Source organism: Acanthopagrus latus, chromosome 6 (genome assembly GCF_904848185.1).
Source record: "Acanthopagrus latus isolate v.2019 chromosome 6, fAcaLat1.1, whole genome shotgun sequence".
Lineage (NCBI taxonomy): Eukaryota > Metazoa > Chordata > Actinopteri > Spariformes > Sparidae > Acanthopagrus > Acanthopagrus latus.
Window position 1 is genome coordinate 10852254 of NC_051044.1, and position 132492 is coordinate 10984745.

The 132492-nt window shown below is 41.3% G+C and overlaps 3 protein-coding genes across 8 annotated transcripts in view; 2 read left to right on the top strand and 1 right to left on the bottom strand.

The window, feature by feature from the left end:
- Positions 1 to 12581, bottom strand: part of LOC119021876 (CTTNBP2 N-terminal-like protein) — a 15954-nt gene extending 3373 nt beyond the window's left edge. The window contains exons 1-4 of the mRNA XM_037102451.1: positions 12430 to 12581; positions 9392 to 9496; positions 1073 to 1306; positions 1 to 89 (exon numbers count right to left, since the gene is read on the bottom strand). The exon at positions 1 to 89 is cut by the window's left edge and continues 19 nt beyond it. Of these exons, the coding sequence (XP_036958346.1) occupies positions 1 to 89; positions 1073 to 1306; positions 9392 to 9496; positions 12430 to 12468 (467 nt within the window). The 5' untranslated portion in view covers positions 12469 to 12581. The remainder of the gene's footprint in view (positions 90 to 1072; positions 1307 to 9391; positions 9497 to 12429) is intronic.
- Positions 12582 to 30683: 18102 nt separating this feature from the next.
- Positions 30684 to 121601, top strand: LOC119021752 (potassium voltage-gated channel subfamily D member 3-like). Of its 6 annotated transcripts, none has more exons than XR_005075732.1 (8): positions 30684 to 33195; positions 34353 to 35513; positions 102321 to 102483; positions 111088 to 111189; positions 115584 to 115676; positions 117119 to 117477; positions 117674 to 117706; positions 118576 to 118680. XR_005075732.1 is itself a non-coding variant. In XM_037102237.1 (8 exons), the coding sequence occupies exons 2-8, from the start codon at positions 34411 to 34413 to the stop codon at positions 118811 to 118813; spliced, it is 2025 nt and encodes a 674-aa protein (XP_036958132.1). In that variant the 5' UTR covers positions 30684 to 33195; positions 34353 to 34410; the 3' UTR covers positions 118814 to 121601. The 6 variants fall into 6 exon arrangements, 4 of the variants coding, with proteins under 4 accessions (XP_036958132.1, XP_036958135.1, XP_036958133.1 ...); XM_037102237.1 differs by having other exon boundaries at positions 117119 to 117411; positions 118576 to 121601; XM_037102240.1 differs by having other exon boundaries at positions 117167 to 117411; positions 118576 to 121601.
- Positions 121602 to 128836: 7235 nt separating this feature from the next.
- The window catches only part of inka2 (inka box actin regulator 2), a 13708-nt gene continuing 10052 nt past the window's right edge, over positions 128837 to 132492 (top strand). The window contains exon 1 of the mRNA XM_037099736.1: positions 128837 to 129342. Within this exon, the coding sequence (XP_036955631.1) occupies positions 129277 to 129342 (66 nt within the window). The 5' untranslated portion in view covers positions 128837 to 129276. The remainder of the gene's footprint in view (positions 129343 to 132492) is intronic.

Consider the following 132492-nt stretch of genomic DNA (forward strand, 5'->3'; position numbering starts at 1 on the left):
CTCTCCTTTTCCAGGATGTAGGTGACGTCATCTCCCTCTGCTGTGTCCTCAGCATGCTTCCTCTTTTCCTCCTCCAGATCCGCAATGACCTGAAGCAAACACAGCGGGGAGACAGAGAGTTGGGAAAGATATTATCTCACATGAGTTTACTCTGTTTGAAATGAAGCAACATAATTACTACATTGTGAGCAGAAATGATCGCAGCTAAGCTAAACGACATCAACAACAACTACTCATCTAAATATCATGTTCAGCACCAGCTGAAGAGAGAAGTATAGTTTTCACTTAGAGGTTGTTAAAATCCGAAAATGATGACAAGTGCTTGCGTCTGTTCAGTTCAATAAAATCTGATGGGAATCATGTGCGACAGAAATTTAAATATCTAACTGGTATTTGAATACTAAAATGACAAAAGGGCCTACTTTAATTCTGATAGTAGACTTCAATATTTTCTAAACAGCTTCTGCCTCATTCTTCTTTGCAAAACAAAACTCTTTTGTAAATACTCTAAACTACTATCTGATAGTGACTTCTGGTATTGATATTTTTGTGTCAGAGAATCTACTTCTAGAGACTGATGTGTAAACACATGAGATTACAGGAATTTTGTGATCTCATACACTGGTCATATGATCATTGGGTATAACTCATAATGAAGGGGAGGCAGTGACGTGTTGTTTCAAGACTGTCCTTAAAAAATAGTGCATTCACACTCTAATCTCAAGCTCCCATGAAACAAAGGAAAAACTGAAAATGTGTGCAGTTACTTTATAATTCCTCTTTCATGTTTGTTACCCTGAACCTGTGAAAGTGCTTTTCATGCGCTTGGAAAACTATACTGTGCTTTTTTTTTTGTTTTTGTTATTCTGCTGTACCTGGGGAAGTCTCCAGAAAACAAAAGGTTTGAATGAAGAGGGATGATGTAATCATTGCCTTCTACATTCATGTTTTTCATATATTTCCCAACACTGAGACCAGCTTTTCTCTTTTATGTTTACCAATTGTATTCATCCACATAAGGAACCAGCTCGTTTCTGCCTCCCTTAATTAAGAGCCACACATCCACACCCACCCTTCTGTGCCTGCTCTCCGCTGCAGCCAGCTGGGCCAACATCTTCTCCTGCATCCTCCTGCAGTGGCTCACCACAAGTTTGAGAACCACCAGAGGGTTGGAGGTGGAGGAGGAACAGCCCAACTCCTTGTTCTGGCCTCCTACAGCCTCACTGTCTCTCTGCAAGGCTAGGAAGGGGTCACTGAGGTTGTACCTGCCATACCGCTCCTGGATAAACAGATCTTTACGCTGGGCCTGTAGGGATGGGAAGAGAAGAATGAGGAGGAGTACTCAGACAGGTGAACTGAAGGTTATATTGTAGGAAATTCTTGGCTTACTTATGCTTTGGCACAAATGCTTTTATTTACAGAGGGATTTAAAGTTGGCTGTAAAAAATGCATCTTCTCTTGGATCAGTTTTCTGGCTTCTCAGACTTGTCTAAGTCTCAGCTGTTACTAGATGCCAAGTCTAGTTGATGCATATTTGAAGAGACATTATTAGCCATGTTCACTGCATAGCTTTAGGGATGACAATGCTGGCAGTTGGTCGGTTTAAAATTTTGGTCCAGACTGAAATATCCCAACAAATATTTGGATGCCATGAAACTTTGGAACAGAAATTCCTGTTCCCCAGGGGATTAATCCTAATGACTTCATCGTTTTGAGTGAAACATCTCAACAACTATTAGATGGATTGTTATAAATTGGTACACACAATCATGTCCTCCTCAGGATGAATAGTAATAACTTTGGTGATCTTCTGACTTTCCATCTTGCGCCCTTATGAGGGCAAAATGTTTATTTATCCACATCTTTGTGTGCTTAGTCCTAAATACTAAATGTTAGAACGCTAACATGCTAAACTATGATGATGAAACATCTGCATGTTGGCATTTTCTTGTGTTTTAGCATGGTGATGTTAGCATTTAGCCAAAACCAATTTTGTACCAGACTGTTAACATGTTTATTTCTGCTGTTAAGTTGGCCACTTTAATATGCTTGTCTTTGGGGATTGAGTCTCTTTTGCAGCCAACCCCATATGGCCATTTGAGGAACTTCCTTTATTGGCAGTAATGCACTGGCTCCATTTTTCAGCCACAGAGGTTGCCACTTGTTACAGCCTCAGATGCTAGCATGTCTGTAGGTGGTCTACCTTCTGCCTCGAAGACTGGCAACGGCACCAGTATATAGTCTGTAATGGTCCTCAAAGTCTCTATACAATTAGTCACATTAAGGCTTAAATGCAATTATTTTAAGCTGGCATTACCAGTGGAAAACTGAAATCCACCCTACTGCACTATGAAGTCATGACATGATTTAAAGGTTTTTGTTCACACATGCTGCATTTGGATCTCTCCCATTTAAACTAGAGTTAAAAATCAAGTGTTAAATGAACAGCAGATAAAAGAAGGGGAAGAGAGGGAGAGGAAATGCATAAAAATACACGAGAAGCAGCGCTAGCAGGAAGAAGGAGCAACAGATGGTGAGTGTCTGTCTATCTTTAGCAGGACAGCTGCTCTGCACTGGGCTTTGGCCAAGGCAGACCTGTTCTCTGTTTAACTCATGACAAAGGAGGGATAATGGCAGCAAGACATTTCAGGTTCAGCAGATGCCTATGGGCCTGTCGTGAAAAGGGGATAAAGTGTGAGAGCGAGAGAGACAGAGAGAGAGGAGGAGGAGGGCTATAGCCATGCTGGCAATGTGTCTTAGTGAGGTTTCAACAAAAGAGGATCAAGAGATTACAGAGAACAGTATCCTCTCTAGCAGGGTGAGGACAGCGCTCCTGATGACTGATATCAAGATTACTTAAGAAGAAGTGTAGATTGGCCAGCAGAGCATTATTCAGCCGACTCACCATCTTACTGAGCATTTAACTGCTGACTGTGTGTGAGTGTTACGCTGGAATACCATGACCCTCACGATATGCACTATATAGGAGTAGAACCGTGGCTGCTTGACTATCTTAAAGTAGTTCCAAGCAATGGTATTACTGATGGACGAACAAAGACAAACAGCGAGCGGGTGACACTAAGGTTTTGTCATGATCACCGGTGTCACATTCAGCCATGACATGGACACTGTCATTACCGTCATAACTGTTTTGGCATGATGCAAAAATGTGCTTTACTGTGGCTTTGATAACACATAGCTGAAGGGTTAAACACGCACACTCATAGCACTGGAGTTACATCCAATAACTACTGTTTTCCTCACTAATGCTTCAACAACAGCATGTGGAAGGTAAACAAAGCAAGTTGTTGAGAACCAACATGAACATTTTCATCTACTCCCACTATCCGAGGAAGTGTAGACCCAGTGGATTCACTTTCAAATGTCCCAACAACAACTGTTAAATGAGGGTCAGCAACATAAAAAGCAGAATTCACCTTTGAACACCAGCCCAAGGATGGATTATGTACAAAAAAAGTGTACGGATAAAAGCAAAGTTTAAAGGGAACCGAGCTAGATGCAGATGGTATCATTATTCTGTAGCCATTCCTTTGTGCAATAAACATTTACTTCATATTTTGTTGTAAAGAAACTGGATGTAATGTGGATCAGCCACATCCTGTCTGATACCTGGCCCACTCAATAAGGTGGGTAATGGATTGGTTCATAATATTAAAAAGGTGAAGGCTATGTGAAACTAATACAAAAGTCCAACATTTGAGCGATAATCGAGGCATTCTATCATGACTGACATGTTCATGCAAAAACAGATTTGTGTTAAGCAACCGTGAGCAGCATGGAGAAAGACACATTTCAGACAAAACACTTAAAAATAGTCCATAATCATTCTGACTACAAACACACTTTATCAAATTATTTATTCTAAGTAAACCCAGTAAGATCAACACAGGCACTGTAGATGGCTGACTGTGGACAGAGAACCGAAGTTCAAACAATATTCCACAACAGATCAGAGGCTTTGTGATTGTCATCTTCAACATGTGATGTGGCACAAGGAGAAGAGGGCAATGCTGCGAGGCCCCGCTGCTGTTATTTGATGCAGTCCGCTGAGGATGGTGTGAAGGCAGATCAAACAGCATGGAGGGGTGAAACAGGAAAACACAGAGTGCCCAAGAGAATTCAAAAATGCCTCTCAAATGTGGGCAATATCTAAAGCTCACTGACCACATTGATAGTAGTCTCATACGTGATGTAGTCTGGTCCTTGTCATCACTTTTATGTTACACAACACAGGTTTCACATCTAACTGATTCAGAAAAACCATGACATTTGTCTACCAATATGAATACACAAGTCAGTTTGCAAGATTTCATACTGCTCATCAATGTTTTAGGGTTGGTCTCTCTTTTTCTAAAAGGTTTACTCAGTTTAGAAGAGAAAAACCCTTCAAAGAGAAATCTGTTGATATGCTTGGCCCACAGCCATCCCTGTTCCCATCAATGACTGTCTGCTCTGATGTGTCACTTTTACGGTCTAAAATTACATAAGCTTGGATCAGGATTTCCATTCTTGACCCTAAGCACTTTGCCCGAGGATGTATACTCAGACGTGAACCACTGCAACTACGTTCAATTCTAACAGGAACTTTAAAAAACAATGTGTAAGCCGCTGCTTTGCCTTGTTATTTCCTAGTTATTCAGGCAACACACATTACCATAACTGGATAACTGGCCTTTAAATTCTCAGTGTTTTTCTAAATCACAAGACCCCTATTAAGACAAACTCTGTCACTTACTCAGCTCCCAGTCCAGCCTGTCAATGCACACAATAAACTACACTTCCACAACACAAAGGAAGGCTGTTTTCTTTCCCACCAATCTTGCAGTACTGCAGAGAGGGTGGAGCAAGCCAGGGATTACAGGAAACACGTTTCTAACATTACTTAATTCTTAACACCTAAACCAACCGATACTTATTCATTGCATCATACTGTACATGTACAATACCCATAATCATTCAGAGCATGTCTGCTATGCATCACAGTCTACCTCCATTACTCATGCTTTTGTCTGTTGGCTACAGTTCTTGGCAACCTGTGTATTTTTGCTTGGGAAGTTGTCGTTGTGCCATGGCTGCACGGCTGCCAATCTAGCTTATCTTTTGCTGACACATGCCTGTACTCCTTCAGCCACACAGTGTTGGTGATGAGATCTGTGTAATACTGAGGGAAAGTGATAGATGAACTTCTTATCCAGGAGCCCTGTATATTTTATTGCTGCTTAGAGAGATTGCTCAGTACCCTGTAATGCCCATGCATGTGTTTAATGATCCCTGCAAAGAGACTGGATATCTGAGGAATACTATCCATCATCATCAAAGGATTCTGGATGAAATGCAGTGAGTCAGTTCACCAAATAACACACCAGGTAAACCTGTTGAAAGCGTGTCTGTTTGAAAGCTTGTGTCAGCCACGTTACATGAATTCAGCTAGAGGCCGGCTGATTAACTGGCATTAACAGGACATTTTACAAACTACTGGTATTGTTGGAACTTGGCTCTGATAGTGGCCAATGGCTGCACTGCCTCCGCCAGTCACATGGGGACATACAACGCCACTTTGCATGGAGGCTCCACACACAAAGTCAGGGTAATGGCATTTGGTACCAGAGATCATCTATATATAAAAAGGTCTCGTACTATGCAAGATTTTAGGCTGTCACCTACAAACTTCTTGCACACTTTAATGTTTAAAATCACGTTATTTTTCTCATCCTGTCCATTGCTGCAGTTGGTCTGAACATTGCATTTTAGTCACTGTCTCTTTAAGGCCCTCCTCATGAAAAGCCCCATTCTGCTCTTATTGGTCAACTGTCAAGGGCCTGAGCAGACACTGCCCACCATTTTTCTCCATCAGCCCCACTGCTGGTACTTTTGCAACCATAAACTAGCTGGAGGCATCTCTGAGGACGGTGACTGCATAGTTGTGACCAACTGACGCCCAATTTCAAAGCACAGTTTCTGAATCTGGGCTCTGTGAATCTATTCACAGTATGAATATAGCACCTAGGCCTAATCAAAAAACAGCAAATTCATTTCTACAATAATTTCTTTCTACATTATGGGACCTTGAGATATTAAAGCTCTTTCCACTAGAAACCATGTTTGACCTTTAAACTTGAAAGATAATTAAAAGGCTCATTTCCATATTTGAGTCCCCTTTTAACCCAAAGTAGAGACTCATGCGCCTTTTTCTCAAAGCAGAGTGACTACTGGATCACTGCAGGGCTTTGTGTGCCAAATACCACCATTGCCAGAGAGTAACTTCCTTTTGAAAGCCACAGTGTGAGCAGCTGCAAAAGTGAGTCACAAGGGGAAAAATGCAGCGGATAGTTAGAATGCCAATGATAGTTCTGCATAATTAAATATAGAGCACCACAGAAAAACCACATCATTAACCTCACATCCTGTACTTGGGCTACTTCCTGTGAAAAATCAATGATAAGAATGTTACATTTTTAAAACGCTGAGAACTGCAACTACACATAAAAACACTTCCATACTTTTAACCAGATGAACCAAAGGCATGATAAGCAAAGCAGTGAACCGTGTTATTACCATGGTGATTTGTGGTTAAGATACACATTTGTCACATGTCACATGTAATGGTGACACATCAGCTCAGACAGATGTGAGCAACAGGACTGGACCTACTGTAATTACTGTAGGTCCATGCCCATGTCTTATTGTTGGAATGAGAGTACAGCCACGTTAGCAGCTCAGTGAACCTGTACTTAGACGTGGCAGTGTTTTTTGCGAACTGCGAATGTCAGCATGTTAACTTGCTCAGTTACAATGACCACATGCTTTTGTTTAGCAGCAGTGCTGATGTCCACCAACTAAGATTAGAGAGTTTAGAGTGTTTGCTTCGCCTGAGACTGATGTGAACATAATGGTTTTGCAGGTACTTTGCTGTAGATTTTTTATCTGATAACAGCCCGAGAGGTCGTGAAAAAAGGATCACCAAAGTCCTTAGGATTCATCCTCTTGGAACTATGAATGTCTGGACAAACTTGTCCAAAATTCCTGTTGACCTGGTGGGGTCCATTAGAGTTGGGCCATGTCTAACCAACTGTCGTATAACATATGTCTACAGTGAAACATCCGGATGGACGATGACTTACTAATGTAGTCAACACTGTTTGTTACTGTTGCTGACGGTAATCTCTGACTGTCTCCCTCAACCGAGAAAGACCAACTCTTACATTGTTTCCCAGCACTCATAGTTAGCCTGCTGGTTATACTGAGAAAGTTAAGCTTAAGTGGATGCAAATACCACTGCCACAATTGGAGAGAAACACGGCAAAGGCAAACCATGGAAATGAAACACAACTTCCGCCAATTTAATGCTAAACAGGGCAGGTTTAATAAGATTGGACAAGGAGATGAAGTGCATTGACCAGCAACAACCACATATTCTTTTAGATTTGTTCTCGTGTCACAAACCCCAGCCACTCTGAGGGGACACACTGGTGTGGGGCCTTTAAAATCACGATGTTACGAAGTCACTCGGCTCAGCAGTCGATGACTGTCAGTCATCAATGGTGGCATCGTCCAGAGGTAAAGTCAGAAAATCACCAAGGTAGAATTAGTCCTCTGTTGACCATGAATGTTAGAACAACCATGTATCAGAGCCATGCCTGTGATGTGGCTGAAAGTATTATGGGGGGATGTTGTTCTGATAAAAATTCATTTTCCATTCCCTAACAGCACAGCAGCAGATAGGTATGAAGTCACCTTTGGAAAATCATGTATCCTGCAGAGATGATACAAGTTTACCTTCATAATCTCAGTTTTCACTTAACCCCTGCAATCAATTTGCTGCAGGTCAGTAATTATACCCTTAATTAAAGCGTCATTCAGAGTTAACACTGCAGCATTGATCCAATCCCAGACCTGAATGGGTTAACAGTTTGTGCCGATGGAGCCATGAAAGAAGCACAGCCATATTCCTCTCAAGCTCCAGTTAAGGCCAATGTTTATTTGTTCACTCCTACTCTCGCTCACATTGAGTCATCAGGCACCCAGCGTGCTGTAACTCCTCTTGCCTTAGATGGCCAGATCCCAGGAGAGATGTAGGAATGTGGTCTAGACACAACACATGAACATTCAGCAGCCGATTCTCTTTAACGGCTGCTCTCGAGTTCATTGGCTGCCTCTCCAGTTTGTTCTTTCAATGGTGCATTTTACACCAGGAAAGTGAATTGCATTCCACGAGCGTAACGGCTGTAAAGCTCAAATATTAAATAGCTGGAATGAAGTCTGCAGCGCTGCGGTAAAATTTTGCAGAATAACACTCCATCATTAATTCGCTTATTCACTGCTTATCTTAAGTTTGTGGTTTATTAACAGCATCACAGTGACAGAGTGACAGACGGAGTTAAAATCACAACTATTTAAATAAATGACAAAACACCCTTAAGTCCCTGCAAATTGTTTCAGAAAGCCGGAGTATGTCGGCCTGCAGGACACCGCACTGCAAAGGACAACGTGTGGGAAAATAGCCTGACAGTCCTTTAATTGAAATGCAGCATTAATCCTGCCAAGTTAAGACAACCTAAGGTTGGAGCTAGCTGCTCTGTGTCAAACTGTGTGTGTAAGTGTGTGTGTATACGTGTGTGTACTCTACATTGAGGCTATTTCTAATTGAGTTAATGTTCAGTACTCATTTCAAGTATGAAAAGGATGATTTATGAGACAGCGCCTTGGGAGATCTACTCAATTCTCCAGAGGCACAGACACTTGTTTGTTGCAAGCAAATTGGATGAATCCAGAGGAATATTAACTTCACAGACGTGGCTTTGTCATTTCTTCACAGAGAACCTTTTTTTTTTTACAGGAAATGAGGATAGCTGTGATTAAATCTGCAGCACATATTTTCTGCTGCCATCTTTATGTACCTTAGGTCCGAATACATGAACGAATTCATGACCGTGATACATTAAAAGCATCCATAACTCTACATACCCATAAACAACAAATCTTAACAGGCATCAGCAGCCATCCAGTGTAGGTTTGTGAAGGCTTTTATAGCGGGTAGTTTGTTCTGACGTCCACTGTTTTTATTAGTCACATACAATGTGACAATTCTTGCATATGTTTCTAATGAGTGGCCAATGTAAGAAGCTCTACATGCAAACTACCAAAATAAGCATGCCCTGTTGTGGCCATATGCTGCAGCTTTTTTAAAAAAAAGTTTATTAAAAACATTTTCCTTGCTTTGAAAAACTGTCACCATTAAATGGCTCCATATCTGAAAACAGCCACTTTAAAGTCCAGAGGGAGTGGGTGTTTGATATTAAAAAAGACAGACTTTGTGCAGCACAAATCACTTGAATGTTATTTTCATGTAAACAGCTTCATTGATAGGTACCTTCAGGGCATCGATGACCAGGTCCCGCGCCTCCAGCTCTCCCTCCAGGATGCTGAAAAGCATCAGCAACTCTGGCTTGGTCATACTCTCCATATTCAGCTTGGACTGTGAGGACAGAAGATTAAAAAAGAAGAACTTTGTTGATTTGGTTTAATTTAGTTCTTAAAATTGAGAATGTTTATATGAAACTTGGAAAAATGTTTTCCCTCAATCACTTCTCAGTTATTAAATCTAATCTTCAAAAAAAAAAAAAAAAAAAACCCTGGGTGTTTTCCAACAACCCTAAATCAGACATCCAGACAGACATGTGATCTTACTGATCCCGCCCACTGATTTATGAGCTTTGTGTGGATATGTAGTCATTATCTGGGGAAAGAGAGTAATTTCGAAGTGCAGAACCAGCATGCAAAAATGTAGTAACATTTCTCTCCTGAATGAAAAGAAAACAGACAGCTTATTTTAGGAGTAGTTCAAAGCTGCACTACATCTACTTAAGTAGTCAAGGTGTGCAATATATCTTGAGCAAAACAGGAAAACAATACCTAAATGAAGAACAAAGGGAACTACTGTCATTCAGGCACATGAAGTAACTGCACAATTTACAGCTGCAACAGCACAACTCAGATCTGAGGGCTACATTTTCCATCTGAGGTGCCTGTTTTATTTTCCCAGTGGGTTTTGGATATTCAAGCTCTTTGAGGTGATACAAACATGGCAACACCACAGGCCGCCATGTTCATCAGGCACAGATGGATCATCACACACCAAACGAGAGGGAGTCAGCTTCCAGCATCCTAGCTGTCCCACATCTGTGTTTACAGCCAACAGATAACATGCGTCTGACTAGACTTTCAAGTTTAATGAAAATAATACCAAATCACTTTGTTTTGCTTTTAGCACTGCATGTCCCATTCATAATGCTTCTGTGACAGTTGATGTGGTCTCTTTGTAGTGTCCCTGCACTCTAATCTCACAGCTGTGTTGGTTCTGCTGACAAGCCCTGCGGTGTCCACACCTCAAACATCCAACCACACACGGGCCAAGTGAACGCACGCGGGCCGCTCTTTGAAATAAGATCAAAGCTGTTGATGTTCTTACACTAAGCATGCTTTATCGGATGAGAATCGTCGTGTGGGACGTGTAGGGGTAGAAGCATGCGGCACTGGCTGACTACTTAATAACGGAAGTGCAACTCCAGCTTGATTCACCAAAACATTCTCTCTGACAACCGCTCTCGCTGCTCTTTACTTGACTTCGATCCACACCTGAGCTAGCCTTCATTCGCCAGGGCCCGGACTCTGAGCACTGTGTGGTCCCCACAACTTTCCACTTCATGAAGTCATTCGGAGGGGGTGGACTGATCTCTTGGAGCACTGGTTGCAAAATGACACACAGGAGCCATCGGTCTTTCATATCAGAGCTAGAGGCTACAATATTTTGCAGGAACCTTCAATAACTTCAGCAAAATTGTTGCTAAACTGGTGCTGCAAATGGGCATGACAGTATTGGAATACACTGCTGAACTTGTGCAGAGTCCTGGGCAGAACTTAGAAGAGGAATAACCCTGGTGAACTGCACTAACAGCCTAATCCCTACAGCAGCGTCCTCTCACAAAGGAGGCACACAGTCTTTTAGTCCTGCCTTCACCAGCACTCATGGTCTGTGGCTTAACCACATGGGTAAAATGCTAATTAAACTGCAGCGTACACACCTCCCTCGGTTTTGGTTTTACAGGCTTGCCTGCTAATTTCACAGGCCGCTGTAATCACTGTGAGAAGAGTGTGTGCAGTGTTATGAGAAATGTCTGGCCCAGCGGGGGCCTACATGTGTCATCACGCTTGTGTGGATCCTCATATTATTTCACCTAATTCCCAACCGAGCTGGAGTTGGTAATCACACAAACACTAAGAGATAGCATGGGAAATACAAATGTTCCCACACGTTCTCTGTGGCTTCACTTCCGATCAGGGAAGCCTTGGGTCCATAATCCTTTTATCCATGTTTGTTTTAAGCCTGGTCAGCCATGTGCCTCGTCTGCAACACTGTAACCTTATTAAAAACACACAGCAGCTTTTACTGCAAAAACATATGCTTCACTCCAGGAGGGGGCCTCAGTTCCTGAGTAGATGTTTATGACTCTTAATGTGTACAGCAAATCATATCACCCAGACCAACTTAGTTGCAGGGCTGTTTTCAAGTCAACTGATCACGTCAAATGGCAGCAAACTTTACACTAACAATTTGCAGGCTGTTTTTTGGCAGGTTATTTTTAGATTTCCGTGGCTCTAGTAGTTTTCCCTCACATCAACTTCCAGCTGGTTTTACAAGGAAAAACACAGTGTGCGCACGAAAACATGTCACAGACTGTAAAAAACCTCTTTGGTCCACAAACCTGAACATGGAATGAGGGTCAAGTGAGGGGAAGTACAGTCTGAGAGGTCTGCTGCATATCCTTGTTGTGGTAATCAGGATGTGTGACCAAATGAAGCATGTCTGGATGCTAAATTGGATTTGTTGGCCAACCTATTTTTTGTGTGTGTGTGTGTGGGTCAGCTTGCTACCTAATGGCTTTAATGCAACCTAGTTTTAAAATACATAGCTTAAGTTAAATACGAATACGTGTGTCTAGATGATGAGTAAAATAAGCGTTAGTTACTTAACAACTGGAGCCAATGGAGATGAATTTAAACAGAAGAAGAAGAAAAAGAAGAAGAAGACCAAACGGCCGTCAGTGTCTCACTGAGGTGTTACTGTGGCTTTTCTTCTTCGCTGAAAAGCTTTTTTCTTCTTTTTTTTTTGACGAGGACAGCCAACATTTTTCACGAACAAAACACATTTTCGTGGCATTTTCATCCAAAAGAAGATGCGGTCCAAGCGGTTCGGCCTGTAGCCTCTGAACTACTTTTGCTAACTAACGTTACATCTTTTTTGTGTGTGTGCATTCCTCTTCTTTTGGTCCAAAACTGTAAACACGACAAAACACGGCGAAACTATCGTCTTCTCATCAACAAAAACAAGTTTTCTGTCGGATTTCTTACCTTCATATGTCCCTCTGAGGTATGTGAAAACTCCGGCATGAACTTTTTCTCCTGTCAGGAGATTTGTTTCACTTGATTTGCGTCCTCTGATCCCGACGCAGCGGGACACTGAACGATCAAGCGCTGGTTCTGACCGGCGGCAGAGATGGCCAATGAGCGAGATAGAGCTCCGGACGCTGACCAATGAGAGGCGAGCTACTCAGAAAAGGGGGCAGGAGCAGTGACGTCCCACCTCTTGGGTTTTGGTTGGGTTTCTTTGTTTAGCAGTTCTTCAGTGGCTGCTGCTTCTTCTTGTAGGATTCCACATGGGCACGTAGAGCAAGTTATTTAATGGAGTTTACAGTATTTTACCGGACAAACTGTTAATCTAGGACATGTGGTTTGTTTGCGGACGTTATAGTGACGTTATTACACTGTTTGTTGCAGTATTACACAGTTGATGTTGTTTGTTGTGATACTTTTCCAGAATAATTATTTGAAATCTGATACTTACAGTCATGGAATGTAACTAAGTACATTTACACAAGTACTGTGCTCCACTACATTTAGCAGGCAAGTTTATACTTTTACTCCTCTATATTTACTTGAGAGAGTTAATTACCAGAAAGGATGAACTTTTGATTTGATTCAGTTTAAAATACTTGTCATATAGATATTCGCAAACATATTAAATCCAGTCTTGGTCATAACCATTCACAGAAAATGTATTAATAAAGGAACTAAAAAAAAGAAACATGAACAACATGTTAAAAATCAGGCATGATACAACATTAGGAAACACAACTCGTACTCGCAGAGGCAATGAAAGTTGCATTAAATTATATAAATGTCACCACATAAACCATCTGTTGACTACTTACATGAATTATTCAGGCATTATCAATCTTTCCAGCAAAAGCTTCCCTTGCATTGATTCCTGGATTTTTGGGATTACAGTATTATTGACTGCCATCTGGTGGCACAGTCACCGTGAGCGCTGGGATGGTTGGTCTGTGGAGCTGCAAGGTGTCTGTGGAGCTTAATGGAGAAGGCAAGATAAATGTCGATGGGTTCACCTGGGGAAATCAAAAGCTTTAGGCTGGTAGGTGAGCTAATATGACAGCCCGCCCCAAACTCTTAAAGCGCTTTCAGGAGTGGAACACTTTGAGGTATTACAGTGAGGTACCCTGTTATTTTGTGGTTTCACACTTGACACTTCAACACATGGTTTTTGTGTTGTTGTCAGCGGCGAGGCACAGTGCTCCAGGTGCCGTCCGACAATAATCAGATGAGGTGTTCACTGTCCTTCAGACCTGAAACTGTAAGGCTGTCTCAAACTGGAGCCCTCTCTGTAGTACATAATAGCTGCCAGTAGAGTGCAATGCTCCCACTACTCAAGTTTGAGCAACCACAGTGGTTTAATCACTCAGTCTGCACCCGAGAAATAGTACAGAACTACAGGCTTTTCCTCATAACCGTGGGGGAGCACAGTGGACAACCCAGCACTCTTACCTCTACCATCTACTGCATTCGTTATGACTAACTTAAGATATAATCACCAAATACTCAAGATGTGATTTTAGATTTAACTCTGCAATCTCACAAAAACACAAGTGCACTTTGGTGTAGTGTCTTGGCTGCAGGTTACCAGGCACACCACCTCGTGTCAGCGCAAACTCTACACGACATGCACAAATGAGCCTCCAATCTATGACTATGCAGCATCTTTGTGCTGTTTGGTAATTGTGTCCCTTTTTTTCCCTCCCTCTTCTATCTTGAGGGTACACAGAGAGCAAATTCAGAGAATTGTTACTCCTGATAGGCTGCTGGTGCAGGGAGCCTCTCCAGCCTTAATAGAGAGTCTCTATTTCAGGCTCTTCAATTAAGCTGCTCCGTTCAGCCCGGTGACTGGCTGCGCTGGAAAATCTGTTTCCTCAGAGTCTCTGTCCTGTGTCCTCGTCTCTCCCCCCTGCCAACAGTATAAAGTGTGAAGTTTTTCCATTTACTCGGGGCGGAGGTCACTGGCTTACAATTTGAGAATCTAGAAGGATTCTATCAGTGTCGGCCTGTAAAACCGGAACATTAGTCGAGGTTGAGGTGGAACGGAACAGAGGAAGAAATATCTAGAATATAAAAATATTGGGTTTGGTTACAATTTTTACTCAACTACTGTACTTTAGTTCAAAAGTAAGATATTATAACTTTACTTGGGTATTTCCGTACTTCATACTTTTGCTCCATTCCAGTTCAGAGAGACATGTTACTCCACTACATTTGTCAGATAGCCATAGTTAGCAGGGATTTTACAAAGGGTTAGGGTTAGGGAAAAACATTGTGTTTTGTTTTAAGTGAACAAAATGTGGTGTCTTCACTATAAATATATAACAACTTTCTGCACGCTGGTGCATCATCATTTCACTGAATTCTGTTAGGAAAAAAAAAAACAGGAAGAAACCCCCCATCCAGAACCGCAAGGCATTCTGGGGGATGTAGGCAGGGGAAGGGCTTTAGCGTCTCAACCTCTCCCGGCCAGCTAAGCAAGGTTGGTGGAATGAACAAACTCACTTGCTCTTTGGTAACTTAGCAATAACTTGTTGAGTGACATGCACAGCAGCACATTCATGTTTTGCCATTGTGCCTCATGACTACTTTAACAAAAAGAACAGCGTAGAGTGAAAGGAGAAAATGAGTGCGACAGCGCGAGAGGAAATTGTGGATAAAAAAGGAAAGGTCACGTCACCAGTTCGGCAGTATTTTGGATATTTTAAGTCTGACAAGAGTCAGACAGGTGCCAGGTCGTTGTTCCTGTCAAGTCTGGCAATACGACAAATTTATTTTACCACCTCTCGCCACTCTCATCTGTTGGAGTACAGCAGCGTCCAACAGCAACAGCCATCGACATCTGCAGCTACAGGTGGAGCACCACGCAAGCGGCAGCGGACCACCATGGAGAGGTACTTGGCAGCAGTGCCATACGACAAAACATCAAAACGTTATAAAGAAATAACGGATGCAGCGGCATATCATTTAGTGAAGGACTTGCTACGGCTCAGAGGTGTGTCTGGATACAAGAATCTTGTTCGAGTGCTTGACCCCCGTTACATTCTTATTTCAAATAGGTTAAAAGAATATATCGGTAATAATTGATATCGACTGATCTGAAACACTTATATTGTGATACATTTTTCAGCCATATCACCCAGCCCTGCTATGGCATGTACAGTTTCTGTGGTTTGCTGAGATGTTAACAGCAAACATTTTACCCTAGCGACTGCGTACATGGCCCTCATTTGTGATGTAGTATTATTTTCTATTGTTGTAATTTTGCTGTTTTTACTTATGTAAAGAATCTGAATAATCCTCCAGTGTTGGATGAAAATCGCTCTGTCCCTCTGGATTTCCCCTTTTTCATTAATTTGATAAGAAAAAAAACTATTTAATGCGGAAACCTTGCAACTTCAGTCCAAAAGAAACACAAGTCAAAACTTTGTTGTGTCAGCACAACCTCTTTCTGTTCTTTTTGAACTTTTTCACACCGACACGCACACCCACATACACACTCACTTCCTTATCTGTGCTGACATAACCGCTGACTGAGGTGTTTTTGTCAAGTCCATATCTAATTTCTCCAAAGGTGTCCCGGCTCTGCTTTCGGCGGGCTTCTGAATCCAAGTCCAAACAGAACATTGACATTTAGCTCAGCACAGGGCAGAACATCCTGGAAAAAAAGTACACTTTGACTTTCAAAATAGCTGCTTGGATGATAAAACATATTTCCACTAAAGGTTATGATATGTGTTTGGGGGGGGGGCTGTATGAAAGTTTTCCCAGGTGCCATCTAAAGAAAATGTTTCAAAACTTCCCTTAAAACTCATGAAGCCATGTTTACCCCCAACATCTGGGGCCCCAATCGAGGCTGAATCAATATACTATAAAACTTCAATCTTCTTTACTTCTGCCATATCATTCCCTGCTTAAGTGAAAGTTTTTGCGGCATTCGAAATGAATACTTCATCTCCATCTCCACACCTGGCGCTGCATCGTAGACGTAATGTAGAGATGACACACCGTGGTGGCACAGACGTGATCAGAGGAGGGATGGAGAGAGGGAGGAGTAAATATAGCATCAGAGTCTTGGCAGTAGCCGATGACAATCTAGGACCTAATCTGAGGCAGTTATCAGCATCTGTTGCCTGGCACCCAGTTCTGTGGGGGTTTTAGTTATTCATCTATTGCTCCATATCTGTCACTTTTTTTTTTTTTTTTTTGCAACTGATTCCCCGTACAGAGGATGCATTCAAGAGTGTGGGAGGATGTAACCTCTCAATACCCCTCAGTGAGTCAGTCCGTCAGTAATACACACACGTCTACGTGCTCGGCTCACCTGATTGCATGTGTGTTGCCGTTAAACCGTTTGAGGCCGGGGAAATTGATTTGTTTTGCCACTGGCCATGCTAAATGTAAATTGCCCAAGTGCCTGACCTTGAAGCACTCCTGATTAATCATTTGCATATCACCGGAGCGGTAAAGTGTCTTCAAGCATCAGACTGTGTCACCGTTACAGATGTACACGTATTTGTTCTCTAATAATGTGGCGGGAGCTGGATGTGGGGTTTCATGCCGGGACTTTTTTGTCATTCATGTACTCGCTGTAAATGTAGGCAAGTTGCTTACTTAACAGCACTTTGATGTAAAGCATTCATTGGCTTTCTGAAGCCCTGCCAAACTAGGCAAGCGTTCCCTATTCAGTGTATTTTGACTTCAGTCGCTGAGAGATGAACATGATCTCGGGAGGGATTAACTGAAAAACACATAATCAATCTAATTTATGGTTGAGACAACAAAAAGTCTCTGAGCTTAGGCAAACCTCAGCCCACTTAGGCATGAGCTGACAAAAACGGAGCCAACTACAAATCACCGGCTTACAAGAGAAGAGGGACAAATGGAGGTTTGCCGTGTAATGTGGTGATTTATCAGCACCATGGGCGACATTTTAACCAACTTTTTTTGACAAAAGGCCCTTTCTCTCGCCACAAACAAACCCCATCAATTTGGAAGTCCACCGCAGTCTTTGTTATCTTGTGAGTCATAAACCAGGAGTGTGTTGATTAGCACAGGGCTCGGGGGAGTTTTATGACCCCGTCTGGGCTGAATACACCTCGGCTCATCTTCCTGAAGGTGAGTTGTTATTTGGGAGCTATGCTGTGAGTTTGACGGTTTTGAACTGTGGGGATCAGACTGAAGTTTGATTTGAAGTCATTAGAAGAAATGCCATATGAAACACGAAGTAGCTTTAAAACCTTTAAATGTTGACTGCTTGATGATGTGTACAAAAGTAATGAAAAGGTTCATTGCTTTCTCTCACGAAAACAGCTGAGCTTAAACAAGTTTGCCAGACCCAATATTCGACTCAATCCTGTGGACTCAGGAAGGCTTAAAAGAAGATCAGCTTCCTCTCTGCATCTGGCAATATAGCATGATCAATAACACCCATGCAGTCAACTAAATAAAGTCGTCAAAGGCATAAACATAAAAGGGCCCTGTGACAATCTGAAGATATAATTACTCTCTCCTGCTCCCAAATGATGCCAAAAGTACTGTCTATAAACCGCTATTTGGATAAATAATGGCACAAAACGGAACATGCATATCTCTGTTGGAAGAGGCAGCCTGTTTATCCAGGCAGCCATCCAGGCTAAAAGCACCAGATAGCAAAATTATGAATGGTAATTTAATCTCATAATGGCTCCTACACTCCAAAAAGTCTAATTCCTTGTGTCTGCTCCCCTCAAACAAATATGCAGTGTGAATTTTAATGATGAGCATTGAGGACAATTGTTCTATTCCATTTTACAAAACTCTATTTGTGACTGATCTGGAAAATGATCTTCAGCAGATTTGATGTAATAACTCAAAAGGAGAGCACACGGATATGCACACTGACATAAAACTGAATTAGATTATCTACTGCATAAGAAATATCCCGGCTGTAAGAACTTAAGAAAGGCCCTTTATCATTTCCTCTCCTGCTTTACAATGCACATTTAAACACTTATCTGCAGAGCAAGGCTGTTTCAGAGAGACAGTTGATAGGAGGCAGCTGATAAGATTTAGTGACTATTTTTTTTAAGAGATAAAATTTTATTAAACTTTTAAAAGTGAGAGTACCACCAGAGGTGACTTCATATGATAATAAAAAAACAACTACAGCTGATATCTTATTAGTATATGCAGAATTTGTTGTTGATTTAAAGCTCGATAAGGATTCAGTCCATCTGAGACGATCAGCATCGACAGCTGTCTGCACAGAAAAACAAGATGAGCTTTGGTATTCCAGTCTATAGCCAGGCAAGAAATATTCATACTGATTCCAGAAAACCCCTGGACGTACAATAACATTACAATTTTTTATATATACCACATATAGGGTGGCTGCAGCTCAGGAGGTAGAGGGGGTTGTTTAGTAATTGGAAGGTCGCTGGTTTGAATCCTTGCCCGCCCTTTCTGCATGTCAGAGTGTCCTTGAGCAAGAACCCCCAGATTGTTGCTCTGGACATAACTATATATTTATGTCCATGTATGAATATACATATATGAATATATATTTCCTCTGTGCAGCCCAGTGTCACAGCAGATTGAGCTTGAAATAGACCCGGCGATCCACTAGAGGTCAGCATATTGGGTTAAGGTTTGGCTCACCAGGCAGGAAAATGACGGCATCAATGGACAAAAGCAATTCAAAGAGAAAAACGGTTCGGTTCCGTTCAAGTAGTTTTGGTGCCTTTGTTTTGAACATGTAACCAGAAGTGAGGACTTGTTATACTGGGTTCAGCCTGATATTAGTCTGACCTGACAATCGCGGGACATCAGGCATGATTGATCATTTCATCCGGTGCAGTGTGGCGGACAACAACCAGCAGCACATCTTGAGCGCTTCATGACATCTGGTCAAAAACACAAGCTTGTCAGATTTTTTTCCCCCCCAGTATTTGGCAATGGGCACAGAACGCTCTATCGCTCACAACTGTAAATATGCAAAAGCAGAGGAAAAATGCTGGTGCTGTGAGGCTTTTAAAAACAAAAGACAGTCTGTATCATCATACGCACGGTTTCGGACGTCATTGGTTGTTTACATTCTTGCTTCCCGAAGTTGGTTAGCGTCTCTTTCCCAATGCCACTGCGTAGGTCATGGAAGGAGGCATGTGCTGATTGGTTGAGAGTAGTTGGCCTCTACAGGTATGGACGAGTTGTGAACAGGTATTTTTAAATGTAACCCTACACAGTATTATAGTCAACTGATGATGTGTTCTTTGATCTTGGAGGTAATGCCAAGAAGTGAGCAGTTGGCCAGACATGCTAAGACTTAAATGCTTAAATGCTGTTAAATGCTTTTTTCATATGTTGAATTGGGTTTATTACAAGCTTCGCAGGCCTGCCGTTTATAGTTGCAGTTGTTAAGCTCTTGTTGGGAAGACACAGTCATTGGTAGGGGTTTCCTGAATGGTTTGGTTGGTTACTGAACAACAACAACATCAACAATGTGATATATAATACAGTTAGTGCTGTAAGTATTGTCTCTGTCATGTTCATGAAGTTTTAACAAGAAAAACCAAAGGAGCTATGTCTGAAAAAGCGCTGTCTGTTTTATGTTGTTAATCCATATCTGTTTAAAAAAACATGTTTCTTGTATGTGCATGTTTATCACACTGATCAACAAAAAAAAGTACTTTCAGCGTTTTTTTTTTTTTCCCTGTTACTGATCAATAGTCAAAGAATAGATTGCCTTTTGAGCCGGGGGAAGAGTCCCACAGGACAAAGCGTGGCAGGGTGTTATTCAGCTGGTGCAGTTCTGAAAGCCAGGCACTTTTCACTTTTATGTTGAAATGGTGGCACTATTGATTCATAGACACAAACGACAAGAGCTTTCAAAGTGTCCCTCCACACACATCCCTCGGCATCATCAAAGACCTGTTTGAGGGGATTTGCAGGTGTATCCCTGTGAGAAAACCAAAATCTGAGAAAATACACTGAATGATGTGAAGCAAGTTTTTTTTTCTTTTTTTTTTCTTTTTTTTTTTATCTCAGACTGTTCACATGAAGATGAGCAGCAGGTAGCAAACAAAGTCTGAATAGAAGGCTGATTTTGTGAGACAGAACAATAACGGCATGTCCAGATGATGTGAGTTTGTTACTCTTAAGTCACTTTTTCATGACAAGATGAACACAATCAAGCCGATATGTATGGCTGGACTCGGGTAAACACCATTCGACTTTGCCTGTGAGTAACTTAATTCGCTCTCTGATGTGAAATCACAGGCTGTGACTGCTCATATAGTGCAGTGTTTACCTCCAGCTTTGTCATTATCGCTCCCCAGACGGATTGATTCAAAGACCCAATCAGACCAGTTGAAGTAGATTGTTGTTTGTATGTCTCTCCAGCATTGGGTTTTTCTTTGTGCAATGCCCTCTTTCAGTCCTAGAAATAGGCCACAATTTCTCACCAAGGCTAAGAACCTCAGAGTAAGCCCCAAATTCGGTCATTTTCATCAGTAAATAAAGAACATTGGAAACTCAGAGGTGACGGACAAATTGTAGAGTGCAGCATTTGGAACAGCTAGGAAGAGAATCTTGATGGAAAAAATGTATTTGTGTTTTACAGATTTGAACTGAGTTAACAGCAGAGGAGGGATGAGACTTCGCTTTGGGAAAAAAAATCACTATCTTAACACAAATGCCAAACGGTTGTAGGTATTTAGATGAGGCATTTCCAACAAATCACACACAAAGCACGCCAGGAAATTGGACATAGCCAAAAATGTATGAAAATCGCCCACCGAAAAATCTTAAAGTACTCAGTCATACTTCACTCTAATCTAATTGAGTTGGAAATTAAAGCCCCAGAATAAGGTTAGTGACAGAGCTTTTATAAATGAGGTTTAATAATAGCCGAAGAGAATTGGATGTAATGATACCATCGAGTCAGTTTTAGGATTACCTCGTCACATGGAAGGTAAAATACCCCGAGACACAGTAAGGTAAAATGTTTGGTTTGTTTTATGGGAAATGACAACCAAATGGATACAAGTCAGACAGTCATGATGCATTGTTCATGAGCGACGTTGGCTTGTACCCTCGCACTTTAAAGAATTACTGCGCATAAATGTCAGAACAGCAATCTTCTTCACCATTAATGCTGCAAGTCTATAACAGAACAACGTCTTTTAAAGGTGCTCCGTTGAATAAATGACTCCCGTAATGTAAAAAAAGTTAGCCAGCAAGCTATATGCTGACTAGGACTGTCTGAAACTCCACTGTCCTGACAGATGTAAATAGTTTGACTTTTAGATCCCATCAGGTTCAGAGCGTGCATGTAGCTCAGAAGTTCAAATTAACTTTGTCCGTGGAAATATCACCTAAATGTCATCACAACATCACAGCTGACATCTCGTCGTGTGCGTGCGGCCATTGACCCGTGGCTGATTGGCCACAGTCTTCACAGCCTGGGACATACTGTGCCAGTCTCTTTCTGATTCTCTTTTTTATTCGTATTTTGTATGTTGTTTCTCTCCATCTCCCTCACACACACATACACACACTTCGTCTCTTTTGAATCTCCAACATCCCAGATGTTCCAAGACTTTTTTTTTTCTGATATGGTTCGTGGTTTAGTGGCTGTAACCTAACCCATAAGTTAGCCAGTCCACAACCGACCATTATTAATCATCCTCAGTTATGTTCTGATTAATCGATTGTTTGGTCTTTGAAATGTCCAAAAATAGTAGATTGAAAGTTTCCATAGTTTTGTCTCGTCAATAGTGCAGAAATTAATAATACAACATTTAAGAGGAGGTAAAGCCCCAATGAAAATCATCATTTCATCACACAAGAAAAACTGTTTCAGTGTTTGGTTCACTACTTTGGTCCAGACTCTGTATGATAAACTGCCATGCAGTTGGGCCCTGATATTCCCGGGGCTCAGGGGATGCGTCCTCATTATTTCCGTGATCTCCAGACTTTTTTTCTTTTTATTGAGCAGCACCATGAGGTTGGATCTGTCTTTGTTTGAGTGAAATGTTCCAAACTGTTAAATAGCCTTGAAATTTGGTACACGCATTCATGTTTCCCACAGGATCGATGGTAATCACTCTGGTGAGTCACTGACTTTTCATCTGGTGCCAACACTGGTTAAAAATTGTATCTTATTTCATTTTTTTTGAATATCAGCCTAAAAAAACAATAAAAAACAATAAAAACAATATCAGCCTCAGTTGTAAGAAAGCTTTACTAAGACACTGATCGTTGCATACCTGCTAATACTGTGAGCTGTTTAACACACTGATGTGAGAATTTTGCATCATGTGCCCAAGGGCAGCCTCACAGAGTCACTGGTGTGGCTATAGACTGTGGGCGTATTTTATGTTGTCTGAGAGAAAACTAGACTTCTGCATCTCATCCTGGCTCTGGTTTCTAGGCTTTGGAAAATCTAGCACATGACATGAGACTTTGGCCAATGATGAGGTCACTTCAAAGAGGGAGGAATTCCTGTTGGCAGTTGAATCTGCTCATCTCTTGGTCAGAGCCTGATTCAATGGTGAAAATTCCTGCAACTTGTGATCAATTTCAAATATCTTGTTTGCCCACACCGGCACATCACAAAACGTGGGCGTGAACACATCCCGGCTCCACGTCTGTCAGGCCCATTATTGTGTGTGTGTGTGTGTGTGTGGTGTACTAGCCTCTCATCCCACTGCCAGAATGCATCACAGACGCCTCGAGCACTCTGCCCTGGGGTCACAAACCGCTGGAAGGGCGTCTTTGAAATGACAAGTCGCGGCAAGAGCGACCGGGGCTCACACCATGGAGAGCGGGCCCTACTAGGACTGAGGTTTCTGATGTCGTCCGAACCTGTGGATCTGGTGGGAGGGGCTCAGCAGAGTGATACAGCGAAGCAGCGAGACAGGAGGAAGGTTTGCAAAGGTTTTGCCTACTGCAGCTTCAGTCAGCTTCATCGTTGTTTCAGCGAGACATCATTTATTAAAGTAATATTATGGATTTGTTGGAACTTGTTCAGCCCGCCTCTCTCTCAGGACAGTCGAGTTTCTGTCTTGCGTCTCCTGCTTTGATGTCTGGTTGCAGTAAATGATGCAAACCATTATACACAAACTAGGTCAAGACAGTGAGACCCAGTTGGGCTTTTATGTGCTCCTGCTGTCATATTTACACCCATCAGCACTGCTTTGTGTTCATGTGTGTGCTGCTGTCACTCATCAGCAGGAGAATACGTGCAACTGTAAATAATGCAGGAAATAGAAAACACTATATGAACCCATATGAAAACCAATCCAAAGCTGATACAGGATGACGTTTGTCTCATTTGAGCCCATTGAGGCTGATTAGTTTGTCATCCAGGACTTCTATAATTGAAAATACTCATTACTGTATGTAATGTATTACTTTGTCATAAATCAGCCTGGGAGCCTCCTTGGACCATTCACTGCACTCATTAGAGTTTTAATTAAAACAATGAACTATGGTAACGTTGCTATTTTCTGAAGGTCAGTGACACATAATGAGTGATATAAGTTAAATCTCTTTTGCCTTATTTTCAATAGCCACATTTTGCAAAGTACAGTCAGCATTGCGACTACTGCTCGACTGTGTTTGCATCTCCGCACATTTACATCGGCAGTGTGCACTGAAGCTGTGGAGAAGAAATTAAAAACTTTAAGAATTTTAAATATTACTCCGTCTTTCAAGAGATTTAGAACGAATCATTCGGATCCCCGTTTGATATCCCAGCTCAATTCCACGTTTTCAAATTCAGTGAGGGACAAAATGATGTTGTATATTTTCCGTGTGTTTAAAGGCATATATTAACCTAAAAGCACAAAGCTCTGTGCCGCAGAGTTACATAAGCAAACAACTTTCAGAGAGGATAATCTACATCCACATTAGTTTGCACTGCTTTAATGTGTAATTGGTTAAATGCTCCATTACGCTAACACACCTGCACTTTCCGCTTCCATTCGTTGTTGACAAATGAGTTTAAAAACTCAGCTGTAAAGCTTCCTATTTATCACTTCAGTGAGACTCATGGCAGTGTGTGTGCGTATATATGCTAATTCCTCCGTCAACCCCCACCTGATTTAAATGTGTTTTTGCGCGTGCTGCTGGCTGTTATGAATTTCACATAGGGTTTCGTGTGCTGTTTATTTGCTCGGCTGCTCAAAGCTTAAGGGTTCCCAGAGTCGAAATAATTTCTCTCTAAGTGGTGGGCTCTCCGCGAGCAGCTGCTTAACACAACAACCAGCCTGATGATGCTGGTCAACGCCGCAGTCGATCCATATTTTGTTTTTCTGTGTTTCCTCTGCCATCTCCAGACGGTTTGGATCAATAGGATTCACGCATTTTGCACTGCAGCGTGATTTGTATTTTGGATAACAAAGCCCTGGCTAGGATCTTTTTTGCAAGCGAGACATAAGATGACTGCTCGAAGACAATCAATGCCACTGCTTTCATCTGAACTCATTCATCCACACCCACACTGTCTCTTTGGTTCTAGACTCCATCAGGCTGATGGTCTTGCCTGGTTTTTGCGCTTTAAGATACACACTTGTGATTTTTCACTCTCACGTGGATTCAGACAGCACTGTCCTTCCATTTGTTATTTCCTTTGTTATTTTCTCATAGCCTCTCAGACCTGCTGCTTCTGCAGCTGTTCGTGCTCTGTAATTGTTCAGAGGACACCTGTGGCCCATGTCCACCTCACTGCCTTTACTTCTGTTTCATGGCAGCCACATTTCTGTCTGTTTCTGTGTCTTTTAATCTGTTGCAATGGGATGCATCGCATTCTGTGTTTTAGAAAAGATGCTGACATCCACCTTGATAAATCTGCACTATATCTGTCATGAATTAGTGTGTTTTACTTTTTGAATTGGTGCTGCTCGTAGGCTGTTTCTGATCAGAAAAAGACGGACATCAAACCCACTATATTTACATCATTCCTGCTCATGATAAATATTCAACAGATGGGGCTTGGAAGAAAAGATTACAGGATATCAAACCATCTGCAATCACCATCGGTCATATGGTGAGAGCTGTTTTTATGTATAAGTTATGCAGTGCGAGATGATGGAGGGTAAAACGTGAGACTATAGGCTGTTTTATGGCTTTCATCTTTACATGAAAAGAGATTCTAGAGATGTGAGAGGGATAAGTGTGGTGGAGGAAAATAGAGGTTAGCTGTAGGGTTAAAAACAGCTCCACAAAAATTTGGAATAAGATTCAAGGCTGAACAAAAAAAAAAAAAAGAAAGAAATATTGTTGTTTTTGTTCAAGGTACATGGTTCATTTATCACTTTACAGCACACGGTTACATAACGGAATGTTAATTACGATCATTTTATGCTGCTTACAAAACAAAGATGATTCAAACTGATGAATAAATAAATCACAAAAACTCAATTTTCAAAACCTGGTGCCTCCACTACCCATTTCACAGGCTACAGTGTTATCATTATTCATTACAGTGAATCAATGATTTGGGAACATATTTTTCCAAGTGCGAGTGATTTGTAAGTGGCTGAAGAAATCAAACAACATAGATTTATTTTGAGTCCCAGTGTTTATGACCACCTGATGTCCTGAAGTCCAACATTCACTCTCCTTTTACCTTTGTTGTGGTCTTTACAAACTCCTGCTGAGGGAAGAATTGTGCCTCTTTAACTGCTAAAAACTCCAATATCTTCTCAAGCTTTCCACTATAAGTGTCTCACCGCTTAGAACTTTTGTCAAAAAACAGATGCCTTCTGTTTCTGTTGTCGGAAACGCTTAACCGGTGGGAACTTGAGAGTAAACCAAGACATTTGAATATACCTGGTTTATAATGAGAGGGACCTCAGTGTCCTTGGGTTGGGTTGCCAGGTACCATGACATATAATCACGGAAGATACTTGAAAATAGCCATTTTACTTGTATCAATATGAAATCGTGAAAAAGCTTCATACAGCAGAGGGAATGAAAAATCTGAACCGCCTAAGGGACTCAGCCCCAAAACAAGGTCTACACCGCTTTTTGTAAACAACAGACCGACTTCTATGATGCATGTGCAAGCTTTCTGACTCCAGTTTACTTTACGACTCAATCCAGAGCGCCGTGATGTGCCACTGTCGGCTCATTCAACCAGAGCACTTGAACAAATGACTTTTAATGCGCACACGTCAGATATCATCCTCCTCTGCAGTGATTTGAAGTCCTTCACCCTCTACTTCCTGCCGCCAAATCAGTTGAAAGTGTCACGAAAGCTATCCTAGAAATGTATTTTCTTTCAGTTGTTATAAAGCAGACGTTGTCTTGTGTGTGTCAAATAACTGCCATCTCTAATGTTCAATGGCCTGAAAGTGGTTTGTCTCCAGTGTTATTACCTCTCTGTAAAAATATCTATATCCTGGAAACTATGCAACACTATCATATACCTATTATGACTCATGAAAGAGTCCTGTTCACAAAAACATGGTACTGGTGAATGCAGTATGTAAGAGGCTTCAATGTCCATTCACTGTAAGTTTATTCTGACTATGGAGGTAAAATGAAGGTAACAGTCGGTAAAAGTTGAGAGCACAACAATTCTCATTTCAAGGTTCTTTCTAATTCTATCGTATTTCTTCATTTTAAACAGCCATGAAAGCCACAAAGAAGAGGAGGCTGAAGATAGAAATAACCCTGAATAGCAGTTTGTGACATTCTGTAATTATGATCTGAACATCTGAACCAAAGATCTCATTGTAGCAATGCGCCTCGATCAAGATGAGAAACGGCTCGCATAAATGGCAGCAGATGAAGCTCGCATCGGGATCTGAACGGAGTTGGTAACTGTTTAAGTTTAGGGGGCTATAATTCATTAAATGTGGCTTTCTTCCGATCAGCAAGCAGTGGCTGCAGGAGCAGGACAGCCAGATAAAAAAACCTTGAAAATCTCAGCCTTTGCTTAATTGCTGATCAACAGAAATTGGAAGATGAATTATTACAGAAATTATACCAATTTCTGTGTCAAGCTTATAAACACTAATTGATTATACCTGTATTTCTGAATGCCACTGTAGAATTTGGAGCTTCATAAGCCTCAACAATTTGATTTACTGAAAAAGCTTTTCACACAGGAATATGTTGCAAATGACAACAATGTCTTCTTTAGGATATATAGTTTAAAGGTGACATTTTATGCACACAGGCTCATAAGTTTATTTTGGGTTACTACAATAATAGCTTTACATGCTTTGGTGCTCAAAAAAACACACACCAGTGTTCTCATACTGTACAAGGCTGCAGCACTGTATCACCCCCCTCCGTCTGAAATGCTCTGTTTTAGCCCCTGTCTCTTTAAGGCCACTCATCTAGAATACCAAGTCTCCTCTGATTGGTCACCACACACATGCCTGACCCAGCACGGGTGACAGCGAAAGAGCAGCTGTGCTAAATCAATCCTTAGGTGCCAAACTAGTGGGATTATGGGAATGTGTGACTCAATGGCACAGTGTGATGTCACAAAGTCACAGAATTAAAGGCAGGACTACTGACGAGGCGTTTCAGGAGCAGTTTTTTCTGTGGGAGAGAGGGGCTTCTGTTGGTCCAGACTCTGAATGTTTAAACTTTCGAGATCTTTAACATGCACAAAAAACCTTTTTAAAACACTGAAGGACGGGACTGAAGGACTCCTCTTAAGCCAAAAGAAAAAACCTCTGATGGATTAGCACGGATTTAAGAGAATATGCTGCGCTAAACAAAGCTGAATTACATCAAAAGACACCGCATTTGCAAAATGGCTGAGTTGATTATTTGGTTGCAAAGTTATTAGCATATCAGTTTCCCTCGTGGGGAGGCATTTTATTCTGTCTCTTTTTTTTTTTTTGCATTCATACTCGGAAGATATCCTTCTTCTTTGAATATTTTAAAGCCTCCACTGTCACCATCTCACGCAAAGTACAGTGAAAAATTGCACATAAGTGTTCTTCTACAAAGTTCATCTGCCACCCCAGAGGTTTGAACGTGTCATGAAAGACAGTGGGAATGGTGAAAATGATCCACGGCACAGACAGCGTTATAGCCGCGCTTGGCAGATTTAGGTGACGTGTTAAAAAGAAAATCAGAAGTAAAAGAATGAATCTACCGGAGAGAGGATGATGGCGATGTCAGGAAATTCAGACTTTACTGATTTATCTATTTCATGTTTTTAACTGTACTGAGTTAATATTTGTGTGTGTGCATGTGTGTGTGTATGCAGTGAAGACAGTGATGTGTGTGTCTGATTTCTTCTTTAACAACACGGTGTCGGGATGAATCTACATATCAAGTGTGTTCAGTGCCCACTGAAAAAGAAGAGGTAATGGTTATAAAGAAAATACATAGCTTTAAAGGAAAAGAGAGCGAAAAAAAAAAACCAAACATATTTTTCTTGGACTCATTCTTGGACCCCACAAGCCATTTAAGATCACAGATTAGACAAAAGCGAGTTTCTCTGTGCGAGAAAAACCCTGCAACTTAAAAAATGTTCAGTCTCAATTCATGAATATTTCACACGATGTGCCAGAACTTCATCTGAAGGTCTGAATGTACTGGAGTCCATCAATAGCCTATCTGTCTCACCACTCGGGCCACACACTCTCTCTCTCTCCTTTCTGTCCTTCGCTTCGCCTCGCTCTCTCCTCTAACGGCCACACACAAGGCCGTCCATTCAAAGGGCCTCCTCATCCGGCCGCAGCGGTCCCCCGAGGTGCCTGTATGTACAGACCCTGCTGCCTGGGATTGAAGTGGGAGTCGGGAGGCAGAGCCACTGGGGTCCGTTGCTTCTTCCTCTCTGATGACGAAGCTCTATAGGGCTTCCTTTGACGCCCACTCTCTGCTTTGCTCGGAGTTTGATGATGAAGGCTTGTTTGAGAAAAAATGATTGTAGAGGGAATTTTTAGCACTGGTACAATACTTAACACTTTTATAAGAGCCTTTGTGGATAGTTGTTCATACAATGAAAAAACAATTTGTAAGCATCTCTGACTAATCGCAATGCTAAATCATAGCTGGACCTGTTTGTTTGTCCAGATGTAGGGCTGTGCAATATGACGATATATATCATCATTTATTTTATGTGTTGCAAGTCACACTCTTCGCGGCACTGTTTTCGTCATAATTTAATGATGCCTCACATTCACACAGCGCTGACAAAGGGACATGAAGGCAACACAAACAAACATGGTGGAGAGTGGATGTGGCGGAGAGCGGGGTGATTCTGAAACAGGAGGAAAACCCTGAACAGCCGAGACAAAACACTCGCTGCTGTAGATTAAACTTTAAAGAACGTGCTGCTTGCTGCTACAGGTCGATCAGCTGTATTGTTCAAGAGTTGTATACGCTTTATAATTTTTTGACCTCATGCTCACGCAGCTCAGTCGCTGGGACAAGATGTTGACAGTTAACGTCCCGCAAACCACTGATGCGTTCATGTTTGTAGGTGTTGTTGGCAACATACAATATTAACATTTCTACAAAATGTGTCATATTATGTTGACGGTAATTGTTTCTTACCTGACATGATTGGAGGTGGAGCTCCAGGGGAGAGGGCAGACTGGAAAACCTTGAGACATCTCTTCGTGTGAAAACATGATTTCTTTTTCCTAACCAAGTGTTTTTGTGCATAAAGCTCCTCACCTCACATTTAAAAATGAACCTAAAGAAATGTTTTGACATATCCCTGGAAATTGTTGTGTGGGTGCGTAGTTCATTAATTTCACAAGAGTACATTGAAACTGAGTTTTATTCATGACTTCCGAGATGAGCGGTGTCGTGCTATTTTCAAAAACATACTCAGCTATTACTGTTTTTTCATGAAGGCCTACTGTTAATTGCATATGCTGAGTCCAAGTGGAGTCTTATAGTCTTTACGTTGTCTTTATGAACCCCCCGTGTTGTATGCACACGAATTACTGATAGCCGATTGCACCGACACTGATGTGTGTATAACCTGCCTTCTCCTTCTTCAATCTGCTTTTAAGACCATAATCATTTCTGTTATATTCTTGTCGCTTATCCCTGAATCAATGTTTTAAATCAAATTACTGCACGTCAATCCTCGGACCCGACAGTAATACGATGACCTGAATGTGAGAGCATATTCTCCTCTGGATATTATTTTTTAAAAGTGAGGGTTGTATTAAATGATGAAGACATCTAGGGTTTCCACAGTAGCGGTAGTGATGTTGGTTTTTTTTTTTTTTTAATAGAACGAGCATCGACCCCCGCACTGCAGAGCGAGCCTGTTACATTAAGCAAGTGTTGTGCTGGACTGAATCCAAACTCCATCCACAGAAAAACAGTTGAACAGGTCGACAGCTTCAAGTACCTAATCAGCTCTGACCGACACGCCATCGCTGTCCATTAACAGATCCAGCGCGGACTCCGTGTTGTGAGGAAAGTCTTGACACTTTTTCCTGTTGTTTCTCCACAAAAGCATAATCCTGTGGCACCGCTCACCCTGCCTCTTCGTCATGGTGACGGTCATTATCCTCCATGCAGCTCACCTCTCAGACATGCACATCGGAGTCATCGCATGCAGAGCACCAATCAGAGCAAATGACACTGATCACCCACTCAATCCACACTTTACACTACCCCCGACTGGCCTTAGGTACATGAGTCTAAACTGGAGTGGCCACTTTTTCCCTTCTGTCATTGCAACCCTGAAAGATGTCTCGCGGAATTCTGCATAGACAATAGGTTTTTTTTGTATATGCACAGCATGTGACGTGTGTGTTGTTAACGGCATAACACAGTGTTCAGGCATACAAAGATTACATTCCTGAAACCTGTGTTCCACTGTCGTTTTGCCTTTTTTGAATGGAAACAGAACCGATCTAGTTAATTTTGGTATATCAGTGCCCATATTCATCAACTCTAATTTGACAAGGAACCTTGCCAAGAATGCTGAAATTACAACTGGTTTGCATCATTAGCATGACATTACAAGTCGTTTGTGGATGTCAGCCACAGCTGTCGGGGTCAGTCTGTAAATTATTGAGGGTGTATCGTGTTTTCAGTACTTACTGCAGCAGGACAACCGACACTACAATTACAACTGCTTCATACTGCAGGAGCAGAATTGCAGCACAGAGTAACAAGAGTCAAATTGTGAAGGCACTTTAAGATGGAGTAATCACAGCCTGACATGAGCTTGCTCGACAACTGAAAATGGTTGCATGGAATTAAATCTACTGTGAGGGCAGTTACATGGAGCCCCAGCATCGCCAGAGAGCTGCGGGTTCGCAGGCAAACATGAAAGTGAGTAATTTGTTGCTCAGTGCTTTGCTGTGAAGGTGCTAGCTGCTGCTAATTTGCTGGTGGAGTTACAGGCATGAAGGCTGGGACCACAGTTCGACACTGTGTTTCATCAACCCACTGGATATTTTAAGGAGATGGTTTCTGACCATGGTTGTAGCAACAACAACTGTACAGTTTTGGCAGGAAGTCTTCCCACTACGCTTGTGGCAACAAAGCCGGATGTTTTTAACCAGACCTTGGGACACCTCCAGCTGTGTTTGCGGTGACAAAAGCAGTTAACTGAAGCTAAAGTAAACATGATCTTTTTCAGCACTGTGTTTTGACAACAACATATGTTAGATATTTGAACATAAAGATATTTAAATGAAAGTCAGTTTGCAGAAACATATATTTCCAGCGTTTATTCTGCCGTTTGGGTTGCTAAACCAAAAATAGTCCTAAAAATAACCTTTTTTTGGGTGAAAATGTGAGGTTGTCTTACAACCAATGTATTTTTTTATTCTGAATATTTCAGTATACTAACCTTGTAAGAAAATGTACATGTTGCACATAGAAGAATGGGGGGATAATATGGGGGCCAGCAGCATTTTTTTTTTCACCCCAGGCCCCTCAAGAAGCTTAACATGATCATGTTAAAACCAATCTAGAAACTGCATACATACATTCATTTTGGTATTTGGGTCTCTTAACCTTTTTAAATAAGGTAATTTTGTAGGGATCATTATGGTTATATTAAAACCATATTGTGTTTTGTTAGCATACACGTTAGGACATTCATTCATCAGCCTTCTGGTACTTAACTCATTATAATATCCAAGTAGTCATCGGAGCGGACTTCACTGTACTATGAGTATATGCCTCCCTTCCACTACCATAAAGTGGTATTGCGCTTTTTGGCTTAAGAGAGCAACACAGCAGCACAGTATTGACTGTAGTCACAGTGTCAGGGTGGGTCTGTCACATATGATGGTGATGCGAGGCAGAGGGAAGGAGGGCTGATGACAGAGCTGGCACGGTGAGAGAGACACGCATTGTACTTTGCGCTGGAGAAAAAGAAGGCGCGCTGCGCCTCTCCATCACATTCCACTTTCCAAACACCGACGAGGGGAAAGAGAAGGGAGCCAGGATGTAAAAAGAAAAAAAAACTGTCAAGAGAACGTCTACAACAGACCAGCTTCTTCTTCTTCTTTCTTTCTTTCTTTCTTCTTCTTGAGTCTCTGTGTGGTTCCACAGACGAGCTCCATACCGCTCCACCAGCCGCGTGCTGTGCGCTCTGCTCGGTGCGGGAGTCCGTCGACCGACCACGGGGAGGAGGAAGAGGAGAGGTGCCGCTCGCTGCTTCCTCCCGCTTGATGGATCCGAGCCCTGCTGGTCTCACTTGTGTGTGAGGACTCCGTCTCTGCAGAAAAGTCCTCTCCTGTTTTTGGAAGAGTTGGGATTGTGTCCCCTCCTCCAGTTTTATCGGTGAGTGTTTGTTTTTACTACATGATGTTTATTCTCTCCGGTTCTGTCTGATGGGATGAGAGCATATGTTTGGTGAGCATTTCGCATTAGTCAGCCACATGCATGAAAATAAAATAAAATAAAATAAAATAATAATAATAATAATAATAATAATAATAATAATAATAATAATAATAATAATGTTCCGTGTTCAAAATGTGTGTTGAGTCACCTTTACAGAATAAAGTATGTTTGAGGAAAAAAAAAATGCAGATCACTTCTATAAATGAACTGACCAGGTGAGAAAGGCAATTTCTGAAACAATTTCAGGTCGTTAATGTTTTCAATTTGAAATGAAACCACCGTTAAATTGTGTAGTAAAGCATGTGATGTGGTGAATCTGGAGCAGCTGCCTCCTTATTTCCATTCAACAGGTCTGTGTCAGCGCTGACAGTCAGGGCTTAATGAAGCTGCTCGGGACAGATTGCTTTGTGGTTCTCTTTGTGTCCTGACTAATGTTGCTGCTGCTGTCAGTTCAACCAGCTAACTGCCTGTTGCGTTCACTGTGCATTTAATCCTCAGTAAATGTGGATTTATGTACCAATAAGTGATGTAGTTTGGTTCACAAGCGCACCTCAATGCCAGCCAGCCATGGTGTGCATAGTGCTGTGGGCTTTAGGTGTCAGTAGAAATCATGGATGATACTATAAACTTTACTAGAAGGTTTGTGTGTGAGTTTGATATAAATCAATCTTTTTACATGTAGCAGATGCTTTTGTCCAAAGCGACTTTCAGTTATTCATACATACATACACTGATGCCGTTGGCTGCTATGCAAGGTGCCGACTGACACATCAGGAGCCGTTTTTAGGGTTCAGTATCTTGCCCAAGGACACTTTGACATGCAGACCAGGGGAATCAAACCAGTGACCTTATGATAACAAGACGTTGGCTCTACCCTTGAGCCACAACCACCAGTAAGCGTTTTCCTCAGAATTGGATGGTATTTCGGGCAGATCCTGATGGGCAGCGTGACTGGAAGTTAAATAGAGATGAAAACTCATTTGAGACTCCAAATGTCACAAGCTTCATGCTGCTTTGATTCCAACGCTGATGTTTTGGTTGATCATTTGGTTTGCTGTCATTTTCAGCTGTGTTCCCTCTGTTTAATCCCTCAGATGCCATTAAGGCGACTCTGAAGGTGAGGAGGACTGATTTAAAGACTGCATCTTCACAATGGCTTCAGGAGTAGCAGCATGGCTCCCTTTTGCCCGGGCAGCAGCCATTGGCTGGATGCCTGTCGCCAACTGCCCCATGCCCATTGCACCAAGAGACAACAGCAAGAGACAGGACGAGCTGATCATCCTCAATGTCAGTGGCCGTCGTTTTCAGACCTGGAGGACCACTCTGGATCGCTACCCTGACACCCTGCTGGGCAGCTCCGAAAAAGACTTCTTTTACAACGAGGAAAGCAAGGAGTACTTCTTTGACCGGGACCCTGACGCCTTCAGGAGCATCCTCAACTTCTACCGAACGGGGAAGCTCCACTACCCCCGCCACGAGTGCATCTCCGCCTACGACGAGGAGTTGACCTTCTTCGGCATCATCCCCGAGATCATCGGCGACTGCTGCTACGAAGAGTACAAGGACAGAAAGAGGGAGAACTTGGAGCGGCTGCAGGATGACCAGGAGGAGAACAAGGACCAGAAAATGCCCAACATGAACTTCAGGGAGACCATGTGGCGGGCCTTCGAGAACCCCCACACCTCCACCATGGCCCTGGTCTTCTACTACGTCACAGGATTCTTCATTGCCATCTCAGTCATCACCAATGTGGTGGAGACGGTGCCCTGCGGATCCACCGCCAACCAGAAAGACATGCCGTGCGGTGAACGCTACACAGTGGCATTCTTCTGCATGGACACCGCCTGCGTCATGATATTCACAGTGGAGTACCTGTTGCGCCTGTTCGCCGCGCCCAGCCGCTACCGTTTCATGCGCTCAGTGATGAGCATCATCGACGTGGTGGCCATCTTGCCGTACTACATCGGCCTGGTGATGACCAACAACGAGGACGTGAGTGGCGCCTTCGTGACGCTGCGCGTGTTTCGAGTGTTTCGCATCTTCAAGTTCTCCCGCCACTCGCAGGGCCTGCGGATCCTGGGTTATACACTCAAGAGCTGCGCCTCAGAGCTGGGCTTCCTCCTCTTTTCGCTCACCATGGCCATCATCATCTTCGCCACGGTCATGTTCTACGCCGAGAAGGGCTCCAGCTCCAGCAAGTTCACCAGCATCCCAGCTTCCTTCTGGTACACTATTGTCACCATGACAACGCTGGGGTAAGTTATAGACGTGTGCACACCCACGTATGTATGGGCATCCTTTACGTTGTTGCCTGCTGTACTGTATTTAAAGCAGTTAAACAGTTGTTGACGATTTTAATGAATGCACAATTTTTAAAAATTTTTTTTTTGGTGGGTCTTTTTAATAAATTGAATAATTAATGAAAAGCACTTTGAATTTCAAATGAGCATTAAAACAGCCTGCCCCCATTCTTCAGTATGCTGAGGCGTATTTGAGGCTGCCAGTGTGAGTAAGGGCGGGCGGCGTAGCATTTATCTACCAGCAGAAACACACTCGTGACATTTTGTTTGCCTCACTTAGGGCAGCGCAGATAAAGAGACAGTGGGTGAAAACACACATCTGCTGTATTGAAAAGATGCCCCGATGTTGCACAGGTTGGACTCGACTGCTGCTCTCTCGCTTTCGAAAATAAAACAATTCCCTTTTCCAATCTTAGCCTTCTCAGAAAATGATGCACAACCTGCAGCTTGACCCAACATGTAGTGCTGGACCGAGCCACTATGATTAAAATGATACTGATGTTGGAAACGGTTATGATTAATCAGCCTAGTCATAACTGTCCAATAAAATAATACATCTTGATCATTTTTCCACCTCTGCAACCTTGTGATATTTCAGATGTCACGACTCCCTGCCGCCCGTTTTTAAGGAGCCGTGTTTCAGTTTGATTTCGTTTGGCTGAGGCAAAAAGATTCCCTGCACACACACTTCCTGCACTTCTTTTCTCCCATATTGAAACCACACCAGAAGCAGCGTATTGATGGCCAAAGTGTTCAGTATAAAAACGCCTTGTGAGGAATTCATTTAACAGCATTACAAAGTCAGATCCCTCTACTGTGTGCCCGGAGGCGAGGCATCCCATGAGAGATCCTCTGTCACCTTTATTATGATTCCACTCTGCTCTTAATCTTCCACACGAGCTCGCCGAGATTCAGGGCCGTGAATGGCAGGGTGAACTTGAAAAGTGTTCCTGGAGTTTGGCTGAGTGAAGTGCTCTATTATGAGGGAACAGTGGAAGAATAGTTATGAGTTTCTTAAAAAAAAAAAAATCTTTTTCTCTGCCCTGCTCTCTTTGTAGATAATGCCGCATATGCAAATGCAAAACTGGCAAAATCTTTTTTTTTTTTTTTTTTCAGTGTTTTCATTAATTCAAATGAGTAACAGGGATCCATATCTGAGTACAAACGACTGTCAGTGTGATCAAACAGGAGAGAAATTAAAGGATGGGTACACATTTCTAGTCTAACCCAAATGCTCGTATGCACATTAAAGGCCCTGGTCCTGATAAGTATATGTTTTCCATATAAGACAATTTAAATCCACAGTTCAGCTGAAATCAGAGGCTTCAGCAGTCTGAGTTAGATACAATAAGTTGATTTCCTCTAAAGTTACAGTTAAGGACTGTAACCAACGATTGTTTACTTTTTCAAGGGAATCTGTTAACCGGTGTCATGATTAAATAAGAGGTTCAAAGTCATTAATTTGTCATTACGCAGCACAGGGTTTCACGAAAAAAATGAAAGTTTGTAAACTGACACATCACACATGTCACATGTCACAGATTGAAATTAGGGAAACCATCAATCATGACTGTGTGTGAGAACCAAGCATCGATGATATAAACACAGAGTCCACCTCGCCCCGTACCACTGTAGTCCTGCTCTCTGTCGGGATCACGGTCCCCCCTGTCGGGTGCAACAACTTGGGGCAAGATGTTCTTTGTGTCCCATCCCAGCAGCCTTAAAGTGCAACTCTCGCCAAAATGCATCCTTGAGTCTTTTTGTGAATGTACCCGCGTCAAACACTTAAACATTTAAAAGCATAATTATGACGAAACCGCCACTTTTGAGATTGACTGTATTTTCGTTTTTGGGTCAAAATCATATTCAGTGAAGTTCTAGGTGCATTTTTATGTTGGCATCAAAATTGCTATATTTAAACAACACTAAAAAGATCGACACAACATGAAACTGCTCGTTGTATCACCAGGGTCTCTACACATGAACACGAGCATTGAGAATATTGTGTACACAGAGTTTACTAAAAAGAAGGTACTCAATACTCAATACCAAGTTCAGTATCATAAAGAAAAACAGACCCCGTTGACATTCAACCATTCACAAAACCACGTTCCAATCTGCTCAACAGGAGCAATTTGAGGTTCAGTATCTTCCTCAAGGATACTCAGGCATGCAGCCGTATGATCTGCAGATCAAACCACTCGTCTTCTGATCAGCGGACAACACGCTCTACCTCCTGAGCCACACGAGTAGAAACATTTCTCGTAATCACGCACACAGACATCCACCATTATAACAGTGGGTTTGAATTGCCGACTTTAAAACAGACTTGAAAATGGGAAGCTGTAATTTAACGATTTATGAGCACATATATTGCCCAAAAAATGTTAAAGCCCCTGTCGGTCATATAGAAGGTTTTTTGAGTCTCTTTCTCAGCTTGTTAGACACTGACGCTTTCGGACTGGAAGTCAGGCCAATCTCCAATCCGAAAGCGTCAGTGTTTGAAACCCAAACTGTCGGTTGATTTTTGAGTCTCATTCCCAATTCGTCAGATATTAACAGGAGGTTTAAAATGTGGATATTTTGTACAGATATGCCTCTCAGAATCAGACCAAAGACTGAGAGCCTTGAAACCTGCTCATATCATGCCAGAAGTCTTCTGTTTTCTGCAGTGTTTATTGCTGCGCCTGATCGGCTCAGGAACTAATCATGCTTGACAGCCGAAGTGTTGGTTGCACCTCATTTGACCCTTAGAAAGATACCTAATGACGCGACCTTGTGGCTTATTGATGAGCAAGGATGTTCAGTTTCCCTGGTGAGGAGTGTTGATCCTACTGGCGGACGTGAATCCTTCTATCCTTCAGAATGATGAACTGTGGGAAAACATCGACCTCAGATTACAATGTCAATGTGTCAATGTTTTGCCTGTTGACAAATAGGAAAATGGAAACTAAATGAAAAGTCGAGTCATGGATCCCCCGACATTAGTCTCTCTACCCAGTGAGGGCTGAAAAGGATGCCTGACCTTACCTGTGCCACAATGTTTCTGTTTGTATATTTAAATATATATATGTATGCATATATGTATGCGCGTGCGTGCGCACGTGTGTGTGTGTGTGTGTGTGTGCGCGTGTGTTATTAGTATTATACGAGGGCCTTTTTTACCACACGTTAAAAAGGATAGAAATGCCAAGGTGAAAGCATTATGTAAATTGTGAACCCTGAACAATGAGCTTGAGTGTGGAGCCATTATGTCCGACACACAATAGGAAGCGGCACCGAGAGTCTATCTACAGCTCTGACAATAGTGAGCCTCATCCCCAACCAAGGACGCTCTTCTCTGCAATCAGGGAAAACTGTCGCGTGGTGCATGTTCAAGGCCCGTGTCATGTGAATGTTTAGCTGTGCAGCCAAAAAAAAATTGCATGTATTTCGGCTCAGAGAGCTAAAAACCAAATCAAAGAGAGTGCATAGTGTAGGTTCAGGCTTTCCTGCGCTCTTCTCAGACAAACATTTTTTCAAACCATATTTGACTTAAGGGTCCCAGAGAATCAATGAGATGAAGAAAGAAAAGCCAGATTTGTCCACAAAATTATTATTTTAGGATTTGAGCAACACAGAAAATTCAACAAGGATATTTTGACATCAACAGTGTTTTAAAATAAGTGGGTGTTGTTTGTTTTTTTTTTTAACTGCTTGAAGACTTTGTTTTCCGAATATGATCTGCACCGTATTCCGCTGTTTGTGTCACCGCACGCTGTAACTTTCTTTGATGAAAACAACCAAAACATGAACTCGTCCCCACACAAACTTAGATTGAATATGTTTTTTTTTTTTTTTTTAAAAAAAGACTAAAAATTACAAACAGGTATTATACAGTCTTTGTTCTGCAGAACTCTCAACCCACACAAACAAAACAAAGTAAGTAGGTGAGAATAAAATATGTTCAGACACTGTTGCCAGAACAGTATGTGCACCCCCGACCTCCTACAGGTTCTATAATGTGCAGTAAGAGGGGATAATCTGTGCGTAATTAGAGCTGGAAGTGAATAGCCAGCCGGCAGCCTTTCATGCGGCTTGGTGTTCCCTCCTGCCCGTCGCCTGTCGATCGCTTCACCTGCTGAACGCACATACGCTCAGGTGATGAGGTCACAGATAACCCATCTGTCAATGCACATAAAAAGCCACGGGGGGACGAACGTCAAAACTACAATTGATGGAGTGAAGCAAATAACAAAGACTTTTTTCTACACTCTTGAGCTTTTTCTGGTCATTTTCTCAAAGTGGTCTCTTTGAATCAAGAGGGCCAATGCATGATTGTGTGTGTGTGTGAGTGTGTGTGTGTACTGATAATTGGAAAAAGGCTGAAGATCGGCCTCGAAATTCAGCCAGGCACATCCAAATTAATTGCATTAGAAAAGGTTTTCTTCTATTGAGACTTCATCTCCTCAGCTCAGTGAAACAAACCATCCCCGCCGAATGAGTGTGTGGTCCATAATTTACGTCCAAACGTTGCCTCCGGCAGAAATGCACAGATTCACAAACAAAACGACGCACACATTAACTCTGGGTGAACACATTTGCAAAGCCTCAGAATGGAGGATTTAAATCAGACAAGAAAAATGTAAACAGATTGTGAAAAGTTCTGCCGCTGACAGCTGACTGTCAAGCCTGTCAGCGTTTTGATTAGATGAATATATATTCCCAAAGAGCACATATACATTCACACGGTGATTCATTTGCACAGACACACACACACACACACAGTTATTGCCTTTGATCTTGTCTCGCCTTTATGACCTGCCTCGATGCGTCCTCTCCGTGTCTGCGTGAGCCCAGACAGCGCAGCGCAGCAGTTCTTGGTAATGGGCTGGAGCTGAGTGAGACGAGGGGGAAAAGGGACTGACTGGCTGTATAATCAGCCTCTTTCACTGTCCAGGAACAGGGGGTGTTAAATCAACCTCAGGTGGCTGGTAAAAGGATCTGGATTGAATCTCAGCGAGGTCCGCTCCCTGCGGCGCTCGTCGCTGCTGGAGCCGGCCCGGATACACGGTCATTGGCATCACTGGGACACGATCCAAAAGATTGATGAGGAAGGAGAAAGCCCTCTCTCTCTCTCTCTCTCTCCCCTTCGCTCTCTCTCCTCCTCTTCCTCCTACTCTCTTTCTCTCCCTAACTTATCTTTCTCTCCCTCTTCCTCCCCTCATCCCCCCCCCATGAGTCTCCCAGGGGAACAGCTATTTTGAGAACACAGGCTCTGTGTGTGAAAGGGAGTTATCTGTTTCAACCATAATCTGATACACGATACAGGCACAATGGATGAGAGCAGCCGTTTTTACCTGCGTGACAGGTGCGCTGGAAGCAAAGGTTTTGCTGGCGCGCCTCCGACTCCCCCAAGTCTCCCACGCCTCTGAAAAACATTATTAACCCAATAATGAGAGAAATATTAATGAGGTGTGCATTGGAATCTGACTCTGGTGTTATAATTAGAGTGATTCTCCCAGTTGTAGAGTCCTGGTCCTGGACGGAGGCTTGTTCCGTAGCAGAAAGTGAGAGAAAATGTTGTTATGCATGTAGGTCATGTTCCCATCTCTGCCTTAATCAGTGGCTATATATAATCTGCTTCTTTCTTCAGAGAGACTTTTAGCTCGCTCCCCTCTGCGTTCTCTGCTCGACATCTCTATTAGACGATGTGGACGGGCCTAGGGGCCAGAGGCAGGAACAGAGAGGTCACATGAGTTGCGGTTTCGAGTTTGCATGAACTCTGAAGGGCCGGTCAAAAGGAGAAATAAGTGTCAGGGAAAGGCCGAGCAAAACTTACTTTCTCTGACTGTTGCTTAAGTTTTGTTATGGTGTCCACATTAATGAACTACACTGTCGTACGCAGACACGTGATGCAACCAATGAACATTTTCATCATCGATTAATGTAGCGACAAATTTTTCAGTGACTTTCAGCGTGTTGACTTTGAGTGTCTTAATTGCATTAAAAGTTTCACACACTGAGTCGAAAAGTCAGTGTTTTGTGCCCGAGTGTTGTTCGACAGGGATAAAGCAGGAAGTAGTGTAGTTTTGTTGTCATTTCTTGTGAGTTTTTGGAGACACTTTGCAAAAATTACGAGGAAGCATCATGTGATAAAGCCAGACTCGTTGACTAAGCAGACCCTCGCCCAAGTTTGTCTTGAAGTAATGCGGCTCTTTAATCATTTTGTCGATTATTCATCAATGCGCCACATAAAAATGAAGAAATGGCCTTGAGCTTAGGGTGACATCACCATGTTTCTTCCACAGGGACAGCTGTGGCCCAGTTGCCAGAATAAAATGTAGGAAATTAACGTTGACAGCACTGATACGTTCACATTTGTACCATAAGTCCTACTTAAATATCCACATTTCTACAAAAGGTGCAGTATCACATTCACATTAAATGTTTATGACCTGACTTTTAATGAGGAGGTGCAGGGGCTGGAGGTGGACCTGTCTTTCAACATTTGACACCAGGGTATTGGGTATTTTAACTAGACCTCATGACAATTTCCAGTGGTGTTTGCAACAACCAAAGCAGGTATTTTAAGCCAAATTTTTTTTTTTTTTTTTCATAACTAAACCCAACCAGGCCGTGAGAACAGCGTTGTCATAACATTAAACTGAAAATCAAATGTCAAGAGGCAACTGGAAGCAAGGTGAAGGTTTAAAATACAGTTCGCAGAAACTATACTGTATATAACTGTATACTGCCAGCATTTATTCATGCGATTGCGTTGGTGTTGTAGTTGTTGATCTGTATACATCCTTGCGAATGCAACATCTCAGGGAGGGAATTTCTGCAAATTTGACGCACTGTGAATATCCATTTGGACTCAAGGACGAACTGGATTTTGGTGGACAAAGGTCAAAATCACTGTGACCCCGCGCCTGTCTCTCTCTTGTGAATGCCTTGAGGGCATTTCAATAAAACCTGATTAGGCCTACACAGTGTCATTGTGCAATAACAGGAATGATGTGACTTACTCCAGCAAATATTGAAGTCATCAGTACTCGCTCCTCTCTCCTTCCTCAGCCATCATGCTAACCTCCCTTGCAGTCTAGGGTAGCTGACGGCTAGCTGGGGCTTCATCTAATAGGCCAGATGTTGTGAAAGCATGTCTCATGTATCCAGGGCTCCATCTGATAGGTCAAATGTTCACATTCTCAGTGTGAATGCAATAATAATAAATAATAACTTATATCTTATTTGTTGCATTTCAGGAAGTTTTTTTTTGCAATGTGTTCATTCTGCATGGTCAAATCATGATGAAGAAGTTATATATCTGTCAGCATTAATCTGCAACTTGACTGGTTCGCGGACGCATACAACTGCTTGGCTGTGTTTGTAGTTTGTTCAAAGACAGTCCTAAAAACAAAGGTATCTAGTATGAAACACCAAAAGCAGCAGGCTTTTTCTATTTGACAAGCTGGAACCAGCTCACGTTTGGCCTCAGGCTTGAGTGATACATTGATGATTAGAGTCACCGCTGTGTCATATTCTGTCAGTTGACAAAACATTTGTCTTCTTTGTTTTCATGAACACTGCTGTCATTTGGTTTGAGCTTCTGTAAACAGCCGTCTTTCAACAACCGATAAGCTTCCTCGTGAATGTTTTAGAAGATTTCAGAAAGGTTAATTGTCGAACGCGACCACTGTTGTTGAGAGTTTTTGTGACAGTAAAGACAGGAATAATAACGTCAGGCCTGGTTAAGATGAAAGATTTTCTTAGCTGTTCTCAGCTCGGCACCCTGCTTTATGTAAAGAGACTAATTAACACTGGGTCGAACAAAGTGTCTCATGTTGGGAGTCATCAATAGTCCGTTTGAGCGCTTTAGATTTTACGGCACACGTCCTATGTAAAGCACCTTTTTTCAGTCTCATTGAGTGAGATTGTTGTGTAGGTTTTAGCCTTTTGATTTATGTCTTACTAATTGTATAATGCACTTGTGTTTGTATGCTGGATGTTTTGCAGGAGTTTGGACGGCCAATTAATTCTGCAGCGACATACATTGTTCTGTTAATAATTCAGCATCTTTGGGGCCGTGCTCACAAACGGAACTGGGATGTGGAGCTGCGTAGATTGCGGGAATGTTCTTTCACAAAAATCATCAGAGGTTACGCATTGTGGTGCTTTTCAATGGCAGCCTGCTTTCAGATACAATTAATGGGCTATTTTCCGGCTTTGCTGAACCCCTTGGGGTCAAAACGAGTGCAGCTCGTAGGAAATTAGAAATATTCCTGCCTTTATCGGGCCAGGATGCTCTTGGAGCCAATTTCCCAACACAAGGCTCTTTAATGGGAACCTTTCTAATGATAGCTGTGGAATTTAATTTAGCTCCAACACGGGTTCATTTAACACCTAAACTCATTTAAAAAGAATTAAACTTGCAAGGGATAGTGGTGCCGGGGAACCTTAACGACCTCTCCTCTTTTTCATCGTTTCTTCCTCTCTCTCTTGCTGGTGTGGTAACATGACACACACACACCACCGTTAACATATGCACATTTCAAATGAACTTTATGTTGCGGTTAAGTTATCAAACACCAATCTCCAATTTAGCAAAAGCAAAGACATTGGCTGATAAGGACTCAGTGCTGTTTCTTGCTGGAACACGAACGTCCATCACGTTTGCCCTCACTCGCCTGTCAAACCATCAAAACCCGTGCAAATCTGTGGAACGAAAAAGATCCCACCATACATGCTGGCCTCAGTTTAGCCTCTCAGGCATTGCAGCAAAATCCCCCTTAGAGAACCACAAAAGTGGTGTTATCCTCATTGCCATAAAGCAGTTTTTCTCAGGTCTGTCAGGGAGATGTTGACTTGGTACCACTCACACATTTCATTAAAGGAGTAAAAAAGCCCATTCCGACATGAAATCATATCTCAGAATGATCCTAGTATGGATCATTTTCTGTACAGTTTGTATACATATATATATACACACACACACACACACACACACGCATATATAAACCATACCATTATTTTCCATCAGAGATTTTCAGAGAGTTGAATAGTTCTGGAAACTCCCTCCTCCCACACCTCTCCAGCATCGGATTAGGGGATTTGTGTCCCAACCATTTCCTCAACATTTCACAACCGACAATCTGACAATCACACCCCCTTCAGTCCAGCTGAAAAGGCAGCTGTACAGAGGTGAAATATGAGCCGGTCTCTCAAGCTAGTATGTCTGTTTGCATGTACAGGATAGAGTGCAAATGCAGTGAGGCCGTTCGGATCAGGTATAAACCCCTCTGACCTTGATCAGACAAGCTACTTTTTAATCGTTATCCAGCCCGCAGCAGTAGCTTTGCACTGTTTTACAAAGCAATTTTAAATGCAACATTATGTTTTTATGGTGATGTGTTACGTTAGCTGTCTGTTTTCAGCACACACAGAGCAACATATATATATATATATATATATATATAACAGCCCAATATTCATTCTCCCTTTATCTCCATTTTGGTCTCCACCACCTCCCGAGGGAGATATCCGGCTTTTTAGCTGCTAAATACTCCGCTGTGTTCAATAGTCAATCATTAACAGTATCTGTATGATGTTAGGGGCTCAGCAGGAAAACATGCAGTGATTCTATCAGAGATTTTTTGCTAACAACAGCCGCCTGCTGTGACTGGAAACGATGCTGATGAAAAGAGCCCGACCGATACTCCATTTCTGGGGCAAATGGCGACACCGATATCAGGGGGTCCTCAGATGTTGTTGTTTAACACTTTTGACAAGGACTTCTAATGGAGGTAGGATATTTTACAGTTCATAAATAAGCTTTGTTGTCTAAAATGACCGCAGTACACTGAAGCTTCTCCGGGAATTACATAGTTATAAAATGTTATGACATGTGGTTTTAGCTGATAAAAGCAGTAAGTCTGAAATAAAGCAGTAAAGTTTTCAGCCATAAAACCAAAAAAACATCGTGAACATTACACAGACATGTAGATTATTGTCATTACACGAACATTAGTGCAGATTTGAAACTACTGTAGCATTTTGTATAAATCATTTAAATGAAATAAATGATTTAATGGATGCTTTTGCTACTGAACAGATTTTTCCAGTGGATCCTCTGTGAAGTTGTTTCCTCACAGTTTATGTGACCCCATAATAATTTTCATCACACTGTAATAACTTGGGAAGTTTTTAATTCACTTAGTTAAGTCTTTTATGTTCACAGTTATCTGAAATCAAGCAATCTTGGCACCACGGAGAAATGCTTTATCCATCTTCAGAGCAATCCGGCTTGAAAAGGACAAACTGTTTACTCTCGTTTCCTGCTGTCACTGGACTCCAATTTTTTTTTTCTTTCATCTCTTTTTGCCTTTTCTAGCCTCTAATTGTCCACGACTCTCCTTCTGCCAGCAAGGTATAATGATTGTTGTTTTTTTTATACTTGACTCTCGGTAAACACGGGCAGATTCACTCAGCGCAGCGCAGTATGTGCTGATGTCGTCTTCACATGACAGCTTTCTGACAGCGGTTCCTCTGCTTTGTAGCCTTAAAAGAGGAGCTTATAATACAAATTAACATGCGCCGACTTATGCAACCAAAACCAAGCAATTAAAAATACAAAACCTTGGATAAAGCTCCCAACAAAAAGGATGAATATGACAAATAAAACAGATAAGACATGTTGGCAATGAGACACAGAGCCGGAATTAATAAAACTTAATATGCATTTAAGTGTCTTTGGGGTTATTTCTCTGCAATCGCGCATTTTTATTTCTATTTTTTCAATTTAAGTGTAATTGTGTCTTATAAACAAAACTGGTGGCAAGAAAACTGGCAGCCTCCAAAATTTTCTGCGGCTGGGTCGGGTTTTAGTTTCATGTCAGCTTACTTGAAGACGGCGTTTTGCTGTAATCAAGAGCTGCGACCGGCTCTGATCTCTCTTCTTCCCTTCCATATCAAACACAGTGGGAGAGAGAGAGAGAGAGAGAGAGAGAGAGAGAGAGAGAGAGAGAGAGGCTGCCGCTCTGTGTTTTGGCAGCGGATGACAACAGAACATTTTACTTGAGGGGACCACAAATTGACACGTTTAACACCTTTAAACATGTCGCTTTTTAAAAATTGTCTTCGTTGTAACATAAAGGAATAACTGTTTAGTCGCCAGCTTTACAAACACCTGGAATATCCTCGAGTCTCATGTTTGATCTCGCCATTAGAGAGTCGTAGCAGGCTGCTGTGCCTCAAGGCAGTGGCATTGAGACTCAGATGTGTGTACTGTGTGTGTGTGTGTGTGTGTGTGTGTGTGTGTGTGTGTGTGTGTGTGTGTGTGTGTGTGTGTACTGTGCGTGTGTGTGTGTGTGTTTGTGTGTGAATACATTTTGGGACTAATTTCCGACTCAAGACCAGTTAATTGGGCATTGCCGGTGCAATTGGCGATAAATGTGATCCTGGAGATGCCGCTTGTCGTGGAAACTAGCACAGAAGTGATGATGAGTGTTTTGCCAGGTGTTACGTCTGTTCGACAGATTATTGTCAGTGCGATTGGCGTCACAACCGTGCCAGATACAGTCACAGAACTTTACAGGTGTGTAACTGAGCTCGAAATGAAGGGCTTGTTCTAAGATGGCTGTCGTCCAAGCAAGGGTGCCGGACCCTTGGGTGGAATGAAGTAGGAAAGGGCCCACCCACTTTGCATTTGTTTAAACTTGCAAATCACTCTAACCCAGTTTCAGTCGTCCCCATCCAGTCTAGTGAACAAGTCAACACGACAGCATCACATCCGTGCATGATGCAGTCAGGAAACTTTAAACATTGGTTGTTGTGATCAAAACAAATATATAAAGGACATGATTGAAGATGGCTGTGGTCTCCTGTAATAATGTAGACGACTGACTTGTAATGGGCCTTGTGGCTCGTGTGATTCCATTACAAGATAGTCTCTAGTCTTGTAAAAGAGAGGAAGACTTAATACCAAAAGCAAGAAATAGCATGAATTATCCAGTTCCTGGCGCTCGAGGTGGTTTGCAAAATTTAGATATCCTTTATTTTTACAGGCTACAAACATTACCAGTATGCCCCAAGGTGTAGCGGTGTTGTATATTTTATTCTAAGATGAATCAGAGTTAAGTTTATCAGATTCAATATGAAATATGAGCTCAAAACTAATCCCTGTTCAGTAAACAGAAGTGTATTGATGTAAACTGAATTTAAACAGAGTGTCATCGAATTGGAGATGCTTGCTTGCCCAAACTACAATTAAAAAAAATGAATATTTGCATGCAGTCGGGATCTAGTAAGTATAAGAGAGTTGGGGGAAAACCATCTTTGTTGGTGCCACCCAGTCCCAGGAATGTGTGGATGGGAGGGTTTGACTGAACGTGGCACGCTAAGGTCAACAAAGTGAGGAAAAAGTGAAGGGAGATGAAGTAAAATGCAGGTTGAGGGGAAGTCAGGGAGAACAAAAGCAAAGAAGATGATATGATATGATACAAAAATATCATGACAATGGAAGAAAATGGGGGCAGAGGAAACGCAGAACACAGAAAGGCAAGCACAGTTGTTGGAAGGAAGGTGAAAAAGAAAAAGGAAGTGAGCGTGGGCAGGTGTAAAAAGGAAAAAAAAAAGGAAGGAAGCCAGTGGAGGAAGAGGGATGGTGTGATGCTATCTGCTGCAGTTCCCAACATGCTATCTCAAGATGTTTGCATCGGGGCACAGAGGAGAACCTGGAATGACACGGCATGCTATGTACCCCCGAATGAGAGGGATATTTTTAGATCCTCGGCCCCTTATCTCACTGCACAGCTGGCTCAAGAGAAAGGTAAAGAAAACGTACTTATAACCTTCAATGAGCGGTGAGGGAGGGCACAGACGAGGAGACTGTTACAGTATCTGAAAAGACAGCCAAGGTTGATTGACCGCAAATGAAAACAAGGAACTTTTTGTCTAACAAATCCAACATGATACCAAATAATGATATCAAGGATCTTTGCCACCTGCCAGCACCGACATTTATGAACATTTATGAAGCACGATCCCAACGTGTTTAACATAAAAGTAAAAAAAAAAAAAGCATAAAATTGTGATGTGAGTTTATGTTTTCACTGCCTGCGTGTGAGTGTGTGTCATCTACCTCAGCCCGAGGTGCGTCCCTGACATCACTGTATAATACAAGCATGTTTATTTATGTTTTCCGTTGCAGTCTAAAATGCAGCTCTAGGATACAGTTTTCATGGCTCCCTGTTTCACATCACATTTAAATATCAATTTATATGCAGCCAGAGTTCGACAGATGTTAAAACATCTAAAGTGTAGGTCTTCTTTCATTAGTTTGAATCAAGTGTTATTTCCCCCTGCAATATCAGAGCTGAAAGTGATGATGTGGATGCGTTTCCGCGCAAACAGTCATGAAGCGAGAGATGAGATCCATTAAGCGAAATGAGCTTTCTGATTGGACGGCAGAGGCAATCAACGTTTGTGAGTTTGTTATTATAATAAAGGCAAGCAGGGCATCCGTATTCAAGAGGGGAGTTACATTAATACAAAGTCATCAACATCAGGGGAATGACATCTAACAGATTGTTATCACCGCAAATGGCTGCTCAAGTCAGTTACGCAGTCATAATTAGTGTTGATTATGCACTGGACTGGTGTCAGAAAAATTTGTCATACCTTCGTAATATCTTTTTACCTGTACCTGTTTGTAATTCTGCATGTGGTTTGATAAATGAGAAAAAAAAACGTCCAGCCGCGTACCAAACATTGCACTGTATCCATGTGAATTTCTATATGCATTACAGGAACACACCTCACAATTGAAGCATATCAAATGAATCATATAATTGAGGTGGTGTTGCAGGCTTGTTAAGAGAGTAATTTGAATATGAAACAGGCCTTTGAATTTTTAAAAAAAAAAAAAAAGAAAAAAAACGTCTTTTTATATTGTGTAATATGTTTGAATGTGCAACTTTTATGTTTGCTAAGGAGGTAATGTGTTTTGCTTTTGCAGCTACAGCAACAGTTTGCTGAAAAGGGTCAAAAGTCCATCAACAGTTGTTTTCAAGAACACATTCATTGTGAAACCACATTTTAGCTTCTGGCCTTTATCACTGCTGTTGGCTTTTTGACCTTTTAAGCTTAAATAGACGAGGAATAATTCATAGTCGAAACAGGAAACATGGTCGGGAAAAAGGGAAGAAGTGAAGAGCACAACACGACACATGAGGAGAGAGCTTCAAAATGAACAAGAAATAAAGAAACCAAAAACTCTAACCATGGCAACACATTATTTGCCAGTTAATGACTCATTTAAAATCTGGATTTTTGATGGTAAATGGGTAGAACATTTTTAATTTTAACAAGCAGTGCGCAACAATATCTGACCATAGGAATCTTAAAGTTGTGTGTCAATTGTATACAACTAGCTAGAATAGTGAACTAAAACTAGGTGTGAAAAATATGGATTTGAATAAAAGAGAAAACTAGACTTTAGAAAAAAAAAATGGTAATGTAACTAAAATTATATTGTGCAGTTAGAAAAAGTCACTATAATAACATAAAAATATACAGTCAGTGTCTTATGCCTTTTGATTTATGTCTTTAATGTCTTGGTTATTCAGACTGGGAAGTCTTCATCACTGTGTCAGTTGCGTTCACAGAGTGTTATGTTTGTATACTAATACAGATTATGAGTAGTAGTGCATTATACTACATTAAATTGAAATGAGCATACCCCTCTTTGGAAACTGTAAAATATCCCAAGGTAAACAGGTTGCAGGATGATGTTTGCCTTTAGTGCTGAAACATCACCGCTCTCGCCTAACGAAGTAAACATATTACATCACCTAATAGGCCTTGATTTAAAAGAAATCCAGTAAAATAATAATAAAAGAGGCAACCTGAGCCATCAAAACAAGCAGTTCGAGCCGAACTGTCCGAGGCACTGCTCTGATGTAACAGTGAACATCATTAACAAGCTTTTTGACACACAAGCTGGACTCGAGTACTGTCGCCATAAAAGGTATGCAGATTGACTGCCTGACCTGAATTCAAGGCTCGATGCCTCCAGCTGTGCTGGGTTAAAAAGAAAGAAAAAAACTGGAAGTGGAGCGAACAATGACGCTGCTTTTTCAACGGTTAAAAAAACCTGACAAGCGAGAAGGGACCAAAGAATTAAACAGATGCGTCTCCTGTCACTTGATGCAGCATTCAACGATTGCAGAACCTTAACCGTAATATTGAACCAGTGATTTAATTGAATTTACAACATGTTTGATGAAAGGAGATCATTTTTGGAGCGGTGCTAGTTTAGCAGTAATCTGCTTCGTTATTTGTTGAGTTTAGCTGAGTGTTTGGTCAAGGCTGCACGGGAACACTTTACAGACAGCGTTTCAACTGTTTTGGATTCCAGCGAAGCCTTCCATCTTAGTGTGTGTGTGTGTGTGTTTGCAGATTTAGAAATGTTTTTTTGTGCTGCATTGCTTTCATGCTACAAAGCTTGCATGGACTCAATGTAGTAACCAAAACACAGACAGTATTTAAAAAACTTTTTTTAAATGTCATCCTGTCTGTTAAAAAAGTTTTAAACGACTCAAAAAAAAAAAAAAATCAGAATATTGATTTGATTCTTAAAACACCATCTGCTTTGCAAAAAACATGATTTTTATTCAATTACTTTCTTGCGTGATCGGCGGATCATTTGCATGTTTTTCTTGTTTTTTTTCTTCCCGTCACTGGAAACATGTTGTGTTGGTGTCTGTAAGAGCAGCTGTATCATTAAAAGAACCCTGCAAACCTTTAAAGCAGCATCATGTAGAAACTGTCGTAAATGCAAATCCCAGGCCTGTAACAGCTTTTCCGACATAATGTAGGTGCTAACTACTAACAAAACTCATCACGTCTGTTGCAGAGACACCATTCACCTTAATATTTTAACCCAAAACGTGATGTTTTCCAAACACTAACTGAGTGGCGTTGGTGCCTAAGCCTAACCAGATCATACTGTCAGCACAGAGCTGTCACAAGATAAAGTGAAAATTTAACATAAAGACAATTCAATAAATCCACGGTTTGCAGAGACGTACATTACCATCATTTATGCTTGTAGTAGAGAATGAATTAGTATTATCAGTCTGGGCTGCCGTCATTCGCTGACAATGTGAACGCTGCTGCCAAAGTGTTTGTTTTTTCAGTGGGAATATGCCCCAGCAGTAACACAATTCAGAGCAAAAAAATAAACAACCACAAGCCTTCCAGTCTCCTCTCTGACAGATTCAAGGCCTCCACGAAAGTCTTCATTCAGAATCGTTAACCTCTTTCAAACAGGCTCGCTGCTCAGTTCTCGACTACGTCAGCGCGACGCGTCTCTCTTGAAGTGAATCAGCAGCTCTGGATGCCAATTATGTCGACATCTTCGAGGCTGCGATGACCTCTCGGTTGTCCTCGCAGAATAAGAAAAGCCTCTCGCAGGCTTGTTATCCTGGCACGGGCGCAGTTACTTTCTTCCAAACTCCTTTTTTTTTTTTTTTTAGATCAGGTGCGGCAAAGCCGAGTGCTCAGCCATTATTACTGAATAGAAAAAGCAGCAAGAAGAGCCGTCGCTTTAGATGTATGGTTCAGTTGAGCCACTGTTAGACTTAAAGTCTGCATTACTTTTGACATTTATCTGCCACAGAGATGGACGCTCCCTGATGTCTGCAGAATAAAAAGCAATAAGAAACAATATTAATCATAATCTTTACTTATTGTCACATAATCTGACACTGCTGTCATTTGGCATACTGTCTATTATATGAGATTTAAGTTCTTACCCCAGAGTTTAATCTTTGTCACTTTATCAATGTCTCCATGCAGCCATACATTTCTGGGAGTTTTCAAAGAAGGTATTCATTACTGTACACAGATTTACACTAGCATTCAAACACCCATATTCCCTGACTCTCAACTTCTGGAAGTCTCCTTTAATGGATGTCCAATCATTTTGCCGGAATGTTTATGGATCCGTTCTGCTGTTGATGAAGCTTTTTACAGTTTTTTGCTGTATTTAGAAGCACTGTCTTCATTTTAGCTCGATGGTTAATTCATAGATGAGCTGAAAATCAGTAATCAAAACCCCTGTCCTCAGAGTCGTAGATGAAAACCCTCCTGTCACAGATGCTCAATGGACCTTTTAACCGCTTGTTTATTTAGAAGACGGCGGCTCACACAACATCATTATTTCAGACGTAGACCTACGTCATTTTTATCACATTTTTCATTATCCTGTCCAGATACTGCATGTTGATTAATGGAGCTATTAATCTCTTTCCAGTGTGTTGTAGAGATTGATTATATTTAAGTGCAGTGTCAGTTACTTATTGGCAAAGCTGCTTATAATTGGGGCCCATGAGACGCAGTGTGATTACAGCTAAATGTAACATATTAAATCTGAGGCAACATGACTCATGTTAAGCTCTAATCAGATGCAACATGATCAATTAAATTGCGCATTCATAACTCAAGGATTTATTTTTTTACATTGATTCCTTCGCTTTACCTTATTAATAGATAATACAATCGGGCCGACTGTCATGCCTGAGGATGTTTGCAGATGATGTGTTGACTCTACTTTTGTTTTCCCCTCATACAGTCGATCCATACCGTTGTCTAATTGACTGTATTTTGAAATATAATGCATTGATTTTCTTTTGTGTTCTTTATTTAAATCTTGAGGAATCATTGAGGGCATGCCTTCATTTTCAGAGATGTCGATAGTAAGATAAAAGTAATAATCAAGTAAACAAACACATGGACAGCAACAGAACAGTCGATAACAGTTACGCGTACATTCAAGAGAGGAGGTTTGTAATCATGGTATTCAAAATATGTGACATTTCTGCATAACAGAATGTCAGAATGACTAGACCTTTGTCCTGAATTTTCTTGAGTTGTGTACTTACATTATCCCAAACGTTCCTGACAACATTCAAATCCAGATACACAGGTAATTTTGTTCAAGGTAACGTTACGTTTCATTTGGTGAGGACCTGACTAAAATGTGACCTTGTCAGTGTACATTTATGCCTGAGTCATGCAGTCAGATAGATTCTCATCTGCAGTGGAGGCTGGTAAACGATGAGGGCAGCAACTCCCATGATCCCACGCTACTTCATCACATCATGAAACTACATCTTTCATGACGCCTGTTCTAAAAATGATCCAAGTGTGTGCAGCCCGGAAAATAAAATCAGATTTTGTGATTGCACGTGGGACCTCGAGCAATTAGCCTTGAGCGAGTCAAATAATGACTAAGGGACTGGTTTTAGAAGGGAGGTGATACATGATGCCAAATTGTAATTAAGGTTTTTGTGTTAAATAATAGAAACTATAAAACAATGGATCTGTTGGAAGTAGTTTTGTGGTGGCCCTAAAGGTCAAAAGCCAACAAAAATTCTGAAAACCACATTTAAGAAAGCACAACAACATTCTACAAAACAACAATTTTTAATTGTTTTGACCCTGAGGGCCACCGTACATTTAGGTTTTATGGAAGAAGCTCACTGGCTGCTTCAGAGCGAGATCCACTGTGGTGAACACTATTACTCGTCTTACACCGGTCAGTTAATCATTTGAGTTTGTTTGGGGCCCTCATGATGTCTGTTCCTCTGACAATCAAACTTTTGACAAGAGCTGAATATATTGAATTCAGGCCGGCAGCTTAATAAGATCCACTCCGTTTAAAATGTCAAGCTGAAAAAAAAAAAAAATTTAACCAGATGGATATTAAATCTCCTTTGCACCGACCACAGATGAGACCAAACGGCCTTACAGCACCTCAGCCTTCAGCAGTACAGTACACATAAGGAAAATATTTCATCCTGCACTCTGAGTGACCTTCCTTCCTTTTCCGTGCAGAATTCCCACACATGGTTGAACTTTATGAATGACAGCACCCAGGTGAAAGATAAACAAAAGGAGAGAGCTCAGAGGAGTGACACGGGGAACATAAGTAGCGGGTGTTTTCAGGAGTTTCTGTGTATTTGGACAACATTGTCACACAGCACCATTGAACTGTCAAGGCTGTCAATAACATTCAGCTCCAGATTTAGCAGGGATCCAGAAATAACGTTCCGTGACAGCTGTTCATCTCCACATTCTCACACGTGTTAGCTACTCCCCCTGTGTCTTCTGTCGGAATAAATGTTGGCAAACCGAGGATGTATTTAAACTTTATATTTCTCTTTTTGTTTCGACTGTATGTTTCTTAGGTTTTAGATTTTCTATGCCGTGTCTTGACGACGTTTTGCTTGTGGTCTGATTAGGTTTAGGCACAATAACCACTTGGTTAGGGGTTGTCAAAAGATGATGTTTTGGCTTCCCTTGGCAGAGTTGTTCCAAGGTCTCCTTAAAAATATTCTGATATGACAAGTCAAAAATATATGATGTGAAAGTGATATGACTGTCATATCACTTTCACTTTGCACAAATGTAAATAATACATGTGAGAGGTGAATGTGAACATGTGAATTATCCGCCAATATTTTATTGTGGTGACCGGAAGTTTTCCTTTTTTTTTTTTACCCCACATTTATTTTATGTATAAGAAACAATTTCACCTCTTTTTCTGTATGTTTGACCTTCCGTTTTTCACCATCACGTAGCATACGGAGACAAATTAAGACAACCCTTTTAAAGCCATTAAAATGTAATTGAACAGGAGATAATGAAAAAAAAAACCCTAATTGATGGACTAAATTAACCGAGTTCGGACTTTCAGAGTGCTTCTTACATTTCTGAGCGGTTCGTAATGAATAGCAGCTTGGGCCGGCAGATTGGCTCTCCTCATAGCAGCAGAGTAATCATGTACTATGAGCGTCCAGTACATTAATTTGAATATCTGAATCGAAACAAAATAAAACACAACAGGTTTTCACACGTCACATGACACCGATGGACTGCAGAGAGCCGGACTGTGATGGCGAGGTAACAGAATGTGTAAATCGATGCATCATAATCAATTATTTCATTATAAAAAGTTCTTTTGTACCTTGCATGTATGTTGTCATTAGCTAACGTGGTTTTGAAATGACTCAGTGTCGGAGCAGTCCCTTCAATCTTTTGTCTTCACGCAACTGAAAAACAATCCAGTATCACATTAAACTAATTCTGTAACACTGTGTGAAGTCATAATATAACCAATGTATTTATTACAGCAGAATGTTTATTCATTCCTTATCGATTAAAGTTCAGCTACATTCAATTTTGTCAATACGACAATGAAGTATGAAGAGATCAATAAAGTATAAAGTCAAAGAAACTCCAGACGGACTGACAGGGGGAAAAAAAAAAAGATTTCAGATTCAGTGTTAAAGTTGAAAGATTTCCACATATCCAGGGAACCTTCTGCTGCTTTTGAAGATGAAAAATGATCACATGAAAGAAAAAAACATTCAGACACCCTTGGGCAGAATAAGTTAGGAAGTAACTGTTTATTAAAAGCCTTTAATAAAGCACTGAACCCCCACAGGGTGTTAAATATTAATGTGCCACGTAATGAAAATAACCAACAGGGAAAAATACTTATCGTGGCAAAATCAAAAATATTGATACCTCCATAAATTGTATTCACAAATCATATCAGTTTGATCAATAGGTGCAAGTGATGTTTATTAAAACAGGGCTCATAATCTGTTTATTCATCCAAACCCCAATATTCCAAGGCATCAAATTAAAGTTTGATTGGCTCGTTGTTTTATTGTTTTCGCTCTATCGATTTGTTACATGAGCAAGTATTATTTGTTCAGAAAGTATTGCTTTGTTTTTCCGATGGTGCCGTGTGTTTTTTCAGAATGTTTTTGCGGTTCCACTAGGCTGTTCGTGATGTTGATGGTGGTGGTTGGGAGTTTATTTCAAGAGGCTTGAGCTACAAAGCATTCTCTTGCTTTTAATCATACGCCACAAAAGGTAGTTTTCTTCTCTTGCCTTGAGAAAAGGTCTGTATCTTCCCATCACAATTCTACTGGTTTGGTTTCCTTGTTGGCTTTCTTTTCAACTCTTGGTGGTCACACAACACTTCAAACATAGATGGATTGTTTGCTGTGCTGGTGATTTTCTGCAGTTTTTTGTCACCAATCCAGCAGTACAATAAGACCTGATAGTGTAGTATATACAGTATATATATAGTAGTAATAAATAAAATGAACAATTGGTCAATAAGAGGTATTTTATACATGTTTTTTTACATCAGTGTCCCATTATGAAAACGTAATATTACATTTTGCAGTCCGTCCTCATCAGAAACACGACCAAGTCGACTGTACAAGCAGCTTACCATAACCCATATTTGCGTTATTCAGTAGCAACTTTAAGCGAATGAGGGAGTTGGGAACAGATGGTTGCTTTAAACAAGCTCTGGTATTTGACTGATATGAGGAGGTCGCAGTTTGTGTCCAGTTTGAAACCAGAAGTCAAGTAAAGTTCTCATTTAATCTACCAACCGGTCTAGGCAGATGGCCAGCCACACCGTTGAGCACCGGTTCTGCTCCGAGGTTTCTGCCTGACAAAACACAGTTTCTTTTTCGCCACTGTCGCCAAGTAAATAAATAAATTAATCGAGGAATATGGTCTAGACCTGCGGAATATGGAACGTGACACGAGATGGCGCTATGCAAGTATTGATTGATTGATTGATTGCTGCGCTGCAACGGTGGTGCTGTTTTGGGAACAGTGATGTGTGTTGTTATGGGAGTTGCTGGCACTCAAACTTAGTAAAACAATCCCAGAGTTCACCCTGTGTCTTGAATTGCATTGTGTGTCTGCGGAACGTGCCAAAGCTCGACACTTTACTCTCAGCAGAATGCAGAGTTCAGCGTCGACCTTGATCTCTGACGAGAGACGACATATACATCAACTCCCATGTTAGTCTCGGCCTTTTGCTTTCAGGGCCATTAAACTTATTATTGGTCTTATTACAGCATTGTGCATTCTTGAATTGCTTGTTTGGACACCACTGTGGTTTCTGAATTTTCCTAAGTGGCCATAATGAGGCGCCAATGTCAGCTCCACTTTGGACTTAATTTAATGGCACTTCTTCGTTGCAAAGGGTCAAATATAAAGAGTGCACAGAGTTTCCCGCTGTTGCTCTTGACACTGTGTGTGTGTGCAAGACCATTTTGCTTCCATTTGTTCTTGCGACATGCGAATCTCTGTTTGTCAATTCTTCATTAAAGTCTTCAGGAGATTGCATAGGTTTGCTTGCCACACAGCTGCCACCTCTCATCTAACAGTGATGGCCACTATTGATTTCCTGTGTTTTTTTTAGCCTCAGGAGAGCTCATCTCTGCTTGTTGTATCTCAACCTTTTTGGTTTTAAATAATTTAAGGCGAGGTTTAGAAAATGGAACTGAGGTGTACTGAGGAGTGATAGCCGTGGTCTTAGGCGCCTCGATCACATGGAACAGCATCAAGATTTGAGCTGGAGGAAAAGTTTGCTGTTGTTGTTGTGCGTCACATTAAGGTTGAAATCCTGAAGATTTCACACGTTCTTGCCCTTCAGTCAATGTGTCATTGTTTGTCTGTGCCCTCTGATGATGCCCTTATCAGCAGAACAACAGTATTTGTCTGTGCCTTTCAAAACATAGCGCTGTTGAAAGATGAATACATTCTGCGATGTGACGGCGCCATTGTTACAGTTTGAGCACAAAAATGGCTGTCTGAATGAGGTGTTTCATTAAAATGGCTACTTTGCGAGGGGTTACGTGACCTTTGCCATCGCAGTAATGGACTTACACAGCATTACACCATACAATTCAATAAAGAGAGAAAAAAAATGGCAAAATAACAAGATATTACACACATTTTTAAGCACTCACACACACACACATACATACACACACACACACACACACACGGTTAATAGAACAACATGCTTGGGTAAGCAATTTAAAAACAGCGATCATACAGTGTTCCCATAGGAAGACTGTCAGCAAGGACGATCATTGATTTGTGTTGTGAAGTCAGGAGAGATTGTAACAGAAAGAAGATGTGTTTTTCAGTCTGGATTAGAAAATGTCAACAGTGCTTTGTCCCCCATGTGTGTAGTTGTAGTTTTTTGGAGGTGAGTGAAGCTCAAGAACTGAAGGAAGAAATGTTTGCATTAGCAGAAACATAAAGGGGAATTCAGGTATTTTTGAAACCTGGGTCTTATATTTACACATTTGGGTGCCTAAATAATTCACTCACCAAAAGTACATCGGCTTTGAATGAGACTTGTCTGGACACAAAGTGGATCTTATTTACTTTTATTGCTTAGTTTTCTCTTATTTTCTGTCGGGAATCATTTCTGTAATGTTTTCAGACACCGGCTTTTAGTGGTCGTAACTCTGACAGTTGGAGTCGCCCCGAAGGATAATGTTGCAGCTGTTGTCGCCAATGTCGCAGTCATCAAATGTCTGACAACATTAAGGAAACAATTCCTATGGAGACAGACCTTTTTGTCAATAAAACAATCCTTTTGTAAGCAGAGACACAAGTCTCGTTCGAGGAGAAGTCTCTCCCTCCCTGGCAGCAGAGGCGATCTGCTGGACCGACTGCAAAGTGTTTGGCGAGCATGAATCTTTTACGCACCAAAACGCGTTAATACAGGGTCGAGGCTCGATTCTCCTTCTGATGCAGCTCTGACACGGCTGTTGGAGAGCCGTCAAAGAACAGTGAGGCTACTTCCTGTTAGATAAAAACCTGAACATTCACGGTGAAGTACATCCATCATTTTCTGTGAACCTTTGAATGCATGTGTGTGTTGTTTGTGTAGAGCAACAGCAACAGCAACAATAAAAAACATTATATATATACATATATATACATATATATATATATACATATATATATATACATATATACATATATGTATATATATATATATATATATATATATATATATATATATATAGAGAGAGAGAGAGAGAGAGAGAGAGAGAGAGAGAGAGAGAGAGAGGTAATTACAGAATACACTGAAAGGATCTTAGTCCTTCTGCAGAGACACAAGGGGTTCATTAACACCACATGCAATGTCATGTTGTTCATTGCGGTCAGACCACAGAGTCGGCTCAGCACGCCTGTGACATGAAGGAGTGTCTTGGCACCGGCAGCCTCCAGTGAGGAGAGATCTGACAGGCACCAATTACTCACTCATAAGTAGATGTAAATAATTAATGTGCTAATAACGGGGGGCGGTGGGCTAGTCAGGGAGTTATTTTAAAAACATACAAAAGTTAAGTTCATCTAGCATACGGATTTGTTTCCTCACAGCTGGTCTACTGTGCTTTCGTAGGATGTTTTTTTTTTTCCCTCTTTCCTCCTCGCATTGAAAACACCAGGGTGGTGTTAGTTACTGACAGCATGGCACCGGGGATGACAATGCGGGTCCGTCGGTTGTGGTGTTTTAAAATGGCCAATTACGCAGCTTGTAACCCAACTATAAAAACACCTCATAAATCACCGGTAACTGGAGGTGGGTACCAGCTTAGTCATCAAATGCTTATTTGTAATCTCAGAGTTTTCATCAGCGTGGATAGGCAGATTCATGTCATGCAGCTATTTAATGTAACTCTCTGTTCGCTTGTCATAATGGAAAGTCTGGCTGACGTGCATCGTTTAAAAGGGGCCCCACCTGCTGAAATGGTGACCTGTGAAGATTTCTTTTTCTTGTTTCTGGAAATATCTCTCTCCTCCTCATCCTGTTCTCCTCAGCGGCTTTGCTCCTTCATCCTGGAAATCCTTGACATCCTTTTTACGAGGTTACATGAGTGCTTCACTCAACTCTATATTTAGCCGATGCTATAATGACGAATCTGTCGGGCTGACAGAATTCAATTACGTAAACATAGCGTTCGCAAAAGCAGCGTAATCTCCAGAGTCTCCAGCTGTGAGGAAATAATTATGTTACTATACCGACAAATAAGGACTTTTTATACAGAGAGATGTTTCAGCACTCTTTAGAGTCAGTTTAAATGTTTTTATTGTCCTCACTGGTTAATTAGCCCTTTTCCATTTCCAACTCTGTGTCTGTAGCGACTAAAGCGGCAACAAAACAAGATATTTTTCTACGCAAAGTCAGTCCATCCCCTGTCACATTTTTGACAACCAACAGAGGTATTTTAAGTGAAACTATGATGTTTTCCTAAGCATAACCAAGGTTTTTGAATCTTAACCTAATCAAAGCTGATGCACAGCCTTGGAATAAGAGAGAAATATAAAGTTGAACCTTGACAAATGTACAGTTGCAGCATAATGAAACATGAAACTTGAACTTATCTACAGTTTTGCAGAAACATACTTGGTTAACATTTACTCTGGCAGTTGGGTTGGTTCTTTCAGACACTGTGGATGATCAACTGACTGATCAACCCACAGTGTCTGATATGTTGGGTTTATTTTCTTTTTCAGAGACTTTTATTGATTTGTTTGAAAATAGAGTTTACTTGAGACAGCTCTGAGAAACTTTGAGAACTTTGATAAATTGTTCGTGTAACAAAGTGAATTTCTATCTTGTGTTGTTTTGTTGTTGAATCCCCCTGTCTGTTGAAGAAGTGTTTGGAAATGTAAATAGCAGCTGTCAGGGCGTAAAACCAATGATCTGCTGATCTTTATAAATATAGATGTGATGAAATATTATTGGCCATCAGCGCTGAAAGCAGAAACGATTCTATCAAAAATGTAACTGAAGCCTGACCATGAAATCAAAAGTCACTTCAAATCCTGGATTTGGAGAGTCGTGACACTCTTACATGTTACCGTGCAAACATTTCTTCATTAACATAAATGCAAAGTACAGCTGACTGAAGGTGATGTCAATAGGTTGGAGGTTATTGAAAAAACCACAGCATTGAACACATTGGAATATTAGCAATTCATCCAACAGTTGTTGAGAAATGTCACTGAAAAACAAAAATGTGAGCCTCACTGTGGCACTCTGGATCATCAGAGTTAGTAGGATTCTTCCTCATGAAGGTAATAGTTACAAATGATACAAATAGATGATTGCTATGTTTTCCCTTTTGTCCATACTGAAAAGATGGGCAAAGAGATTTTCAATGCCATCCGCAGAGCCACATCGCAGGCTTGACTAGAAAAAAAAAATAATATAACTAAGATGCTACAGTATGTAGCTTTAGAAAAGAAGTTCAGAATTATTATATTTACGGTATTAACGAGGTAATCAATACAAACTAAAAAACTGAAATACTGATATTTTCCATTACTGAATGATCAAGCTCTTCTCAGAGGAAAATAAGGTCCACAGAACGCGGTTTGAATTGAGAACGTTGAATCTATGTTTTTAAAGGTGCTATGTTCAAAGTTCAAGAAACTGAAACAAGTCCAGTTGCCTGCGATACAGCACAGATTCACCATGACCTGTACGACTGAGAACCGTCATCAGCATATACAAATTAAATGAATTCTATCGTCCTTTACTGTCAGTTTGTTTATGCAGTCATGGAAACGAAGAGTTTGTTTGTTTCATTTGTGTAGGCATAGGAAATCAGTCAAATTGTCTTCTAAGAGCCTCAGCAATTCACTATCTGAAGGACAGGAGAGACATCTTTGAGGACTGAGGTGTACACACCTTTGACAGAGATGGATTATAGAACAGAGAAACTGAACACACATAAACATAGAGACAAACTGTCCCTGTGGGCTGCAGCTGGGTCTCTTTGGCCTTCACATGATATCGGTGAACCATTTCTTTCACAGGGAAATGGTTCACTTCGGGCTACGGCAACAAGGTAACCAAATGTGTTATTTCCTCCCAAGGTCGTTTCATTCAAGGTGTACGAGTGGGGAAAAGACTTGCAGTGAAGGGACATTTGTTTCTCAGAAGTCACAGAGTGTGCCGCTTTTAAAAAGAATGCTCACGTCTAGTGCGCCGATGTATTCCTCCTATTTCCATGTGTCTTTGTCCATGATCATACGATGAAGTCTATTGTCAATGCCCCGCACTCCAAGCATGAAAAAAAAAAAGGGCTTTGTCGTCTTCGGTTGCTATGACAAACTGTGCGGCCGCTGATGATGTCGGATTTGTCACAAGTGCCATAATCATTCAGGAAAAAAAAAAAAAATCCATAAAAACTGCACCTCTAACATGCTTCTGTTCCAGAGTTGGTGTGTGTGTGAAGTCTGAAATCAGTATGTTACTTGACTGCAAATGCGCACACCTGCTGTGAATAATACCAATGTCACTTTTCCCCCGTGGATCTCTTTGGAAAATTCTTTCCACAACAGTAATTTCACTGCTGACAGCAAAGACAGCATTTGTTTTGCTATTTCTGCCTCAAGCATATGAACGGCAACACACTGTCACACAGAGATAATGCCTTCCACTCCTTTTAGTATCATGTTAGACACCGTAAATGCGACAAATAATTATTTGCGATGATGAATTCCCACACAGATTTAAAGACAAAACAAAAAAACTGTTTACTACAATCAGTGCCGGATGAGCCCCGCTTTACAACACAACCTACCTTGCTAAGAGGAATGGGAAGCTACATAACACCACATAGGGAGATATATATATATATATATATATATATATATATATATATATATATATATATATATATATATATATATATATATATATATATATATATATATAATCAACAATCAACAATCAACAATATAATCAACAATCAAAACAGTGTTACTAAACATGTGAATGTGAATGTGAATTCTGGGTGTATGTGCTCTCAGTACTTAAAACTAATACACAACACGGTCTCCAGGTGCTTTACAGTGCCTCAACCCTAAATCACAGAAGCTTGAACAGGGATTAACATGCCTTAGGCTGAAATAGTAAAAAGAGGCACAAGCTGAAATCCCAGCACCGCTGAATGACAGGGTTGGCCAAATATTTACCAGGTAACCCTAGAATCGCACCTCGGGATTGATGAGCCGTGTGATGTTAGTGTGAAGCTTATCTTAACTGAGTATTTCAACAGTAATTATGGCCAAATAGGTGAACAGTTTTGAGTGAAGAAGCTTAAATAGCTGACGGAACTGTGCTTATGTCCCTGGACAAGTCAAGAAAGCCCGGATTTGTTGTCTGAGTATTCAAATTGTCTGAGGATTCAAATAAATAAGAAACATGTACGGAGTGGATTAAGCAATGTTTGTAGGCCACAATGTAACTCGCTAATTTTAGCATCCCTGATTAAGGAGACACAGCAGCAACCTCGCGTTTGACCTCCAAGCGTATCATTAGCTGACTAAAACCCTTTTCTCATGTCAAAGTGAAACGTGTTATTTATGAATACTGACGAAGCATAAATCTGACCTTAAATCTGTTGTTTATCCAAGTAACCTCTAAACAGCTTTGTTAGAAGTACCACTCCGAGATAACATGTTCAGTAGCTTAGCTCTGATAAAGTCTGCCAGCAAAAGTTGAATTTAAGCCATGGGAATCATATCAATAATGAGAAAACACTGCATTGTCGGATTATTGTTAAATATTAACCAATCGACTGGACTTGGTGACTGGAACCAGTGATTTCTTGGCAGTTATGACCAGCCGGACAGTGTCAGATACAGCTCAGTTTGAGTGTTTTTACTAGGTTTTGCTGTAATTTACAGTCAGACTTGAGTCAGAGTGTGTGTGTGTGTGTGTGTGTGTGTGTGTGTGTGTGTGTGTGTGTGTGTGTGTGTGTGTGTGTGTGTCTCTGTAGTCAAGGATAATAAATGCAAAAATAACAACACGGAGGCTCCACTGTCAGATCAAGGACAGCCAGCTTTTAACTGCAGCAAATTCAAGACAGATTCCTCTCTGTTTTTACCTTTCACAATATGAGGCCCAGATTAACTTAACTAAAAATGAAAAAATCTCTTAAATCATTTCAAAAACAGGTAACAAAACAAGATATTTCACTTATTTTTTTTTAAGATAAAGTGGGATACACCATACTGGGGGTTTGTTTTCATTTGGATGGTATTTCTACAAAACACAAGACTTTTTGAACTAACTGTGGTTTTAGTGAGAAAAACATTAGAATAAGGCTTTTTCAATAGCGAAAGGCTTTGTTATGACATGTGAATGTTTTTGTACATTGTCAATTATATTTTGTGGAAAGAAAATTGGAATCAGGTCTGGCTTAAAAATCACAATCTGCCAAGAAGATTGCAGTCGGTGCATCTCTAATTTTCCCCCATACTCCCAGCGAAACTGCATGTTTGTGGTGCTAGATTTGTAAACTTGGCAGGGATACAACAATACCTAAGGAGTAAAGATGGCTCGTTGGTGACCGAATCAGTTCGAAGGAACGACTCTTTAAGGAGAACGAACTGACTTGATTCCATGTTTCACTTCTTTCTCGTTCGTTCTTTTGTTCTCACAGACTAGTCGCTGTGTTGTTCACTGTTTAGTTGTCAGAGTTGTGAAGAGGACTGAGAGCCAGCCAATCGTATGCTGAGTCTAGGACACTGTCGTTGAATTTTAGCCGATTAGAAACAGGAAAGCATAGCAACCATTTCCATTGTTCTCATTCAGTCAGTCAGTCACCCTCGTCTTACCGTCAATACGTGTCAATTTAATGTCAAGGTGAATATACACATTATTCACTGTTGTGTTGTCTACAAGTACACGTAATCATGAAGTTGCAGCTATGTATTTGCCTTGCACGATCGTTTGAGAACGAGGAGCTGAGAACTGTGCATTACATGATTCAACGCTAGACAACGTTGTACCGGAAACGCAACTGAACGAACGGCGTGAGTGATTCTTCCTGCCAAACTAACCGTCAGGAACTGAATCTCAAAATCGAACGATGAAGTCCACCTCTGCTAAGGAGGGAAGACTTTTATAACGGTCAAGAGGATACCAGACTTCGTGAAATATTGTGAATAACATAAGTTTGACCGCCTGTACATGCCCACAGCACTCTGAGAAGAAGTCGTAAGGGTATTTGAGGGTAAATACCCAAGACAGCAAGTTATTTGAGGTTCCAACAACTCACGTTGATTCCAGTACGACCTAATAAGTGTTTAGACTTTGTTAGAAATATCTTGTTAGCACCGAGTCAAGACTGTAAGAACCAGGGCAGCTCCTCAAAGTGTGGAGTCACCATGGAGACTCAGTCTAAATTTTCTCCTCTGGCCTTTTCTCTTCTGTCATTCTCTCTTCAGACGAAGCAGCAGCACAATGCTTCATTCCCTCGAGCTGTCAGCAATGTGTTCCTCTACTGTCCTCAACACAATAGACAGGCTGTCTTGTTTGGTGCTCATCCTGGAAAACCTTGTGGCTGTTGGAGCTTTGGCACAGATACAGCCTCACCGTTGCCATTAGAAATGCTCCTCTAGACAGCAAGTTTTGACAAAAAATGGGTAATTATCTGGTCAATCTGACAACAAGTGAGTCATCCAGACTTGTTAAATCCATATTTTACTGTTTGAATATGGTTTATTTCAGCCCGGACAACGTGATTATTGAATCACTCGCTCTGGTTGCTATTTCCGTCTTGATCCCATTGATGTGGGGATCCAATGATAAGCCAATGATTTTGACAGCACCTCAATAGGAGTGATCAGCAAAGTGAGGCCTCTTTACTCTCCACACCATTCCACCAATAATTCCACAAGGACAATGCACAAAACGCCTCATCTCTGTGCTGTTTTCTTGTGTTGATAGCTGTCCACGAGACTTGAAGGGATATTTAGTAAGCCTGACACAAGTTTTGTCAGCTGCAGATGTAACTGACCATATAACTAACCTTTGTTGATAGTATTAGTCGCTGTTTTAATCATATTGGCAACAAAAAGCTTTCCAAGGTGCATTTTTGTGATGCTAAATGTAAAGCTACTGTAAAAAGTAACCCGATAATGCATCTTTTGATTTGCTGACATATCCTTTTCTCTCAGGAAGGTCTTTTCATAGTCTGACGTTAACTCACGATGCCTTTCTTGTTATGACTGTCTTGCTCAATGTGCTTTGTAAAACTGCAGATGCAATTTTGTCTGCTGCAGCACTGTAAAAATGCTAAGTTATCACTAAGAAGAACTCACATCTTAGGCCTTTGAAATCTAGATGCTAAAAAAAAAAATACATTTGATAACAAGTGTGAGTCTTGTCTTATTCTGTGATTCTATGCAAAGTGAGAAAAGTTCTGTGAACTGGTGGGGAAAACGAAAATCAAAACTCACTGTGTATAAATTGTTTAACGATTACAGATATTATAAACATGAAAACTTAAGTCAACTAAATATCCAGTGGATTCATCAAATCATCAATATGAAGAAACATTGTTAGCTTGTTCTTTACTTCCCAGCAAACGTTTCTACTCAAATAAACATGAGCCAAAACATTTTACCTGCAGAAATCTCACTCTGATGAATGATTACAAATGCTATTTGACAGTTTTTTTTTTGTCTGAAGATCAGATCCACGTCTTTAATACAAACACCATCAGTGTGTGTGTGTGTGTGCATATTCAGAGCACTTGTTGGTTGTGGTTTGCTGCATCCAGTCCACTTCAGTAGGGCCACATGATTTGCTTGTTAACACAGTGACACTTTCATATGTCCCTCATTGTGCAGCCTCTTTTTGCACCGTAGGCCCCGGCTACAGGATCTGGTGTTTAAGTGACCAAAACAAACCTTCTAGTGCTGTTCATCAGCCCACCTTTTATCTATATTTCTAAACACCCTCTAATTCACACACTACCAAGTGTCGGTGAACCAGAGATGGGAAACAAGGGCACTGCATTGTGTTGATGGTTGAGTAGTTGATGATGATGGCTTGGCCCTTTTTATAAGTGAGCCACAAGATGACCACTCCAGCACGATGAATGTTCCAGCCTTTCAAATGTACTCAGTGAGCCCACCAGCTCCAACTCTATATACATCTTAGTCCTTTTGTCTGTCACCTCCCACTCCCTCCACTCCTAATTCCACATGTAAACCCAGTTAACTTCCTCAAATAATGTATCATCCCTCAGAAAAAACACATAACACACGTATAACTCGATGGTGCAAACAGGTGAGGAGACAAAGCAGCTGAGGTTTTGGCACACGTCAGATCAGGCATTTAAACCATTCATGAAGCTACAGGGGACCAGTTTCAAACAACAAGAAAACAGCAGTGATGTTGACTGCTAAAACTAAACTTCTGCCACTAATCACAATATAAATATTTAGTTATGATAACTCCCACTACTAACTAATCACAGCCATAGATTAAAGTGATCGCCGCGCTATTTGTCCACGCCCCAGACCATTTGGTATGTGATGCAGGGGATCAGGGAGAGAGCCCATACCGCTTTGAGGCAGAGTGTGTCATGAAATGATAATGTGGTTCTACTTAAGTTAAGAATGCCTGATCATGCCGGTGATCCGGAGGAGGGAGCGGAGCGCTGTAACGATAATGATTCTGTATGTCAACAGCAGTGATGGATGTCCACCCACATCCAAACAGGTGGCATCCTGCAGGCGCAGCTATCACAACCTCATCAACAACAGTGGAACGCTCGCTAATAGTCTGTTTGTATCTCAGGGTGTCTACGGTGTGCTTTAAAAAAGTAATTTGAAGAAAGAAAGAAAGAAAGAAAGAAAGAAAGAAAGAAAGAAAGAAAGAAAGAAAGAATCGAAAGTTAATTAAGCTGTGTGATCATTTTGAGGGTGTAGTTTATGTTGATGTTGAACTTTACCAAAGTTAAGATCCCAATTAACATCAGAAGTTGTTCAGGAAAAAAGAAGAAATTTGGTCTGTGACAGGGAGCAGAATAGAGCAGATGACAATGACAATTACCATAACTTCCTGGTAGAAAACTGCTGCGTTACATTCTTTTTTCACGAATATTTAACATGCCAGTTAATTCATCTAAAATTCATGTTATCTCATTGATAACAACACTTTTACTAATGTTATTTTGGACACCTAATTTACCACAGCTGGGCCACAGACTCAAGTTAAATTTACCCCAAGCCAGCTGTCACTTTTGGTATAGATATCACAGACGCCAGCAAAGCAACATGAAAGTACATGAAATAAGCAAACCTGAAAATTCTGACAGGTCAGACCATTGTGTTTTCAAATATATCTTCAAACATCAGAAATGACAGCAGTCCCCGTAGTCTTTCTAGACCTCACCGATGCCTTTTGGTTCAGTGGTCAGTGAAGTCCTGTGAGCTGTGGTCATCTTCCTACCTCCAGGATCTGCTCCTCTCTATTTTACCTTCTTTTGGCAGCGCCTGGAAGACGGCAGTCCTGGACCCATACATTATCTTACTGTGGTTCACAATGGCAGTGGTGGCCCTTTTGGGCTGTGGGTGGAAAGTGGGTTGGTTCTAGTCTGCACCTCCCTCCTGACTGAGCTTATGCAGGCACTCTGTGCACCAAGAGTTGGCTCTGAAAACTGGAGGGGAACATCTGCAAGGCCCTAATGAAGACAAAATGATCCAAGTCTCTCAGCATCTCCATTTAGCAAGGGAGGGCTCTCTGACCTTAATTCTACATCTAAGGTGGCCCAATCCCAACAGTATCATCATACCTCTTTCCAAGGCCTATTTAAGTCTCTGTAAGGTGGTATGCTGCAGGCCTGACAAACAAAGACCAACAAATGCTAAAGGAAATCAGCCCCACCAGAGTGAGGCCAGCTGTGCTCTGCCTGCAGCTGGAAGGAAACTGGTAGATAATGGTTGGCACCAGCTGGCAACTCATATTTCTGCTGGAGATTGCTGCCACCACCCCAGAGGCCTGACCTGGTGCCCTGGGCCTCTTCTCTTAAAAATGCTCATGAGTAAAATAATCTTTACAATGCCAGGCTAGTTGCTTAAGCACAACATGGTGGCTGGAACACTGAGGTCCAACATGTGGATGTGGGTTGAAGAGGTTTGATGGCAACATCTACCATGAGATTGGTCAGAGTCTTGTGTGAATCAAAAACCAGAGCCTTCACTTAGTCATCAAAGCTACGCCTGAGGCTGCAGAGAGGAGCAGCCAGTGGCTTTGGATGAAGAGGCAAGACCCCTGCGGGGCCCTGAAGTAGACGGCTAGGATGGTGCAGAGGGGGGTGTTCGTGGGATGCCAGAATTCTCTGTTGAGCATTCCATGGGCAATGTGGGCTCATGAAAGAAATGTCAAAGAAGGAGGGTGCCTACTTTACCTCCTCTTTGTTAATCTTCTATCGTCAGTTACGTCATTGTTGCATTCGACATTAGCATGATGACTCTGTTGACATGGTATACATTATTGTGGCCTCAGCTGGTTTTACATTTCTCAGTAGTCATCAAGGTCAAATTGGGGCCATAAACCTAGTGAAATAAAATTGATCCAGATTTACTCAGGGTTCCAAAAATACTGCTCTTTACATTGCAACAAGATAATAGGCCTTATAACACCAATAATAGGGAAAATGCAGCCGTTGCTTTGCTGAAAAAGGAAAAGTTGTTTTCATGCCAGGCTGGATTGTATAATGCAGGTAATCATGGCGCAGCCGGGTGCCGCACTGCTTTTCAATGAATAGGGGCTGGTCAGTCGGCCTCTTGTCCCCTGGTCTCTACATGTGACCACTTTTTTCATGCTCACAATCCACTTTTCTCCACGTATAACAGACTAGAGTGCACCACTGGTAAATACAGTATCGTGCCGCATACAAACCAGTTAGAACAGAGGGCTATTCGGCAAGCCAAACTGAGCGGTCCACAGTGCCTGATTTTTTACAGCATGTGGGCGAAAACATATGCTGATTGAATTCTAAGAGCAGCAGGCCAGGTGGCTACTGTGTTTTTCAGTATTTGTGCGTTAGCAGGAGATGGATGAACCTAATGTGTTTTTGCTGTTTTTCCCCTCTACACAGAGAAAGCCAGATATATTTCAAAACTATCACCACATGAAGTGAGCCTTTGGGATTGGCAGAGGGATTGGTTATCATTTTGACTACTTGATATGCAGCTGAAGGATGTCTGCAGAGATGCTTTTAACGGACAATTTAACATCAGTGACTGACTGGAGAACGTAGATAAATCTGGTGACAGGTGTAATACATCAGGGACTTTAAATGACAAAAGTTACAATAAACTAAAATAGTAATTAAGATAGGTTTGCAGATGAAACAACTTTTTTTAATTTGTATAGTTTGCAAAAGACTGACTACAAATATTTTTGCTCATGATGACACAATGCATAGTGTGGAAAATGCTCAAATAGTTTCACCTGCAGTTGCAGAAATAATGTGTTATTTTCATGTAAATGCAGTCAGTATTATAATAAGGATTTTGGTAAAGGCACAGCACGCATAATGTAGTAGATAATATGAGCACTGCACTGTTGGCTGTGAAATTGTAGCTCTGCCCTGCTTTCCAATAGTTGAAATGAAATGCATAATATGTATGTCATCTTGACTTAACCATCAGGTTAAAGAGGGACATACAATCTCTTGGGGGTGTATTTGGACCCGGCCCTAAGCAGCTGCAAAACAAACCTCCACATGACGACAACAGTACACAGTCATGGAGTGCTGAAAAAAACATGAAATTCAGATGAAACTTAAAGCCTCATTGGTATTAATTAAAGTGCTGCAGCCAAATGGGCCATCTGTTAGTCTGAATTTAACTCTGTGGTGGCGGCAGAGTGCACATACGCCACGATGACGCTAACACAAGGCTTCGGTCCCCACGGGCTGCAGGCAGAGGCTGAGCCAGATGAGTGCCTGATCACGCTGCTCATTGGTCCTCCAGGGACCTCCGTGAACACCGAGTTCAATGCGGTCCGAGTTTCAATGCGCAGTCGCCTGTGACTGCTGAGACTGAGTGCCCGGACTCCTCACAAACTCAAAGTGATTCCAAAGTAGTTGCACCAAACATATTGTGAAGTTTAATTTATGTTCTTATTCTTGTAGTCAGCTGCCAAGCGCCTCAGACAATGAAGACAGATGTAGCCGAATCCTGGGAAACATGTGAACAGGGCCGCTGGTGGGAAATTGAAAGCGATACTATAACAGTCTTAAATAAGCTGTGTAATCTGATACAGAATGGACTTCAGGCTGCAGGCTAGTGGAAGTTATGCTGGGCCTTTGAATACTAAATATGCCAGGCTGAACTCCCAAAAACATGAAATCAGTGTTTTGGCTCCATGTGTAGGCAGACAACAGGCTGTTCTCTGAAACGCCCCGCTGCTCAAGTCAAGCTGAAGAGAAAACTGGGCAATTACCATCAAAAGAAAACACTCTGCTCGACCCCATCCCAGCTTGGTCAACTGTAGTGCTGTCAATCTTCCTCTATAATCCCCCCTTGAATTGGGATGGCCCAGCCGGCAGTTTGAGACCCCTGCTTTACAGTGTGTACACACTGGCTTATGCATTGCCAATGAGAGACAGAAGAGACGGAGACAGAAAGAGCCTGTTTGCTGGAGCGGATCGGCCCGACACTGAACGTTGCGGATGAGCGTTGTCCTTTTTATTGTGCCGCATGTCGTTCGGCTCTTTGTCAGCTGTAAGGTCAACCCTCTGTTAACGTAGTGTAATGTTAGCCACCTAGCTGACATCAATTAAAAACCCAGTGCTTCATCCCAGCACTCTGCAGCACTCAGCTTTCTGTGAGGATAAAATGCTGTGGGAAGATTCATTCACATATACATTTGTATAAAATAATTACACGTTTGAATAGTAATTGCAGCATTCAACTGATATAAGCCTCTTTCTTTTCTTTGCCTTGACTCTCTTGCTTTGCATCATGTGTTCACCTTATTCCTGACTTTGCGATTTTACCCATGGTTCATAGCTTTAGTCAGTTATGCTCTTCCAGTCGAACTGGTTGAACTCTCTGTTTACGCTAGCGTAGCTGTCACGCTCGCTCTAAAAAACGGCTTTTGACACAAAGAAAGCGACAAAATGGACAAAAATCAGAGGTGGATACACAGTACGGATGTTTTAAAAAGTCATGAGGACAGTTCTGTAACAGTGCCTCACCTGTCAGTTCTCACGGAGTGGGTAGATGACATGAAGCAATGGCCCAACGTTAGCTACATCAACATAGTTAATTATCTTGTATTTTCTGAAGGTGTTGACGGTGGAGACTTACGCAGTTACAAAAGCACAGAAGCATACAGCTACCTGCACAGTAACAAAATAGGGAAAGTACTGTTGAAGAAACACAGCAAGTTTATATGTCTGAAGGCAGCAGTAAAGCCCAGCCATTGCGTCAGTCAAGCTAAACATACAGTGTGGATAATCCTGAAGGAAAGTGGAGTGGTGCAGACAGGCGGCTGCTCGTGCATTGCCGGGTTAGGGAAGTCATGTAGTCATGTAGGAGCTATTCCGTGGGCTTTTTATCGACGAAGTGGAAGGAGCAAACATACACTCTCTTCGGGGGATATTTTAGTCTCAAAGCCGCGAGCCACGCTAGTCTCAGTTCCTCCTTCCTCAGCGTGGCGCGCAGGGCACGGACATGTTTGTCGGAGTTGTTGATGTTCTACACAAGAAGTTTCTGAAAAAACCTTCAATTTTCTTGAATAGTTGTGGCAACCAACAACGGCATTTGTTGTACTTGAGCTCATTTTTTTTTAAAGTTTATTTGACAGTGGATAGACAGGAAATGGGAGAGAGAGGGGGGTGTGACATGCAGTCAAAGGTCCTCTGGCAGGGATTCGCACCAGGGTCCGCTGCGTATGTGGCGTGTGCGCTTAACCACTCAACTATCTGCGCGCCCAACAATTGAACATTTATGACAGAACGCCGGCGGAAGCAGTTATCTGTCATGGCAGCACCGATAGGCTTCTGAAGAAATGGGTGAATAAGCTGAGACAAAACTTTCGAAATGAGGCCAAACCTTTCATTCAAACTGTTCTGACTCGAGAGAGTTTCAATAGGCGCCGGAAGAATACTGGATCTGAAGTTGTTTGCGGTGCTAGTGTGCCAATCAGTGCTTGAAACTTGGCGAAGACCTGATCTCAACACTTGATAGCTTTCATGGAACAAAAAGAGAGACTTAACTAAAATCAAGGACAGGACATTACAACTCTGAGAAGTTATCATAGTGGCAATTATTTTATCTTTTCTGTAGAATGATTCATGTAATGAAGTAATACTAGGAATCCGTGCTTGCTTGTCTCTGATTACCTTGGAGTTTTTTTAGCCGGAGTACGTTCCAAACTAAACCGCAGCTGAAAGTAGTCATCCAGCTTCACAATACATGTTAATGCAAGGCTGTAATGATGGGCATTGTATGAAGTCCCACAGACTTGATGATCTCAACAGGTCAATGCTGCAATGGGTTTTTTTTTTTTTTTTCCATACAGAATGTATTGTCAGTTGCCTTTCATAATGAGAAATGAATGGTTTTGCCTGGAGGTCTTGAACCTAAACATTGCAAAGAAATGTGTGTTGGACTCTCCTTGCAAATCATGGGCTGTATTTCACGAAAAATACGTGCAAAGTATTTTGCATTTGAGAATGAGAAAGTAAGCCGGATTTCATCTGTCATCTTTTTTTCCATTATTCTATGATAAGCCCTGTCTGTATTTATAGTATGTTGAGTTCAGGGGGGCGTCTGAACCTTTTACACGCCAGGAAAACGCTTGAAAAATATAGATATTGGTGTGCGTTTCAGAAAGTTAATCATTTTGACCACCGTATTCCACCGAGGCATGTCTTGTATTAAAAGGAAAAAAAAAAAAAAAAACGAATTGAATTCTGAGAAAAGACAGGCGGGTGGAAAAAAATATAATTTCCCCTATGACTCCCTTGTGCAGTGTGTCCTAAGATTAATGTCTGTTTCCCTGTGCATACACACAACAGAAAAAAATAGTTATTTATTTCTCATCCTCCCTGCATCCACTAGAGCCTTGACCTCGGCGTGGCGCGGCGCAGCGCAGCGCTTTTCACCTGCCCAGTGGAGAGAGTGGTGCAGCTAAGTGGCTGGATGTAATTTGTGGAATCTGCAGCGCTTCTGCTTGCTCTGTTTGATTGCGGTAAACAAACATCTCTTTCAGTCGCTGACAGCTGGACACCAAAGACGCCCCCAGACAGCAAAACAAAGGTGATTTGTAAATTACAGGGCCTTGTTCTAGGTGAATCGCACTCAGTGCCAGTGAGTGGTGGCAAAGGTTGAGTTATTCGATTTTGGTGGGAGATGCTTGCCTCTCAATAAAGCACAGGAGAACAAAGTTTAAGTTCAAATGCTTTTATTGGATGTCATTGCCTGTGTTACAAACAATGCTAAGCCCTTTATTGTGCATCAGTACCAGCGGCTGAAGGGGTCTTTCTGCTGTAGTGTATTTTGTGTGTGTTTGAAAGTCAATTATCAACTTCTGAAGGCCTTCAGTGTGCAGGTAAAACTCACGATTACAGTTACAGTTAGAAGTTGTACTTTTTCTATGGATGACAATCGGAGCATGCGTACCCAATCCAAACTCTACTGAATGGGACGATGGATGGCGTGTCGCTTAAAAAATTGGTCGTTAACATATTCTCAGATGTGTGTTTCATTTCCAGGAGGCATTTCTTCATCAAAAGTCACACAACAAAGATATTTTTGGATTTTGGTGCGTTTAGTTCTCCCATAGGCTTCAACACAGCTGGAACCGAAGCAAGATCCGGTGACATAATGACCCTTCCTTCTTTATTTTTAAACATGGTAAGCCTGATAATTGTCAGAGCTTCAGCCTTGTGTGATCATTTTGCCATGCCGACGTTAACATTAAGCACAAAGCGTTGCTTTTAGCCTTGTTCAGCCTACATGCGTTCAAAATGAAAATGACATTGACCGACCCCTTTGCTGTCATTGGCTGTGCCGAATTATTATTTAGCGACGGAGCCTTTGATGAAAATGCTGAGAAACAGGGCGCCTTGTCTCCTTGTGCTTGTCTGCGGGCCGCTTAAAGGTCGAGGTCAGTTTCAAAGGGCACGAGGTGAGGCCTCAAAGTCTGAGTGGGACTGGGGGGTAAGTTAGGCTTCAGACTCCCCTGCTGAGGAGCACAGCAGGTGGAGAGCTCTGAATAGCACAAACATGTTCTGTTCTCTCTCACCAGCCCCGGCCTGTACGAGATGAAAGCAGGGGGATGATGGAGGAGACGTGGCGTGAGGGGGGAGTGTGGAGCTTCAGAGGAGTCGATAACGCTATCTCTCTGACTGTTGTCCTAAAATCTGTGTGATTTTGCCTCCTATTGTTTTATTTTTATTTCCAGGGTCACGCATGCACACGTGCAACCTTTTCCCTTGTTGCGTTATGCATTGAGATGCCCAGACGTTCCTCTTATCTTTAGCCGGCAGTCATTTCATATTCCTTGTCAATTTTATCATCTCATCCCTTCATGCCTCCGGCTATTGTCGAGCTGATCTTATCAAATTCCGGCTCACGCTCACTTTGTACGTTAGCCTCCTCTGTTCATAAAGGATCACATGCGTTACCCTCCAGTTCTGAACTTGTCAGGGAGTTAGGACTGATCTTAGGAGACGAGAACGAACACCTTGTTCCCTGTCGCGCGTCAAAAAAGGACAATGACAGGATGCCACCTGAAAAAATCTTTTTTTTTTCTATTCCTCCTCACAAGTGCTTCAGAACTACAGAGCTGGCCTTCAGGCAGAATTCAAGAGGATCACTCATTGAATGACTTGGTTCAAGCTGCGTGGGTTTTCATTCTCTAACTTGAATGCAGGGATCATTATCGTCCGGCCACTGCTGTGAGTACAGAATACTGTGAATGAAAGTTTCAGTAGGTAAATAAATAGAATTTTTTAGAGAGTTTTTCACAGCAGCACTGAAAAAACGACACGGCATAGCTGCATGCCTGATTCTAGGTGCTGTATCTTAGGCAACTGGTTTCTCATCTAAGAGGTTTGTTCAGTTCTAACTAGCTGGAGGAGAGTTGCAGGCTTTTAAACTCTGTGTGGGTGCATTCTTACAGGGTTGTTAAGGACACGTGTGAGCTCTGAGTTTCAGAGTCATTAGGGCCACTTGTGGGTCATTGGTCCAACAGGCCTACACGTGGGTTGCTATAGCTAAGTGCGCCCAGGTTCATACTTGATGTGTGTACCCGAAATTTAAGGCCCTAAAACCATCTTTCTCAATCAAAATTGTACGTATTCAATCAAACAATTGCACATGAACACAGGGCTAGGTCCATACTGGTTGTTTGATATGAGCAACACTGTTTATCAGTGCCTTGGCCTTGTTGGACAAAGATGATGTCAGGTATCACCACAGACCAAATCAGTATTATACATTAGGGTTGCTCGGTTGGAGAAGTTATTTCAGGCATACCTGTTTCCACAGCTAAAGGTCCCATTCATTTTTCTGCCTAGACGATGTGAGGTGACTGTCAGTCTGGACATAAAAAACTCTCTCAGTAATTTGAAATGTTAACTACAACTCCTAAGTCTGCAGTTTGATAAGAAACCTCAAATCACAGCTTTAAATTCAGTTACATGTGCCTCTAACAGCAGGTGAAAACTAAAGATTACAACAACTTGCTGTTTTAAATTCTACCTCTTTGATATGCGCCTCTAACCAGCTTCCCCTCTTACAGTAACGGCTGCCAAGGCTCATGGATATTGTCGTACTTAGAACCATCCACTGTACTAAACTGACAAAAAAAAACAAAACACGATTTCTTTGACAGTTTTCTTTTTGACTTTTCTTAGAAAAATGGTGACCAGAAGCTAAATCTAAGGCAGGAGATGTACCTGCTTTTTATCACATGTTTGTGTAGACAACAGGCTGTGTCAGTGTAATGGTTCATATACTTATCCATGGAAAATGCAGACGTGTGATGACTGATTTACAAAACACAGTGTCGGTATCGTCCCCCACTCTGTTTTTCACATTTTACATTTTCTGCTATTCATGTTTGATGGAGGAAGTGGAACTGGCGTTTTGCAAGCTGCACCTAGTAGTCTGTTACCAAAAACTCTGCCATTGTTGTTGCTGCTGATGTGGCTAACCCGACCCATGTTAATGCATGTTTTTCATCCTGATTTTGCGTAATGCTCATTTGTGCTCAACCAGCTTTCCAAACGGACAGAGAATATGTGAGGCAGCAGTCATGTATACATATTGTTTAAAGCAAGGATACCTCTGGCCTCAGAGTATACCGGAGAACCATGTGTTACCTTTGTTGAGTAACATTTAGGGGATTTTTTTTTTTAAAGAGCGGTTTGAAATAGATATAATGGATGGGATGGATACCTCACAAACCATCAAGTCACTTATGACTTCACTTAACCGGCACTGAAACAGCAACTTAACCCTCCTGTTGTCTTCACATTCTGTATACAACCCTTGGCTTCCGGGTCAAAAATGACCCACCCTCACTGAAGATCTAAAATTAAGCAATTTCATTTCACTTTAAATGCCAAATCTATTTTTGCATGAAGAAATGACACGTCAGTCATCAGAAACTGTGTGAATATCAGAGTTTTCCCTTTTAGCAGTACAGAGAGACATTCTGCATTCATTCAGTGTACACCACATGTTTTTTGAATGCAATTTACCGAAGGAACTTCCAATAATAATCAAATGTGAAGAAACCAGCAAGGCAGTCTGAGAGGGCAATCACGACTACTACAGGAGAACAAGCAGCTGCTTTCACCCGCTTCTCCCAGACCTCTGTTATGGCAGCCAGTTTGTCTGTCACACGTCTTGCAGGTCTTGACTCAAGGTGATCAAACCGTATCATTCTTGAGAAAGTGTGAAAGACTTTCAGTGGCATTGTGGTGCCCGCAGAAGCCAGATGCGGCCTCACCTTATGACCTGTAAACTCCTGCTATGATTGGCAAACCTATGAAGGCACGCAGGTCTATCTCATCCGTGCTTTTCCAACTGTCTCCATATTTTTGAAAGCCCTCCAAATTTGTCATCTCTAGGATGACTTTTTCGATAGCTGGTGGGATGAACAGGTGATATGTTAAGGGCCATGTCCTCATCATGGAAACAGCATATCTTGTGGGACTGTGAGTCATCTTTTTGACATTTTGTGCTGCCATCCTGCCCTGGTTATCATATGGTGATATGTCATCTTGTCATTTTTTGACAACAAAGTTCTCTTCAGATACCTCCTCAATCTCGCAAATCAAATGCACCCTGCTGGAGATCTGAGCAAATCAGCTCTATGGCCTGTTGAAACGTGCACTTGTGGCCTGCAGTATGTTTGGACACACTCTGAATGGAGAAGTGTGAGTAAACAGGGCCTTGATGGTTGTGTGTGAAATTGCGGCACACCTGCACAAGAAAGTTTTAGTTCTGACTGAGATCAATCAGCAGTGTGTGTGAGCATGTCTGTGCGTGTGTGTGTCTGTGTTTTGTAGTCTGTACCTGACTCTATGACTGTTCGGGTCGAAAATGACCGTAAGGCAATCTTTGTGCAGTGTACAGCTTTCATGAAAATATGAACAAAGGCAGTATTTCCCATGTTGTAATGCTGGGGTCATTTTAGGAAAAGTCATAAAATTTCAACTTGAAAAAACAACATTTAAGGGATTTTCTCTGCTATTAAACACAGTTTAGGGTCATTTTTGACCTGAACACAACAGGAGAGTTAATCACGCTTTAGACATGATCTTTATACTTCCTTTCCATCACTAATGCATGTAAAGTTAGCTGGCTTTATCATTTTTTAAGAAGGAGGTCTAAATTAATGTGTATCTAAATTCCTAACAACACCACTTGAAGCATCATATAGGTCTTATCCTTCCTCGTGACCTTCAGCGTTCATCGCTTTCACTCTGAGTTTTACCCGTCCTCCACGTCTCCTTGCTCGCAGTCCAGACTTTAACAGCAGCCTGCAAACACATCATGATGTGCGACCTCTACGCGATGATTATCTTATAAAAACCAGCGTAAGGCCGTGGCGGCGCGCCTCACTCAGATGAGGTGTGATTTGGTCCATTGTGGAGTATCAGTTGTTGCACTCGAGTGCAATGATGAATTCATTTATTTGTTGTTTTGCCTCGTCTTGATGGAAAGTGACAAGAAAAAATACAGATTGGTTTTCTTTTCAATCAGGAGAGGCAGAGGATGATCTGAGCTTGTTAGATGTAATGAGCTTCACGGCGGGGTTTTGATGAAAGTTTACTCAGACATGATTCAACAATGGCTCCATGTACTGTATTACATAGGGCGTACCCAGGAGTAATTTGCCACCCTTGTCCCCTGGTGAAGTTTGCAAACTCATATAAGATAAGCACTACATGATCGACATTATAACATCTGCACTGACGGAGAAAACAATGTAGGGATAATGATTAAAACGAGAGATCATTACTTCACCGTTTCACTTATATGGAAGAAAGCACACTCACAGAGGTGCAGACTAGTGACAAGTCACACAAGATCTGCTGCAATGTCACAACACCAGCATTGCTGTTTGAGCAATATTGTTTGAAAGGATGTGTAAATATTGCAGTAGGCAGCTTTAGAAAGTTCGGGCTACTTTTGGAACCATTTAGGCAAATTGTCATTGCTTTCCACTGATGAAAAAAACACAAATTCAACAGTGAGTCATTCACTTCTTTTCCTCATTTATTGTGATGGAGACAATCGGAGCACCGAGAGGCTTACACTGATGACAGACAGAACAAAATGTCATTTCAGTTCATTAGCCTGTAACTACGCTGAAACTTTTTTTCCTGTTCAAACTGATAATTGGTTACAGAGTCATAGGTTTGGGGTAAAAGTCTTGTAGAAATCCGTTTATAAGCTTAATGTAAGGTCATCCAAAAGAGTTGGTGGAGATAACTTTTAATTATTCAAACTGTGGTTTTGGATTTGCATAATGAAATAAAAAGAGAAGACTGGAGAGACTAAACTCAGATTTTTATCTTGCACTCTTGACCAGGATGAATTGATCACCTCCTGGTGTCATCAGACTATTCCAATACAGTTATTGATGGTTTGCACTTGTTGCAACACTGGTAAAAAAAAAAAAAAGATAAATCCGTCTCCCCCATAGAAATTGGGCTTCTTTTATGGCAGTAGGGAGTGTTTGGCAGTCTGTTAAGCTTGCCCGTCATCCGTTATCTAATTAACTTTTAAGCCTGTTAGTCTGCTTACAAGCTTGCATAACATGCAGTCTTTTAGAATGTGACATTTAAGATCTTACCATCAAGTTGACATGGCGTGGTTAATATGTTAACATGACTAGGCTAAAATCAACACAGTAACACACTAACATGTTGGTGCAAAAGCTCAGCACATTTGTGAGAAAAAGTTAGGAAATGAAAACCTCTTAAAGCCACCCATCAATAAAAGTTTTGCCGCCTGGAATGGAACTCATGAGCTTATGACACAGGAAGCTGTCTAGTCAACAGGCGTGGCATTCAAGTGAGAGCACCCCTGTAAGGCAACGGCATCTAGACACCAACAATACAGGCTATTAACCTAACAGCAACAGAAAAATTAACCTCCGAGGTTTGAAAAGCCCGTCACCAAGCCCGTCTTGGAAAATTTCCACTGAGGAGGTTGTGGATAACACAAGACGGGGTCGTTCATAAGGACTGGAAGGCCGCAGTAGATGTGTGAAGTAAAACCGCAGAGGCAGGAAGCCATCTTTATTCTACACATGTACAGGATCAAAAGTAATTCTCTTTTCCTTGTCGGATAGCTCACATTACCATGCTATGGCACACACTGCTCACACTTCTTCCTGCACTTCGAGGAAATTCACAGGGAGAGAGTGACTGGGAGATGAAGAGAAGGGAATGAAATACAAGGTGAGAGACAAAGGCAAATGATGTGGTGAGAATGACAGAGACCTCGGCAGGAAAACCCATTCTGTGTTCATTCATTCACAATTGAGTTGTAAGATTCACAAATCACATACAGCTAAGCAAAAAAAAAAGTCTCAATCAGAAACAGGACGAAAAAAAACTGTGTTTTCCGCTGGCACAGAATCCCCGCATTATCACCCCCATAGAAAATGTCAAAAGTAATTTATTCTGCAACTGTCAGGTAGCTTGGGGACGCTTTGCTGCCTAATATTTAAAACCTATCGCAGCTGAGCAGATGTTTGCCCAGGGAAACTGGAGAGTAAATATTGTTTGTTTAAAGGCCTCGTACATGGAGAGACGAGCACAAACAGATGGTAATAGTCTCAGAATTACCTAAACGGATGCCTAAAAATTGACATAACAAAATCCTCGTCTGAGCTGCAGACACATTCGGCTGGCTAATGCCTCCGTTACCAATTTTGAATTGTCTGCCGCTATCACCGCCAACTGACCTCATCCCGCAGTGCAGGTTCAGCCGAGTTCTTTTATCTGGGCTATTCAAGTCTGATGTGCGCCATGTAATCCAGATATGCAAGACCCTCCATCTGTCTTTCTCTGAAAAACCTGTTGTTTTAAAAGTGAACCTTGGCCTTGATAGAGCTACATGTCGTTTAACTTTTCAAATGCAAGTGACAAAGATACAATCCATCAGTGAATTATTGTACTGCTCCAAATGCCATCATATAAGTCATTGCCTCTGCGTTCTTGGTGACAAATTAGATATTGAATTTCGGGCAGTCTAATCTGACATAGCAAACATAACAGTTAAAGTAATCTGAGATTACGTTTCTACTGCTGGAAAATCCTATTTGTTTTTCCTTGGAGCCCTTCAGACTGATTGTCTGCATCAACATTTGCAAGTTATGAGTTTGGATTTCGAGCTAAAATTATGATGAGTTTTTCTCAGACCGAAAGAGGAATGATGATGTGGACATTAAACCACCGATACAAATACCTACGTTATTAACTCCAGAGAAAGGTTTGGCAATATGGTTGAAATTAATATCACAATATTACTGTATATGCCCTGCGATAGACTGGCGACCTGTCCAGGGTGTCCCCTGCCTTCGCCTTAAGTCAGCTGGGATAGGCTCCAGCCCCCCCACGACCCTGCAGAGGATTAAGCGGCGTACATATAATGTGTACAGATGATGGATGGATGGATGGATTACTGTATATGATTTACTTAACATATGCAAAAATACAAAATATTTTGAAATTAACCGTTTGCACGCACCCAAATTTGGCTCAGCTCGATGGTCGTGACAGAGAGAAAGAGAGAGCAATGGTGGTGGATGAATGCAGAGTTACCGAAAAAAAGAAAATAGCATTGAATCGAAGAGATGAAATCTTATTTTGTGATTTTTTTCACAGAAGTTACATTATAAAGCACAAATAAACACACCCACCCTTCTGCACAACCCTCCAGATTTTGTGTGAATTCAGCCAAAGTGCACAGTTGACAGTCCCGTCTGCTGTTTGCCTCAACCCTGCACTTTCTGTGTGTGTGTGTGGTTCAGCCCCGCCCTCGGTCAACCAGACACACAGACAGCAGATGGGACACAGACTGCAGCTCTTTATCTACTCATGACAGACTGAGAACAGAAGACAGAGACAAAGTCAGTGATGTTACCTGGTCGCTACGTTTTTTACGGACCTTGTGCTGATATTGGCTGGGGGCTCAACCCCACTGACGCCCTGAAATGTCCTGAAAAAAACAAAAAAAAACAAAAGATACATGGACAAACACTGACACGCACTTCTAGTTAACCATAGGTGATGATTGAGATAGATGACTTTTGTCTGCTTGTTTTTAGGAAAATCCTGCAAAGTATACATACCTTTTAATAACAAATTGTTTTTCTGATACTCTGTTATGATTTTGGACAATTAAAATTTGTAAAATGGTAACATAAAATGTCAACTATATTTAAAAAACAAAACAAAAAAACAATTCAACAACTTCAGCAAATCAACCAAAACGCTGAAAATCTTTCCAAAACAAAAACTGCATATAGTTATTTTCAACAAGGTCAGGATATTTCGGGGTTGTTGTGCTAGACTGCTTTTACGTAGGCTGTTGCCCAGGTGGCAGAGTGGGATGTCCATGTCCTAGTGTTGTAAAGTGCTTTGTGCGGTTGTTAGACCAGGAAAGTGCTATACAAATGCAAGACCATTTACCATTTGTTTTTTGCGAGGTAATAATTTGGCATGTGAGTGTTTTTGCTGGTCTCCATCAGTACAAACCTTCCCTGGTACCTATAGCTTTCTGCCTGACTGCAGCATTGTCCCCACTGCTGGACTTTAGCATGCAGGAATAGATTCATTTCTTTTACATTTGGCTCTCCAGATTGAAGTTCTATAAATAATGGCTTTGTTACACTATAGTATGTATCTTATAGAATACAAAAAAATCTATTATTAATGTATATTGGTATCATATTCAGCGCGGTTCCAAATCTGGTACAGTTCTTTTCTCCCTGTTCAAAAAGATTATGCATGGAGGGTAGGCCCTGTGTTTTCCTTTTTTCTTCTTCTTCTTCTTGGTATGAATTCAATCAGCCGGGGGGCACGGTTTACTGAACCAACAAGGGAAAACAAAGATGCCTTAATTAGGAACATCAGAGGAGAGAGAAAGTCATTGCTGTTGTGAATGAGCTTTATGAATGCCTGTGGGTGGGGTATACGTCTTTATTAAGCCACCGTGGAGGAAAAAAAAAAAATGAATTTGTTCCATACTCATCCGACAAGATTGTGTTCATATTCCGGCTAATTACAGACATGCATTACCCAAATATCTCGCTCTCATTAAGCACTAGAATAAATCTATATCTGAAGATCTGTTGCCCCACTTCTGCTTTTGATATTACATCTGTGATAGTATTTATGACTCAGGCTTCGGGAAATTGTCAGTTCTTTTTTTTTTGCGGTGTTTGAAGTGAATCATTTTTCTAATATTAAATGAAAGCGCGCTGAAATGTTGCATATCTTGGAAGGAGTGCTCAAAACATACTCCATGATGAAATTTTCAGCAATATTCTTATGCACTTTTTAACCTCTGTGAAAGAAGCTTGGTATTTTGCATTCATGCCCAATAAAATCATAATTCTTTTTATTAGATTTTTGATCAAATTGCCCTTTAGTTTTATTCAGTGGAGCAGTGTGTATGAAAAAAAACAGGACTAATTCAATTTTATTTTTACAGCCATTGTTTTTCCAATTCAGCAGGATGCTCCCATTTGTACTTGTAGTACTTTTCTCTCATTAGTTTTGTCCCTGCTGAAAAAAACAACTAAGCAACTTGTGCTGTTATCATTTAATTAGATTCTATCTTTGTCTCCAGACTTATTATCTTATTAAAAAAACCCTCTTCGCTGTTCTGCTGAATTATGTTTGGGTGCTCAGGAAAGTGAAATAGAGGAGTCCTTAACAATCCTGTCTCGGCTGTTGGCACTCGTGTCTTATCTGAATTAACGGCTTTATAAGCTCCTCCGTCTTAGTGACACATTTACCAAGGCATAAGTAATGTTTGGTCACTGTACACTCTTAACAGTTGTCTCTCAACAAAAAATGATTTGTCATGCCATGCCCCACATTAATAACAGACACAGCAGAGACGCAGAGCGATAATGAAACAGAATGATCAAACAGTTAACCTATCCCGCTGTGCCACTTCTGGCAGGACAGATATAACTAAAAATGAATTGCCCAAATGTATATTTATTTGGGTGAGTCGTAGTTTGTGCTACTTTCAACTCATTTCATTCTGGCCGGGAATCCTGCCAACAAGTCTCCTAATCAAACGATAAAATTCATAATTTACTCAGCTCCATTTCTATTTAGTGTCAATTCTGAGGGCTCCCACTAATTGTAGTATCAAGAGCATAAAAGGTCTAGGATTATAGGATTATATATAGGTGCGGGCAGCTTCGTCATCATACTGTCCATAATACCCATCTGGTTAAGATTCAGGTTCTTTGTTGTGAAAAAACAAGGTTGCAAAGATTTTTTGTTGTCAATTATGAAGTTTTGTTAAATCTTCTATCCGCCCGTATCTTCTCGCTACATGAACTTCACACTTAATATGTCACCTGACTTCCTTCTTTGCTCTTGTCACAACTTCTACAGCCATTAAAGGTCATTGTCACCTGAACTGCAAGGTGTCACTGACATGTTTGTTGAACTGATGCTGTTGTTCTTTTCCTGGGAGGAAAGTCTCACTCTCTGCATTTCCTGTCTGTATCTCTACTGTCGCTATCAACAAAATGCCAAAAAATAAATCCCTTAAATGAAGCCATCATTTTATTTCTGTCTGGCTTGCTTGCCAGTCCGAAAAGATTCTCATTTTCTGTAGAAGCAGCCAAACCCAAACAGTTGGTGGACACAAACGAAATACACCTGATCACAGACCAGAGAGAAAAAGTATGCAAATAAGTATTTTCACTTTTCAAAGAGATAAGACTGAGAAAGAAAAAAAACAGCCGGTTAATGTCACTGTAATATCACAAGACACAAGATTTCAATGATAGAGATCAAGCCTGTTCCTTACATGAAGGTTTCTCTGCAATCCCCATCTTTACATCATGGAGGAATGCCTATCAAATAATGGGAAGTCTGTGATCAAAGCTCTGGCTCACTGATGGTGAGGGAAATTACATTTTTCATGCAGTCCTGCCACATAAAAAACGTGCATCTGCTGCTCCACACAGAAATAAATCTACTGCAAATTTTATGCTTAATTATGATTTAATTAGGATTACCTCTATGTACGTAAAGAGAAAATAAAATTGGTTAAATTAGCCACAGTGGGAATGAAATGAAGGTTCCTGAGAGTTGTTTTGTTTTGTTTTTAAGAAACCCAAAAAGAAGAATACAAAAAACTGGTGTGAAGGCTGACAATATTCATGCTAGAAGTAGTTTTTATTCAAGGCTATTTAATAATTATTTTTTAATCTGTGGAGATATTCGAGAGTCAATGACACGAAACACACAGCAAATTCATCTATCCACACACACTGTCTGGCTCTTTCACCCCACAGTGAATGTTCCCCTACTTCTCCGGGATACATTTGGGGCCAATAAACGCTCTACCTGCTGCATCACAAATACCACGTTCGCGACAGTCTCTTCATGTGGACTCCTGAAGTGGGATGCCACTCTCGAGTGATACAACAGTACCTCCTTGGGTCTCCAGAGCCTTTCTGACAGCCTACTTTCTCCTGTAACCTACTTAGGAGGCTTTTTAAAAAGATCCCAAAGAAAGCATTTTCATTTCAGTTCCCATCTCACACTCTCTAAAGGAGCCAGATGGAGAGACAGCTGATTGGAGGTTACAGGTGAGGAGGGATACACCGTGAGTAAAAGAGACACGTGGGAAGGTGGGCTCGTGGAAGTGCGTGATTGGACAGCAGAAATGTAAATACAAACAGCTGTGGTTCTCTGCTAGAAATTGGAGCCAACTGGAGGTTAGATCAGATGTGGGTAAACATAGTTAGTCATGTTGTATCTCACTTATAACAGATATCAATAATAGTAACACTAATTTACACATCTGCAACAAGCCGTCAAAAAAAAAATACACACATTTCTCGTCGAAGCGGATGTCTCATCATCTGTAAATCTGCTTTCTATCCTTTATTGCCTTAATATTTCAATCCTCTGTTTTGGTTTGTTGAAGCGGTCCCACAACGTCCTCTCAATCCCGTTTTTTTTGAAGATGAAATGCACTTGAGCAGCTGTTCGGAGGGTCTTGTCCAGAAGGGTGGCGATAAGCCAGTAAACCACTCAACACACTTCTCGCTCGCTGACGATCAGCTGCGTCTGGTTGACCATCTGTAGTGGATAACAGGTCCCTGCTCTCCGACTTGTAGCATCTCATTTTTGGGGCTTTTTCTGCCAATACATCTCTCATCATCTGTGTTGAGTCTATTTTGTGTTAATGCAGCTACACCGACTGTCTGGCAGAGGTCCAAAAAGCATATCCTGGTGGAAAAGCTTGATAATTGAAAATTAAGATGGGGAAATGTCATATCAAAGTTTTACCTCGAGACCAAAAGACAGTAAATAATAGGATTTCTGTAGAATTTTATCGTCGCAGCCCGTCTAATAGCAAAGTTGATGCTTGTTATTCGCAATCTTAAAAATTGGTTTAGAAAAGACTGAAGTGAATGAGTAATCCACTTCCCTCCCTTGAGGGGTAATACTGAATTGGCTTTGAACGAGGCCCTGAGCACACAACTGCTCTCCTGGATTTAATCATGGCCGGTAATACAGGTGCACCTTCCCTCCAAATATTCCTGACAATGAGGTGTGCGTTTTTTGTTTTTTTTCCAACCTTGTCCATCAAAATGATGGACAAGATTGGAAAACCTCAACAGATTTTTTTCCAACCTTATCCATGATGAACAAGGTTTGAAAAAATTCTGTCATTATCCAGTGTTACCTGTCATTTTTGTTTCATTTTTTTAATGATGACTAAAAACAACTCAATCATAGTAACATCTATCATAGAGAGCAAACTTAAAGATTAGGCAAGGCAAGGCAAGTTTATTTGTATAGCACAATTCAGACATGAGGCAAATCAAAGTGCTTCATGGGGCGTGCAAATAACATTAAAAGGAATTAAGAATTGCATTTAAAATCCACTACGCAATTATAAGGGCATGGGGAAAAGTTGCAGCTACAGCAGCTATGAGCAATGCAACTTTACCACAGCAAAATATATGACCTATTTACTAGAAATTCAATTCAACTCAAATGAAGTGCTTGTACTTGATCTTGCAGTCTCACCTGGCTGGGAGGAAATCCTGCAGCATGGTCACCTTCACCACCTGCAGTGGTCACAGGAGGGTTCCAAAGCCTCCAGTCCACACTGGGATAACGTGGGGGGTCCATTACATTTGGGATAATTGGAGTTGCCTTTTTTTCTGCACATCTATTTGATGGATTGTCCTAAAATTTGATGATGATAAACCCAGGATGAATTTACAATTTTTTGTTTTTAGTTAAATGTCCCCTTCAGGATGAACAACAGCAAAACTCATCTGAACACAGTGGTTCATGCTAATTAGCATACACTGCTGCCATGTTAATACTGTACACTAAACATTATACATAAACTATATACATTATACCTGCTGGACATTGGCATGTTAGCTTTGTCATGGTGAGTATTTTGGCATGTTTTAGCATTTGATTCAAGGTGCAGCTCTTCATGTAGACGGCCTCACACGGCCACCAGCATGGCTGAAGACTTGCAGTCATGTCCTTTAATTGACTGATGCATATATAAACTCTGGGCGAAACACACATCAATGAACTTTTGCAAAGTGACAGTCTCCTTTCCCCATAGTATGTTTTATGATTGTAAAAAACACGTTTTGAAAAGGAAATGTAGCAAAAGTGCAGAAAATGTTTGACCCAAATGTGAGATTGAGCTCACATTTTTCTACAATTATCCAGCACCCGAGCTTCTGATTGGGGGCAGTGGAAAATAACGAATAAGCATTGCTGGAGCTATGCTTTTGAATGGTTATATTATCCACTTTCACTTCACACCAGGTTTGGGATGGCCCTGAATATGACAAATTCTCTTTGCAAAAACATTAACAGAGGCAAAGTCAACTGAGCCAATGGCACACTGTTTTCTGCATCAACACTGAATGTTGTTTTGTGAATTTGTTCAGCAAAAATTGTTTCTGGCTGGATTTTCCCACAAAATGCTAAATACTTGCATATCAAAGCAATTTGTAGAACAGCGTTTGGCATGTTTTATCCATCAGTCCTTTGATATAATGTCAGTTTGGTCTAGTTCCTACACAGTTTGCTATTGGTGCAGTGATGGAGCTCAATCACAGCATAAACCCGATTGGCCCATTAGGGAGGAAACAACAGGACTGTGCTTCTTGCTTATTAAATGTCCCATTGTCATTTCCTTGCCCTCGACACAACAAAAAGAGGCAAGTTCCCCCAGATCCATGGCTAATTGGCTGGCATTCCATCACATCATTGTGGAGGAAATTCAAGTACAATTGATCGTGTGCTTTAGCTCTTTCCAGCGGCGACATCGCCGATGACAGAGCCAGGGGGAAGAGATTCAGAGCTCAAGCAGAGATGAGAGACTAATTGGTTGTGGGTTAAATCATTGGCTGCAATTACGGCACCTCTTGTCCAACATTACACTCACTAAATGCCACAAATTCCAGTGAGGGACAGTTCACAGTGAACATCAGTTAGAAGGTAGATTCTACAAGAGCAGCAACCTTCAAAATGAACAGTTTTAATGTTTATATTGTTTTGTAGAGATATGTATTAAGGTTAGCATGCTAACCAGCTAGCTTGGCCAATCTGTACCTCAGATGGTGAACAACACCAGTGTCCTCCCAGTGCTCCGAGCTCCCAGTCAGGGCAGAGTCAGCTAACAACCAACAACCATTAGCTGCAGGGTCAACTGAGCTAAGGCAGCTCGCTTCGAAAGCAGTTGGAGTGCTTGTTTGGAGTATAAATTGTCCGATTCTTAGGTACAAAGCGTCTCTTGTCGCGAGCGCAGCAAGTGAGCAAAGAATGAAGAACAGACGCTCTGCTTCTTAAAGGGTGATGTGACTTTGATGCCTCGATATCGCATCAGAATACGGACTTTATTTGTCCTGTGTGAATGTGCATGAATTTCTAAATCACACGAGGTTCCCTAGGTAATACTAGTCCCTTGTGGAAAAGGCTCTAAAGCTGGAAGTGTAACGTGTGTATGAATTTGCCTGATTTTTTTTATCAAAGAAAATAAAGTTTAGACGATACAAGAGGAAAGTTTGTCTCACGGCGACTCAAACACGTTTAACACTGAAGCCACATAATAGCAGTTACCCCATTTAAACTTGGTATTTCACAGAAGCTTTCGGCTCTTGAGCCAAATAAGCTGGGGAATTCTTAAGAGGTGCTGCAATGCGCCTTTGAATGGAAATGACATAGTACAAAGGAGACCTGTAATAATGGGTCTGAGTCATCAAGCAAGGTGAAGAAGGATTTGAAAGTTTTTCTCACTCACCTACTTCACTTCCTGATTAAAACACTCACTGACTCTTTGCAAACATTCAGTCCGTTTTTGCTCAGTATTTCATCATGTCGGAACACTCTAAACACATAGAAATGCTAATTATTCATACAGTTCGACACTGCAGAGCCTCAGTTCAGAGTATGTGATTAAGACCAGAGTTACTGAATGATGCTATATTTTATAGCTGTGTTTATAATACACTGGCAATGATCTCTCATTGTCTGCATCTTTTGAAATCCAAGGTTTAGCAGGCTTAATGTTCCATTGTAGTCTTTTTATCACAATAAAAAAAAAGAAGTCAATACCAATCCTGTTGCCTTGCTCAGCACTCGTACACAATTGTTCCCAAATGTTCTGCTGCCCCAGCACTTCTCCGAGCTGCAAACACTGCCACATCTCTGCAGAGGAGTGAAACACAAAAGACAAATATGAATTTCCTGTCACATCCTCAGGACACTATGCTTCATTACTTTGGATGATTGTGTTGCCGGAATTGTCAATGAAACCCATCTGACAGCGTTGAGAGAAACTCCATGAAGGAACCTCTGCAGCCTTCACAAATGGAAGCATGGAACAGAAGACAATACAGGAGTAGCAATGAGTGGGCGCTGAGGGGACAAGGAACAGCGTGGAGCTTTGTACTGATTTGGAGTTGTAGGATTCATTGTGTGATCATTTGATTAACAGATGTGGGGACTTATGCGAGATGCTTTTTTTTGGTATTTTTTTCTTTATTGTAAATCTCTTCTCTTTCTCTGGTAATGAGCACTTTGTATTTATTTGCCAGATATGATTAAAGTTACTTTGCAGATTGAGAAAAACATATAAAAAGCTTATTAAATGCAGCGTCTTGGGGCGGTTTTAGATGTCTGAGCTGTTCACAGTACCGCTGAAGAGACATTTCCCCTCAAATCATCCAATATATCACAAAAAAGAAATAAAAGAAATAACGAGTTTGTGTAGGAGAACATTTATGTAATGTCCCTACCAAGGGGCTCGACTCTGGTAATCACTAGATTTAAGTCACAGGGGCAAAATTCAGCAAAACAAGTTGCCTATCATTACTGCTGATACTTATATACTATACTAAATCTGTGTAAATGTATTAAATGTGCCTTTTTTTGCATGCAGGACTTTGACTGGAGTATTTTTTACATTGCATACATGAGATTTGGCAATCAGCATAATCATCAGCCTTGAAATCACTGTGTGAGGCTTGTTTGTATCCATTTGTCGATAAGATCATAGTCAGTGTCAGGATCATATTAGGGGGTCAGACAAAATGAGGAAATAATACCACAGCTGTCACCACCATGTCACCACAGAGCTGCGCAGAAATAAAGAAAGAATAGTTGAATGTGCTTTATATCAAGTCCTGACACCAAAAATGTCTCGCTAATGGAAAACAGTCCACAACTTCGATGTGAGGCAGTCAAGGAGATGTGATAGTCGGGCAGGTGGATGAGGGAATATATTCCGTGATGTTACAGTGTTGGTACAATGAAGACTTGCATGAAAAAAGTCTGAGGCAGCTGCTGGACTTTGACAACTTCTGAATTGTTGTCAAGCTAAAAATACTCTTGCCATTCAAAAAAGAATCACAAAAAAAACATTGTTGAATCTCTTGATGAGGCCCTGCATTTCCCGAATGTACAACATCTGATAGACTTTACCATGTCACAGGCACTGAACTGCCATAGCTCAATATTATGTCAAGTACAAATCAATTTTAACAGTTCAGACTTAAATAAAATATCATCAGACTCTGAAGGAATAACACTGCTGTCTTTATGACGTCTGAGCATTGTGTCCTGGTACAAAGCTTCCTGTGCTAGCTGTATAAATGCCATTTCTTTCTCACTGCTCCAAGCTCCCAGTCCAGACTGCTAGCTGCACGGCTAACTGAGCTAAAGGCAGCAGCTACCATTGGCAGTGATGAGCGTTCACTCTTGACGTGATATGCTGCCCCGAATTTCTTTTAAGTTTGAATTCAAAAAGTGGCCAATTCTAAAACCATTGCACCTTTAAAGGGACAGTTCACCCCCAGACCAATAATACATAATGTTCTTGTAAATTCTTGTATCTTAATACTAATGATAATTAGGATTAGTATAAGATATCTTGTACCAACACTAATTTACAAGAGGCTCGTACGTGTGACCTCGCGGGACAAAAAGTCGTTTCCCCTCCACAGCTGCTCATAACGAGGTCTGTGGATTATCTTGAGTAACAAGGTCATGATTTCCAGAAAGAGACATTGTTGTCGAGTTTTTCAAATGTGTTTATCTATTTAATTATTGTGTGTTCAATTATTGTAGTTCCATTATTAGAGAGAGCTGGACCAAAACTTGGCCCCTTTAACCAGTCCAGATGGACAAATAACACTACCTGTAAGAGCAAAAATGTGTATTTTAAGGGTGGACTGTCCCTTTAAGACCCCATAGCTGTAACTATAAGTTAGGCTGTGTCAAGGAAGGCAATGTGTTTGTTTGTTCTAGGCCGAATGCTGTACAGGGGAGCATGAGTACACTGTAGCAGTGTGAATATGAAGCAGGGAGCAGAGAAGCGTGAATGCAGTTTGCCCCGCGTAAACAAAGGTTATGAAAAATTGCCTTTTATTCCCCGTTTTTATTTTCTGGCACTGTGTACTGTTGGTGTCTCATACATCATCCTTTAGCCAACAATGAACTGCAGCTGAACCTGCTTTATTCACGCCTTTTAAATAAACTTGCTGTTGTTTCCGTCTAACACGCCCTCCGTGGCAGGTTAGTTTGCCCTTGATGTTAACTCTCCCCCTGTTGAGATAGGCCAGCCTCTCATTTAAACAGGAGCTCACATAGGTCATGATGGATGGCGCTTTCTTCCCAGTGGCAGCAGGTCACACAAACTAATATCCCACATCCCTCACATGCTTCTCTGTGTAATAACAGACACCAGGTTGTTTCTTTTCCTTCTGTTTAATCCCATCCCACCTCCTTGCTCCTTCTTCCCTCATTGTTCCGTTGTTATCACCCCCTCTCCTGCTTCCGTATCTCACCTTTTTGTGTGTGTGTGTGTGTGTGTGTGTGTGTGTGTGTGTGTGTGTGTGTGTGTGTGTGTGTGTGTGTGTGTGTGTGTGTGTGTGTAAATATCAATCCAGGAGGTTGTGTACACTTGCAGTCCCACTGGAAAGACAGCCAGGCCAGCCATTCCATGTTCTCTTTCTTGAGGTGCAGTAGAGCAGATTGGTTTCGGTGTTGGCTCCGTGTTGATGACGGGACCAGAGAGGGTCATAAATGTGTCCTGAGGTGTGAAAGAGAGCAACGAACAAGTTTACAGTGGTGCAGCAGGCAGAAGTGGATGAGATGAAGTTTGATTTTACCCAGATTAAGAAATCAGGACTTTAAAATTGAGCATGTGTCCTTCGATAAGATTGAGTCTTTTCTGTTAAACACTGAAAACAAACACATATAACACAAACTTCAATTGTGTAGTTATTATACCACCTTAAAACCAGTATTGTAAGTTAATCGGTGGATGAACTGACCGCGCAGAAGTGGCTGTTCGTAGTGATAAACGCACCCAGAGCGTCTTAATGTCTCAACTTGTTGTTTTTACAGCCTGCAATTATCCTGTTTGGACTCATTTGATTTGTTTCTAAATGCAGCAGGTAGATATTTTCTGTGAAAAAGCTGGCCCTGCCCAGCGCCGGAAAGAAAATGGACAAAGTTAGCAACTAGCCGGTGAACATAATGGAGCATTTGGACGCTAAAAAAGCCTCACATTTTACCCGGGGGATGGTGCAGACCAGAATGGAGCTATAGAATATAGAAATCCGTAATCTGTATCTGTGTGACCCTCCTTAGTACATGAACATTACAAAAACAAAACAGAAATCTGTCTGCAGTGCCTTACACAAGTGCTGGTATGTACAAAAATATCATTTTCACATAGCAGCTCTAAGACAGAGCATTTGCTGAATGTGGCAGCCATCACACACATGCTGTAAATCTTGCACACACTCTCTCAGAGCTGGACAGTGCTTCCGCAATTAATGTCTGATTGGGCTCACTGTATCCGTTATTCTTTGTGGCTGCAGTCTCCAGCTTCAGGTGAAATCACTGTTTGTGGTTGTGAGGCAGATTTTATGCGGCACGCCTCTCGTCCAGTTTACGCTCACCAGCAATCTCATAAAATCCGACATGCGCTCAGAGAAAGTAGCGTGACCTTTCATGACCTGGCTGCTGATCTCTTCCTCCCTCTGTGATATCTCCATGCCAACTGACCCAAAAAATTATATCTGCAGTATTTTTCACTGTCTTGCAACCAAATTGTGTTTCTGTGTGTTATAATGTAGTTCTGTCACATGTAGAAGTTATATGGTCCTGCATATACAACACTGAGTGTCACAGATCTGGCTAAGTATAGCTTTGGAGATTAAAAAAAAACAAAAAAAAACACACTTTTGGGGTTTCCTGAAAAATGTCAAGGCGACATTGCATGTGTGAAAGGGACTGTAGAGTTGCTCTGTTGGCTGAACATGTGAAAAGGCAACTGTTTATTAAGATATCAACCTCATAAGGTGGCAATATGTCGTTTTGGTGTTGCAGATTGTTCCACTGCCCCCTGAGTGGTCAAAAAAATCTATTAATGGTGTTTTTTGTGAGAAATTTTGGGCATCATTATTCTCAAATAATTACGGTCTGGGGTGGAAGCCAACCTGTCCTACAGTCCCAGAGTGTCATTATTTGATGGGTTGGGAATGAGACTTAAAAATCTTTTCTGAAAAAAGACTTTTTTTTACAAATAGCACCTTTAACCAAACAAACGTATGGGGTAAAATCATTACCTAAACCCGTTCGATGCTAACATACATTACAGTTAACAGGCAAACTTTCTGGTTCAAGTTTATGTGGGTGCACAGGTTTACTGGCAGTCAGGGAACAACACCAGCGTTACGGTTCATGTGAGTTTCAGTTTTCTCCTAGAATTAAATGTTTCAGATAATCAGGCAAAAACTGTTGGCTTGTTTACAGCCTGGCTCATCCTCTGATAACACACCAAAATTGCCTGTCTCGGTGATGCCAGTTGTATTTTGAGAAGTTTTATTTCCGTCTATTCAAAGTGGGTCCCAAATGTCCGCTCATTAGCTCTTTGTTTGGGTGACTGTTTGAGTGCCTGCAAAGTGGGTTGACATTCTCCAAACTCTGCACTTGTATCTCCAATGAGATTATCCCACACTGATTCTAGCAGCATAATATTAAATCCTTTTTTGGGATTCAATACTATCATTATTGTTACATAAACATCGAGCGCAGAGATCTGCTATTAACCTGCAGTGTCACACGGCAAATGTGTGTCTGTCACAAAAAAAGCAATCAGGATTCGGCAGCTTACCACACATTCGGGAGATTTATATAAATGTGTTATTGTTAATCCTTTGAAGACACCACAAGGATCACACATTGGATTGCAAATGGGTATTTTCAACGGTTAAACTTAACATGCATGAATCCCTCACTGAAATTCATCATTGTTCCCTTGGAATTATGTTTGTAACTTTGAAGAATAACCAATTTAACAAGCTTTTTTGATTCAGTTTAACCTCATTACAGCTAATATGTCTTTGTCCACATCTCTTTCTTCTCATTCAACAAAAAGCCCCCTGAAAACAATCATGAATTGGTAAAGTCACTGGTGACTCAAAGCAATATATCCATCATTTTGTCTGTCAGCCTCCAATCAATTGCACCAGATGGACACCAGGGGCATCCGACTATTAAGAAAGTGTGACGGTGTAATGAACTCAAAGTTCCTCCCAATTTCCCTTGAGGTCTTAATTTGTACTGCAGCCAGTGGCAGAGTCAGAATTACATTTTTGGAGGGAGGGTCCAAGAGAGGTCGAGTGAAAAAGCTGGAGGCATTTGTTCCTCCAACTGTCTCTGTTTTCATCTGCTCTCTCTGTTGAGGTCTTTCGGGTTTTAGCTGCAATGTATAATTTTTCATGTGTAATGATCTCTAACTGCTGCTAAAACATATTCTACCAGTCCATTAAATCAGTTTTCACTACGGCTGTAGAATTAGCATTCATCTGAAGGTAGCATTAGCAGCCCGCAGTGACCCTCCATCTTTAATCACAACACCTGCTGTGCCGCTTTGTGCGTTATTTGTTAATGTTGTGATGAAAAAAGCCAAAAAGTTGCTAGTTTTTTTTAGGTGTTGTCGATTCATTAACGTTTAAAGCTTCAGAGCCATTAGTTAATGTTGAACAAGCTCAAGCGAATCACTCAGTGACCCCACTTATCATTTACAGCAACAGCAATGCTGCTTTCTGATGGTTGTCGTACATTTCCAAGTACCAGATGGAAGTGCAAATTAAAACATGTTACACAAATTCAACAATCTGTGCATACAGAGGCTGTATTCCCCATATGGACAACATTAATGTGGTTTAACTGTCTGTTACATTGTACTGCAGTAAATTCATGCAGAAAAATGTGACTTTGTTGGGGAAGAGAAATCACTCATGCACTCTTATGAAAATTAACAAATGTATAAATATAGTATAAATGATATATAAATATAAGTATACTCTAGAGGGGTTTCTCAAATTTTTTCCCTCGAAGGGATAAAACTATTGTTGTGACATTGCAGAAAGTTTTTGTAGACTGAGAAACTTCACCTGACATTCCGTTGGCTTGGAGGGGAGTAAATAATGACTGAATATTCATTCAAATTTTTGGGTGAACTTATAAGTGAATGATTTAAAGCAATAATTCGTGACCCTGAATATTGAGAGAAACTTTTACAAAACAAGTTGTAAAAGCAGTGATTTCTATTGTGAGTTTTTGAATATGATCTTTTTACTAGAAAAAGCAGCAGGCCAAATCGAACCCCTTTGGTGGGCAAGCTTTGGACAGGTGGCCCCATTGTGTCCAGCTCTGCTCCACAATATGCAAACATTGTAACTTAATAAAGTTGAAGAAAAAAATGCATTATTTTCTTGGCATTTTGTCCTTTGTATCCAACACTGTCTCAGGAGCTGTAAGACTAAATCCAACCATTTCTTGAGACATTTTGTAGATTTTGTGTGTGTGTGTGTGTGTGTGTGTGTGTGTGTGTGTGTGTGTGTGTGTGTGTGTGTGTGTGTGTGTGTGTGTGTGTGTGTGTGTCTTGATTGATGACTTACATGTACAGTAAGCATGGTCATTTATAGGTTTTCTGAGCATTTTTCAGGTGCTCTCATACAGATGATCAATCTTGAAGAACTAAATGAAAAATGACAAATTACAGTGTTAGCTCTTAACACCTGTCAAAGCCAGAATAACACAGGTCCCGTATGATTAAAAAAAAAACTAGTTTCATCCTTTAGCTGCTCTTGTGATAACAGTTTTTAACGTTCTTCATCACCGCTGTAACGAAGTCTGACTCGGTTTGACTCCGCTGCTTTCAATTTTGCCTCCCATAAGCAGAAATCATTCAGCCAGATTGATTGCTTTGGTTTCATAGTGCCTCTTTGATGCAGCACGTCCAATCCAATTCTGTTTTATTTGATGCCCATCACAGATCTATCAGGAGCATGCTGCTCCCTTCACGTGTTGTGGAAGCAACAGCAGAGCCTCCTTTAATGAAGAGCAAAACAAGCCAGAGATTGGAAAGGATAAAACACATGACTGAATAAATTCCCTCGCAATTGATTTTTCCACCTGCTTAGGCCTTTGTTTTAAACTGCGACAGATGGAAAAAGCAAAGTAATGAATGCCATTCACCAGAGAAATAGCCCTACTGCTGTGTTTCACACCTTGTTGTGTTGTTTAACTACTCTTTCAGGCTTCTCCTGACCAATTAATTGTTCTCCTAATCCTAATTTACTACATACTTGCCTGTTTCTCGGGGTAGCATATATCAGCATATTGATTTGAAAAGGTTAGTTTCATCACTGCAAACCACGTATTCATGATATTTTCTTGTGCAGGAGACAAACACCTCCCTGGCCTGCAGTGTCTTTATTTACACACAAATATTTATATGTCTGACTCTGGCTGTAAGTGACTCATTGACTTCCAAATTAATCATAATTGGTTGAATAAGAAGAAAATTAGATTCTTGACATTTCGAACTGCAGCTGTTGTATATCTGTTTATGCAAAATGCAGCCATGGGATTAGCCAAAATGATAAAAGACATATTCGTGTTGTGACCTGTTTGCATAATTGCAAACAATTAAGCAAACCACCTTTTTCAACATCGCACAGTGTTAAAGAAAGTGACAAAGAAATGTGGTTACCCATCCTTTTTTCCGGATCCACACCAAAAGTTTCACTTTCAAGTTTTGTGAAATTCCGTACGGTAGTTTTTGCGTTATCTAGCCAGCCAGCCCACCAACCAAACAACCAACCGACAAGCCACCAACCAATTAACCAAACTGCCACAAACCAACTTACCAAACAATCAAACTACCACCAACTAACTAACTAACCAACATCCAAACAAACAGCGGTGAAAACACAAACTCCTTTAAGAAGGTAACAATTTGACTATTTTGTTCCTGGGTTGCTCAGACAGTAGGAGCCATCATAATAATCAGTTATCTGGATAAAAGTTAAGCTGATAATAATTTAAACTCTTTAAAGAGCTTTAAAAAAGACAATCTGGTCCGTGTTAGAGGACATTTTCATTACAATATTTAAACGAGAGAAAGTGTTTAGTCACAGCAGGTGATCAGCACTGAGAGTGACATGACAGCTCCAAAATGAAAGAGTGGCTAATCTTTTTTCTTTTCTTTCATAAAAGCAATTTCTAACTGTTACTTATTAACATTTGAGTGTTTTACATCCATCTTCTTGAATTACAACACCCTGTTGTTAACCAACTCGCTCCAAAGAGCAACGTTTTGCATATTCCTCCCTATTCCGGCTGAAATTATGTCTGACACATCATAGCGGGTACGAAGTGTCAAACATTATTACAAGAAAGCAGCCAGAGACGCAGTCAGGAGAATGTCATCTCTCATCAGCTGACAGACGTTGAGCAGAGCGAGCTGTGAAATCATTTGTCTCATTGTCTGGCAGCCAGGAGCAGCAGTCAGCAACAATAACAACAAGCCCTGTGGTCAAATCTCCATCGCGTGTTAATAATCCTTCATATTTCTGACTCGCTGCCTTCCGCCTGCCTGCTGCGAGTTTTCAAACAACACGAGAAAAAAGTTTTACTCGGAAAAAGAAAAAAGGAGCCTGAGATTGAGTTTGGTGCGGAACTATTACGTCGCAAACAAGGTTGAGAGATGTGATTACTGTTGTTACATTGTTCAAGCTTTTGGTACCCATACATGCCGTTAAAAATCATAACAGTTGATAACTAAAGATTTATCACTGACAAAATTATTTTTTCAATTAACTTCTATGGGTTCTTGATTTCATGCAGATGTAGACCAAAGTCGGTTCCTCAATATAAGCTGGCTTAACAACTGTTGCTAACAGCTAGCTTGTTACAAGCTTAATGTATTTGTCATTTTATAAAACTGGTTGTAAAATTTTGTTGAATCACACCAGTTTTTTCCTCGGTAAAAGTCTTTTCTGTGCTTATTTTGAATAGGGTAGTGTTGTGCAATGACCATGATAGACTGTCTGTGAAGTTGATTCTGAACCTAAAACTGGGCACCTCCACCAATCTGGACGGGGGGTAGGATCAACAGTCAGCTCCTTGGTTTCACTCATGCTTGGCGGTAGATTGTTCTCTGTGCACCACTTTGCAAGATTTTTGATTTCCTCCCATGTGAACAGTTAACTACACCCGCTAATGTTTAGAGTTTATGATGAAATAGATGAAAACACTGTTTAATCCCTTAAAACATTTTTTAAAAGAGCCGTACAATTATTTTATATTACAGGGCATTTAGCAGATCCTTTTGTCCGAAGCAACTTAGAGTAATTCATACACTGATGGCAGTGGCTGCCTTGCAAGGTGCCAACCAGCACATCAGGACCACAGGACAATTCAACATGCAGATCAGGGGAATCGAACCAGCGACCTTCTGATAAGAAGACGCCAGCCACCACCCCTGAGCCACAGCCATTTAGCGATGTACTTCGAACGAAAACACCATGTTGTTTCACAGTTTGTTCAACTCGTTTGTGTCATTAATTGCAGTTTGCATCATCTGTTCTCATCTCTGCTTTGAAAAAAAAAAAAAATGAGAAAAAGTAATTTTCATAGAGGATTTAAGCAAAATCACATCCTTCCCTCTCGCTCATATTTGTTCAGGCACAGCAGAAGGCTGGGTTTGTGATAATCCTCCAGCTCTTCAGTTTGTGGGTAGTAAGCAGGAGGTAAGTCTAGCGATTATAGTGCTTTTCAGCATGGAGTGTGGGAGCTTTGGGCCAAAAAAATAACAGTCAGAAATGTGGAAAGCCAGCACCCACCCACGTTTGGGCAGAGAGCGGCCCTCAAGAGGCACAGTGGTCAACAGTGCATGGGGCTTACCTGTCAAGAGTCCCATTGTGTCGAGAACGCAGTGGAGAGGAAACTCAGAAAAGAGGCCAACCAGACAGAGAAGAAGAGAACAAAGGGTTTTTTGACTAGTGCAAGTGTCTTAGTGAAAAATTTGAGGATCAAAATTGAGCCCCCATGCTCAATCAGTTTTTTAAGTGGCTCTCCGGCAAATCACTTGTTCGAGGAGTTTGGTTACAAAAACAGTCCCTCATGCAGAACATGCACTCGTCTCCTCTCCCCTCGTTTTCTAATTACTCTGTTTTTCTCTCTAAATGGTGCATGTCGTGCACTAGCAAACGTTGTTTTCCAACGCTTCAAAACACACCACTTAAACTTGATGTTAGCAGCCTCTCCGGGAGACGAGTTCAGTGTCTCTTCCTGCCGATTTCAAGCTTGTCCTAGAGGTCTGTGTTTTTAAATCAATTTGTTCCACTACACGCCGTCATGGCCCACAAGTCTTGGCCAGTGAATCACCTTGGTTTCCTCCTGGCCCTGGATCCCACTGGCATGTCTTTGTTATGCCCGGTCTGAGCTGCATAGATAGCAGTGGTCCTATCTGTCTACCCCTGCCCACCTGTTACAGCAGCCCATTCACCAGTGTAATCGAATTATCAGAAGGCTGAAGGAAGCCGAGAACAACAGGTGTTAAAATGGGAAACAAAGAAAAAGAAAAGCAATGAAAGCTAAGACTATTTAAAATCATTCTCTTGTTCATTCACAATCACCTGTATGAAAGAGACCAAGATTCAATCCCATTTGTAACTTTCTGGATGGTTTCTTGAGGGTTCTTGAGGGTCCTCTTGCCCCTAAGATCAGATTTATGAGGGATTAGTGGTTAAAATCTGCCCCTGTGAAAGAGGACGACTTGTAAAGACCAAGTTAAGTTGAAATTGAAATTGACACTCTAGCAATCCTGGGATCATCACAGAGCTTTTTAACATTTATCTGATGGAGACAGATGCTTGCAATTCATTCACAAGTTCGTTTTATTAATCAAGTCATCAGATGAGTACACTGCTTCATTACCTGGCCAACAACAGAAAGTGTGCCTCTGAAAAACCTCTATTTGGGCTGACTTGGGGTTTTCCCCACTGGACACAGTCTTTAAGCCCTGTGCTTGTTCATCCTGACTATCGAGCCCAACTTTTTCCACATGCAGACATTTTGTCTATTCATACTCCCTCACCTGACTTCCTCCTTTGCTGCCGTAATACATACTCCTGCCACTAGAGGCCGCCTCCCAAAAACAAACATGGGTCTTGATAAGCTGCTTTCACAGTCAACTCATATGTTCACTTTCTTAATAAATACATGTTGCTGTATTAAATTCCTTTGATGTCCTCCCCATAAATGAGTTTAGACAAACATGGATGGATGTAAACTGTAGCTTGAATGGTTGGCAGAGGCACACAACCACGAGGCTATGATTGTAGTGTTTTTTTTTGCCACATTTCAGTTCAGGTTTTATACCAAGTGTACCAACATGTATCGATTTCAACACTTTGTCTACTTCATTTTCATCTGTCTCATATTCTAGGTACGGAGACATGGTGCCAAAGACGATTGCCGGAAAGATCTTCGGTTCCATCTGCTCCCTGAGCGGCGTGCTGGTGATCGCCCTGCCCGTCCCCGTCATCGTCTCCAACTTTAGTCGCATCTACCACCAGAACCAGAGAGCGGACAAACGCCGCGCTCAAAAGGTACAAAAAAACAGCATTTCTTCTGCATCCTGTCAGCCCCAGGGTCATGTGTGGGTTAAATAAATGTGCACGTGTCTGAGCTTTCATGCATATAAATTACCTGACCATTAGGAGAGTACTCTCTTGATTTCCAAAAGGCCACAATAGGACAGGACTATTAAGATAATGAGAATAAATGGGAGGTTCAAGTGCTGAGTAAAAACACTGGGTGGGTGGATACTAATGGTTATGCCTGAAAAACCTTTTGAAGGTTCTTTGTGTTTTTCAGATTATTGAAATAATGACAGTGGGTTTAGAGATCCTGATGATAGATTAGTTTCCTCTTTTACTGAAAAGGACACATTTTAGGAACTTAACAAAAATGGTGCTGGTGAAAAGGACTGACCTCAATTAGGAATTCTGCATTGAAGATCGCTGTCCTTCACCCGCCATCGTCCTGCACTTTTTCAACACTACCACACACAGGAAATTTGCTGCCCTTCGGACCCACATTACTCATTGTCTTTCCACATGTGCACACACACACACACACACACACACACACACACACACACACCGTCTCTCTCTATCTCACACACACTTAAAATCCAAGTGCCAAATGTTAGCTATCCACTCACCGCACTCACCCAGTGGGCTCGACCTTTCTCCGGGTTTAGATAAGAGTGCTATTAAGTTAGAGAGCAGCTGCCGATAGCTAATTGAGGAGGGAGAAGTCTGGTTTTGAAGCCATAGTGATAGAATCCTGGGTGGCTGGTTTTCCAATTAATATATTGCTTTGAATCAGCAGAAGTAAAGTGGATTTTTTTTTTCTTTTTTTTTTCTCCAGATCCAACACAGTGGAGTGAAGTCTTTAACACCTTCACATGGTCCATTTTGGCTCTTCTCTTTTTTAAACTTTGAGGATAAAAGCAACACGTTCTCATTCCCAAGTCATCGAATGGTCATCGGCCTTATGCTTCAAATTATGGGGCTCTACCCACCCCTCTAGCATTGACTGAAGGGCTGCACAGTCAAGTTAGCAACAATACGTCATATTCAACATTTTGTTATACTTTTAAAATAAAGCTTGCTGATGATAAATTCACATATTAAAACTTTTGGACTGTTGATAAGATTATTGAATGGTCCCGATTTGGTTCAGTTTGGACCCAATAACTTAACTGGTTGGTTTTAAGCCCTGTTTGACTTTCGACTTTCTGAAAACCGCAACTATATGAGACAGTGTATCATCTCAATTGCTACTACTCTCTGTACTTCTGTGTTAACTGTTTACCAGCTTTTTTTTTTTTTTTTTTTTTTTTTTAATGCAGCTGGATAGAATTTGTAGCACTTTAAAACACTGTATCTATGAGTCCAGCGACAGTGTAATGGCAAAAAAGCAAGTGGGTAGGAGAGATAAAGAAGGAGCAGAGGTGGTTGAGTGAGTGTGAACGAGAACAGAGCAGAGGAAAAAGCAGGGAAGTTGTTATTAAAGCAATTAATTTAATCAATTTCACGTTTTAAAACCAGCCTCCGTTGACGCGACAAGCTGAGTTGCAGGCCACGCTATCAGCCGGCTGTCTTCACTTTGCTGCGACTTTCCCCAGCAGTGTTCTAGAAAATGTTTTGTTGTGTCGCAGATCCTTGGTCTGAAGTGAGCTTCAAGAAGATACTTTAGGATAAGTACCAGTCTGGGAACTTACATAATGGAAGTTACAAAAGTGACATAACCACGTCATTTAAAAGTGCTTAAGTATGTCTGCTACATCTACATACTATGCAAGCATGCAGGAGTAAACAGCAATAAAACATACACATCCCATAACCCATAAAAAAATATACTCAATGACTTTTGAATACTGTTTTGATGAGCTGTTGCCTGGCAACTGCTACTCACAGCAGGAGAGAGCTGAAGCGTCTGGAGGACGGACAGACAGAAGGATACTTTTAAAAAAAACGACAATGCAGACTCGGTGCTTTTCTGATATTTTGTGTTTTATTTGACACATATTCATAGTCGATTCACTGAAGAATATCAGAGTACACTCTGTCCAGCGCGATAATCATTCTGCACAGTTATAACAGCCCCTATTGTGTGTCGCTCTGTACAAAAAGTGTTTATTCATCACCATCAGTGCCGGTCTAGATTTGGTTTTAGAAAGTTGTGTTGGCTACACCCATTGTAGTGTTGAGGAAGCCCAAAAGAAAGTTTGGAATCAGTAGTTGATAACTAGTTGCAACTATGAAAAATGTGATTGTAGGTTCAACTGCAGTCCAAGCTGATTGTGTGAATCTGCCTGAATAAGCCTCTGTGACTCAGTGTCTACAATACATCACAGAAATGCCAAGGACATTATTTAACTGCTAATTGGCAGCAGGAGTCATGCAGATGTTCTAACATTTATATGTAGATGCAAAATCTTCAGCTGAACTAATTCAGAGCACCAAACAGCAATAACCTTGTACAAGACGGCTGCGTGTTCACTCGATAATGTAACTATTGTTTTATATGGATACTGTCGATCTCCTCTGAAGGAAATGTTTAATTATTCCGACTCTCAGCAGTGGCTGTAAAACATGTGTTAGACTGTAACGGGACAGTAAAACACATCATTTCAACTCACACTAATGAAGTTCTTTTAGAGTTAGTGGCTCCTCTGGCTTGTCTGTCCCATTAAATTAGTGAGAGGAGAAATTCTGAGACTTTAAATGTGGAATTAATTCATTAAAACATTATTGAGCCATTAAAGTAAAATTAAAAAGAAATTACATTTTACTGCAGTCTTTTTGCTGCAGTCATGGAGGAACACTATAAACCTTTTTAAGACCAGCACTGGCCCGATATGTCTGATATATTAGACTCATAGGGGACTAGAGTTCGTCTGATATAATAGTATAATCGTATAAAAGGCAAGTAAAAAGCTGCAGAAGTGAGTCGGTCAAACTTGCATTTATGCAGACAGATTAGCAATGTTAGACTTGTGGGAACAGTCTCGCCTAAAGAAGCATTTAGTAGCTGTTGTGCAATGTTCTATATTATCATATTATTTTCACCAGCAGAGAGTTTTCCATGTTAGAAAGTAGAAATGTAGCACACTCCCACACTTATTTGATGATGTTTTCAACCGTTAAGGTTCATGAACACAGATGCTGTTGTTTTCACACGTCCCATTCATTGTCCGTGTATGAGGGAAGCCTTACAATGCATTCTGGTAGCAGTGCCTTGTGTGTTTTGAGTGACATGGCGTGGCGTTTCCATAAAGTTCAATTCTTGCCATTGTATGCAAATCGATGGCGTCTCACCTGACGTGACTCCTCTGGAAGCTCCTAAAGCACTCTTAAAGTATTTTGAGGCAGGGAAGCGCTGGAAGCGCTGCGTGGCCTCGCGCAGGTACCTTCAGGCATCCTCCACGATCAAGAGGCAAGAATGAAAGAATGGATATTTCTGAATTTGTTTTGTCATCTCATTGATGCTGTAAATATCAAAATCCTGAGTTTGACCCTTTAAAGCGAAATAGCTGCATCATGCTGCTTTGAAGTCAATAAGATAGATCTTTTTCATGTGGAAAAAAACCCATATTGATTTACAACCAGTTCAGGTTCAGCTCTAAATTCTTTGTAACCTCTTTGCCAACACAGGAAAGCACAGGTGTAGGCATGTTGGTGCTTTGATGGACCGGTCTGTGTAATCTTCTTTTTCTCACCCTGTATTTATCTTGTAAATGTCCACAGCTATAAAAGGTTACCGACACATTCACTGTGCACCTGTGAGCTGATTTTTTACAAACTTGTTATCAAAGCTAAAATAAATGTTGGTACGCTCTCCCTCCTTCTATTCCTTCGTCTCTCCCGGCCTTCCCTTCCTCTCCAGGTCTCATTTGTCTTCATTCTTATCTAACAACAGGCTGCTCCAGGCTCCCATTACAATTATGTAGTCATCTGGGGATTTGACTTTACAAAAAGGTCCTCTCATGTACCAATTGTAGCCTCACAGTCAGAAAATAGAAATAGAGAATCTAAATTGGATTTAATGATAGTCGTTCCCTGATAACTACTGTAATATGTGTGTGTGTGTGTGTGTGTGTGGGCCTCAGTGTAAAGTACAGTGTCTCCTCTCTATGCTCAGTCACCCACAGCGGTCGTAGGAAAGAGCTCCTAATACCAATGTGTCTAATTCCCTGAAAGGTCGAATAGAAAACGTCCGGAGATGAAGAAGATGGGTTTCCTTTTCCTTTTCCTTTTTTTCTTTTTTATCTTGCACAACTCAGCGAGTCTCTGAGAGTGTCGAGGCAGTAAATGGACTAAGGTCACGTCGGTAATGGGACAGGAAAGTCAAGTGGAGCCATGCTTAGAAATGGCAGGTTGTATCGGGGGGGGGGGGGGGGGGGGGGGGGCGGAGACGTGAGGGCAAAACAAGACAACAGGAGCGAGAGAGGGAGGAGGTCGGACGAAAGGGAAAGACAGCAAAGGAGTCAGTGAGAGAAGGCAGACGGAGGAGGTCTAGAGGAGAGAGGCTGACTGGGGTGAAGGATAAGAGGAAATAAAGAGAGGGCAAGGTCTCTGTATGCAGTGGTTTCAGGGCTCACCTGTCTTAAAGGTGAGCATTTCATGCTCTTTTACCTGGACTGCTGCAGTCTGGCTGTCAGACTGCGGCGGGGGGGTTATGTTGGAGCAGATACTGAAGGCTTCACTTGCTCGACCAGGCGAGAAGAAAGTAAAAATCCAAAGCAGCCGTCGTCACAGGGATCTAGACAGAGTGTTGAGGCCCCTTAGTGACGTCTTATAACAGGCTGTCATTTACCTCAAAGTACTTCTGCAGCTGTTTGAATTCTTCCTCGCTGCTCTCAATTGTTGTCCGGAAACTTTGAGAAAAGATAAATGAGATACAGATGCGTTAGCTGACACCTTCATTACTTTGGGAAAATGTGAATTGAACATGATTTCAGTCTTAATAATTCCAATTGTTCATTAATCCTGGCTTGTCTGTAGGAACAACGTGTACGCTACATTTTATTATTTTTTCAAATGTATTTTATTGCTCAGAGCTTTTAAACAAAATGTTGACAGCTTCCTAAAAACCACAGAACATATTGCTTCACCGGACTTGTTATAAGGCTTCATGCTCATAGGTACATTTTCAAACTAATTTATGTCACAATAAATGTTAAATATTACAAAAGTTTCCATCCATCGACCGAACGTTTACCTTCATCCACCATGTCTCTGTGAATATGACGTGAAAGTTTTACGAACTGTTTCATGTGAATTTTCCCAAGCTGATACTCATTTTTCCAAGTATTCTAGCACCACATGAATGCATCTTAATATACCTCAAGAAATTATGAATTAATTAATTTAGCTATTGTTTGTCCCTCTCCCAAACAAGACTTTCTTGCTCCTCGTGAGGGATCCCGATGCTTTCCTCGGCCAGATGAGATATATAATCCCTCCAGTAGAGTTCTGGGTTTTCCCCAGGGGTCTCCTCCTGGTTGGCTGTGAGGGAAAACCTTGAAAGGGGGAGGCACTCAGGAGGCAGGGACACATACAGTGTAAAACATTTATGATGGTATGGCAAAATTCACGCTGTGGCCGAATGTGGTGCAGGCGACAGTGATGAAATCGGGATGCCGCCGACCTTTTAATCTGCAGATTATTTTCACGATTAATCCTTTTGTCGTTAAATGTTGAGACAGTTTTAGAAACGCTCATTACAGTTTCTCAGCGACTCAACAGCCGTCTTCAAAGACTCTTCCTTTACCGTCATGAATGGCAAAGAAAAGCAGCATATCCTCATATGTTCGACCTTTTTGCTTGAAAAAAAACGACTTAAACGGTTCATCAATTATCGAAAAAAAAAAAGCTTGCAACTTATTTTCCTTTGATCAGCTGCTCAGTTAATCGTCGCAGCTCGAGCTCACATCTCACCGAGAACAAAAATCAGAGTGTGTCAGGAGGAGTCGCCGTCAGGACCATCGGAGGAGAGTAAATACTCATCACTATTTCAGTGCAACCAGTTGCGGTGTTCTTGCACTCAGTCTGATCCGAGTTAGTTATTCTTTCATATTTTTCCTTTCCTTGTGTCAAGTAGAGCTTTTGATCAATAAGAAAGGCCTCCAGCACACGACAGCGCTTTCTCTTTCAAATTCATTCACTCTTTAACTGAAGCTACGTGGAAAGAAGCAGTCAGTAGCCCGTATCTTTTTCTTTTTTTTCCCCCTCTCTCTCTCTCTCAATTTCACATACTCTGCACGTACCTACGCAGTCATTATTATTACATCTCCGTCTTGAGCATTCCTCACACCTTCACAGGAGTCTCCAGTCTGACGGACAAATTTCAGAGGCCTCCAAACTAATTCCATTACTTTTGATCGGCGTCCTGGAAGCAGATATTGCTCTGCCTCTCTCCTGTTTCTGAAATGCATTTATCGCAGGGAGAGCGAGCAGCAAGACAAGGTTAAAGAAATCTCTCACCTTACGCTTACCAAAAAGCACTTGAGGCAGCTGTATATTGTATCGTCGTCCTACAGTAATATCCTCTTCATTTTAGGAAATTCCCAAAAGATTTCTCTCATTTCCTGTCTAACTCCGTCTCTGTCCCCCCTCGCTCCGTTCAGTTATCACATCTATCTTCTAAAGTAGTCTTTTTACACCTCATTGAGAGGAGGATCTGTGGAAAGTGTGCAAAGTTTGACAAAAGACCGACTTTTCATTTATCATTCCAGTGGTGAGAGTGGAGTAGACATTCTTCAGGATTTATTTGGAGGTTGCAGGTTTGACTGGAATCGACATGTAAATAAAAATGATGCTTAAAATGAATGGAAATTTGGAATAACACAGTTTCAGTGGAGCGAGAAATCTGATCTGAAGTCAAATGCAAGCATCGGAAAATATGAGGATTGATTTTTACAGAAGATGAGATCTATGAAAACATAAAATAATCACATTGAATTAAAGATTAATCTGCTTTTCACTCTGAGTTTTTGAAAGAATATATTTTGATCCTTTACAACATGTAGCCAAATGTATGTGGACACCCCTGTTCTCATTAGGGCTACAGCAAGTACTTGATTTTGTGATAGAATCCTCTTTCTTGACATTGATATTGATGTTTTCTTTAATCCCTTGCTCTTTAATGATTACACAGTTGATTATTTTGTCTAGATGATGTCAGAAGGTAGCCTCGGGTGGACTAATAGTCCATCAAATTTCTAAATCCCAAGCAGACGTCTTCAAATGGCTTGTTTTGGGCGACCGAAAGTCTAAAATATATTTCAGTCAACTGTGATGAAAGACAAAGAAAAGCTCCAAAATCCTCACACTGGAAAGGCTAGAATTGAGCATTAATACCTTCCGCCAAGAGAGGTTAAGTTTTCACTCATGTCCATTTGTTGGTTGGTTTGTCGGCAGGATTACACAAAAACTACAGGGCCTATATTCTCACGAAACTTGGGTGGAAGGAATAATGTATGGATCCTGATGACAAATTTAAATTTGGATTAGACTTGACTGCATTAAAAGGGAGTGGTAAGTTCACTTCTGAGTGCAATTGCATCTATAAGGTGTTCTTTAGTTGAGAAATGACTGAAACAATAAATCAATAATCAATATACTGTAGCCAGTGATTTTTCTGTGTCTATTTTGCTTTGGTCTGCAGATGTTTATCGTAGGCTGGGCTGAGCTACAACTAAACCAGAGACCCCATGTTATTTCAGACAATAATGTGCTTCTACCACACTGGCAACAGTTTGGGGGATGTGTCAACATTACAAGGATCCTGCTTACAAACAACGTCCATAGAGAAAAAAAAAGAACTTGATTAGACGGCACACAGCCCCCATCCCCGTCTTTGGAGTTGAATTGTAATGTGACAGCAGGTCCTATCACCAAACATCACTGCTGCTCTTGCGGCTGAAGGGGAAGTGAATCCCCACAGCCAGGTAGCAAAATCTGTTGTAAAGACTGGCAGCATATTAACGCTCACAGTTTTCGAAAGAGATGTCACAGTTAGATCTTGGATACAACCCGGTGCCATCGTCCAAATTTTAGAAATCACGTCGGGGTTCTGTTCGGTCACATCAACTGGCATGGTGCTTTCAAGATATTTGAGTGAAAATATAGTGTAAAAATAAGTTTTAAGTAACATAAAGCAGTAGGTGGTAATAAGTGCTGGGGTTTGTTCTTTACATGAGGTTATTTGTTATTTTCCAGGTGTAAAACCTTCATGTGGGGCTCTGCATGACAAACTCAGTGCTTCATCTTACATTAACTGAGTCAGGCTGGAGTCAGGTCTGGGAATAAAAAAAACAGAAGCCCTGTCTAGTTCTGAAACACGTGGCCCGATCGTGTCATGGTTTGGTGTCCAAATACTTTTGGCAATGAAGTTTACGTTTGAAGGGTGCTTAACTTAGAAAGAATAAGCTCTTCAGTGTCGGCTCTCATACATACTGTGAAAGAAATCTGATTTTGTGGGGTAAAAGCGGTGCAGTAGTAGCTGTGAAAATTACTACAGAGCTCGGGTGATGAGTTGGCAGATTCTCGCCATTAAACGAGGCATTAGTCATCTTCTGTTACCTCCCACCCACCCTGTCTGACACTCTGACCTCTTCTTCTTCTTCCCACGCCCAGAAAGCCAGACTGGCAAGGATAAGAATATCCAAGTCGAGCAGCGCCAACGCCTTCATCCAGAGCAAACGCAACGGACTGCTCAACGAGCTGCTGGAGCTGACGGTGAGAGCCACCTCTGACCCCTCTCAGACAGTGAAGTGGGCGCGATGGTTTCTGGGAAGTCTTCTCAAATGTGTTCATTAAAAGGGACACGAAATATCAGCAGATTGTAAATCCGTATGAGAGATTAATCATATTGTTCCTCTTCAAACACCCTGCTACTCATCCTTTCAGTTCGCTGTTACTCAGTAGCTTGGAAGCAGCAGCCTCACGTCAGCAGTGTACACACACAAACATTTACAGACACACACGCACACACACAGGCATGCACAATGACAAACAATTGCTGCCATAATTAACCAACGGGCAATTTAGAAGTCATTTAGAGGCTATAAAAGAGCAGGAGAAGTTGCAGTCATTACATTCTCATCGTTACACAGGGCAGGGGTGATAGCAGAGGAGTTATGCCAATAATCCTGCGGGTGTAAGCAGTGTAATCACACAAAGTACTTTTCTTAGTTCAGTTCTAAACTTAATTTAATCTGTGTCTGTAAAAACTGGTGAAGTAAGACAACAGTGGCTTTTTTTTTTCAAAACTTTATTTGCTTGTTGTGCTGCTGTTGTTGATAATTAGATGGTTAGTGCATTAAAAGAGGCTGCAGCAAACTTCAAATCTGCACCAGTGAGCAATCAGACAAACAGCTACACTTAAATCCCATCCAGGCTCCTGCTGCTGCAAACACACACAATGTTTCTGAGATTGTACACAACTACGGCGTTGTGTATTTGTCTTTCACTCTCACCGTACCTTGAACTGGCAAGCTGTAAATACAACACCAACGTATTGTCAACTTATAAAGTCCATACAGTGAACTTGTTGGCAAGCAGTTGCTGACTTACACACCCAGTACACACAAAGAAAGCTGAATATTCACTTTTGTTTTAGCTCCGTTTTTAGTCTCCACCAACTCCTAAATATGTGTCAGCATTTTGAGATGTATGCATATTTGCTTTTTTGCTGAGAATTAAATGAGATTGGTGCCACTCTAAATCTCATGTCTGTACCCTTAAACAGAATCTAGTTAAATAAGCTTAGAACCATAATTTGATGTTGCAGACATACCAGTTAGTCGGATTTAGACAAAATCGTCAGTTTGCATCAAATATTTATTCCCTTGAGTCTAAGTTGTATGGAAAAAACTATTCAAAGTTAAGCATACAGTTCATAAAATCATTCTACCAGGCAGTTAGCTTAGCATACAGAATGGAAACAGGGGAACACGGAGAGCCTGGCTTCCTCCAAAGTTCAAAAACACAGTTCACTTATTAACACGTTATGGTTTGTTTATTTCGTACACAAACACAGATGTAAAAAGGACAAGTTTGGTCTTTTATGGGTGGGTACTTGCCAATCAGAGTGAGAGTACGGCAGGTCTTAGCAAGAAAAACAGTGGGGTCCATGATGATGCTGTGATGAGCTTTTCATCTGCAAGAAAGCAAATAAACGTATTCCTTAACATTCATCACTTTTCAATTAAATGACATGTCCTTCTCTTAATGCCCATTTGTTAGTCTTAAGTGGACTTTATACTTTTTAAAGTGAGCATTTTCTCAATTTCCTACTCCTCCCTTTTTTTTTTATTTGTCACTACCATGGAAAAATGTGTTTGGTAATGTGTTAGCAAATTGCCTATATCCTCCCCATCCAGTCCATCACTTTTTTCAGCAACACACTCCCCTCCTTGCAGATGGTTACTAAAATCCATTTGGATCTAATCGAGTCCAGTGTGAAAGCTCATGGGTGTCTGGAAGCGGTTTGAATTATCATATAAATGCCATCTGTGAGTGCTGAGCGACCCCCATGCCTCTGCATGCAAGTGATGAGGCTGCCAGAGTCCTGGTGCATCAAATTACAGTGGTGTCACTGCTGTCAGTCAGTCGCTGAGTGAGTCTGCGGTGAGAGTGATGGGGATGTATGACAAAATCATTGGTTCCCTCATAGCCTGTAGTTAGATTAGAAGTTCTGGTCTGCTGGTCTTCTCATTTTTTCCTGACGCCTAATAATTTTTTGGACAGTTATATGTTTTCCCAGATCACAAGCTTTTTATCACTGAGGGTGATTTATTGATAATACTGAAAAGTTTTTTACGATAAGGAGAACGGACAGTTTTATCCTTTTATATTTAAAGTGAAACTCTCGCCAAAATGCAACCTAAGCTTTGTTTTGTGAATGTATATGAATCAAACCTTTTTCGAAAGAGGCACTATTAAGATTGACCATATTTTCGTTTTCAATGGAAGTGCATGGGGCACTTTTACGTTAGCATCAAAATCGCTATTTTTAACTATTTTTTTCACTAAGAAGGCTCAACACAACATGAAACTCTGCTCGTAGTATCACCAGGGTCTCTACACATGAACACGAGCGCTGAGAACATTGTTTGTGTACACAAAGTTTACTAAAGAGAGAGCTTTTGGACAACTCACCTTAGCAGTAGCTTGTTCGCTCGCCGCTGTCATGGTGGCCAAATATCGTGGCCATCACCACCAATGAGTGAAACTGGAGTTCAGTGGGATTATCAGGTGAACATTTTTTGTTCTTGCATGACAGAAACATGTGTCCACAACATCATAACAAGTGTTGGACAATATTTGATAAATGTCATCAGACAATACAAATATGTCAACTATTCTCCACGTTAGGTACAAAGGCTTTTCACTCTGCACTTAGCCAGGGGCTAAAAGCATTCTTAAAACATTCTTGGCAACGCAGCTTTTATCCCCGAGCTGAAGCTTTCACATGGACACAGTCCTGGCACGTTCCAAAGTGGACGAATCGTGACTTTACGCTGGGGCTTGTTGGCCCTGCTCTGGAGCAGTCTGTGGGGTTATCCTCTGAAAATCGATGAAACACGGGGCGTAAAGAAAGTTGTCATGTGTCATTCTAGACTGTAGCATCCGACCGCATGTTCCAATGGACTTTTAACAGGGGGCTAGTAGAAACACGGTGTGAAGTGTTCATCCTGGGCTTACAGTGTGTGAGTGAAAAGCGGTTTTATGGCAATATGGCAGCTTAGAGCACAAATTCACACTAATAACACCAATCTGATGAATAATATACATAATACTACATACTATAGACCACTAGAAATAACAATAAATGTTTTTCATCACAATAAAGAAAGGTCTTCTCTTGTTACTGCAAGCCATGTAAAATTAAATGTGGTGGATCTGTGACTGAAATGTCCGAGCTCTGGGACACAGTTATGTAGGGTCGTGATGTGGTTCTTCATACAGGCTATTTGATGAAGTACCATGATTTATCCGGTATTAAATTCACTTGGTGAGCCAAAAATAGAACAGTCCCATCTGGTCATTTTATCAATTATAAAAATTTAAAAAAAAGACTTAAAACTCCCTCAGTGAAGGGTCACATTTCAGATGGACTGCATGAAAATCAGATTCTTCCCTTCCATGAAAGGAGCTTTAAACCCCTGACACAGGTCTCCGTCTCGATGTGCAAAGTATCTGAAAGGACCTCTTCCACAGGGCAGATCCACACACTGAAACATCAGAAGGCGTATTTCTCGTGCCCACGTCGCTGCATTGTTCATGTGTCTGGAATCTGAATGAGAGTCCTTGGGCTGGATCGCCACCCACCCAAATCCTTTGAGTAACAATGTGCGCTGTGGGGGGAGAATTAATTTGTTTTTCGGTTTTTCATGTTTTTTGGCAATTGTGATTACTTTCAGACTAAGCTATATTGGAGCCTGAGCTTTGAAAGCAAGTCCCGCTTGGAGAAATACCAAAACAAAAAAAGGGTTCCGTAAGTTTCTGTTTCTGTTTTTCTCCGCTCCTCTTTTTCTGAAGCTCGGTAACATCAATAACTGTTCAGCTGCCGGGAACATCACATAACGCCCAATGGTACCTGCTCAGAGCTGGCAACAGCACGGTTTTAGAATTTATATTTTATCAGTTCAATAAACTGAAGGGGGGGGTTCTTTTCAGCAACTTGCTTACACAAGGAAACCAAACCAAAGGCAATAACACTATTAATGACTCAAATGATGCCCAATAGAGACAATTAATTAGAAAAAAATTACTTGCCAAGGCTGAGGGATCAATAAACTCAGCGCAGAAATGTGGCTCATTATGTAACTACTTGGCCAGTGTGTTATTTGAAAGCAAACAGCAGGAGCTGTTGGCTACCTCCTCCTAATAATGAGAGTGAAATCAACAAGCATGAACCAGAATAGAACAAACAGAGAAATCCTCTTGACACCAAGCAGAACGAGAAAAAAAAAAAAAGTGTCACGTCGACATTAAATCACTGATGACAAAGTTCATATCAGTGTGTTATTTCAGCACCAGTAGGCCTTAATGAGTGACGAGGACATGCCGGGCGAATGTGATTCGTCAACGCTCATCAATGTTGTGTGTTTATGTGACTTATTAAGGCCAAAGAAGAGGACGAGCAGAAGCTGGCCAAGTCCATCTCTCTGTTAGAGAGCCAACACCACCACCTACTGCAGTGTCTGGAGAAAACCACAGTGGGTACCCTTCAACATGTCTTTCTGTCTTTAAACCACAAAAATCCACCAATTAATGAGGTTAAAAAGATTCAACAAGTATTTTATTATGATGACATTTTAATCGGTGACAAGGAGAAAAAGCTGCAGGGTAAACATGTGATCAGAATTAGATAACCACACGAAAACTCAAACTCCACAAATGTTATAGTTATGCATTTAATTTACTTTCTTCCTCTCTGTTGCTCATATAACCTCCTATGAGTGTCCCTCTATGTTTTGCATAATGTTTTACAACATTTGAACCTATATCGATATGTATGAGGTGACCATGCTGACTTTAACACACTTGCACACTACTGTTAATCGTTAAAGAAACAGCGTGGGTGTGTGTTTAAAGCTCCAGAGAGTTTCATTTCTTTTAAAGACATTTATATTTCCGAGAGAGTTTTGTTTCACCTCTCGTCCAATCTGTGCTTTAACACCAGACAGACAGCAAGAAACAAAGTATTGGCTAAAATGATTCAAAATGTTCACATGTCATTTTGAGACACATTTTGTGTAAAGTAGCTGTTAATCTCATGTATGTAATCATCTAGCTGGGGGGGGGTTACCAAATGATAATATAATGAATCAAATTTTTAAGTGGTAAATTATAAAATAAATGTAGTGGAATAAAAGGTACAATATTTGCGTTCCAAAAATTGTAGTGGAGTCAGTTTAATATAGCAGAAAATGCAAAATACTCAAATAATGTACACATACATAACTACTGCTGTGACAGAGATGTTTTCCTCTTTAGTCGAATTTGTGTTTCAACATCAGTCAGAAGCGAGAAAGAAACAAAGTCGAGGAAAACATGCTTCAAAATGTTTACCTGCTGGTTTGCAGACTCTGGATTAAATGATACGGACACAAAAAGTGTTGTTAAAAGTCTCAAACAGTGATTTAGATGCTTTTAATAAGTTTAATCAGCATGAATTATTTCTTTGGTATATTTAAGATTAGAAATGACATATCACAGTCCCCAGAGTCTGTCGTTGATAGGGGTTTTAAAAGTACCCAAAAGTAAGTAAGTAAAGTAAGATGTTAATGTAAACTATTACTTTGATAAAGTAAATATATAGTATTGTTTACACTGTATGCAATGAGTTGACAAATTATTGGCCCTGTTCATTATTTGATCATCTATACAGCATATTTTTACAGTAAGATTGCTAAAAATAAATTGAGAAGTCTAATATATCATCCAATCTACAATGTAACTTGTAACTAAATAAATGTAGTTGAGCAAAACGTGCAAAATGTACAACATTTACCTCCAAAATGTAGCAAAAAAAAAAATCTTACAAAAAAAACCAAGTGCCTTGAAATTGTGTTTAAATAAAGTACTACATGAAATGTACTTCCACCACTGGTCCGTTATTAACGCTACGTTCTGTTTTCCCCCCCCTCTGCACCAGTCTCTCCCTCTGGACTCAAACCATCATCCCGTTTTTTCCTCTCTCCAGGCTCATGAGTTTGTGGACGAGCAGGTGTACGAGCAGAACTGTTTAGAAAGAGCGCTCCAGACCTACGCGTCGCGCAGCCCCTCCATATCCAGCCACGACAGCTCCGAGGGGACCTGCTGTGGCCGCAGGGGAAAGAGGAACACTCCCCTGCCCAACGCCAGCCTGCCCTCCTCCCACCAGGGCCCCCTGCAGGAGCTCAGCGCCATCCACATACAGTGTGGCGAGCCGCCATCGCACGCGGCCAGGTAAAAACCGAGGGACGGCAGGAACACACGGCAGCGACAGAGGGGAGACAGAGGCTTCGCTTTGATGTTTTCAGCCAAACTCTGACAACTCTGACTTTCTCCATGTGGTGTAAAGCCATGCTGAACGCTTGAAGGTTTAGAGATACTGTGTCCTCCTCTGTGCACCTCGAAGCATTTGAAAAGTTACTCTTGAAAACTAGTTGTGTGTATTTTTCAACAACATTCCAACATATCTAACATGCTTGTACTTTTTTTTTGTTAGGAAGTGTTGCCACCTCGAGGGGACAGTGAGAGAGTGAGTTTATTCAGTTGGCATCAGAGGAAGGACAGCATCTGCTTTTTTATCGTCCTGTAAATGAGGAAAAAGATCAGATAAGATAATCTGTTATTGATCCCCCAGAGGAGACATCGGGGCGTTGCAGCACAAGGACAGACAATAAAATAGAGAATGCCAGAGAGAGAGAGTAATAAATAAATATGTGTGAAATAAGAACAGAATCGAAAAGACACACAGTGGTACACTTACAGTTCTCCACTGAACTATTGTTGTACTAATGCAATACAATAAGTTCCTAGATCCCTCTATAAGACACACTTCAGCAGACCTTTTGTGACTCTAGGAAGTCTGTGCATTCAGAAAAAAAAAAAAAAATCTTTTTTTCCTCCTAAAAATGACAGTCCGAGGTCTGCGGATTATCCAGGACACAATGTCTTTGACAAGAATTAGCTGTTTTATAAGTGCTTTGAGCCACACAAACCGAATTTGATCCATTCAGATGCAGAAATCCCTAAACGTCAGCAGATAAAACTTTAAGTGTGCAGCTAAAGACAATTACAGGTAGAGTGAAAAAAAATGTAGGTAGGTAATTTGTATGAACTGATGCTTTAACTGTTTAAAGTGTTATATCTAAAATAGTCACTAGAGGGAGCTGTTGCACAGCAGCATATTTTGTCCATCTCCGTCTCAATTTTTCATGTCTAAGACCCCTAAACTGAAACAAATTATTATTATTATTATTATTATTATTATTATTATTATTATTATTATTATTATTATTATTAACTGTTTACCTGCATGTATTACAGACAGTACATGTTGTGTGGGTAGATGTACGGTACATAGTGATACAAAGTCTCTCTCTCTCTCTGTATTTGTCTCTGCAGTCGTTCCAACCTCAACCTGAAAACCGATAACAGCGGCAGGATCAACTGCAAAGGCGGCCGGATCACCACAGCGATCATCAGCCTCCCAACGCCCCCGGCTCTGACCCCCGATGGCGACGGCCTCCACGGGCCCCCGCAGAGGAGGCCGCCGCCTCCCCCGAGTCACCCGCCGACTCCGAGCATCCAGACCACGGCGAGCTCAGCTTGCACCAACATCGTCAAAGTCTCTGCTCTGTGACTCTCTGGCTGACGGATGTGACTCAGCCCAGCAGGGGGAAAGAAAGGAGGAAGAAGAGGAAGAAGATAAGGAAGAGGAAGAGGAAGGAGTAGGTGAAGCAGGCGACACTACCTTTATGGACGCACCGTGTCCCAGTCCCACAGGGTCAACAGGAAGAGCGCTGTTCTCCAGAGGAGTCACAGATGGTGAGGAGATGCAACTGAGGTAGAGGACTGTAGATATGTGAACCGAGAATCACGCGCTCGTCATGTCGTGTACGTACTGTAGATACGGACAGAATCGCTGCATTTCTAATAGTTTCTAACAGCAGTACAGGTGTTTTTACAGCAAGTGTACTGTGAAAAAAAAGATTGAGAGACTTTGTGCAATTAGCATATCAGTACATCAGCAGCAGACGCTGTCAACATACCACAAATTCACAGTAAGTTTAAAGTGAGTTCACAGTGAAAAGGATATTTTGTTGACTTGTGTTTGAAGAAAGAAGAAAACATGTTGACTGTGTGTACTTGAACCTGATTGTTCCCGTTTGTGTTATGTGTTGTTTGTCTTAAGTATTTCGAGAAGAAGAAAAAAAAATAACTGTAAACAGTTTTAGTTTTCTTTACAGCATCGTTTGAACCTGATGACACCCGATGCTGGCAATATTGTGTCACTGGAAAGTGAGTTTAACGTGTGTGAGAGTGAAAACAGTGTTTTTGGTTTTTATTTTCATCTGCTCATTGTGTTAAAGACCAAACTGTGCTTTTTAGTTGCTCTATGTTTAATTTCTGACTGGAGGTTGACCGAACACCGTCATCATGTCGCTAAAGGTCATCATGAGGTGACACAAAGCAGTAATTCATCAAAAAAAAACAAGAGCTGGCCTCGCTGTGGCACTCGCACCCTGGACCCCGGATCTGTTCCTGCTGAAGACAATGATTTTTTTTTAAAAGGCGTATTCAAAATGTTGAGTCATTTCCTCAAACACCTGGGCACTGCAGTTTCTAGGAAAATAGTGCATTTTTGTTTGGGACTATTTTTTTTTTCTGTGGATGAATACACATTTAGGAATAAGCTATATCAAGTTCATGCCAGTAGTATGGATTTGTCTTTTTGTGGGGTTTGTTGATAGAATTATAGAATATTTCCAATCTTTTCCCTCAGAAGGGCTCTGTCGAACAACTGTGTTGCGGTCGAAAGCAAGTCGTTAAGTGTATGTTAGCGGACTCCATTTATAAACTAACGTTAGCTACTGTTGCTCTCTGTTAGCAAAGCGGAGAGGCACTTTGAGAAAATCCGACCCGACGCCTTCTCAAAGAAATCCACAGTCCAGCAGCAACAAATGTTTCGCATCACATTACAGTCTGCTCATATATAGGCCAATAAAAAGGTGATTAATACATGTAAACTGCTACACATGGTGCCATAGAGCCCCTTTTAAACATTTAAATACACAGTGTTTATTTTTTCTATATGAGGATGTGATCCTGTTCATGTAAATGTGATCAGTGATTTTTGTCATGTTGAATAAATAAAAAGCTGATGCTGCCTCCACTCTCTGAGTGTTGTAGGCTGGGAAGGAAAAGAATACGAGTGGGCATTTTAGCCCACCGTCACATCAAAACAACCACAGAGAATGTTTTAGAAATGGGGACAATTCATGTTCAATCCAGCTTTTTCAAACAGAAAAAAGCTGCGTTAAAACCTGATTATTTGTGGTTTTCTAGAGGAGAGAAAGAGGATGAAATATGCAACTAACCTCTCTTTGTTTTCGTTTTTTTTTCCTTCGAAACAAAGCAGAACACAAATGTCCGTATCGGTTGCCTTCAGTTGTACCATTTTGTGTCTTGAGTTACCGTCAATGAAAAGAAGATTTTTTTTCCCCCCACAGCCAACTACAGGTGGAATTGTAAGTCAAAGAAAGTTTTCCCTTTGAGAAGATTACAAAGTGAAAATACAAACACAATCTCAAGGTTCTCTGACTACCTCCCCCAGAGTTTTCAACCACATCACAGGTCTCTCATCAGTGGGTCGGATGTCGCTCAGCTTCAGAGGTGCCGAAAGTAGAATTACTGATTTAACATCTTTACTCAAGTAAAAGTAAGAAAATACGGGGAAATGTACTTGAAGTATGAAGGTCAGAAGTGTCCCACCCAACTCCCAACTACTTAAGTGCAAGCCTCTCATCATTTTGATAGAATTCAAAGAGGAAGTGTCCTGGCTCTCAGAATTTGCTCCTATGGCGGCAGCTGCAATGTTGCCTGGTTCAGTTTTATGCATGTCGCTGCCTCTGTCACTACACACCGTCTTGTTATGTTCTTAAACATATAGATATAACATAATTGATAATTCCCCTCAGATACACTAAAACGACAGTGATGTCCCTGTGTGGAAAATGTAAGTAGAAAGAAAGTACTGATATTTGTGTTAAAATGTAAATGTTAGAAGTAAAAAATCAAGTACTGCTACCTGAAAATTCTACTTGAGTACAGTAACAAAGTACTTGTACTTCTCACCTCTGCTCAGCTGTCATGGAGATGCCTCTGCTGACATGCATTAAATTTGGTTTAAGTTAAAGTCAACGTGGAGACGAAGTCCTAAAACAGACGTCAACAGATTTAATCTCACCAGACAGCTCAGCTGATGAAGACCATGTGAAGTGGTTGAAAGCTTTAGAGAAAGGCACCGGACCAAGTGGACCTTAAAATGTGATTATTCTGCGGAACTGTTTCCAAGTTTCAATAAAAGAACTTTGAATTTCATGAATATCCAAAAAAAAAAAAAAAAAAAAGCTGCCCCATTATTAAAATCTCAAAGAAATGGTCTCGAACACGGTCACTAGATGGCAGCAAAGAAGCAGCCTGGCACTGAAATAAAATAATTGAAATGTTTTAAAATGATGTTCTGTTTTACGGCCTTACCGCTGTATTAACATATGATTTATGTTCCTACCGGCTGCACATTGTTGCTCATGTAAAGCTGATAGACGCCTGGTGTTTGAAATAGTTTGTGACTTCTTGCCAAGTGTGTTGTTTATCTGTATGAAATACTGTGTTTGTTTTTGTTTTTTTGTTTTTTGTTGTTTTGGAGGCTTTGGTTGAACTTCATGTGTTTTTCGATCATGAAGGACCAAGTTAAACTGTTTTTACAGTATCGGTATACTTTCTGTTGCATTTCTGTATTATGTCATGTTCTTTATGCTGCTATATAAAAAAAAATAAATAAAAAATGACGAACCCTTTAGATAATTTTTTTCTTCTCACTGTTAATGCTGAAAATAACGAGCGACCGCTCAGTCGTGATGTTCAGAACTTGGACCTTCATTACCACTGATGCAGTATCTACACATTAGGGCTTTCTGCAGTATCATAGATCACCATTATGCTTCAACGACATGAAGCACTTCTCTCACTCTGGTGTGACGACTGTCATTAAATGATGGACTGGACTTTAAAAGGCATTGTGAGGGTCACTTTTTTAAAAGTCTTGGCATCGCTGTTTGTGTTGTTTCTTATCTTTTTATCCTTTTGAACGGAGCTTTTCTGTCTGTTTGCTGTGTTTCCAGTATTCTGTCAGTTTATTTGTTATAAACATCTATGAAGTGTCAGATGGAAATTAAAGTCTGCCACAACAAACCAGTGTCGTCTTTCTTGAACATGGAAATATTTGCGTGAAAATATACCTTTAGCTTTTGTAATTTTTTTTTTATAATTCAACACGTATCAATTTCACATTTCAAGTTTTTAGTGTTGGTTTGCAAATGAGCTGGTGAGGTAATGCTGCAGCGCGTACACTGATGTTGTTAAACGTCAATATGGGGCTCCTTTAAACAAAATTCCAATAAAGTAATTAATAGGAAAAAATAGTAAATAATATAGTTAATATATGTGTAATGATCAATATCCCTCATCATGCAGGTCACATGGTAGTTAGGTTGGTGTATGTGTGTGATTTATACAGTGGAAGGAAGTATGGCTCAATGGCAGGGTGCCCATCCCTTGTGTGGGAGGCCCAGGTTCAAGACACAGGTCCCCCACACTCAAGAGGTAGCCACTTGGAATTTTGTCAAATGGAGTGGGATGAAGGAGTGACTACGGCAGGTGTGTACCGTGACTTACTGATGAATTGGTTTGCTCAGTGCTGGGTGCCCGTCTGTCATGCTGGGGACCCGGGCACAAGTCCAAGGTCCCCAGCATGACGGACGGGCACTACGTGTAATTTTGTCGGCTGGCGTGTGGATGAGAGAGTGACAATGGCAGGAGTGTAACGTGACTTACTGATGAATTGCTTTGCTCGGTCGTATGGTGCCCGTCTGTGCTCTATCACACATCTGGTTACATTTCACTGCAGCAATGTGGAGAGACCTCACCTCAAAATCACCTAAAAAATCAATAAACTCTATATTATTTTGACCTTACCAAAAGAAAAATGACAGAGAACTGAACAAAACCAAGACACATCTAAACGCTGTAATGTGATGTGATGTGATGCACAGAGTCAAAGGGGGGAAGTTTTGTGTCTGACGCACCTCTTAAACACGGCGTTCAAGTATTCATTAACCAGGTGTTTCACAGTCAGCTCACGGCCCGGCCACAAGAGTGACTCTGACAACCTTTCACAGCTCATCACCCATCATTAGTGGTTGTCTGGACGATGTCATCGCGCAGATGGACTGGATGACTCGAAAACAGGCCGTGACTAACTCATAACAACCCACACACCCAACTGCTTCCTGGAGAAACTATCAAGCACATACACTGCATGTTCAAGATGGTTTCATTATAATTTTAGAGACACAAAGTTGTATTACAAAATGTAGTTTGTTGTCTAGAAATGACATACATAGATTCATATTTAATGACTTAAGAATAAAACTAGGCTGGACCTTTTCACAGATTCTCACTGAACTGCTTCCACACTGTGACACATTAGAAAAAGCACTTTTATGCCTTGAAATGAAAACTGACGGTGGAGATGTGACAGGACATGAGGATTAAGACGGGTGGAGAATGACATGCAACTCATGTTCAGCAGCTTAAACCTGTAGGTGGTGGTGGAGGAAGTTCTCAGAGTCGCTGCTGCCTTAAAAGTACTAATATCACACTGTGAAAGTACTCTATCAAATCGAAGTTTAGCTACTTCAGTAAAATATGTAAGTTTTAGATTTTAGCATGAACCATAAACCATGATACTACAGTATATCATGTCATCCGATTACTCATTTATCCTCATCATGCATATGTGAGCATTTTTGCAATTGTAGCCGACTGATATGGAGCTAGGGGCGGCTGTAGCTCAGCGGGTAGAGCAGGTCGACTAGTGATCGGAAGGTCACTGGTTCAAATCCCAGCTCCGGGCAGGAGGCTGAGCTGCATGTCAAAGTGTCCTTGAGCGAGATACTGAACCCCTGCGATGAGCTGGTGACTTATCCAGGGAGTACCCTGCCCTCGCCCTGAGACAAGGCTGGGATTGGCTCCAGCAGCAACACCCCGCAACCCCATGGAAAGGGATAAGCGGTTTGGACAATGACATGACATGATATAGAGCTCATTTTAACCATTGTGTATAATAGTAACACTATTTTGTTTATTAAACTGTCAAATAAGGGTAATGGAGTAAAACCTACAATATCTTTCTGTTATAACAGGTAGATTTTTATTTTTTATTTTTTTAAGAAATTGTAGAAAACAAAGGTCAAGCCCTGAACTTGAACAGATGGATATACTGTACATCTCCAGGATTTTTTGACCTGTGGTGACACATCCTGGCCATCAGATGGCAGCATACGAACAACTTATATTAGACAAACACTCCAGCGTCTGTTTGCAAAAGGACATATAGTGAAGACAGTTACAGACTACATAACACTCACACACACACATACACACACACACACAGCTGATTGATCTCAGACAGAACCTAAACTTTCTCGGGCAGGTGTGCCACCATCACCTTTCAACGACCCCATACACAACTTTCAAAGATCGAAGTCCAAAGAATTTCACACACAACCATCAAGGCCCTGTTGGCTCACACTTCTACATTCAGAGTGTCTAAACGTGCTGCAGGCGACAGAACCCTCCGCTCTCTCTGTGTTGAAGCAACAAGTCCATGTTTCACCGCTGAACAGGCCATAGAACTGATTTTCTCAGATCTCCAGCAAGGCACATTTGATTTGGGAGATTGAGGAGGCATCTGAAGAGAACTTTTGCATCAAAAAATGCCAATATGACGTCCTAAACACCATACAACAAGCAGGGCAGGATGGCAGAAATGTCTTCATTTCAGATCTTTTGCAAGAGTGGGTCATTTTTGACCAGGAGGAGAAGAGATGTATGCAGAACATGATGACAGCAGGAGGGTCAAGAAAAACAGCAAACTCTCACAAGTGAGGAGCTGGAAGCAGAGGATTCTTCAAAAATGTCTTTATTAAAGTTCAACAAAATAACTTGAGATTAACTTTGTGCTGCTCGACCAACAGAGTCATCAACTCTAGTGATAAATAAAAGATACATTTCAAAAACTGTAGGTGCCTGCCTCATTTACATATGTTATCCTTAACGCATCGCCTCCTTATAAGGAATCTAATCTGTGCAACTGACGATGTGATGCTGAGTACTAAAGTGACAACTCAAGTTCTCAGATTCCTCCAAATCTTTGTTACGCTGTGTGGAGAAACAGTTGCTGGTTCATGTATCACAATATTGTAAATACACAATGTGGTTTTATTAACAGTTTGGGACAGACGTCGCTACATTAGCCGGCACCGTCACAGCTCCTGCTACTCGTTCGAATATAAAACATGAAAGCATGTTCTCTCATCCAATTACGCTCATAACTAAAGAGAAGTGACATAACACAGCCAGGCAACTACTGTCACACGTACCGTAAGACCATTAATAGACTGGATGCATTATTTAAACGAGCTCAGGAAAAAGGGCTGACCAGTCACAAAAATCACGATCACCGCTCACTTGACACTGACTGGTTGGTGAAATCACACATTATCTCGTTTGTGCCCTCACGAATGAAAGTATGTTGTTTGAATTCACATTGAAATTTCACATTTAACCAGAGAGTAAATAATCTCATATTAGAAAATGCAGCTTCTGTGGTGCATATTAATTGCAAAAGGACATTTGGATGCACAACTGCTGGCGGCGGAGAGCAATCTGTCTTTAGTTTTCTAACCCAGTGTATCATTTGTGATGATGAGCAGTTGGCAAAGCAAACTGATGTATAGAAAAGTTAATATTCTCTCTATTCTCGGACTGGTAATGAGTATATTCATTGTTTCCCAAACGTCTGGCTCATAAACAAAAAAGAGTGATGCACATTACTGTCAGAGCGGAGCAAACCGGGATTAGATCTGCACATATCAGTTTCACCGTTTAGGTTTAATCTCTTTATGTTCTGTGACCAAGACAGCAGCGAGATGTAGCAGTTTCTGTTTGCAACCATAACTCTGGCAGTGTGCGTGAGTTGTTTCCCTGCAAGGACAACCGAAAGTGGTTTGAATCATTTCTGGCCTGGACATAAAAAAAAAAGAAACAGAGGCATAACCAAACAAGTCATCGCGCTCAGTGAGTCACATAAAGGATGATAATACTTTCTGTCTGCAGCGATGTATAGTTGGACAGTTGCCGCGGCTGCTGCATGTGTTTCGGTGCTGAACGATCTGAGGAGACACTTCCTCCCAGCTGTCAGCGTGGACACATACTGGATCAGGAAGTGGGACACATGCAAGAGAAGCAGCTGCAGGTCGGGGTCACGTTTGGGATAAAAAAAAAGAAAAAAGAAAGAAATGCCTCAAAACCTGAAGCAGCCGACTGAACGTGAGACAGGCCCATCGTGTCATCGCCATCATCGTCCCAACGTTGAAGTTGCGTGTGAATTTGTGACTGTGGTCGACTTTATGTTGGTGGTGGCAAACAAATAAAACCCCACAAAATTAAGATTTGCTGCTTTTCATCTCATCGTCCATTGAGCATTTTGGGGTATTGGACTTTATCGTTCATCAAAACAAACAGCTTTCATCACCTTTCAATCAGCAAATCAATCAAAGATGTAAATTTACTTGATTTATTCTGATTTTTCTTTACTTGCTAAGTGACCTGAATAGTTGGATAGTTTGGAGCCCATTGTGGTAAAATTGTGTCCATCACAAGATCTTCAACCCTCTGCTGCCCACACAAAGGATATTTCCATTTTCCTACCGTACCTCTGTGTTTTGCATTAGAAGTTGGTCATCTTTGACAGTATGATCGAGTGTTACACATCCCCAGAATCAGCACAGCCACAAGTATGTTACCCAATGAAAACGTTTGTTAACTACAATAGGGGGATACTGGTCCACAAAAAGAAAAACAAACAAAGAAACAGATCTTGAATTTTTACTTATCTAAAGCAAGATTATGTAGAAATTGGCCTTCTGAGTGTAACACCACCATCATGAAATACAAATGCCAAGTGTGGAACAGTTTATCAGACGCAACGTAGGTGCTAACTACAAACAAAACTCGCCATGTCACAACAAACTTGCGTCTTGAAGTAAACATGCATGTTACGCTGTGATCCGACACGCTCACTGAAGTTACACAGTGCAGACGCAACTGACAGAGGCACCACTCACCCTGTTACAAGACACACTGAACCATCAAAATGAATTTAAAGCTGCTATTTTAAGATTGAAAAAAGTTGCGTCATGTTGCTTTAATCAGAGAAAATGGACACAAAGAGGCTCTTCTAGGATTTAAATGCAAAGGTTGGGGATGATCCCTTATTGTATCTGAAAAGATTGTTCCCCTCAATATCATTCATAAAACAGTCAACACGACACTTAACAAACAGAAACAGATATCAATCTGCTCTGGATGCAGCACACAACTCTTTCATCCTTTCAGCTCTTTGAGGATTTATAACAGAATGAAACACGCGAGTCAGTCAAAGCTCTTCCCTCAAAGTGAAGTTTCGCTGAGATGATTTATTCATTTTTTCCCTCTTTCATTGCTTTTTTCGGGGATCAGAGTTAGATCTGCTTCCATCTGGGCTGCATCAGCAACATCAGGCCCGATATTAAAACTTCCAGATGACAGAAGCAGGTCAGAGGACATCACGTTCTCTGTCAGCCACAGAACCGGGTGACTTAGAAGACAACATTTATTGTGAGACTGATTTCATCACATACGTGATGCATCTTACGTATAACCTCCCTCCATCATCCATTTTCTGCCCTATGCAGCGAAGACAAAAGTGTGTTTTCCTTGTCGTTGTTTTGATTATTGCAGTAGTTTCCCCTGAATTGTCTTCCTTTCCTTTTCCTCTCAGCAACACAATCACTTCAACCTGAAGCAGACCTCGGTTTTTTATCCTCAGGTCTTCACGGTGGATGTTTAACATTCTGTGTATGCAACCTTTTCGGCGATGTCAAATCCATATTATAAGACAGGGACTGATAAACAACTTCCAGATTGTTGTCCCCTGCATATGCACCCTCTTCCTTCCCCCTTACTAATAAAGTATTGTATCCGGGTCATGCAACAAAAAGCCTGCCGGGGGCTCAGGTGTTTCCTCTCCGGTGGCCAGGAAACTGTCCTTATGGCTCTTTTCATGACACATATGGTTTTTTTCTTTTCTCTGACCCTTTTCTTTTTTAAGACACATCCTCCTGAAAGCTTCCTCCTCCAGTCCCCAACAGTAGCCACGCTACAGAATCTGCTCTGCTAGACATGTTTTTACTTTCATCATGCAAAACTATCTGATCCTGCAGCCCTGATTTAAAAAAATATATACATATATATATTTCCAGATGTTTCAGTCTTTTTCTCTTCATAACTCTGTGAAACCGCTACAAGATGCTCTATTCGTCCGTATTACAAATGACGGATGAACATTTTTTTTTATATCCCGGTTTGAATGGGATTTGGTGACGTCCTCGCTCATTGGAGGAAATTGGATGGGCAACGTAAGCGCTCCTCTTGAATGGGAAAACAGCAGAGAGAGAGAGAGAAAACCGGGCTGAGCGACACACACACACAGGCTGACAGCAGCCGAACAGACACACACACACACACTCTGACACAGACACACACAGACACGGACTGAGTCTGTTGATGCGGCTACAAGAGGGAGCTCATTATCATTTATTTTGGGGGAGTAAAAACACATCTCCGTCATCAGGAGTGTAATCACAGGATCCGCGTCATTACGAGCCGTGCGCGCATTCCTCAACAGAATTTTTTTTTTTTTTTTTTTGTTGCGCATCTCCCGATGGCAGATTGTTTTCTGCTCTCCATCGGAGCGTTGTTGTAATTTTTTTTTTATTTTTTATTTTTTATTTTATTTTTTTTCCTCTCGCCCAGCAAAATAAAACGCTCCGGGAGTCATGCTCGAGCGACGACTGAAGGAGCGCTTCATCTGAAATTCTCGCGTTTCCAGAAAAGAAAACGAAAAAAGAAAGGCAGAAAGAAGAGGAGGAAGAAGAGATGGAACAACAGAAACCAGAATGCAAGAACATGGATGCGTGTCTGAGGCGACTGAAGCAAGAACTGGTATGTTGTGTTTGCGTCCTCGCCACTTGTACTGTTGCAGCGCTGAATGGTGTTGGTCTACTTGTGCAAAAAATCGAATTAATTTCTAATATTTATGTCCCAAATATTCAAAATAAGATCAGATGTTTCTTTGCATGTTTTGTCTCTGGACAAATTCTAGTTTTTAGCCTCAGCTGGGGGTTAATGTGTATTCTTATTTATTTATTTTATTATTAATCTGTGTAGGCTTAAAGCTTTGAGCACACCAGAGGCATGTGTACATATCCTCCTCCTCCTCCTCCTCTCTGTCCACACATCTGGGACAGATGTTGTAAGCCAAATGAGCCCAGGACAGTTTTGTACTCCTTTAGAAGACTGTTCTGAGTTTCCTAAAATAAAATGTTCACTGTATTTTTTGATGTGTCGCAGTGAATGCATTGCTGTGTTGCAACAGAGCTGAAACAATCAGTCAACAGTAAATTTTTCAGCGACCGTTTCTGATTTACTTTTGAGGCAGGAATGCAAATAATCTGCTGATTCCTGCTCTTCACGTGTGAGGATCTGCTGCTTTTCTCTGTTTTACATGAATTCAGACCGACTGTATGTGAGTTTTGGACTGTGGGTCGAGACATGTGAGGATGTCAGGTGAGACATTTGATGGACAAAATTGATTAAACAAGAAGATAACCATCAATTTAATCAATAAGGCAGCTGCAGCCCCACAACAGGGGGCAGCTGTGAGGTCTTGCTTTCAAAGGGGAGTGAGTGAAATTGGCAGTCACAGCAAGTCGCAGCCCATAAATATGCCCTAAATGAATTTGTCTCAGTCTCTCTCATCGCCTGTGTTTGTGTCCTCTTCCCTAATAAACAAATGTGTTTGATGGCGGCGAATGTGGAGCTCTCGCTCTTACCCCCCATCTTTGAAATGTAAAAACAAAATTTGTGAGCTTGCGCCCGCACACCCGAGTCATTTGGCAGCGACACACCATGAGACCAAAAGGAGCCTTAACTGGCACAGATTTCAATTGGAATCATCTTCAAAGCAGACACACATTTCTTTTTTTTCTCTTTATCCAGCCACTGGCCTTGCAGAAAAGCCTCGCACGGCTGTGTGTTTTGCAACACGATCGGCTCTGTGACTCCTCGATTCGCTCCTCCAAATTAGCCACACGTCTGTGAAGTGCCACTTGAGACTTCAGGGGAGTAGACGCCGACTGCCAGGAGGACATGTTGTGTTATAGCTGCCACATCTCAGTTTGGTAACATAATAGAAAAAAAAAAGTCTCGTGCCATGCCGGGGATCAAACAGGCATCGCACATGGTCCTGTGCAGTCTCCCCCTGCACAGGACCATGTGGGCCGCAATCTGTTGTTCAGAAAACAAGGGCCGTCCATGCCAAGGTTGTCACTTTTCTTTCCACTGTGACGGCTTTTCATCCACCGCTCACTGGAGAGTGGTTAAACCCGCTCCATCTGCAACACGCAGCTCACAAACATCCAACAGCCGACTTACACCTGCCACGCACAGTCCAGTGGTTCTTCAGTAACACGTGCGACCAGGCTTCAAAGACTGTGATGTAGTTTTAAAAGGACAGTGCCTCTTTTTTTATTTAATCTGTTTATAAGAATTAATTTCCGGAATCCATTATGTTTCGTTAATCTCTGTATTGTGATCCTGTTGTGTAATCCATCTCATTGAATTTGGGCTTCCCCCAGACTAAAGATTTTTGTGGTCAACAAGTGCAAGGGCCATTAGTTTGAGCCATTAGTTTGACTAGTTGCCACATGTTTGTGATATTAATTTAATTACTTAATTATACATTTTCACAATGCTAATAGCAGAGGAAGTGATAAAGACTGGGAATGTGTCCAACAACCAGCGAGGTGACTGAACATTTTGTGATTTTTTATTTATTTATTTATTCATTTTTTACACAGTATAACATCACATGAGTCTGCTTGCTAAAAACTTGGGAATAAATATCTTCCAGCATCACGAAAACTGACATTCACAGACTTATCAACAAAACTGAAGATGTTGAAACTTGTGCTTTTGGTCCCCAGGGTTAAAGTACCGGTTGGAGCCACTGTAACATGAAATCCCTGTTGTCAAACTGGCTTCTTTAAACACCATCACGCTGTTCAGTTAGCAGCTACGGTTAGCTACGTGACGCGACAGCCACGCTACAAGAGAAAAGGTCCGTCTCACAACCATCAACGGGACACTTGCAGCGTCATTTTACTTTATTAACCAGTGTGACATGTTTCTGTTTTATATTTGGAGGGGTGGTTAATTTGCCCTAACAGTGATGGGTGACATAGTCATCTAGCTGATGTCATTTTAACTTCCGCAAAAGAATCAGAGCAGTCGAAAGACACAAACAACTGTGTCAGTGTCATCTACTCTTGTCATCTTTTTATAGCCATTTTTCTGTTTCTATTTGTCCAGCTGTTTGCCTGAACACAATGTCCCTTTTTCTTTAACCCACCCACAAATGGGGGAGCCATAAATGGACGGCAGACCTCTCTGAAACAGTCGTTAAAAGGTCTGGAGCCAAGCCAAGTTCAAGAGACTACTAATTGATTAATGTGTGGAAAAGGACGGACACTAATGGCACAAAACAAAAATCCAAAGACCTGAGACGGTACAGCTAACACACATTTGAAGCACAAAAATAGTTTGGTTTGAACTGTCTGTTGTGTTATAGAAATGTGAGCATAGCTCTTTGTAAGAGTCTAGAAAATTACGACTGTGAACTTTATGCTCCACTGAGCAGACACCCTGAAACCCAAAGCACGGTCTAAAACAAGACGAGTGTCATGCGAAAGTGTGAACACTGTGTCAGGGGTCGGGGGGGTCAGTCTGTGTGGGGTAGTGTCAGGTCACGCATGAACACTCGACCCTTCACCCGACGAGCTCCGGGGCTATTCGTCCTCGCTGACGAGCAGATCCAACACATCAGAGACGCTTAACCTCAAGTCAGGAACGTCTCTCAACAGTTTGTCAGCATGCTTTTAGCCTCCATTTGTTCCTTTAAAAAGCTCTCCATATAAATCCTGAGGATAAAATGGTAACAATGAATTATTTTTAAGTTCTTGCGTGACTCATTAGACGAAAGACTCGTGGATAAACACAACATAAGCCCTTCCTGCTCGCTTAGAGCCGAAGATC

Bases quoted from the DNA above. Each gene is read 5' to 3' on its own strand.
- LOC119021752 (XM_037102237.1), top strand. From the start codon at position 34,411: ATGGCTTCAGGAGTAGCAGCATGGCTCCCTTTTGCCCGGGCAGCAGCC. The intron at 35,514-102,320 runs GTAAGTTATAGA...CTCATATTCTAG, and splicing joins GTCACCATGACAACGCTGGG to GTACGGAGACATGGTGCCAA. The intron at 117,412-117,673 runs GTAAAAACCGAG...TTTTTTTGTTAG, and splicing joins CCGCCATCGCACGCGGCCAG to GAAGTGTTGCCACCTCGAGG.